At 41.6% G+C, this 144,179-nt stretch overlaps 2 protein-coding genes and 1 long non-coding RNA gene across 10 annotated transcripts; all 3 read left to right on the forward strand.

Annotated features, from left to right (window-relative positions):
- The first annotated feature begins 8,708 nt into the window (after positions 1-8,708).
- Positions 8,709-80,709, forward strand: egfl6 (EGF-like-domain, multiple 6). The gene is made up of 15 exons (XM_072259711.1): positions 8,709-8,728; positions 12,208-12,223; positions 12,922-12,956; positions 16,113-16,219; positions 27,226-27,318; positions 27,980-28,099; positions 30,884-31,003; positions 33,982-34,116; positions 34,538-34,660; positions 38,801-38,863; positions 45,627-45,896; positions 69,318-69,398; positions 71,410-71,505; positions 74,365-74,633; positions 79,684-80,709. Exons 1-15 carry the CDS (start codon positions 8,709-8,711, stop codon positions 79,792-79,794), a joined length of 1,659 nt encoding a protein of 552 aa, XP_072115812.1. The 3' UTR covers positions 79,795-80,709.
- A 28,495-nt stretch (positions 80,710-109,204) lies between these two features.
- LOC140199114 (transcription elongation factor A N-terminal and central domain-containing protein) lies at positions 109,205-127,703 on the forward strand. Of its 8 annotated transcripts, none has more exons than XM_072260656.1 (5): positions 109,205-109,747; positions 112,395-112,531; positions 114,740-114,946; positions 116,620-116,791; positions 123,480-127,703. In XM_072260656.1, exons 4-5 carry the CDS (start codon positions 116,754-116,756, stop codon positions 124,564-124,566), a joined length of 1,125 nt encoding a protein of 374 aa, XP_072116757.1. In that variant the 5' UTR covers positions 109,205-109,747; positions 112,395-112,531; positions 114,740-114,946; positions 116,620-116,753; the 3' UTR covers positions 124,567-127,703. The 8 variants fall into 8 exon arrangements, with proteins under 8 accessions (XP_072116757.1, XP_072116760.1, XP_072116762.1 ...); XM_072260659.1 differs by having other exon boundaries at positions 109,205-109,320; XM_072260661.1 differs by lacking the exons at positions 114,740-114,946; positions 116,620-116,791 and adding an exon at positions 116,355-116,492.
- A 3,462-nt stretch (positions 127,704-131,165) lies between these two features.
- On the forward strand, positions 131,166-138,691 carry LOC140199118 (uncharacterized). The gene is made up of 3 exons (XR_011886348.1): positions 131,166-131,284; positions 137,255-137,399; positions 138,503-138,691. It is a non-coding gene; the product is annotated as an uncharacterized lncRNA (long non-coding RNA).
- Positions 138,692-144,179: the final 5,488 nt, after the last annotated feature.

A 144,179-nucleotide genomic window follows, 5' to 3' on the forward strand; every position in this document is an offset into this window, starting at 1 on the left:
ATGTTGCACAATATGTCTTCCAAATTGTCAGACATTACATCCATCGACCTTTGAACAGACTTGTCATTGACCAGAATCACTTTAATTATTTGGTCTGGTGACTTATGCAAAACATACTCATAACGTCCTTTACTGCTGACTGAATCAGTTTTTCTCCAATTATATAGGGCTTTCCAGATTTAGCAATGAGTTTCTGCTTCTGACTGACTGAAAGTAAGCCAGTTCTTATTTGCTTTATCAGAGTGTATTCTCCTCAAATGTTCAAGGAGTCTGGATGGTTTCATTGCCTCATTTGAAAAAGAACTTTTCACCCAACAGACACATTGGCTGCTGTTGGTCACTTAGTGCTGGTCTAAATCCATTTTTCTGATACTCCACTTGATACTGTCCACACTTTGTTTTTGTTTGATCTGCTTCTGCCATTTTCATCATGGATTAACAACCCTGGCCAATCACCTGTGTTGAGATCCAACCTCAAGCATTGTGATCAATAAAGGGGAAAGTTATGACATCATAATAACTCAGGGAAAACCTAATTCTCTGCCTGAAGGTGCATAAAGTGGGGCAGCGATATTTCAGTTGGGCCATGGGCTAGAGAGATGTGGTCAAGACCATTCAAAAGGGCAGATTTTGAGCTTTACCACGTTGAATGCCATCCCTAATTCACAGGAATTGCATGATTACACTATGAAAATCTTACTAGATACACTGTATTACAGCAGTGAACAGCAATAATGCATGGTCTAGGCCCGGAAATAACAGGCCAGATTTCTCATGATATGCCAGTTGCAAAAGTGTCTCATTGCTTTTCAACACCTATAACTCACTTTGAGTAAAGTCTGAGAAAAGGGCTGAGATGATTACATGATCATTGTATCCAATTATGAGGCAATGAGGATCAAATGCTTATATTTCATTTCTTAATTTATGCCTGTAAATACACATCTACACCACCTTGCTACTGAGCACAACCTACCACTGCCCCCTTTATCTTTTCACCCCTTTAGAAACTTTCACCATCCCTGGGGAGTGATATCACCACTTTGGGAGCCACTTGGATTCTTCTCAAATGCAATTGATATAATTTGATATAAAGTACATGATATTTGTGAATTCCTTATCCAAATAAAAATAAAATTAAAAAAAAAAAGCAATTGATATAAATTTGCCTCAACCTACATTGAATTATTTACTAGTCTCATTCACTTATTCGGGACAATTTTTTCATAAATTAGATATTTCTTCAATGAATGGGGTTCTGAAATGTTTCTACAGAGAGCACCAGTTGAATTGGGAGAGGCTACTTGAACCACTACAGTGAGTGGAATCTTGCTGTTTTGTCCTAAACGCAATAATAGTTCTTGAACAAGAGTAAAGATAAAAATCACAGTAAAAGTCAACTAAGTGAGTTTAGATATAACTACTGATATTTCGAGTTCCCTGATCTTTTGCACTCAATGCCCAAATGACTTTACTGAAATATGTCATGAGACTGTGTCTCATAATTTCTGGTTGAGAAGGCTGTGCTATCACAAGTGGCTAAAAAGATTGGATTCTTGCCATTTAAAAGGATGTGAGTTTACCTTACTGATGCAGAGATCCTAAGGCAGACATTACACCATAGATGATTCCACACATGGCGAGTGTCAAACGAGGGGACATGGTTGAAAGATAAGGGTACGGTCTTTTAAAAATGAGATGCAATGGAACTTCTCCTCACAAAGATTGATGTACCTGTAGAATGCCCTGTGCCAGAAGGTTTGTTGGGGTTACATCACAGGGGTGTTTAAAGCAAAAAAAAAGGGAGATAAATTTTTGAAGGATTGTGGAATTGACACACAGGAGGAACTGTACCCAGCATAGATCAGCTATGGTCAAATTAAATAGCAGGTCAGGCTTGAACGGCCAGAAAAGCTAATTTTGGTATTATTTGTTGTGTCCTTGTGTGAATTTGAGCACTGAATCATCAGACACTCTTGGAAACTCTGCTTCAAAATATATTATCACTGACTTAAGCCATGTTGGCTTTCTCTACCAGAAGATGAAGTATTAAAAAAGATTCCATGCAGGTCTGAATTCAAATATTTCAGAGCGAACAAAGTATGTAGACTATTTTGTGAAAATCAGGAGTTATCAGATAGTCTCTATCCTGTCTTCATGGCATGGAATGCAGCTGTGCCAACCGCCCTCTTGACAGGTTAGTGTCAATTTTCAGTATTTTCATAGCATACAAACAGAGGTCTATAAAGGAAATGGTACCTTTTGGAAACTGGGTTAAGAGGAAAATTGTGGTGTACCTTCAATCAATGGAATGGAAAAACAAACAGGTTTCAGATAAGAATCACATAGGCTTTCCTGTTTTAAAAGAGCGAAATAACATATTATTACAACTTAATCATGATAAGTCAGGCACAACTTGTTCAGTGAACGTTATCTAGATATTTGAATTAAGCTATATAAATATAACAAAGTTCTTAAACACAATATGATAATCAGGCAAGCAGAGGCATAAGTTGTTTGGATTCAGATGTGAAGAGAAGCCTTGCATTTAGGTGGGCTGTCATGTTCAGAGTGCACGTGGGCTTCATTAGCTATAGGGAGCCAGGATCAGCAAAGGGAAAGTCTTGTGCAAGGGTGTATTCAAAGGTCCTGGCTAATCCAGCTGCTAAGGCCAACTTCTCAGTGTTTCCTCATCTAGCACTTGACCAAATTAACAGGCAGACAGGAGAATCAAAGCCCCTCTGTCAAAGGAGGGGTTAGGACACAAGATTATAGCAGGCAGAGCACACCGGCCCTTGTGACAAAGAGCAGGACTGTGGTTCACAGAAGAGAGGCCAAAGAGTTCTTAAATGGGCCATTGTCACAACAAATGCCAGTGATACAAAACTTGATTCCGCTAGCTCTGGTAGCTTAACAGGTGCTTTCGGTGGGGTAACTGTGGAGGAAAGAGAGGAGGGGGATTTGCATTTTTGATGAAAGGGAATGTTACAGCAGTAGTTCGAGATGAAATTACTGAAGAGTTGTCTAGTGAAGCTTCATGGGTGGAACTGAGAAATAAGAAGATGACATAGTTGGACTTGTATTATAAGCCCTCTAATAGTCAATGAGAATTAGAGGAGCAAATACGCTGGGAGATTGTAGAGAGCTGCAAGAACAATGGGTTGGGAATTTTAACTTTCCTAACACAGACTGGAGCTGCCGTATTGTCAGGAGCCTAGATGGAGTGAAGTCTGTTAAGTTTGTTCAGGGATGTTTCCTTGGGCAATATATAAAAGTTCTGATTAGGGAGAGAACAAAGCTCAACCTACTCTTGGATCATTAGGTAGTACAAGTGACTGAGGTGGCAATGGGAGAGCGCTTTGGGACCAGTAACCAAAGCTCTGTTAGATCTACAATCAATATAGAAAAGGACAGACCAGACCCACAGGTTCAAGTTCTAAATTAGGACAAGGTGAGTTTTAACAGTATGAGACAGGAGCATGCAAGATTGATTGAAATAGGTTGTTTGTGGGCAAAGGGCCCACATGCAAGTCGGAAACTTTTAAAGGAGAGATGGTGAGAGCTCAAAGTCTGCATGTTCCTGTTAGACTGAAGGGCAAAGCTGGTAGGAGCAGGGAACTACAGATGACAAGAGATATTGAGGGCTTGGCCAGAGAAAAGAAGGAAGCATGGATCAGGTACAGGCAGTGGGAATCAAGTGAATCCCTGGAGAAGTATAGAGGATGCAGATTTGCACTCTAGAAGGAAATCAGGAGGGCAAAAATGAGGATGAGATAATTTTGGCAGAGAAGATGTAAAAGAAATCTAAAAAGGTGTGAAAGAAGCATCTCCAACACCTTATGACTGTGGGTAAATTCACCTTTAAACTGCCGTGGCCATGCAGGTAGCCAGCAACAGTTGGAATTCCAGGAGGTTGCACAGATTTGTCACACTGTCTTCAAACCTCTACAACATAATTTGACCTCAGCAGGCATGTATATTTAAAGTTCAAAGTTTAAAGTAAATTTATTTTCTAAGTACATATATGTCACCATATATATCCCTGAGATTCATTTTCTTGCAGGTATACTCAATAAATCCATAATAGAATAATAGAAAGACAGCACCAACAAGGTGGACAACCAATGTGCGAAAGACAACAAATCGTGCAAATGCAAAAAGATTATAATAACAATAAAGCAATTAATAATAAGCAATAAATATCAAGAACGTGAGATAAAGAATACTTGAATGTGAGTCCATAGATTGTGGGAACAGTCCAGTTATGGAGCAAGTGAAATCAAGTGAAGTTATCTACTCTGGTTCAGGATCTTGGTGGTTGAGGGATAATAACTGTTCCTGAACCTGGCGTTGTGTGTCCTGAGGTTCCTGCACCTTCATGACGGCAGCAGTGAGAAGGGAGCATGGCCTGGGTGTTGGGGTTCCTTGATGAACGATACAGCTTTCCTACAACAATGACTGTGTAGATGTGCTCAATGGTAAGGAGGACTTTACCTGTGATGGACTGGACCATATCCACTACTTTTTGTAGGATTTGCTGTTCAAGAGCACTGGTGTTTCCATACCAGGCTGTGATGCAGCCAGTCAATAGGTTCTTTACCATGCATCTATAGAGGTTTGCCAAAGTTTTAGATGTCATGCCAAACCTTTGCAAATTCCTAAGGAAGTAGAGGCACTGCCGTGCTTTCTTCATAATTGCGCTTACGTGCTGGGCCTAGGACAGATCCACTGAAATGATAACATGAATTTATCTATCAGATGCCAACTACCTTTTGGTGCTCTAGTTAAATTACTAGCAGGTGATTCTCAGCTTGAAGGGGCAGAAGCCAATTTTGCAATTTTAATCATTAACTTGCATTGACAACAACTTATTCAAGAAGTCAGATTATAACTGAGGTCCTCAGTTATATCATAAACCTTGAGCTCTCTAACCCAAAGAACAAACTCTAATTCCTTCTTGAATATATTTAACTGTTTCACTAATTTAATGATTTCAGAAAATGAATAAAATAAAATTTAGTAATATTTGTCAGCCGATGCATGAAAATTTGAAACAATTGGAGGTTCATGGAAAGTTGTCTTTATTGGATAATATCATTATTTCTTCTGGAGAAATGACAGGAATTTCAGAGAGTTCTATAAGATCAGATCAGGAAAAGATCCATTTCCAGAGGGGCTAGTAGAGCTGTTTGTTTTGAACCCTCAGTGGAAGTCACAGGGTCTTGAGAATAATGTCTCGAAGATGGATGGGTATAGATGAGGGAGGTAGAATGAAATGCAGGAATGAGTCCCAAATCCTCTGTGGACTTGTGTGCTGACAGTTTCTGTGAGACAAGCTTATGATGTTCATGTGAACTGATACTTAGAGGTGGGGAATATACATTATCTATTAAGGTTATTATAATTTATAGTTTTTTATATTATTATAGATTGCAAGGTTCTGCTGCCATAAAACAACAAATTTTGCAACATATGCCAGTGATATATGTAACTGTCATATGCCAATAATTAAATGTAACATAAATGTAATTAAATTAAATAAGTAGTGCAAAAGAGAGTAAAACAGAAAAAAAAGGCAAGGTAGTGTACATGGGCTCATTGTCCATTCAGATATCTGATTGCGGAGGAAAAGAAGCTTCCCCTCCCTTAGCTATGTTTCTGTAATGACTATAATATCCCAGTCCCACATAGTTATCCCTGCCCTGAGAACGTCTGCCTTACCTGCTAGATCTGCTGTAGTTATCCTTGCTGTTCAGTCACTTCTGGAAGTCCATCATTTTTTTAGTTCATTTAGGAGTTAGAGAAATTGATTTGAAAGCCTGATTTTGTCGCCCGTTTCTAGGTGCCTTTGCGAATGTTGTGTTGAGTCTCCTGTGAACTAATGCAATGCCTTCAGTCAGAATGTTCCAGGTTTCTGACCCACTGCTGATGAAGGAGCAGCATTATATTTCCATGTCATGGTGGCCTCTGTGAGGGGAACTTAGAGGATTCCTTATCATTAGTTGCCAGTGTACTTCTGGTTAGTAGAGTTGGAGGCTTGGAGAACATTTGTTACATGACAAAAATGAGCTGATGCTATTTGCTAACATAATGATGACACAGGCCATTAATTATAAACAAGTGAGTTCTGCAAGTTATAGTCACAGAAGATTACTTCTCAAACTGACCTCCAACTCCATAGCCAACCTGCTCAAATTCCACTGAAGGTTAAAATGTTGAACCTGAGTCCTGAAACACATTTCAAATCCCTGTGACATATTCTTAACTTGGCTACTGACCAAAATACTGATTCCAGATGTGTTGGAATTCCACCCATTTCTAAGCTGGACTTTAATTGAAGGCAACTGGTCTGGTTGTATTGTTCTTATGTCCCCAGTTGATTAAACAGAAAAGGCCTGAGCTACTAGGACTGTGTAGTTATGAAACGAGTAATCCAGAATTATCCAGGGTTGGCTACAGTGTAGGCATCACTGTGGAAGAAAACTGATGGAAATTCTAATCACATGAAGTGGATGAGTTGAAGAGGATAGATGCATTTACAGTGTCTCAGGGAGATAAAGGCAACCCGTGTCCATATGTACTGTATCGAAAGGCTCTTAAGTATTCCCCTTGTCAAGAAAAGTGACATAGGTAATATAGGTAGAGCTATTAGCAGAATTTTCTTTACTAAAAGCAGTAACTCTCAAATCAAGACAGTGGTCTGCATAAAGATGTATCAGAAGTCACAACACCTGGTGTATTCATACTTCCCAGGAACCCTATAAAAAACCATTATGCCCATTAAGTTAGTACCATCTCCCGAAGCAATCCCATCTATCCATTCCCCCCACTTGGCTCCTCTACTCACCTGTCCATTAGCATCCTTCCTCTGCCAGCCACTTACACTTACTTCAGCCAATCCAGTTTGAAGTCACTAAGCCATTTCTTCTGATTGTCCCTCGCTGAATCATCTCAAAGGCTCTCAAGTTCACCATGGTATTTTACAATCTGGCTTGCTGCACTCGGGCTACACTGTATTTGCTTGATACCAGGAAGTCCATGTCTGCTATGACCTTCTGCAATGGATCTTAGGAACTTGTGAGTTGGGACCAATTTGGAGACCAGTCCCTCCTGAAAGTAGTCAACTCATTCTGTGCCTGAATCAGACCATTCCCCTAGTTGGAGACACAAAGACTGCAGATGATGAAACCTGTAGCAACAAACAAGATGCCAGACAAATTCAGTGGGTCAGGCAGCATCTCTGAGGGATGGACAGTTGACATTTCAGTTCAAGACACTTGATCTGGAGCCTGCATCCAGTAATTAAACAACTGAGAACAATTGAAGCCTTATGTTTCTCCATCGGATTGAACCTGGCATCTTGCCATACTGAAGCACCTTGTCTAAGACTTTTCCTTCTTGTCTTGTTTGTGGGCTCCTGTAGTCCTGAAGCTTTAGTGAATTATCTCGCTCATGCTGTTCAAACAGTTTCTCAATCATATCGCTCAGAGGAAGCTTGCCATTCTGCTGATGCACTGGAGCACCACTCCTCCAAGCTTACGGACTGCTTGCCATCAGGATTTCTGGACATTTTCATTGTACAGAGATAGCAACGTCACCATTCAAGTATTGCTTCTAAATCACTCTGTTCCTGATGTCTTCCATGGGCCCCAGCCACACCTCTTCCTCTGGTACCTTCTTCTTCTCACTAATGTTCTGTATCCTCCTCTCAGAACCTCAACGAGACTATTCACTCTAAAAACATTTCAGCTTATTCCATGCTTGAGTTGCTGAACACCGTCAATATGTTCACTGTGTCCAGGAGAAATAGAAACAGGTGTCTGGTCATCTGATTTCTTGTGCTTGACCCACCATTCAGTAATATGTACCTTGATGTTAACTTTCCTGCACCGACCCCTTTTCTCTTCATTCCTTTAAAACCTATCAACGTCCCTCATGATGAGGAGTAGTAACTAAGTCTCCACAGGCCTGATGGTGGTGTATTCTCTGCACGAGGAAACTCCTTCTTACTGAAGTCCTGAATCACCAGCCCCTTATTCAGAGATTGGCAGGTGATCTCAATGAAACATACAAAATTCTAGCCGGATTCAACAGAATGCATTTGGGAATGATACTTCCCCTGGCTGTGGTGTCTGCAACCAAGAGCACAATTCTATTTAATCCCACTAGAATTTTGTATGTTTCAATGAGATTACCAGCCTGTCTCATCAACTATAAACTTTAAACATTTCTGTTGTCCATCCAATATAATTAATTCACACAGAGGCTGGTGCATATAAGGAACGAGCTGCCAGAGGAAATGGTAGAGGCAGGTACAACTGCAAAATTTAAAAGACATTCAGACTGGTCAATGGATAGGAAAGGTTTGGATGGATATGGGCCAAATGCAGGCAAGTGTCTAAGTCAGGTGGACACCTTTGTTACCATAGAGAAGTTGGACCAGAAGGGTCATTTCCTCGCAGAATGACATTATGACTCAAATATCTGTCAGCAGACTCAGCGAGAGAGAAGGCTAGAGGTACTAAAGATTGGTTCAATAATTGTTTGAATTTTAGACAAGGGGTCATGAATGAGGTTATCTATCTTACTGATGTTTGGAGGTTCAACTGCATGATGATTCTGGTTGGGGAAGTATCAAGTGAATCTCTCTGTTGCTTCATTGTCATTATGGATTAGACGTCAATATTTCTTTTTTACTTTAGTTTAGAATGCCTAATCCTTTTTCATTGCTTGAATTCTGGAAAATTCAACAAAACTGAAAATCTTTGCTGGTTTGGATTCCAAATCCATCTCATCTTGTCCACAGGGACATACCTAAACAGGAGCAGGAGTAGGCCACTCAGTCCCTCAAGCTGGCCTCACCCTTCATTATGATCAGGCCTTACCTTTTGTACTGTACCAGTTACCTGACCCTTCAAAAATGAATCAGCTTCCTCTTTAAACACCACAAATAATCCAACCCCAGAACCCTCTAGAACAGAGGTTTTCAGGAATTTATGATCCTGAGATAAGAAATTCCTACACACCTCAGGTTTAAATGACTATCCGCTAACCATGTAACAATCCTTAAGGAAATATTTTAACTTCAATCCCGTTTTGTCCCACAAGTATCAGTCCGCACACCAGCCAAGGGACTAGAGAATCTGATGATCTGCTTGAATGTTTTTCGAAATTATTTTTAGCATCTGTCACCAACCCAGGTGGAAAGACGCTCCTCCTTCCCTTCCAGTCATTGCCTGACTGAGCAGTGCCATTCTCCAGAACAGCCTGCAAAAATATTAATCGTCATGATGATCCTCTGACTGCATACAAATAGAATATGAAGTTAAACATCACTCAGTCCCTGGACAATAAAGCATGAAATATCCTTTCATCCATTCCACTCATAGGATCTTTACAACCTCAGGAACTTAATGAGGATCCAACCACACAAAGGAGAAGCTGGAGTTTGCAGGGCCCATGTGAAAATGGATATGCTCAAGAGCACCCAAGGCCTGCCTCGTACACTGAACAAGAACCGACTCGTGATATCATCATAGGCAACAGACTCAAGAGACTGACTCGCGGCATGGTCATGGGTAGGAGACACAAGAGACTGCAGACACTGGAATCTTAAACAACACACAAGACAATATGTCCGACAGTATCTATGGAAGAAAATGCTTTGGATCAGGAGCTTCACCTAGACTGAAAGACCAATGGGGCATAACCAGTATAAAAATATTGAAGGAAGGCACGGAACAAGAGGAAGTATGCAATAGGTGGTTCCAGATGAGGAGGTGACGCAAGTACAAGGAAGGACACATGGCTGTAGCAGCAAGACTGTTTGAGAGTGTGGTTGAAGATCAGGAGGGTAGTGAGAGGGGGTCGCACAGAACTCCTGTCAAAGAGAGTACGAAAACATTTTCAACGTGAGAATGCTTCAACAGTCTTTGCGATGATTTAGCAAATATAGACATGAGAGGCTGCAGATGCTGGAACCTGGAGCAAGACATAAGGTGCTTGAGGACCTCAGCAGGTCAAGCAGCAATGGTCATCTGGCTGACACCTATGCACACTTTCTCAGCCACTGATGAGCAATGCAGGGGTCATATCAACATCACAGCTGGGTCAGGAGAGAGAAATTGAAGCAGTCATTGTTAGAGTGTCTCCATGACAAGAAATGAAGACAGAAATAGGAAGATCATACAGATTAATACATGGCTAAGGAGTCGGTGCAGGAGGGAGGGCTGCAGATGTTTGGATCATTGCACTCCCTTCCATGGATGGTGATACATGTACAAATGGAATGGTCTGCACCTGCACTAGACAGGAAATAATATCCTAGCAGGCAGGTTTACTAATGTTGCACGGTGTGGTGTAAAGCAGAATTGTAGGGGGGTGGGATGCAGAACACTGGAACAGATAGTGGAGTGGTTGTGGAGAAAGATGTTGTTAAAATACAAAGTCAGGAATCGAAAGGTTGAGTACAATAGGACTAATGTTCTGAGCTGAGTATATTCCAACGCAAGGAGTATTGCAGAAACAGCAGGTGAGCTCAAGGCATGGATCAGCACGGGGAATTCTGACATTGTAGCCATTAGTGAGACTTGGTTGCAGGAAGGGCAGTACTGACAGCTCAGTATTCCAGTATTCCACTGTCTTAGACTTGATAGAGTGGGAGGAATTAAAGGTAGAGCGGTGGCATTACTAGTCGGGGAAAATGTTACAACAGTGTTCAGTCAAGAAGGACCGAAGAGCTCGTCTAGAGAATCTTTATGGATTGAACTGAGGAATAAGAAAGGTATGGCCATGTTAATCAGATTATATTATAGGCCATCCAAAAGTCCACGAGATTTAGAAGACACATTTGTAGCAATGTCACAGATTTTTGCAAGAGACATTAGGTTGTGATAGTAGCTGATTTTCACTTTCCACATTTTGACTGGGATACCCATATTGTAAAAGGGCTGGATGGAAAAGAACTTAGATAGATAGACAGATAGATAGATATACTTTATTGATCCCGAGGGAAATTGGGTTTCGTTACAGCTGCACCAACCAAGAATAGAGCATAAATATAGTAATACAAAATCCACAAACAATCAAACTATGCCAGATGAATTTGTCAGGTGTGTTTTAGCTAAGGTTCCTTAATCAGTACATAGAAGTCCCCAACTAGTGAGTGTGTGATTCTAGATCTCTTATTAGGGAATGGAACAAAGCAGTTGACAGAACTTAGTGTAGGAGAACACTTTGAATCTAGTGATCATAATGCCATTAGTTTCAATATAATTATGAAGGATAATTCTGGTCCTTGGATTGAGATTCTAAATTGGAGAAAAGCAAATTTTTATGGTACCTGAAGGATCTGGCAAGTGTGGATTGGGACAGGTTGTTTTCTGGCAAAGGTGTACTTCGTAAATGCGAGGCCTCCAGAAGTGAAATTTTGAGATACAGAGTTTTGTATGTTCCTGACAGAATAAAAGGCAAGCATAACGGGTCTATGGAACCTTGGTTTCTGAGAAATATTGACTCCCTAGCTAAGAAGAAGAAAGAGGTGTATAGCAGGTATGAGCAGCAAGGAACAAATAATGTACTTGAGGAGTATAAGGAAACACTTAAAAAGGAAATTAAGAGGGCTAAAAGAAGACATGACATTGCCCTGGCAGACAAGGTGAAGGAGAACCCAAAGGGCTTCTAAAAAGGTCAAAGTTCAAAAGTTCAAAGTAAATTGATTATCAAAGCTCTGTACATAAGTATCACTATTTACAACCCTGAGACTAATTTTGTTGTGGGCATACTCAATAAATCCAAAGAATGATAATCATCACAGAATCAATGAAAGACAGCACCAAAATTGGACATTCAACCAGTCTACAAAAGACACCAAACTGTGCAAATGCAAAAAATAATAAAAATACTAAATAAATAAGCAATAAATATTGAGAACATGTGAGGAAAAGCCTTTGAAAGTGAGTCCATTGGTTGTATGAATATTTCAATGATGGATGAAGTTGACCGAAGTTATTCTCTTTGGTTCAACAACCTGAAGTTGGAGGGGTAATAACCGTTCCTGAACCTGGTGATGTGAGTCCTGAGGCTCCTGTACTTTCTCCCTAATAGCAGCTGCGAGACTGGAGCATGTCCTGGGTGGTGAGAGTCCCTGATGGTGGATGCTGCTTTCCTGCAACAGGGTTTTGTGCAGATGTGCTCATTTGTGGAAAGGGCTTTACCCATTATGGTCTGTGTTGTATCCTCTACTTTTTGTGGGATTTTCTGTTCAGGGCATTGATATTTCCATACCAGGCCATGATGCAACCTGTCAATATACTCTCCACGACACATCTATAGAAGTTTGTCAAAGCTTTAGTCGTCATGCTGAGCATGAATCTCTGCAAACTCCTAAAGAAGTAGAGGAGCTGCCGTGTTGGCCCTCTTCATCATGAGGGCTGACTCATTGACTTTTGTTTTCCATCGCCTGAAGTCAGTAATCTTCTCCTTGGTCTCGCTGACATTTGTTATGGCGCCACTCAGCCAGATTTTCAATCTCCCTCCTAAATGCTGATTCGTCAACACCTTTGGTTCGGCCTGTGACAGCGGTGTCATCAGCAAACAAATATGGCATTGGAGCTGTGCTTAGCCACACAGTCATAAATGTAAGGCAAGTAGAGCAGGGAGCTAAGCACACAGCTAGATTAAGAGCAAGAGGATAGCAAGGGACAAAATTAGACCTCTGAAAGATCTAAGTGGTAACCCATGCATGGAGCTGAAAGAGAAGGGAGAGATCTTAAATGGATTCTTTGCATCTGTATTCACTCGGAAGGCAGACGGAGTCGATAGATACAAGACAATGTAGCAGCAAGGTTATGGACCCTATACATACTACAGAGGAGGAGGCGTTTGCTGTATGAGCATAAATTGGAGTGGATAAATCCTCAGGGCCTGAGAATGTGTTCGCTCAGACACCATGGGAGGCAAGTGCAGAAATTGCAGAGGCCCTAGTAAAGATACTTAAAGCATCCTTAGCCACCCTGAGATCCCGAAGGATTGGAGGATAGCTGATGCTACTTTGTTGTTTAAGAAAGGTCCTAAAAGTAAGGCAGGAAATCATAGATTAGTGAGCCTATGTAGAAAGGAGGTTGTTGGAAGGTATTCTAAGGGATGGATATATTAGTATTTGGATAGAGAAGGACCAGTTAGGGATAGTTAACATGACTTTGTACACAGTAAGTCACGTCTAACCAATCTTACAGGGTTTTTCGAGGAGGTTAGCAGACAAGTTAATGAAGGCAAGGCAGAGGACGTTGTCTACATTGACTTCAGCAGGGGTCAGTCGCCTTGCATTCAAGCTGAGGTAGTAAATTGGACTGACATTTGCTTTGCAGAAGAAACTAGAGAGTGGTAGTAGATAGAAATACAGAAACATAGAAAAACTACAGCACAATACAGCTCTCTATTTCTCGAAGCTCCATGCACCTATACAGGAGTTTCTTAAAAGACGTTATTGTATCCGCCTCCACCACCATCGCCAGCAGTCCATTCCATGCACTCACCACTCTTTGTGTAAAAAACTTATCCCTGACATCTCCTCTGTATGTACCTACTTCCAAGCACCTTAAAACTCTCATGCTAACCATCTCAGCCCTGGGTAAAAGCCTCTGACTATCCACACGATCAATGCCTCTCATTATCTTATACACCTCTGCCAGGTCACCTCTTATCCTCCGTTGCTCCAAGGAGAAAAGGCTGAGTTCACTCAACCTATACTCATAAGGCATGCTCCCCAATCCAGGCAACATCCTTGTAAATCTCCTCTGCACCCTTTCTATGGCTTCCATATCCTTCCTGTAGTGAGGTGACCAGAACTGAGCACAGTACTCTAAGTGGGGTCTGACCAGGGTCCTATACAGCTGTAACATTACCTCTTGGCTCTTAAACTCAGTCCCACGGTTGATGACCTTCTTAACCACAGACTCAACCTACGCAGCAGCTTTGAGCGTCCTATGGACTCAGACCCCAAGATCCCTCTGATCCTCCACACTGCCAAGAGTCTTACCATTAATACTATATTCTGCCATCATATTTGACCTACCAAAATGACCACCTCAAACTTATCTGGGTTGAACTCCATCTGCCACTTCTCAGCCCAGTTTTGCATCTTATCGATGTCCTGTTGTAACCTCTGACAGCCCTTCATACTATCCACAACACCCCCAACCTTTGTGTCACCAGCAAATTTACTAACCCATCCCTCCACTTCCTCATTCAGGTTATTTATAAAAATCACGAAGAGAAGAGGTCCCAGAACAGATCAGATGGTTGCCTCTCTGACTGGAGGCCTTTGAGTAGTGGAGTGCCGCAGGGATTGATGCTGGATTCATTGTTATTTCTCATCTATATCAACAGTCTGGATGATAATGTGGTAAACTGGATCAGCAAATTTGTGGATGACACCAAGACGAGGGTGTAGTAGACAATGAGGGAGAACATCAAAGCTTGCAGTGAGTGAAATAGCCTAAATAATGGAAGATGGAATTTAATGCAGACAAGTGTGAGATGTTGCAGACTGGGGAGACCATCCAGGGTAGGCCTTGCTCTGTGATCTGTAAGGCACTGAGGAGTGCAGTAGAACAGAGTGATCTGAGAATACAGAAACACAATTCCTTGAAAGTGGCATCACAAGCAGATAGGGTCAAGAAGAAAGCTTTTGGCACATATGCCTTCATAAATCAATGTATTGAGTACAGGAGTTGGGATGTTATGTTGAAATTGTATAAGATGATGGTAAGGTCTAATCTGGAGTATTGTGTGAAGTTTTGGTCACGTAGCTATAGGAAGGATGTCAATAAGATTGAAAGAGTACAGAGAAAATTTACAGGGAACCTGGGAGTTGAGGACCTGAGTTATAGGGAAAGGTTAACTAGGTTAGGAATTGATTCCGTAGTACGTACAGTAGAAGTTTGATAGAGGTGTGTATAATTATGAGGGATAGAGATAGCATAAATGTAAGCAGGCTTTTTCCACTGCGGTTGAGGGAGAGTACAAGTGGGGTTCATGGGTTAAGGGTAAAAGGTGAAATATTTAGGGGGAACATGAGGGTGAACTTATTCCCTCAGAGAGTGGTGAGAGCGTGGAATGAGCTGCCAGCACAAGTGGTATATGCCAGTTCATTTTCAACAATTAAGAGAAATTTGGTTAGGTACATGGATGGGATGGATATGGAGGACTATGGTCTAAGTGCAGGTCAATGGGTCTAGGCAGATTAATGGTTCAGTATGAATTAGATGGGCTGAAGGGCCTGTTTCTGTGGTGTAGTATTCTATGACTGTACGATTATATAAATCTCTTTGCTAAGTTATCTAAACACCACCTTATAGTTGTACTTTAATTTTGTATGAAAAGAATCTTAGGTCATAGGTGCTAGTCTTTCTCCTGGTCATCCAGCAGGATTTCTGTTGCTTGTTATCTCCCATCCAGCTACATCCAAAATCCATCCCCACAGAAAATAACATGCCCCAGACTCTAACAACTGCTCACAACTTCAGTTCCTGAGTCATCATGGTATAATCAGATAGATGCAGGCCCTCAAGTCACACCGAATATGCAGGAGAGTCAAGTGCAATTCAAGTGTTATAACCAATAATACTCTCATTACTTTGGTTGGTAGACTGGGGAGTTCCTTCTTTAAAGATTTGAGGACTAAAGTCCAGCTAATTCTCAACTGCAGCTTAGCGGGAGTGCTACACTGTTGGAGGTGCCATGTTTCTACCCTGACAAATAGCTATTACAGTATACTGTGAACAGCAATGTTGACCTTATCTGACAGTTAGGTAGGTAAAAATAACCATTTCAAAGTAAAAGTTTAATAGTGCTGCTTTGAAGAATGTCAAGGATGTTATCCCTGGTGTCTTGGCCAACGTTATTCCTACATATCAGAGATAAAGTACATGGCTGTAAAGCACTTAGGGACATTTTGAAAGGGATGCAAAAAGCACTATGTGAATGCAAGCCTTTTTTTCTACTGCTGGTACTACTGACTTGAAAGTCTGTCATCTTTAATGCACAAGTTTTTAGCAAAAGACCAGGAATGGCTGTAACTAAACATTGACACCTCTGTTTTTCTCCCTCAGGTTTCAAGACCGAAGACATTCTGGACTTCAGCCTGGAGTTTGTCGCTATGGATCCCAACTTGAATGTTGCTATGGTTGGAGAAAGAATCACAGGGGCCTCTGTGAAGGTGCAGAAGTAGCAGTATCCTTCTCCTGGCTTTCCAATATAGTAAACTGCATCCTAATCCCTCCCTGAGGTTCCAGTAACTTGGTCTCCAAACCCCTGTCCTCTAGCACTAAAAAGATCAAGGGCAGCAGATACTCAGACCATCTCCATTTACATATTTGCTCCAAGTTACACACCAGTCTAACTTGGAAGTATATCACTTCTCCACTACCACTGTCCTGGATCTCCCTGCCCGAAAGCACAGTGGGAGCACCTTCTCAGGAAGAACTGCAGGGCTTCCAAAAATGGCTCACCACCACCTTCTCAAGGGCAGTAGGGATGAGCAATAAGTGTCAGCAATATTCATACCATGTAAATAAATACTAAAAGAAATCTTGTGACTTCAGAATCAAGACAGGAAAATAATACTTTTAAATACAATCATCCATAATCTAGAAGCTGTTGCAAAGTAATTTCCAACCTATGAAATGTTGTTGAAATGCAATTTCTGGTATTATTTTGACAGAATTTGTGCACAGTAAAGACCCTAAAACATTTAATAGGATTTATACTGCCCCATGTAAATAAAAAAAATGTTTCAAAGGCTTAGAGGTAATGACTACCAAACTAGCAAAGATGCTATTAGGAAGGATGATCAGAGGTGATTACGGGGACAGAGTCTGAAAAGAGTAGAGGAAGGTAGCAGAGTGGAAAGATTTAAGAAGGGACTTCTAGAGAAGTGGATCTAAAAGACATGACTAACAGCATGGAAGAGTATCAGATATCAGTCATGATCACCTCCACACTGTCAGGCTTGCACATGCAAACTCCTCCCAGTCTTCATCATGCTAATAGGAGTTACCTGACATTCACCTCTAACTCATCACCTGCAGCCTATTTAAACCCAGCTCTCATCCACAATCCTTGTTCGCTCATATGAACAAGCCAGACTCAAACGGTTTCTCCTAGCCTTCAGCTAACTTATTGTGTCAAGTACCTGTCCTTTCTTTTTTGTGGCCTCTCGTGGTTTGTTATTTTGCAGTTTATTAATAAAGTTATTGCTCACTGCTGAATTGTCTCCACTGTCCTCGTTTGAGTCAGGCCTCCTCTACAGTCACTGATAGGATGAGTGAGCCAGTGATTGACCCAGCAGAGCCTGTTTACCTAAAGGAGCACACAATCCCGTAGCAGCCAGAAACTATTGACCATCTGCTCACCACTCTCAACCAACTCTCCATCTCAATACTGCCACCCCGCACCAGTCAACTTCTTTTTTCAGAGCCCCGATTCCGGTGCCCAAACGCTCCGATGGATCCCCAACCCAATGCCGCAATTTCCTATCCCGCTGCATCTTACATTTCAAGCTCCAGCCATTTCTCCAGGTTACAGAACAAGCCAAGATTGGCTTCGTCAGCTTTATCTTGATTGCTTGAGCCCTGACCAGAGCTACGGATAACTGGACCAATAAAACCCACGCTTGCAACCAATAGGGAGATTTTACTGCTGCAGTGCACCGGGTTTTCGACCATCTAGGGACCATGAAAGGGAGGCAGTAGATTGGATAACTCGCCTGCATCAAGGCTCCTGCTCTTGAATTCAGGACCCTAGCAGCGGAATGCAGCTGGAATGTGGAAGTGCTGCTTGCCCATTACTATCAGCCTCTCGGAGCTACCTGGGCAATGGCCATCAAGCTCAAACGCCTCATCACTCTGACCCTCCATATTGACAGGCATCTTATGGAATGATCTCCAGATCATTAGTCAGAACCCCAGTTCTGTTTCCAGAACCATTTCAGGCTGCACAAACCTCATCATGCATGGCTCCAGAGCTCATGCAGAATGTGAGCATCGGTGAAGAATCAATACGCATGCTTACGGAGCAACAGCCAATCACTCATGCACCAAATGCCAATTGCATCCAGAAAGGTACCTCCAGGAAGAGACAAGGGGCCTCCTACCCACCAAGCTCACCTTGGCCCCTCGTTCCAACACCATTGCCCAACTCACTCTCTCTGTCCTCCTCCTCACCCTATCAGTTCCATGCACGCATAAGGCTCTGGATTCGGGCATAGCAGGCAACTTTCTGCGTTTGGACTCTGTCTGTATAGTTTGGACTTCCCACCAAGTCTGCCTCTAACCTGCTTTGCATCACAGCCATTGACGGACATCCCTTGGGGTCTGGGATGGTCAGAGCACACACACACACACATCCCGCTGTGCACATGAGCGTTGTAGAGCAGTGTAAGTCCATCCTATTCCTCCTGATCGACTCATCCAATACTTCTCTCATTTTGGGTTACGCCCAGCTCTCCACTCACGACCCTCACTGCGATCGATCATCTGGTTGGGGACCTACCTGCCAGACCAACTGCCTGCAACCTCACCACGTAAATCCACGAGTCGGAGGAAACCCTCAACCTCTCCAAACTACCACTGGAGTACTGCAACTTATCCAAACCCCTATGGGGCCTTTGTGGTAGAGGTGGACGCATCTGATGTGGGCACCCAGGGCCATCCTCTCACAGCAAGGACATAATGGAAAGACACACCCGTGTGCCTTCTTGTGCAAATTCCACTCTACACTGTGCCATTATGAGTAGGAGACAGGAGCTACTCGCCATCAAATGTGACAATGGAGGAATAGAGACATTGGCTGATGGGAAACACCAAGCCATTCCTAATCTGGACTGACCACCTCCTATCCACTCAACAGACCCACCAACTCAACCCACATCAGGCCTACTGGGCACTCTTCTTCAACCAATTCAACTTCAATCTCTTCTACCAGCCTGGATCCAAGAAAGCTACGGCAGACGTCCTTTCACGACAGTTCAACCCAGCTGAAACCGACGTCGAGCATCAGCCAATCATTCCATCCTTGAGAACCAGATCTCCCAGGTCCTACAGCATGAACCTGTTCCTGCTGGCACATCTGGCAACCGTATATACATGCTCTGAGGCACTCCAGTGGGTCCACATCTCACCCCTCCCCAGTCATCCAGACACACACCAGACTTTCTGCAATGCCAGTTCTGGTAGCCCACCATGATCACAGATATACTTCAGTTCTTTGCTGTCTGCCCTCAATGTACCTAGTCCAATTCCTCCAACCAGTGGCTCTCATGGATCTCAGAGTCTCTACCGGTCCCTCAATGCCTGTGGTCTCACATCACTATGGGCTTCATCACAGGTTTGCCACCTTCCGATGGGGCCTTGGTGATCATGACAGCAGTGGACCAGTCCTCCAAGGTGGCCCACTTAATCACTCTCCCCAAACTTCCATTGGTCGCTAAGATGACAGACCTGGTTCTCCAACATATGGCATTCCTCACAAACAAGAGAAAATCTGCAGTTGCTGGAAATCCAAGCAACACACACAAAATGCTGGAGGAACTCAGCAGACCAGGCAGCACCTATTGAAAAGATTAAACAATCGACATTTCAGGACGAAACCCTTCATCAGTCATAAAGAGCCAATCGGTTTCTGCAATGCTTCGCCACTTCTAACCCTTCCAAGTGGAAGAAGCATCTGCTTCAGGCTGAGCTGTCCCACAATCTACACACTTCCTCTGCCATGACTATGTCACCCTTTGAAGTGCTTCATGGCTACTAGCTCCCGTTGTTCCCTGCAGATGAGCCAACGATGGAGGTCCCACCTGCCAGGTTTGCCTTTGCTGCAATTCATGGAAGAGGGAACAGAGGGCCGTCCTTGCTGCCAACCATGCCTACTGCCACCAAGCTAACCACTGTTGGTGTCAAGATCTCTGGGGAACCTAGCCTGGTCCCAACATATCGATGCAGTTATAAAGATGATAGGACAGTGGCTATGCCTCATTAGGAGCTTGGGAGATTTGGTATGTCAACAAGTATACTCAAAGACTTCTATGGATGTGCCGTGGAGAGCATTCTGACAGGCTGCATCACTGTCTGGTATGGGGGAGCTACTGCACTGGACCAAAAAAAAAGCTGCAGAGAGTTGTAAATTTAGTCAGCTCCACGGTTTAGTATGAGCCTGCAGAGTGCTCCAGCCATCTTCGGGGAGCAGCGGCTCAGAAAAGCAGCGTCCGTTATTAAGGACCTCCAGCACTTAGGGCATGCCCTTTTCTCACTGTTACCATCAGGTAGGAGGTATGGAGGACTGGGGATACACACTCAGCGATTCAGGAGCAGCTTCTTCCCCTCTGCCATCAGGTTCCTGAGTGAGCATTGAGCCCTTGGACTCAACCTCACTTTTTTAATGTATATTGTTTCTGTTTTTTGCATGATTTTGGTCTGTTTAATATACGTATACTGTAGTTGATCTACTTATTTATTATTATTATTTCATCTTGTTTTTCTCTTCTGTATTGTGTATTGCATTGAACTGCTGTTGCTAAGTTAACAAATTTCACGCCACATGCCGGTGATAATAAACCTGATTATGATTCTGACTGACTACTGCAGCCTGGGGACCGCACCTGGCTGTCCACCCGAGAACTGCCCCTGTGTGCCGACTCCTGCAAGCTCTCAACCCAGTTCATTGGTCCCTTCAAGATTACCCATTGCATCAATCCAGTTATTTATCCAGCTGTAGCTACCGCTGTCCCTCAGGATTACACCTACCTTGCAGCTGTCCTGCCTCAAACCTGTTGTCCATAGACGACACAACCCACCCTGGGAAGGGTACAGCCTGGAGGAGAGGTCTTGAGTGCAATCCGTTTATATCTTGGATCCATTGCTCATTGATGAATTCAACCAGACTAATCCAGATCATCCTGGGCTGGCAGGTAATGGGCGTGGATGGGGTGAGGGTTTCTGTCAGACTTATACTTGCAGGCACCTCCCAGTCTCCATCCAGAGGAGTTACCTGCCTCTTGTTTCTAACTCGTCACCTGCAGCCTATTTAAACCCAGCTCTCATCCACAGCCCTTGTTCACTTGTAGGAACCAGACAGCCTCAACCAGTTGCTCCTATCCTTCAGTTATCTTGTTGCTTTGTTGTGTTAAATATCCATTCTCTCTTGTTTTGTGACCTTCATGGCTTGTTATTTGCAGTTTACTATTAAAGATATCAATCACCACTAAATCGTCTCCACTGCTCTGTGTTTGAGTCAAACCTCCTCTACATTTCCTGACATATTCTGTTTCACTAACTTGAAAACAAATGTGCGCAAATCCAGCCTTGTTTTTGCACATGTTTAGCAACTCTCCAGACTAATTTCTACTCTAAAGACACAGTACAACATAATATTTCAAGGTGATATTCTTATCCTCAAAAGCACAAATTGTGGGAGCATTTTCAAGTCAAAATATCATTTCCAAAGATGCACCTTTATCTATGGCTGTTGGCCTCCTGTGTGGTACCTCAGGTACTGAAGCCAAATACCAGATAGAAAGATGGACTATTACAGTAATTGGAAATCTTTGTGGAGCTTTTTCCTTTTGAAGTCTGATTAGTATTCATGGATCACCTTTTTAACAAGGTCTTGTGAGAACCAGTCTGTGCAAACAGACTGCAGGAAGTGCGCACACCTGTTTTTGCTGATGGCCTGAAGTAAATGTGAAACGTATCTGATGAAAGCTTTTGCACAAGTCATAATATTGTTTGCAGAACTACTTTCCCACCAACTGCATCTTAGCTGTAACAGAATAAATGTTTGGCTCCGATCTCCGAGAAATAAGTACGTCCTAGAAAAGGAAAACCCTGTCTGGCTCATGCTGTCTGAACGGTTTACTTCATGTCAAGCCATAACTTAGATGACTATTCCAGAGATGCCAGTATCAATTGTGTTGATCTACCTGGTACATTTTGCATGAGTAGTTGTATTATGCAGCATTAATCCTTGGTTAATGTAATATTTTTTCTCTCTGTTGGCAACCTTAAATGACATAATGTGATGATCTGGTGCATTAGAGAATGCATAAAACTGAGAGCAGATTTGCAGCCAAAATTTCTTCTGACATATGGATTTTGTATTTAGAATGTACACCATGTTTTGAGAATGTGCAGAAAATATGGCTGTCTGCAAAAATGCTTAATCTTGAACCCTAGAGAGGGTGAAATGATTGTGAGCCAATAGCTCTTGCCAGTGCCTTAGGAGTTAGTTCACTCCAAATTTTAACCACCCCTTGAGAGTTCCCCTGAAGTCCACATCAGACCAATTGGTGAATGACTAACTTATATGACTATATCTTCATTTTCTCCACAGAAGAAATCATTTCCTTTGATCCCTTTTTATTAATTTGACTGCTGTTTCTATCTGTTCCATTTTCCCAGTAGCTGTAATTTCTGAGTTACAACATTTGTGCCCCTCTGCACTCAAAATTACTCTAAGTGTGGTCTAAACATGTTTCTGGAGATTGAAAATAATTTGCCATAAATGAACCCCAAAATTTATTTACTTATTACACTTGAACTGTCATCATTGCTTTTCCTGATTTGTGTGATGAATCCTATTTCAACTTTTAAAGGTACAGTTTCATTCTTGTCAAACACACTTTTTATGTTGTAATCCCCAATTATGTGCAATTGGAACCACAACTGGTACGTCAATGTGTGTAACTCGTACAACCACAAAATTCTGTGCATAAAATTCCTACGCTGACACATTGGTCGGTGACCATCCACCAAACACGTTGTGTGCCTCATGCTTGCTATATTCATATTTAAAGGGATCATTCATTCTTGGAAGGTCATTGTATCCATGAAGATGTGCCTTGCCAGCACCACAAAAGTTTTCCACACAATGAAATAAAGGTTGCTCTGTTTTGGATAAAGTACAGCTGTTTTGATTGTGATCTACTGGACTATTGGGAGCAGGGAAAGAGGGCCTGAAGACAACACCAGGTAGGCCCAAAGAAGAAGGGGAGAAAGTCCTTTCCCAGGAGGGTCTATCCCCCAAGTGTCTTCTAAGAACAGAACAAAGGTGTGATACTGCTGGAGAGAGGGCAGATAAATCCACCAGGATGTTGCCTGGAAGGGAATGTTTCAGTAATGAGGAGAGAATAGAGTAGCTAGGTCTGTTTAGCTTGGAGGAAAAGGGTTAAGAGGTCAAGATTTTCGCCTCTCCCCACCTTTTTACTCTGATGTCTTCCCCCTTTCTTTCCAGTCCTGATGAACGGTTTCAGCCCAAACCATTCACCACTTATTCCTCTCCATAGATGCTTCCTGGCCTGCTGAGTTCCTTCAGCATTCTGCGTGCATTGCTCTGGATTTTCAGCACCTGCAGACTCTCTTGTGCTTAAGAGAGGACATGATAGAGGTGTACAAGATTATGAGAGGTATAGATAGGATAGATGGCAGGAAATTTTTCTCCATATTGGAGGAAGGTAAATTGAGAGGACACAAGTTAAGGGTAAGGGTTAAGAGATGTAGGGGGTATCCAAGGGCCTGTCTCACCATAGAGGGGTGATTACCAAACTACACTGCCTGAAAGAGTGGTGGAAGCAGGGTCACGGGCAGCATTTAACTAGAGACTGACTGTGTTTGAATTGACTAGGCATGTGTGAAGTGCTGACAGATGGGATTTGTCACAGATGGGTGCCCACTGGTTGGTGTGGATGTAGTGGTTTTCCATGCTGTATGACACTATGACTCTACACATGTACATGCAACATGGTATCCTCAGGCTAAGGTTTTCACAGCCAATAGTCACTGGGACATTCCACTATCTGCAAGCCCGGTTCCAGCCAAGGACCAGTGCCTGAATTTCTCTGCAGCAGGAGTTGAAGGCCATGATGTCCCTGAACTTCTCAACCTCAAGATCATTCCAGACAGCAGCAGATAAACACCAGTACTTTTCAACACACTGCTCACTGTCTGTGGTCGGACAGAGGTTCTCCACACGAGGAGAAGGAGGTTTACTTTCATCTCCTTAGGCAGCAGTCAGCAAGTCCAAATAGGAATGGGAACTTGACTGACCGCAAGAAGGACGGACAACACACTTGAGGTGTGAAAGACCCTACATGGACCAAGTTCAAGAACAAGAAAAGCTATGAATTTGTGAAGAATTTGCAAACAAAAAAAAATCTGCCATAACATCCTCAGAGCCAATCTCTGCATTAGAGAAACTCAGGTGTCGGGTGTAGATTTGGCATGGTCAGGTCAGGTGGGTGATGACAGTCAACAGTTCAACTTCAACTGGCCATGGTTGGGCCAGGGTCCATTTATCGTGGACGCTACTGCAAGGGCATCTTCATTGCACCTGTGCATACATGTACTTGTGCATTTGACAATGAACTCAACTTCGACTTTAGCCAGAGTGGGGTGAGACTGTATAGACAGGTTTGAGTCAGTTTGGCACTAGTCAGGGAGATTGGCTATAGTCGGATTAGCGTCAGTTTGTTACGGTAGGGCCAGTATCAGTTTGGCCATGGGTCTATTTGGCTATGGTCTGGTCAGGATGAGAAAGAACATGAACATCAAAGGGCAGGAGCAGCTGGAAATCTGAACTAAAAAGAGAGGATGTTAGGTGCACTCAGCAAGTCAGGTAGCATGTGTGGAAAGAGAAATGGAGTTAACATTTCAGGTCCCACACTCCTGATGATATCTGGGAATATTTTTGACAAGCTAAATGCTTCTAGTGTTTCTGTTTTTATTTGAGATTGACAGTGTCAGGTAGAGTTTTAATCGGTTGAGGCTCCTTGCCCCTGATGATTCACCATGTGTAAATTCTGCCTCAAGCAATCTACTCCTGTCAGCAGAAACCGGCTTCTGAGCTGACGGTCAGGTTCTGGACATGCAGGAGGCAGGCTGCAATCAGCTTCAAGTATTTCCACCTCTTAAATTTGCTGAGACCTATTTTGTCCTACACATGACCCTGTGTGGACTTAACCAGCCTTTCAGTGAATTTTCATCCCAGCAGAATGCAGATCTAAACTATTGGTAATTGGTCTATTATTGTTACATGTACTGAGGTACAGTGTAAAACTTTGTTGAAAAACTATGCCCTCAATACAGATCATTTCATCACATCAGTACAGTCGGCCCTCTGTATCTGCGGGTTCCGCATCTGCGGATTGAAAATACTGTACAAGTATCCCCCGCTATCCGAAAGTAAAGCATTGCTATGAAACCTTTCGTAAGCCGAACCCAAAAAATAACCTACCAGATCATACCAAATAACCTACCAAATCATCGGAATACTGTAACACATAAAACCTAAAATAACACTACACTAACATATAGTAAAAGCAGGAATGATATGCTACAAGCAGAACCAATAGTAACATCAGCAGCTTTCAAGATTCTTTCTCACTGCATGTAAATAGTACGAATGGTGGACGCAGGCAAGTTCAACGCATAAACAATTATCTTTATTTCATTCACAGCGATCGAAATGCTGAATTACATCCAGTTTTACGCTAAGCGTAACACCCTTACAAGCTCTCTTAAGCTCTTCTGATACCTTAGGGCACATCTTGCTAACGGATGCACAAAATAAATCGAGATAAAGCACTCTCACTGCTCAGGGTGTGTGTTGCCTCTGTAACGGCTCGCTGCAAAACAAACGCCAAATGCTATTTTCACCTTACATAACATCCTTACGAGCTCGCTTAGGTTTTTAAATAAGGGACTTGAGCATCCGCGAATTTTGGTATCCATGGGGTGTCCCGGAACCAATCCCCCGTGGATACGGAGGGCCAACTGTACATTCAGTAGTACAAGGGAAAAACAATAACAGAATGCAAAATATACGGTGAAAGTGCAAAGCAGACATACAATAAGGTGCAGGGCATTGACAAGGTGGATTGGGAGATCAAGAATCCATCCTATTGTCAATAGTCTTACAACAATGGGATAGAAGCTGTCCTTGTGCATGATGGTATATGCTTACAGACTTCCATGACTTCTGCCTGATGGGAAGGGGGAGGAGAGAGTATGTCCGGGGTGTCTGAGATGTTTGATTATTCTGACAGCTTTCCCAAGGCAGTGAAAAGTGTAGACAGAGTGCATAGCTAGTTTTTGTGATATGAACTGGTCCAACCAGACTGTGAACCCACCGTCTGCCCAGGCCCTGAGCTGGACTTTACATTTTGAGCTTACTTTAAATATAAACAATTTGTACATAATACCCTTAACGTGTTTGACAGGGTGAAGTGGGGCATAACACCACTCATTTCCACTAGTCCACTCACACCTGCTTCTTCCTCCTGCCACCTTCCTTCTGACACTTAGCAAGAGCGAGACTCCGGGTAGCAGTCAAACTAAACTGAAACAATAGCTGCTGCTGGCAATCCTACGGATTTGTTATACTTGCATGGCGTGCCCTCTGCTCTGACAAATGATTGCATCCAAAAGTCGAATTCTTCATTCGATTCTTTATTAGAATTAGCAAATATACAATTTTGAAGTAATGAAACTTAAGCATACCCAATGTAAGCTAAGTGTAATTAAGCATCATTGAGCAATCAATAAAAGATACCACCTCCGTCAGCCCCCTGCATCCAAATGCCCAGAACAAAGCATGAATATGTTAATTAGTCCCTTCACTTTTAATATGCCCCACTCATGTGACTAGTTACCATAATAAATGGAACACAGAATACAGTGCAGATAGAGAACAGATACTTGGCTCCTACGCTCCATTTTGCATGATCCAATAATACCTTTCACTTCTGAGAAAACATTGCTTCTGATTACAAATACGCCAAAATGTAAAGGGGTGTAGATAAACAAGTTGCTGATTTTGTCCTGTGATTGGAATCTGATTTGGCAATATGGTATTTAAATATTGGATATCCATATGCAGTCCATTTACCTCCAAAGAGGCAGAAAACATAAATTTGGGCTTGGGTAGTATTTTTGAGTAAATACACTTTCATGGTATTTTACTGATTTACTCTACACAGGTTGAGAGGAAAGTTGCAGCTCCTTCTTCTATTAATTGAGAAATGAATTCTTCTTTAAGACTTTGTTAATTAGATTGGTCTGTATTTATTTCCGTAATACTCATTGAAGTTCTCTGGCCCTAGAAAATACAACAAAAGAAGATTGCTAGTCAATCACATTCTAAATCAGCTTTCATTCCCTTCATTTGATTTTGTTACAGCTGTGTGTGAACATGGATGTAAACATGGTGAATGTATCGGGGCAAATAAATGCCAGTGTTACCCTGGATTTACTGGCAAAACATGTAACCAAGGTGAGTGCCAAAACTTTGCATGGTCTGTAACTTCTGAATCAGGTGAAACCATGGCAGCAGTATAGGCAGAAAGGTATGTCAGAGACCAGGCAGGTTTGGGTACACAAATGTCCTGCTGGACTTCACAAAAACCAGGAGCAAGAGGCTGAAACTGGGACAACTGGAAACAGTCTCTAACAACCAGAACAGAGGAGCTAAGATCCATAAGCACAGCAATATATGTCCAGTGACGGAAATCCAAACTATCACCAGGTCCATGCATTGGGAGGCTGTGATTGGTGGATAGAGAAAAGGGTGGAAGAGAACCATAGACTGGGATTTGGTGAAGGGGACAGAGAACCATCAATTGTTCTCCTCAGGAGTGTGGTTAAGAAGTATTCACCCTCCATACCAGTATGTCTCATTGCTTTGCTTCTTAAGATCCAGCTGGGACTGGTTAAATTCCTTTTACCCCACGGATGCTGCTTGACCTAGTGAGTTCCTCAAGCATACTTCTTCCCACCCCTATGAATACTACATAATGTACTATTGTCATATTAATGTTCTCAAAGACTTTGCACCATGTGTTATCCAAGAATGTTATAAATCAGCTGGTAAAATCAATGAATGCAGTCCTTTCAGCTACTCATGTTTTGATCCAATGTTTTTTTGGCTGCTACAGATTTTAACGAATGTGGACTGAAGCCAAGGCCCTGTGAGCACAGATGCATGAACACACATGGCAGCTACAAGTGCTACTGTCTGAATGGCTACATGCTGATGCCTGATAGCACATGTGCTAGTGAGTAACTGGAATGATACTGAGATATGTCCTGTTATGCACTGGGACACATCATCAGTGATGTAACCTGGGGTCATCGGGCGTTTTGGGTCTTTCAACATCAGGCACTCTTGCCCAGGCGACCTAGCTAGGGTTGATCAGACTCTGGCTTGTGTCCTAGTAGCATTGGTTCACGGGTCATAGCTCTAAATCTATAGCCATCTAGAGGCTCTCTCAGCAGCCTCTGTGATGGTCTTGATGCCTCTTCTTTGCAGCCCTGCAATGCCAAGGAGAGAGTAGGTTCTGCACAGCAAGCAGGCAGAAAAACCTCTACATGCACCTCAATAGGTTCACATCATGCCCTCCAACCCTGGGTCTGGCACTGGTCTACCAGTATTTGGTATTTGGCTTTCTTAAGTTCAAATGCCTCATCAATCCAATCTTCCCAAGGGACCGTCAGTTCTACCATGAGCTCCTGCTTTGAGGTCTCTGCCAGAATGACCACGACTGGCCTCAGGGATGCTGATGTGATGAAGACAGGGAACTTGAATTGCTTGCTCAGATCGACTTTCAGTTGCCAGTCAGAGGCCGTGGCAAGTAGGCCTGCTGGTGATCTGAGCTGAAGCTGTGGTTGGTTTCCAGCTTTGACAAAGGCTATGGGCTTTCTGGGTTGGCAGAGGTGTCTACTGTTGTTAATGGTCTAAGAGATACCTTCTGCAACTGCCTTCCGTGGCTGGTCATGGTGCCAGTGGAAGCGACCTTCTCCAAGGGCATTTGGGCAGCTGCTGAGGATGAGTTGCAGGGTCCAATAGTGTAATAAAATACTTTTGCTGCATGTATTATCTGAAAGGTTTATTGTGGTTTAGTCCCAGCCAGTTTTTAATGTTAGAGTGCTTAGTAAAAATATGGTATTCTTGAGGTCAGGGTTCAGCACCAATGCTTATTTTATATTTTAAAGTAGATTAAAATGATGATTCATAAGTTGCTACCAAAGTTGTTGCGAAGTGAATTGTACTTGTTTGATGAATCCATTAATGATACAGCAAATTCAGGCAAGGGGCAGGCATGTAAATATATGGTCATTACTGGAAGAAAATAAATCTTGGTATCTGCTGAAACTGATGAGGTGCATCAAACCTAATCAAGTCGCTGCATTTGTGTGACAGCTATGAACAAAACACACCACAAAATATATTAGTGCAACCAATTACAAGCAAAAGAAAACATCTTATCAATGTTCTAACTGTTAGATACTGCCCAAGATGAGAATCTCATTCCTGCAACTTTGAATATTTTAGGGAGATTTTAAAATTTGTATGTTACTTCTTGTTTTCTGCCACTTATTATCTCCTTTAATCCATCTCTCTCTCATCTTATCTCATGTTCTGTATTCAATTAGATTAGAACATCATTCTGCTTTCCATCCTTTGTGATTTTACACTCCAGTTGTTAAAACCCTTTGGTTAAGGAAGTGTTCTGCTAATAGGTTCCAGATACCACGTTCCCTTGCTGCAACTCACACTTTCAGCAGCCTTACGGGCATGGGAGGAGCAGGGCTAACTAATTCTAAATGCTCTGTCACCGGAATGGTTTCAATGAAATATTTAATTCTTGACAGAATATCGTGCAGTTAGAAGTGAAGATTTCTCTCATGGGAAACACAAGTATGCTCAGATTTAATTTTTGCCACTGAACCAGAAACTGATGAGGTTGGGTTCATTAATGGCTCGACATCCGATTGAAGTCAATAGAAAATGATATTGGGTGTGGTGTAAGATCGGTATTTGAGCCAACCCCATGGGTATCCTGCTGACTGAGTTAGACCAGCACCACCACCTTCACCTTTATACCTTAGTTAAATAGCCCCCTCCAGAATTTGGAGGCAACAAGGGGGAGATTTTTTCTCCCTTTAAAATTCTCTGCATTCTTATTGGGGATGTATCTGCTTCCATTCAGAATACACCAACAGCAAAAGTGGGCATGTCTCTACCTGTCTCTGGTACAACAGCTGGAAACACAAGAGCACTATGTCAGCAAAGCAATATAATGCCAACAGGACACCCACCTCTGTTGTGGTTAACAAATGCCATGATTTTAGGACAAATGGATGAACAAAATTGATGTTCCTAGGAGGCTTGGTGACACAGCAGTTAGGAAAAGAACTCTGGATTGATCCTGACCCTGCATGCTATCTGTATGAATCTTGCATGTTTTCCTAGTGACTGCATTGGTTTTCTCTGGATATGCTAATTTCAAGGAATTATCGAAGGCAAAAAGGATCAAAGGGGAAGTTGATAGGCATGTATGCAAGACAATAAATTGAGTGTGGGGAGAAAAGATGGAATTTCAGTGGCAAGTTTCCTGATGGTGGGCAATAGGTAAGTGGCCCTCTACATAACTTCAAGAAAGTGACAGAAATCTGATTTATCTTAATCCTTTCAAAGCCTCACTTTCATTCTAGAGCAAACTATTGGGGTTAGTATTTATTCACAGTAGCCTTAGTATTCTAACGTGAATTATGATCAATCTGTTTTAACTGAATCTCTAGAATAGCAGATGAAATAAGGAATGTACGTTCCAGCTGTCACCTTCCTTTGGGAATAATGAACAATAAAATGTTATCTTACCCAGCCTCCTTCCCACAGCACCAAGTTTATTCATCTGCATTGGCAAAGATTTGAATTCTGGTCACCCATGAAAAGGAGAGAACAAAACTGACCGAACCATCTGAACGTGTAGCAGCGTTACACATGTATGCTGTGTGTCTGTGGCTCCCTATGAACTCTCAGATTTGGTGTCTTTTAGATTCCAGGACATGCGCCATGGCAAATTGTCAATACGGCTGTGAGAACATAAAGGGAGAGATTCACTGCCTCTGTCCATCCTCCGGACTGCAGCTTGGATCAGACGGGAGAACCTGTGTAGGTCTGTGCATGATTCATGTCTTAGAGCCCAGTCTGCCAGTTAAAAAAAAGACAGAAGGAAATGCTTTTATCTCATAATGTAATGCTAATATATTATTTTCAATTATGGACCATTGTCTGGTCAAAATACAATGGATTGCACTGCTGTCTGGTGTTCTTGACCACCATTTATCATTATTCTTTTGCTCTTTGACTTTTGCTACGACATCATTACCCTTTGACTTTAGCTCTTCCAACACCATTCTTGTTTGCTGACTGCTTTTCCTCCCTCTGTGCAATTACGTTGTTTGCACAGATAGAAAACACATTGCACCGACAAGAGCTTTGAGTGTTCCCTGACACTTGATTTAACAAGGAGGAAATGAGCTTCTGCAATTGTCAGGCAAAAGCTAGGATGACTTGCCTCTGGCTATCTTCAGCCTAGCAATTCCCATCAATACTTAAATATACATCTACCCAACAGTGGCTAGGAAGTGTTTATTACAGAGGTGTATTTCTATTTATAAGAGAAATATATGGATTACTAATAGGTGATAAAGTGACAATCATTACTAAATTATAAATGTACCTTGTGAGTAGAGAGCCTTCCATTGTACTAATTCATTTGCTGCAGATTGCAAATTAAATAATTGAATGCAGCATTTGCTTGCAACGATGTACAACCCTTTGATCAGCTGAACATACACAGCTGCCAATATTGGTTGGAAGTATTTTGAGATACATGGACTTTAGCAAGGACTTTAATAAGGTCCCACATGGAAGGTTGGTCAATAAGGTTCTGTCACTTGGCTTTCAGGATGAGGTAGTAAATTAGAGTCAACACCGGCTTTGTGGGAGAGGCCAGAGAGTGGTAGTAGATGGTTGCCTCTCTGACTGTGGCTAGCGGTGCATCACATGGATTGGTGCTGGGTCTGATCTTGTGTGTCATCTGTGTCACCAATCTGGATGATAACATGGTAAACTGGGCTGGCAAATCTGCAGATGACACCAAGATTGGGGACACAGTGGACAGTGAGGAAGGCGGTCTAAGCTTGCAGAGGCATCTGGACCAACTGGAAAAAAATGGGCTGAAAAGTGGCAAATGGAATTTATTGCAGAGAAATAGGAGGTGTTGCACTTTGGAAGGATAAACAAGGATAGGGCTGACAGAGCGAATGGTAGGGCCCTGAGGAGTGCAGTATTACAGAGGGACCTGGGAATACAGATAGATAATTCCTTGAAAGTAGTGTTGCAGGTAGATAGGGTCATAAAGAGAGCTTTTGGAAAGTTGGCCTTCATAAATCAAAGTATTGAGTACAAGAATTAGAATGTTACGCTGAAGATGTATGAGACATTGGGGAGGCCTAATTTGGAGTACGATGTGCGGTTCTGTTCACCTACCTATAGGAAAGATATCAATATGATTGAAAAAAGTGCAGAGAAAATTTCCAAGGATTTTGCTGGGACTTGAGGACCTGAATTATAGAGAAAGTTTGAATAGGAGCATAGGAGAATGAGAGAAGATTTGAGAGAGATATACAAAATTATGAGAGATATAGATAGTGTAAATGCAAGCAAGCTTTTTTCATTGAGTTTGGGTGATACTAGAACTACTGGTCATGGGTTAAGTGTGAAATATGAAATATTTAAGGAGAACATGGGGGGAATATTATCAGAGAATAGTGTTAGTGTGGAATTAGTAGGCAGATTAAAAGTTTGGCATGGACTAGATGGGCCAAAGGGCTTGCTTCTGTGTGGTGGTGCTCTATGATTCAATGAGAGGGTTTATCATGCCATTCCCTGTAGCATCATAAAACATAACATGAGCCTCATTGTGGAAGTAGAAGAGGCCATGCACCGACATGTCAGAATGAGAATGGGAAGTTAAATTGAAATGTTCGCCCATCAGGAAATCATGTCTTTTGCAGTGGATGGAGTGAAGGTGCTCGATGAAGTGGACACCCAATCTACATCAACTAGGTGAGGCTGCACTAGATACACTAGATGGCCCTGACAGACTTGCAGGTGAAGCACTGAGGCCATGAATGGTGTGAGGCAGGAGGTGCAGCAGCAAATGTACCACTTAGCCCGCTTGCTGGGATGTGCCAGGAGGGAGTTCAGTGGGGAGGGACGAGTGGACAAGGGGGCCACGTAGAAAGCAATCCCTATGGAAAGTGGAGAGAGGGGCATAGTGAAAAATGTATTTACTGGTAGGATCCCATTGTAGATGGCAAAAGTTACAGAGAATGATGTGCTGTAGAGAAATTGATGTTGATGCCATCAGGTTGGAGGCTACCCAGATGGAATATGTTGCTCTTCCAACCTGAGTGTGGCCTCATCATAGAGGTAGAGGAGACCATGGGCTGACATGTTGGAAAGAAGTGTGAAGTCGAACCGAAAAGGGCCACCACTTAGTGTGCATTGCTCAAATTTGCAGCATCTGCAGAATCTCTTGTGTTTATGAAAACACACAACAATGATATTTTTAAGACCAGCTGAACTACTGTCTCACAGAAAGTAAGAAACTAATATAAAGTAGTTTAGGAAATTAATCATTAACTCATAAAAGCTTTATAACAATCTAGGAGAATAAATAAGCCATCAAAACATCAGTATTCCAAAGGCACATGGTGGATCCCTAATTAAATCATTATTTTAAATGTTTCTTCCGGAAGGTTTTAAGATCTCTTGAGGATAAATTTAATCTTGGTCAATTAAATATAAGAAGAGATAGTCCTTTCGAGCCCATTTTACTCTCTGCTTGACCACACATGATATGTATCAGCCCCAGTTCATTTTCCCACCGAATGCTAGCCTGTGAAGCAAAAGTATTGAATTAATGTAGAGTTATTTGCTATTGGTAAACAATAAAGTGCAAGAGTTTCCTCACTTCCAAATATTCAATTAAATGAATACATGCACTAAGTAGTAAATCTGCAGTTAAATTTACTTCCTAAAGACAACATGCACATCTGTCTCATTTACTTTTTCCTCTTCTAGATATTGATGAATGTGCATCTTCCAGACCTCTGTGCCCTCCTCTGAGGAGATGTGTCAACACATTTGGCAGTTATTTCTGCAAATGCCGAAGTGGCTATGAGCTTAAATACATCGATGGCAAATACAAGTGTTTAGGTACGGATAATGTTGAAGTTTTTTTTAACCAGTTGCACAACAAGCTTACGGTTGTATATTGACAATCATGAGACAAATTGTGATCATTTTGAGTTCCCTGCTCACTTTTCAGGGGTTTATCTTTCGATACAGCCCCTTTATTATTTCACTCAACATTAAATTTGTAGTTGTAAAACTGAACTAGCAAGCTATAAAGTAGTTGAAGTTCCCGACTACTGATACAGGTTGGTTAGTAATCAGAAGGAAGAACGCAAGCTAATTTCTACTTCCTCCCTAAGGCTTTGTTGTTCTTAGTCAGAATTCCAGGATTAGAATAATTCTGGAATGTCAGACTATATGACTCAATGACATCATGCTTTTACCAATAGAGTACCTTACTTCTTTTGAAGTGGTCTGATGACAGATGTGTTTCTTTTGACAGATATCGATGAGTGTGCTGCCAGTACACACACATGTAGTCCACATGCAGACTGCCATAACACTCAAGGCTCCTTTAAGTGTAAATGTAAGCAGGGATTCAGAGGCAGTGGCTTTCAGTGTTCCGGTAAGCATTAGTAATTATTATAATAGTGCATGCACATGAGGAGCTTCGTGTGCTGGGAAGACAGATAATGAAAGCACAAGTTCACCCTTAATGGAAATGTCCTTAATAAATTGCACAGTACAAAGGCACAGCTGATAAAGCTGCTGCCTCACAACACCAAAGACCCAGGTTCAGTCCTTGGAAGCTGTCTGCATGGATTTCCCTGTTTCAGTGTTTCTATTTCCACCCACCCCCAAAGGTATGCAGCTTAGTAGGTTAGTTATCCACTACAAATTGTCCTTAGTGACTAAATCTGTGGAGAGCTGTTGAGAGTATAGGGTGAATAAAATGGGATTAATGTGGAAGTACTCTAATGGTTGGCGGATTGTCAGTATGTACTTAGTGGGACGAATGGCCTGTTGTGGTGCTATATCTCTCTGTGGCTATATGACTATAAATGCAATTAACATAATTATTCAAAGGTATCATATTATAGGTAAAATTGTAGCTGATTCAGATACATGGAAACAGTTACAGAGATATATAACCTTTGTAATTATATAAATTAATATAGGAAGCATCTGTTCAACCAAAAGTTATAGGAATATCCTACATCAAAATACCCTTTATGCATTTTATTCAGCTTTCTTGATTAAGAAATGTTGTCTTCCGGGAGTTCATCTGTTTCACAAATCAAGGAATGCCTGAATATGTAGTTGGATGATAACCTAAACTATATTTCTCTAACAGCTTTAACATAGTAAAATTGCTAAAGGCATTTTAAAGGAGTGTTAGTAAACAAATATTAGCATAGACTATCTGAAAAAAAAGGCATCAAAACAAATGCCCAAAAGCTTAACCTATGCTCTTGAGGAGTGTGTAGAAATTGAAGGGGGAGCAACAGAGACAGACGTTTAGGGAGGGAATTCTAGAGCATAGAGCTCTTGGAAGCAAGAACGCTTTCCTGATGTTCCAGAAATTGAGCACACCGATAGTTTGAAGCCTTACAGTGTTAGTGAAGATTCTGGACATGACAAGGGTTAATTACGTAGAGAGGGTCAGTTTTTTTTTATGAAGAGGTGCCACAGTAGGTCACAGGAGTGAATAGGTCTCAATGTGCTCGGAATCAGAATCACGTTCATGATTACTGGCATATATTATGAGATCTGTTGTACAATGCAATATTAAACAAACACTACTAAAGAAGAATAACAAAGAATAACGAGGTAGTATTCTCCGGTTCATGGACCGTTCAGAAATCTAATGGCAGGGGGAAAGTAGCTGTTCCTAAATTGTTGAGTGTGGGTTATCAGGCTCCTGTACCTCCTCCCCAATGGTAGTAAACTGAAGGGGGCATGTCCCAGATATAGCGAGGGTCTTTAACGATGGATGCTGCCTTCTTGAGGCTCTGCCTCTTGAAGATACTGTCAATGGCGAGGAGGGTTATGTCTGTGATAAGCAACCTTCTGCAGCCTCTTACAATCCCAGAGGCTGCATACTAGACTATGATGCAAACAGTCAGGCTACAGTGCACTGATTGTCTTTGAAAAGAAAAGGAAGGACTTCAGATTAAGCAATTTTTTGAGTGGAACGATCGGAAAAGATTTGAAGACAAAGGAGACAGTACTATTCTTGGGATCAGGAGTGGTCAGCAAGTTAGTAGGCATTCGGTTGTCAGACCAAGTGATAACTTTCATGAACAAGTATGAGAGGAATAAGAAAGAAAATAGCGATGTGTGCGTAGTGCTGGGAGTGACGTTAGTAGTTTGGGCCTGTCACACAGTGAATGAGAGAGTATTTGTTTAAATCCCTTCATTGTACCATTTTTCCCCACATCTATAGCCTCCGCTGGCCCTTCAACACCTGCCCATTGAACCCTCCACACTTGCAACTCTGACCTCATCTCTATCATCTTACATTGTACAGCAATTAGTGCCCAAGCCTTCAACCTCTGCACCTCCTCCCCCTCTTCATTTAAAGCCAATATCAAGAACCACTTTGTTGCCACGCAGTTTGGTTATCCCTTCCAACTTAACTCTTTAGTCTCAGTAACCTATTTTAATGGATGAGTTTTCTCCTTAAACACTTTCTAGAAGGCAGGTACTGTACTATATAAGTGCAGTCTTCTGCTCCATTTTAATAAATGCCCTTACTAAATGCCAGTGGTAAGTTTAATAATCATAGTTTATGTATAAAGTTTTTAAATACCTAGCCTTAGAATTAATCTTGCTTAAACAACTCAAAATTATGCCAATTATCTATTCACATGATTATGCTGTCATGCTTTGTAGTCTTAAAGTTTCTTGATAATTCCCTTTATACTTGAAATGCTTGTGTTAAAATTATTGACATATTTGCCCCAGTTAAGAACCAGTGAAAGTCCTGAGGTTAAAAGAATTTTCTGTATTAGAAAAGGTTAGTGTGTATAATTCATTTTGCACATATCACACAAGTGCTGTAATACTTATTGTATTCTAATGTATTTTCAGAAAAGAATATTAGACACATTGTAGCTCTCTTAATGCCTCTCAACCAAATGGATTAAAATTTTGTCCAGCAATTGTACTGAAAAAAGAATCAGAGGCAGAACAATCAATCCGATGAAAACTGGATTCATCTGCTGGAGGAACTCAGCAGGTCCAGCAGCATCTGTGGAAATTGGTGACGTTTTGGTCAATGTCCTGTTTCAGGGCTGGGAGTGGAGAAGTCAGACAGCCAGCATTGGGGGGCGGCAGGGTGGTGATAAGAAAGGATTCTGAGGTAATTGGTGGACTGAGGAGGGGTGTAAGATGACAGGCAAGCAGTGCCAGGTAGGGGAGGTGAGTGAGTTGGTGTTGAAAGACTGCGGTAGGTGAATAACAAGAAAGGCAGACAAAGAGAGGGGGAAAAAAACAACTGATGGAGCAAGATGCGAAGAAGGGAGCAACATCTTATATTCTACATGGGTAGGCCACAGCCCCATGGTATGTATATTGAGTATTCCAGTTATAAGTAACCCTTCTTTTTTACCCTTTCTGCTCCACCCTTTCTCCACACCCCCTCCCTCTCTTTCTGATCATTAAGTCCTCTCATTTTTGTTCCCCTTCCCACCTTCACCCACTTTTGTCCACTTTCTCCCCTAGGGTCCATCCACCCACTTCACACATCCCTCCTGCCACCCCATACCTGCTTCCAATTATTCTTTCTATTCTACTGGCTTATATGAATCCAGCTCTGGCGGACCTCAGTGTTTCTGTTTATCTCCCTCCAGCAGCTCACTCTCATTTTCACACTCCTCTATCTCCAACTTGCTCCATTACCAATTCTTTTTCCTCTCTCTTTGTCTGCCCCCCGCCAACCTATCATTCACCTAGCGCAATCTTCCAACTGCTCCCACTCACCACCCCTACCTGGCATCTTACATCCCTACTCAGTTCACCAATCACCTCAGAATCCTTTCTCGCCTTTCCACACTCAGTCCCAGTGCAAGGTTCGGACCCGACAAACATCAACAACTCCTTTCCTTCCACAGATGCTGCTCAACCTGCTGAGTTCTTCCAGCAGATTATTTATTCCTCCCAATTATAGCATCCGCAGCCTCTGGTGTCTTCATTGATCTGCTGTGTTTCTACGACATTCAGTCTGGGCTGTATAGTACATACTTCATTCATGTTTGGAGGGTGAGGACGGTGGGACTTCGAGCGACATTCGTTAAGGGCTTCAGTCAGTGACTCATACGAATAAAACTGATCGTAACTACAGTAAAATGCAGATGTGATCAGAGATTGGACATTTATGAAACAGGTAATGCAAAAATCAGGTCCCACGGAAATGAGCCCTTTTGAGTATTCATAAGACAGTCTAGGAGACCTTTACAACAACTTTTAAAATCATTTTTTCAGAATACATGATGTCATGGCCAAGACCAGCATTATTATCTACTCCCAAATGGCCTTGGTAAACCACCTTCTTCAACTGCTGCCGAAGGTTTTGCTCATAATTTTCAGTAAAATGCAGGTTGCCTATGATGCATCTTTAGTGGTTCAGCTTCTTGGAAGATTTGCCGCATTAATCCAACCAACTAGAAATTAACTATTCCCTCAACCTTGCTCTGAATCTGTTTCTGGGGTATATAAACTAAATACTGCAGTAAGTTAACAAGCATGTCTTTTTTTTTAATAGTCAAACCTTTCCTGCAAGGAAACTTGGAAGGAGAACAGGGCAGCACTGATGAAATCCTCAATGGTGAGAAACTAATTCAAATACCGCAGTCTTTTAAATTCCTCCGCATATGCCACAACTATTTATAGTCATTGCCTCAGCCAAATGGCTGTGGTTTTACTACCGCTTTGAACTATTTTTCCAATCTTAATTATATTTCTTGCATAAAGTCGCACAGGTCACATTAATCTACTCCAAGGGAATGCTTGTGGCTCAGACTTCATAGTTGCCCTTTGTACAGATTCTAAAGTGTTTAAAGTGAATTCAGGAGCAATCATCTGTGGAAGAATGGGCAATATATTTTCGTATATGTTTCAGATGCATTTCCCATATTAGAGTCATAGAGCAATACAACACAGAAACAGGTCCTTCAGTCCATCTAGATTATGCCAAACTTTTATTCTGCCTAGTCCCATTGACCTGCACTTGGACCCTAGCTCTCTGTACCATCCAATCTATGTACTTATCCAACCTTCTCTTAAATGTTGCAATTGAACTCATATGGCTATATTCATGGGTATTCTTGTATGGTTGAATGATAATTAAACTTGATATCCACCACTTCCTCTTACAGTTCTTTCCACATTTGTACCACCATCTGAGTAGTTATTGTACAGCACAGAACTCGCTGAGTATAAGGCAAACATCAGTCACCTACTTACATAAAATCTATAGTAATCCCAGATTATTTTATTCACATTTCCATCAACCACAATCTCACAACACCACTTCCCTCCCTCACACAACCTCACCCTTCCCTAGATGCCATCTATTTACTTACACTCCAGGGCTAATTTACTCCAATTAACATACCAATACTTAATGAGTCCTCTCTTTGAAACTGGAGTTAGATTCAGATCCCATCAGGACAAATGGTGCAGGATCCACACATTGAAAGTAGAACTGAGTCAATTTTACACAAAGTGGAAATTTAGGCCTCTGCTGGTGATTCTGTGTAGTAGACCACAGCACAAGAAATGTTCTTAAAACTAAATCATTATTCATTCTGTATCATTATTCTTAATTTTGCAATCAGGATAAAAAACATTTTTGTAGTTCAATCAAAAATGTACTTCGTACAATAGTATAACCAATGTGTGTTCTGTCGTTTGGCCACAGTTTTAAATCCAGAAGTAAACTCTCAATGGACAGCAATAACCCAAACCACTTTAGTGCTGGTAGCAGGATTTTGTTTTAACTTTTAAAAGTTCTTTGGTAACTGAGAAGTATGGTCCTTAATTTGCAGAGATGTTTTACTAATGCACCAGAAAGTATGGATAGGCCATAATTTCTATGAGAGAATTACCTGTCCTCTTTTGGTGAGAATATTACAGTGCACATGTTAATATTTATAAACCAACCAAGATGTATGCACCCTGGGCTTCTACAGTATCTCTTTTTGTATTCAGGACACATGGTCCCACTGTGTGCATGGCTTGCTGCCAGTACCACAGAGGTAGCCACACCAGCTGTGTGCTGAGAACCATTTAGCTGCTGTCCAAATTTGGTATGAGTAGATGTAGAGACATGTTCCCAGTATCTCCCATGGAGTCATAGAGCACTATAGCACAGAAACAGGCCTTTGGGCATCTAGACCATGTTTTCTGACTGGTCTCATCTACCCATAACCCTCCATACCTCTCTCAGTCACGTACATATCCAAACTTCCTTAAATGTTCAAATTGATCCCTTATCCACCACATTCACTGGCAGCATGTTCCATACTCGCACTGCCCTCTTAGTGAAGAAGTTCTCCCTTAGGTTTCCTTTAAATATTTAATTTTTCATCCTAAACCTTGACTGTAGCTCTAGTCTCCCCAACCTGAGAGGGTACAGCCTAGTCCATCACAGATGAAACCCTCCCCACCATTTAGCACATCCACACAGAGCGCTGCTGCAAGAAAGCAGCATCCATCATCAAGGGCCCCAACAGCCAGGCAATGCTCTCTTCTCACTGCTGCCATCAGGAAGAAGCACAGGAGCCTCGGGACTCACACCAGCAAGATCAGGAACAATTATTACCCCTCAGTCATCAAGCTCTTGAACCACAGGGGATAACTTCACTCAACTTCACTTGCCCCATCATTGTTCCCATAATCTATGAACCCACTTTCAAGGACTCTTCATCTCATGTCCTCAATATTTATTGCTTATTATTTTCCTTTCTGTATTTGCACAGTGTTGTCTTTTGCTCATTGGTTGTCTATCTGTCCACTTAGGGTGTGATCTTTTATTGATTCTATTCTGTTTCTTGGAATGCCCACAAGAAAATGAATCTCAGGATTGCATATGATGACATATATGTTCTTTGATAATAAATTTACTTTGAACTTTGAAAAGTCTGTGTGTACCCTATCTATACCCCTCACAATTTTGTATACTTCTATAAGATCTCCCCTTATTCTCCTATGCTCCAGGAATATAGTCCTAACCCATTCAAACTTTCCATTAAACTCTGGTCTGAAAGTCTTGACAAAATCCTTGTAGATTTTCTCTGCACTCTTTCAAGTTTATTGCTATCTTCCCCGAAGGTAGGTGACCAGAACTGTGCACGATACTTTAAATCAGCCTGACCAATGACTTCAAAGAATTTTATCATAGTTTCAAACAGTGCATAAAACCATCTCAGACAGTTGCTTTTTGAGAGCCATCTAACTTCTATGTGCAACAGCAAGCATTCAAACTGTTCATCCTTCTCAATACAAAGCTCTCAAAATATTTGAGAATTGAGAGCATGGGATTTGATTTTATTTACTGCTGTGACAACAGTATTTAATGATTTGTGCAGCTGATCATGTGAGTTTATTGCAACAAGATGTTGTCTGTGAATTACACAGTGAATGGTAAATATGTTAGGTACAGCTTTATTCAAGAAAGCAATAAACCCACAGTGGCATTCTGTCATTGATGCTGCCCCACCTGTTGCACAAACAAGCATATTGGTGAGCAGAATGTCCTTCTCTTTGAAAAATAGCTCAACAACCCAAAATACTGACTGCCCCTTCATATCTATTTCTAGTCTCCTTGTAAACACCAACTCTTGAACTATGCATTCATCTTTTATGAAACAAGCAAAACCAAGAAGCAAAGATTCATTGCCTGGCAAAGTTGATTCATCCAAATGCAGAGCAAATTCTAAATATGTTAAAAAATGTGTCTTCCACATTCTCAGACATTTCATCTACATTCGTATTTGCCTTTGCAAAGAGTTGTCGCTGAATGGAGTTGTTTTAATTATTTTGTCTGGTGACATGCAAAACCATACTCAGAACCTCCCTTACTGCTGGCAAAGTCTCCAATTTTATGGGGTCTGCTGTACCTAATAAAATGGCCACTGCCTGTATGTTCAAGCTCTTGTGCTGCTGCAGCCCATCCACTTCACAGTCCAATGTGCTGTGCATTCAGAGATGCTCTTCTGCACACCACCATTGTAACGTGTGGCCATCCGAGTTACAGTTGCCTTCCTGTCAGTTTGAACCAGTCTGCCCATTCTTCTGTTGTCTCTTTCATTAACAAGGGATTTTTGCCCACAGAAATGCCACACGCTGGATTTTATTTCTGTTTTTCACACCATTCTCTGCAAACTATAGAGACTAGTGTGTGTGAAAATCCCAGATCAGCAGTTTCTGAGATACTTAAACCACCCCGTCTGGTAACAACAGTCGATCCACGGTCAAAGTCACTTAGATCACATTCCTTCCCCATCCTGATGTTTGGTCTGAACAACAACTAAATCGCTTGCCCACATTTGCATGCTTTTATGCATGGAGTTGCTGCCACTTGATTGGCTGATTAGATATTTACATTAACGAGCAAGTGCACTGTGTACCTTATAAAGTGGCCACTGAGTGACTATTTGGAAAGCACATTTTCCAGAACCACAAAGCATATTTCAATTGAGTTCCAAGGTAGATCGTTACAGTTTTGTTTTGTCTATTACCATTTCCATCTGTGAATGTTGCAAATATTATGTCAGAAAACTATCTTTCTGCTTTTGATTTATGAGCAGATGGAGACAAGCAGAGAAAGGTTCAGTAGATGTCACAGAGCGGGATGTGTGTAGTCATGTATGAGACAGATCTGTAGTCAGAAGTTTATGCTAGGTTCAGATATTACTCCAACTCTGCAAATAATTCATCATAGTTTCAGAAATTTGTCAGAAGGAGGAAAAGAGGCAATGGCTAAGGAAGCACTTTTGTTGCTGGGTCCAACAACAACTGCTTTCCCATAATGTAACTGAAGAACATAACTATTCAGCTTTTCCTGGATGCTTGACAAGCATTCTGACTTCTAATGAGAGGTAACAAGGTAAAGATAGGAATTGTCCAAGTATATGTGGGCAACTAAAGCTACATGCTCAACTGATGTTGTTGAATAGCAAGGAAATTAGAATTAGGGAGGAGGCCAAGGTCTCTGAAGATACCAGACTTGATGGTGCAGAAGTGGGAGAAAGAACTATTACTGGTGATTTGCCTTGACTACATTGATATTATGGAACCACATAAATACAGTTGTATTCTGCTGGAATACAATGGATGAAATGGCCAACCATGTTAAATACTGAGAGGCTGAGATTGGACAGATTACCATGATGCAAGGTTTCAATGCTGACTTCATTTGTAGCTCTTTTTGTACTCTGGCACGGAAGAAACTCCTGACTAAAGAGCCTCAGACAAACAATCTTTGGTAGGCTACAGAATACCCAAAGACTCTGAAGAGCAATGGTGATGAGGTAAAATACTACTTAGCAAGAATGAAAGAGTCAGTGGATTTTGGTTTACCCAAGGAAAGAGGAAGGGTGGAACTAGAAGTACAAGACCAATATTACCAGGGTCAGGAAGGCAAGTCAGAAGTTTACTCCACATGGGATCAAGTGAGCAGGAAGTGGACTAGATGAGCTCACAGAGAACTTGAGAGGGGAAAATAACTTATGAAAGTAAGTTAGTTCATGGCCAGACCTAGCATCCAACAAAAGTTACCACCTTATGGAAGGAAAAAACAGAAACAAAAATCAGAGCTTTGTTGATAGTGTTGATGAAAATAAGGGTGTTGTCCTTGATTACAGGGGACTAAAGAGGGAGGAATTAAGAAAAACACACAGAAAATGCTTTCAACATTTAGCAGGTCCAGCAGTATTCAAGAAATAGTCTTTGATTTAAAAGGTTAATATTGTTTCCCTTGCCATGGGTGCTACCGGATCTGCTGGGTGTTCCCAGAATTTTATAGAGTCATAAGAACACTACAGCACAAAAACAAGCCCTTCAGCCCATCTAGTCTGCTTCGAACTATTAATCTGTGTAATCCCATCGACCTGCGCCTGGACCATAGTCCTCCATACCTCTTCCATCCATGTATCTATCCAAATTTCTCTTAAACATTGAAACACTCTCAACACACTCTGAATGAAGAAGTTCCCCCTCATGTTCCTCTGAAATATTTCGCCTTTCAACCTGCATCCATGACATCTAGTTATAGTCTCACCCAACCTCAGTGGAAAAAGCCTGCTTACATTTACTCTATCCCATAATTTTGTATACCTCTATCAAATCTCTCTTCATTCACCTACAGTCCAAGGAATAATTATAAACCTATTCAACCTTACCTTATAACTCAGTTCCTCAAGTCCAGGTAACATCATTGTAAATTTTCTCTACACTCTTAAAATCTTATGATATCCTTCCTGTAGACGGGTGACCAGAAATACACACAATACTCCAAATTAAAAGTCACTAACATTTTATACAACTTCAACATAACATCCTAGCTTCTGTACGCAGTACTTTGATTTATAAAGGCCAATGGGTCAAAACCTTGCTTTACAACCTTATCTATGTACCTGTGACGCTATTTTCAAGGAACTATGGATCTGTATTCCCAGATCCCTGTCCTATCGCATTCCTCAGTACCCTACTACTCTCCATGTAAATCCTATCCTGATTTGTCCTCCCAAAGTGCAACACCTCCCACCTGTCTGCATTAAATTCCATCTGCCATTTTTCAGCTCATTTTTCCAGCTGGTTCAGATCCCACTGAAGGTTTGATAGCATTCCCGCTGTCCACTGCACCCCCAATCTTGGTGTCATCCTCAAATTTGTTAATCCAGTTTACCACATTATCATCTAGATTGTTGATATAGATGACAGACAACAAAGGACCCAGCACCAGCCCTTGCTGCAGTCCACTAGTCACAGGCTGCAATCCGAGACTTACTTACTCACTGCCTGTTACATCATTGGCTTTTAGGGCAACAGTGAAGGTCCTCCATCTCTGTCTGTCCACACTATCACACACAGATAAAGGAGGATTCTTCGTTGCTGTTTCCGTAACAATTTTGTTTTGACCAGTCAGGGTTGTTGGCCCTGAGCTGAACCCCCGAACCTGGAGGATTGGTGGAACGTTCTTAGCCTGACTTCTACCCTTTGACCTGTTTGGCATGGATGTCCCAACCAATAGCCAAAGCAAAAGGCTCTGACTCTAGTCAACATAGTTCTCCAGGTCATTGAGGCATGCAAGCCTCCAAACCCTATGTCAAGGCTATGCTCCTCTTGGAGGACCAGTCCAAGAGGCAACCACTCTCTGGTTTCTTCGGCGGAGCCAATGTCTAATCCAGTTTATTACCTCATCTTGAATGTCAAGCAGCTGAACCTTTTTGACCAACTTCCCTTGCAGGATCTATTTTTATTTCCAACATTCACAGTTTTTTTGTATTTCCATCAACATGCAAGGGTGATTTGCACCAAATGTAGATAATATGGCATATTGCTCTCTCTCTCTTTCTCTATGTCAGCTGTTCCTGAAATCCCTTACAAAGAAACACCTGTGATTCTGGGAGGAAGCAGGATTAATGGAAGGAAGAGTGAAGTGATAAAGAACGCCATCCGTCAGCCTGCATCTACTCCTCCATCTCTGGATCGTCTCCAACCTTTTGACTATGAGGATGGTGTTTACATTGGGAGCTACGATGAGAAAGAGCTTGATGAGGGCTATAATGGCAATGAAGATAAGGTTGAGAATTACATCGACTCAGAGGAGCTAACTCCCAGAGGGGACGTGTTTGGTAAGTGAAGTTTCTTTCACGTGGCATCTAAGGTATGCGAAGTGAAAAGGTAAATGTAAAACAAGTGCTGATGAAGTTTGTTTTGTGGCTACCTGGAGAAGATGAATATCAGAGTTGAATATGATACATGCTTTGATAATAGATGAACCTTTGACTTTTATGTTTTACAACGATGGGAATACCAGGTATAATGGAATATTAAAGCTCTTCTGAGACAGCATTTGAAAAAAGAGTTTTACCCATCTTGGCATTTCACTCTGCAGTAACCAAGCAGGTTTTTACCATAATGATTCTACTACATATTAGCAAATGGAAACTTATGTTAATTAACTTTAACCATAGGGAAAATTTAAGTAGTTAATCTGCAGTGGCACTGCAGATACTGCCGCTCTAGTGACTTAGGTTCTATCCTGATGTCTTGTGCTGTCTGTGTAGGTTTGCATGTTCCCCGTCTAACCTTGTAGATGTCTCTGGTGCACCCAAGTTTCCTCTCACATCCCAGGGATACTGGTTGTTAGGTGAATTGAGTGCAGTACACTACCCCTGGTTTCCATAGCTGGTGGGCGAATCTGGGGTGTGTTGGTCGGCATTCATGAGAAAATAAGTTACAGGGAAATGAGACAGAGGATGAGATGGAAAGGATAGCACTGAGAACCAGAATAGAGTGGTGGGTCTCCTCCTAACTCATAAGGGAATAGCAGAAATATGGAATAATAAATGGGCAAGGTAACACAGTAGAAAGACCTAAACAGTATTATGAGCCCTCCAAGAGGACCATAACCTTGTCATAGGATTCAGAGGTCTGCATGCCTCAATGACCCAGAGAGCTATGTTGGCTGGAATCAGGGCTTTATGCTTTGGATTTTGGTTGGGTCACCCACGTCAAGCAGGTCAAAGGGTAGAGGTCAAACTAAGACTGGTCCATTGGTCCTCCAGATTCGGGGATTCAACTCAGGGCTAACGACCTGACTAGTAAAACAGAACTGTTACAAAAGCAGCAATGAAGACTGCTTCTACATCTGAGTGTGACAGTATTCCTGAGTCTCCACCTGGAACCTACATGACTGACAGCACTGTACAGACACAACAGGAGCATTCCCGTGCAGGAGCTTGAGAAAGCAACAAGTTTTTCCACAAAGCCACTGATTGGAGTACTGTGTAGATGCAACAGGAGCGTTCCTGGGAAGGTCTGACCAAGAGCTTGAAAAGGCAACAAGTTTTTCGACGGGTTTCATTGATTGGAGTACTCGAGGAAAGGAGATCTTAGATTGGGTGTTGTGTAATACTCCAGATCTTATTAGGAAGCTTAACGTAAAGGAACCTTGTGAGGCAGTGATCATAATATGATTGAATTCATACTGCAACTTGAGAGGGAGAAGCATAAGTCACATGTATCAGTATCTCAATGGAGTAAAGGGAAATACAGAGGCATGAGAGAGGAGCTTGCCCAGGTGGATTGGAGGAGCATACTGGTGAGAATGATGGCAGAGCTGAGATTGAAGTTTTTGGGAACAGTTCACAAGGTGTAGGATAGCTATGTCCCACAGAAGAAGTTGTTCTTAAATGGCGGGAGTAAGCAACAGTGGCTGACAAGGACAGTTAAGGATTGCATAAAAGCCAAGGAAAGGTCTATAAGGTAGCAAAAGTGAGTGGAAAGTTGGATGATTGGGAAGCTTTTAAAATCCAAGAAAAAGCAACTGAGAAAGCAATAAGAAGGGAAAAGATGAAATTTGAGGGAAGATTAACCAATAATATAAAGCAGGATACCAAAATTTTTTTCAGTTATATAAAGAGTAAAAGGGAGGTGAGAGTTGATATTGGACCACTGGAAAATGATGCTGGTGAGGTAGTAATGAGGGACAAAGAAACGGCAGATGAACTTAATAGGTGCTTTGCATCTGTCTTCAGTATGGAAGACACTAGCAGTGTGCCAGAGGTCTGTGAGTGTCAGGGAGCAGGAGAGAGTGCCATTGTTTTTACAAAGGGGAAAAAAGTGCTAGGTAAACTCAAAGGTTTTAATTCACCTGGACCAGATGGACTACATCCCAGAGTCCTGAGAGAGTTGCTGAAGAGATAATGGATGCATTGGTCATGATCATTTAATAACCATTTGATTCTGTCATGTTTCTAGAGGACAGGAACGTTGCAAGTGTCACTCCATTCTTTAAGGGAGGAAGGCAAAAGAACAGAAATCACAGGCCAGTTAGCCTAACCTCAGTGGTTGGGAAAGTGTTGGAGTCCATTATTAAGGATGATGTTTCTTGGTACTTGGAGACTGATGATCAAATAATTCAAAGTCAGCATGGTTTCTGTGAAGGGAAATCTTGCCTGACAAATCTGTTAGAGTTCTTCAAGGAGGTAACAAGCAGGTGGACAAAGGAGAGGCAGTGGATGTCATTTATTTGTATTTTCAGAAGGCATTTGATAAGGTGCCACACATGAGGCGGCTTAACAAGATAGAATCCTATGGCCTTACAGGAAAGATACCAGCATGGATAGAGGATTGGCTGATAGCCAGGAAGCAGTGAGTGGGAACAAAAGGGTCCATTTCTGGTTGGCTGCCAGTGACTAGTGGTATTCCTCAGGAGTCAGTATTGGGGCCACTACTTTCACATTGTTTGTCAGATTTGGATACTGGAATTGATGGCTTCGTTGCAAAGTTTGCAGATGATACAAAGATAGGTGGAGGGGTACGTAGTGCTGAGGAAGCAATGTGATTACAGCAGAACTTAGACAAATTGGAAGAATGGGCAAAAAAGTGGCAGATGGAATACAGTGCTGGGAAATGTATGATAATGCCTTTTGATAAAATGAACAATACTGCAGACTGTTATATAAAAGGGGAAAAGTTTCAAACATCAGTGGTGCAGAGAGAATTGGGAGTCCTCGTGCAAGACTCCAAGAAGGTTAATTTACAGGTTGAGTCTATGGTAAAGAAAGCAAATGCAATATTTCAAGGAGAATAGAATATAGAAACATAGAAACATAGAAAATAGGTGCAGGAGTAGGCCATTCGGCCCTCCGAGCCTGCACCGCCATTTATTATGATCATGGCTGATCATCCAACTCAGAACGCCGCCCCAGCCTTCCCTCCATACCCCCTGACCCCCGTAGCCACAAGGGCCATATCTAACTCCCTCTTAAATATAGCCAATGAACTGGCCTCAACTGTTTCCTGTGGCAGAGAATTCCACAGATTCACCACTCTCTGTGTGAAGAAGTTTTTCCTAATCTCGGTCCTAAAAGGCTTCCCCTCTATCCTCAAACTGTGGCCCCTCGTTCTGGACTTCCCCAACATCGGGAACAATCTTCCTGCATCTAGCCTGTCCAATCTCTTTAGGATCTTATACGTTTCAATCAGATCCCCCCTCAATCTTCTAAATTCCAACGAGTACAAGCCCAGTTCATCCAGTCTTTCTTCATATGAAAGTCCTGCCATCCCAGGAATCAATCTGGTGAACCTTCTTTGTACTCCCTCTATGGCAAGGATGTCTTTCCTCAGATTAGGGGACCAAAACTGCACACAATACTCCAGGTGTGGTCTCACCAAGGCCTTGTACAACTGCAGTAGTACCTCCCTGCTCCTGTACTCAAATCCTCTCGCTATAAATGCCAGCATACCATTCGCCTTTTTCACCGCCTGCTGTACCTGCATGCCCACTTTCAATGACTGGTGTATAATGACACCCAGGTCTCGTTGCACCTCCCCTTTTCCTAATCGGCCACCATTCAGATAATAATCTGTTTTCCTATTTTTGCCACCAAAGTGGATAACTTCACATTTATCCACATTAAATTGCATCTGCCATGAATTTGCCTACTCACCCAACCTATCCAAGTCACTCTGCATCCTCTTAGCATCCTCCTCACAGCTAACACTGCCACCCAGCTTCGTGTCATCCGCAAACTTGGAGATGCTGCATTTAATTCCCTCATCCAAGTCATTAATATATATTGTAAACTGGGGTCCCAGCACTGAGCCTTGCGGTACCCCACTAGTCACCGCCTGCCATTCTGAAAAGGTCCCGTTTATTCCCACTCTTTGCTTCCGGTCTGCTAACCAATTCTCCACCCACACCAATACCTTACCCCCAATACCGTGTACTTTAAGTTTGCACACTAATCTCCTGTGTGGGACCTTGTCAAAAGCCTTTTGAAAATCCAAATATACCACATCCACTGGTTCTCCCCTATCCACTCTACTAGTTACATCCTCAAAAAATTCTATGAGATTTGTCAGACATGATTTTCCTTTCACAAATCCATGCTGACTTTGTCCGATCATTTCACCGCTTTCCAAATGTGCTGTTATCACATCCTTGATACCTGACTCCAGCAGTTTCCCTACCACCGACGTTAGGATAACCGGTCTATAATTCCCCGGTTTCTCTCTCCCTCCTTTTTTAAAAAGTGGAGTTACATTAGCCACCCTCCAATCCTCAGGAACTAGTCCAGAATCTAACGAGTTTTGAAAAATTATCACTAATGCATCCACTATTTCTTGGGCTACTTCCTTAAGCACTCTAGGATGCAGACCATCTGGCCCTGGGGATTTATCTGCCTTCAATCCCTTCAATTTACCTAACACCACTTCCCTACTAACATGTATTTCGCTCAGTTCCTCCATTTCACTGGACCCTCTGTCCCCTACTATTTCTGGAAGATTATTTATGTCCTCCTTAGTGAAGCAAGGAGATAATGCTGATCCTTTATAAGACACTAGCCAGGTTGCTCTTGGAGTATTATCAACAGTTTTGGGCCACATATCTCAGAAAGGATGTGTTGTCATTGGAAAGAGTCCAGAGGTGGTTCACATGGATGATTCTAGGAATGAAGGGGTTAACATGTGAGGGGCATTTGTCAGCATTGGGCCTGTACTCACTGGAATTTAGAAGAATGTGGGGGGGGGATCTCATTGAAACCTACTGAATGTTGAAAGGACTAGATAGGGTTGATATGGAGAGGATGTTTCCTATGGTGGGGGTATCCAGAACTAGGAAGCACAGCCTCAAAATTGAGGGTCAACCCTTTAGAACAGAGATAAGAAGGAATTTTTTGACAGAGAGTAGCAAGTCTGTGAAATGCTCTGCCACAGACTGCGGAGGATGCCAAGTCCGTAGGTATATTTAAGGCAGAAGCTGATGGTTTCTGATTGGTCAGGGCACCAAAGGATATGGAGAGAAGGCAAGACTATGGGGTTGAGTGGGATCGGGGATCAGCCATGATGTAATGATGGAGCAGACTTGATGGGCTGAATAGCCTAATTTTGCTCCTATGTCTTATGGTCTTATGGACAGCAGAGAAAACTGAGATACGGACATGATGAAGGAAGCCCTGAACACCAGATGGAGAACCTTCATTGCTGCCCTAAATGCCAGTGCTGTAACAGGCAGTAGAGTAGAGAGTATTATGAACAATAAATAAAATAATGGAAGTATTCATGGACATTGTTGCAAACCCAAAGGATCCATTACATAGATAAGTATACCCAGCCATCCATTGTTGTTCCTGATTCCCTACATAATTAGCTTTTAATAAACTTTTTATTTCATGCAAATACCAACATAATTGTAGTTCCTAGTTCTCAGAGGAAATTTTAAGAAGAGTACTTGATAGCTACAAGTTTTACTGCTACTAAGCTACCAGACTAAGATTGTTTTAAATCAGGGTTGGCCAGCAACAAGGATGAATCTAACCAGGTGACAATGTTCAGATCAAACATATTCCCCCAGTGCTTTGCTTATGGAGGTTGGAAAACAGGAAAACCTTTCTCTCTTTGTTGGGAAATGGCAAACATTGGATCATTAGATAGTGAATACATTGAGCAGTTCTTCCCAAATCCATGCAGATGTACCTCATTCAGAACTCCCTCCTGTGGTTTCTTCTTGGGTTCAAACTTCTATGTGAATCAGTGCTGTAGACTCTCACCAACATCAATAACATAAAAAGTTTACAGCAGAGAGCCTGGGGTCGATTAATAATATGATTTTTGATGTAATGCAACAGCCTGAGAGAAACCCAAGAAAATAGCTTTTGACTTTAAAAGTAACATATGCAGAAACTCGATGTGCTCAATGCCTTTTATGCACACTTTGAAAGGGAGAATAAAACTACATCTATGTGAATCCTGCAACATCCGATGAGCTTGTGATCTTTGTCTTGGAGGCTGACTTCAGAACACCTTTCAAAAGGGTGAATCCTCACAAGCTGTCATGTCTTGATGGGATACCTGGTAGGGCTCTGAAAACCTCATTCAACCAGTTGTCTAGAGTGTTCAAAGATGTCTTCAATCTCTCACTGCTGCACTCGGAGGTTCCCACTTGCTTCAGAAGAATCACAATCATACCATTGCCCAAGAAGAGCAATCTCAGCTGCCTCAATAGCTATCTATCACAATGGGGTGCTGGAAACAGACCCAAATGCAAGACACCGACACTGAAGTACAAGGAATAGGACTTGACTAGAGTAGGGACATGACAGGATACAGGCAAGGAGCAGGGACAAGAACGCAGACTTGGGCTATGGAAAGCTGGACCAGGACTAGGAACCATGGACTAGGAGACGTGGCTTGGACTCCGAGCCCGAGACTGGACAAGGACCCAGAACCTGGGTCTTGCCTCAGGCTCAGACCCCGGAACCAGGCAAGGACATGACATGGCTTCTGGACAGGACGTGGCTGGGGTCTAGAGGCCTGAGCTTGGAGACAGGCTGGGGTCTTTGCTCTTGAGGCTTGAGGCTGGGGTCTTGTGCTTGGCTTGGGATCCTCGAGGCTTGGGGTCTTGGGTCTTGAGCTTGGCTTGGGATCCTCGAGGCTTGGGTTTTTGGGTCTTGAGCTTGGCTTGGGATCCTCGAGGCTTGGAGTCTTGAGCCTTGAGCATGGCTTGGGATCCTCGAGGCTTGGGTTCTTGAGTCTTGAGCTTGGCTTGGGATCCTCAAGGCTTGGGCTCTTGGGTCTTGAGCTGGGCTTGGGATTCTCAAGGCTTGGGCTCTTGGGTCTTGAGCTGGGCTTGGGATTCTCAAGGCTGGGGTTTTTGGATCTTGGCTTGGGATCCTCGAGGCTTGGGTTCTTGGAGCTTGGCTGCAGGATCGTCGAGGCTTGGGTTCTTGGAGCTTGGCTGCAGGATCGTCGAGGCTTGGGTTCTTGGAGCTTGGCTGCGGTATCTTCATCTTGAAATGCGGAGGCTGATAACTCGGAGGCTGGAGCTGAGAGACAGACTGGGAACTGAACATCAACATAGAACCAGGACTTATGTTGATGCTGGGACTTAATGGCAGGATGGCCAGACTTACCCAACAGAGGCAAAGACAAGACATGTTGTCCCCCCACAGGGCAACTTCAAGATGGCCTGACTTACCCCACGGAGGTGAGGACAAGACAAGACAAACACCAAAGAACAACACAGTTCCATCTCTGCTCCGGGGTAGCTCCAAATCTCAGTTCAGCCCGCAACCTAAGCTGGCTACAGAAATAGCCGGATCCCTACCTAGCTCGGAGTGGCTGGCAACCACTCAGCTGGCCCAGGAAACAACCGAATCCATACCATAAAGACTACTCCCACAAGTGGCAACAAGGCTCCATGAAGCAGTGGTCCTCCGACCAAGCCTAGAGATCACAAATGGTTTCATCGGCAGGTTGCTCCAAGGGGGACTGACAAGACAAACCAGCAGCCCACACGCAACCCCAAGGCTACTTATATTGCAAGCCCAAAGATGGGAATCAGGTGCCTAAGATTAATTCAAACAAGGGACAGCTGGAAGACCCAGAGTCCTGAGTCCACGGACCGGACCATGAACCGGAATGCGGACTTCACAGACCGGACCATGACAGTACCCCACCCCACCCCCTTCTACGGGAGCCTCCGGCAACTGAAGAGGCTCTCCAGGACTAAGGACAACTTGGGCGGGCGGGAGGTTTCGACACTAGGGAATCCTAGATGGCGAGAGTTCATCTCCAGTGTCTGTGTCACTGGGTCCATGGTTGGCTGGTTTGTTCTTTCACAATGGGGTGCTGGAAACGGACCCAAATGCAAGACACCGACACTGAAGTACAAGGAACAGGACTTGACTGGAGTAGGAACGGGACAGGATACAGGCAAGGAGCAGGGACAAGATCGCAGACTTGGGCTATGGAAAGTGGGACCAAGACTAGGAACCATGGACTAGGAGACAAGGCTTGGACTCCGAGCCTGAGACTGGACAAGGACCCAGAACCTGGCTCTTGCCTCGGGCTCAGACCCCGGAACCAGACAAGGACATGACATGGCTTCAGGACAGGACATGGCTGGGGTCTAGAGGCCTAAGCTTGGAGACAGGCTGGGGTCTTTGCTCTTCAGGCTTGAGGCTGGGGTCTTGTGTCTTGTGCTTGGCTTGGGATCCTCGAGGCTTGGGGTCTTGAGCTTGGCTTGGGATCCTCGAGGCTTGGGGTCTTGGGTCTTGAGCTTGGCTTGGGATCCTCGAGGCTTGGGGACTTGAGTCTTGAGCTTGGCTTGGGATCCTCGAGGCTTGGGGACTTGAGTCTTGAGCTTGGCTTGGGATCCTTGAAGCTTAGGTTCTTGGAGCTTGGCTGTGGGATCTTCGAGGCTTGGGTTCTTGGAGCTTGGCTGTGGGATCTTTGTCTTGAAATGTGGAGGCTGATAATGCGGAGGCTGGAGCTGAGAGACAGTCTGGGAACTGATCAACATAGAGCTGGGACTTATTCTTCGACAAGCCAGGACTCATCTTTAACACAACCCTTACATGAGACAGGACAGAACATAGACACAGAGCCGGGACTTATCCTAAGACAAGCCGGGACTCAACTTCTCCACGCCAAGGTGGGACAGGTCCATCTGTTGGGTAACGACAGGACAGCCAGACTTACCCAACAGAGGCAAAGACAAGACAAGACATGTCCCCCCACAGGGCAACGACAAGACAGCCTGACTTACCCCACAGAGGCGAGGACAAGACAAGACAAGACATGTCCCCCCACAGGGCAACGACAAGACAGCCTGACTTACCCCATGGAGGTGAGGACAAGACACTATATGACCCCCCCGCGGAGCAACGGCAAGATGGCCTGACTTACCCCACAGAGGCAAAGACAAGAAGAGACAAACACCAAAGAACAACAGACAGTTCCATCTCTGCTCCGGGGTAGCTCCAAATCTCAGTTCAGCCCGCAACCTAAGCTGGCTACAGAAATAGCTGGATCCCTACCTAGCTTGGAGTGGCTGGCAGCCACTCAGCTGGCCCGGGAAACAGCCGAATCCATACCGTAAAGACTACTCCCACAAGTGGCAACAAGGCTCCATGAAGCAGTGGTCCTCCAACCAGGCCTAGAGATCACAAATGGTTTCACTAGCCTTCCATCAGCAGGTTGCTCCAAGGGGGACTGACAAGACAAACCAGCCCCCCACACTCAATCCCAAGGCTACTTATATTGCAAGCCCAAAGATGGGAATCAGGTGCCTATGATTAATTCAAACAAGGGACAGCTGGAAGACCCGGAGTCCTGCATCCATAGACCAGACCATGAACCGGAATGCAGACTTCATGGACCGGACCATGACACTATCTCCCAGTGGCACTCACATCTACTGTGATGAAGTGCTTTGAGTGGTTGGTTATGGCTATAAACAACTTTTGCCTAAGCAAGGACCTGGACCTGCTGCAATTTGCTTATTCACACAATAGATCTACAGCAGATGCAATCTCACAGGCTCTGCATTCAGCCTTGGATCACCCGGACAATTGCAACACTTACTTCAGGCTGTTATTTATTGAATACAGCTCAGCGTTCAACACCATCATAACCTCAGTTCTAATCAAAAAGCTCCAAAACCTGGGCCTCAGTACCTCCCTCTGCAACTGGATCCTTGACTTCCTCGCTGGGAGACCACAGTCTGAGTGGATTGGAAATAACATCTCCTCCTTGCTGACAATCAGCACTGGCACACCTCAACAATGTGTGCTTAGCCCACTGCTTTACTCTCCCTACACCCATGGCTCAAACACTATCTATAAAGTTGCTGACTACACAACTAGTGTTGGCAGAATTTCAAATGGTGACAAGGAGGCGTACAGGAACAAGATAGATCAGCTGGTTGAGCGGTGTCACAGCCACAACCTTGCACTCAACGTCAGTAAGACCAAGGAATTGGTTGTGGACTTCAGGAAGGGGAAATTGAGGGAACACACACCAGTCCTCATTGAGAGATTGGAAGTGGAAAGGGTGAGCAGTTTCATGTTCCTGAGTGTCAACATCTCTGGGGATTATCCTGGGCCCAATATATTGATGCAATTACAAAGAAGGCATGACAGTGGCTATATTTCATTAGGAATTTGAGAAGAATTGGTATTATGTCACCAAAGGCACTCACAATTTTGACATATGTACTGTGCAGAGCATTCTAACTGGTTGCATCACTGCATCACTACATCACTGTCTGATAAGGAGAGGCCATGGCACAGGATGGGAAAAAGCTGCAGGAAGTTGTAAATCCAGCCTGCTCCATCATGGGCACACACCTCCCCAGCCTCCAGGACATCTTCAAAAGGTGATTCTTCGAAAGGGCAGCATCCGTCATTTTGGACCCCCATCACCCAGGACATGCCTTCTTCTCATTGCTACCATCAAGAAGGAGGTTCAAGAACCTGAAAAGACACACTCAACATTTCAGGAACAGCTTCTTCCCCTCTGCCATCAGATTCCTGAATGGACGATGAACCCATGAACACTTCCTCAGCGTTTTCACTATTTACTGTTTTATATGTAGTTATTGCAATTTATAGCTTTTATTACTACTTATTTGCAATAAATTGTAAGATACAACTGAGAATCACAACTGCTTCCAAGGTCTGTACAGTTAATACAGATGTTTTAATGCAATTGAACAATCTATTGCTGTTTAAAACCGACAGAAACAATGCCAATTGTCGCCGTACTTCTTGCCGAACTCCTCAGAGGAAACATGGCTGCCGGTCAGAGGTACAGGCGCGTTTCAGAAAACGGAGATTTTGCCTCCCAATACCAACTGTCTTGCTGGCAAATGCACAGTCTTTAGTAAATAAAATTGACAATCTCAGAGTTAGGGTGCTGTATCAGAGGGACGTTAGGACTGCTTGCGTCCTTTATTTCACAGAATCCTGGTTAACCCCTTCCATACTGGATGCAGTGACTCAGATTGACGGGTTCACTATACACCGTCAGTTTAGGACTTTCAAGTCTCTCAAAAGGAAAGGTGGAAGTGTATGCCTCATGATCAACTCCTCTTGGCACACAAATGTATCAGTGTTGTCCCAATTCTGCTCACCAGACCTGGAAGTATCTCACAATTAAGTTCCGTCCATTTTACCTGCTGCAGAAGATTTCAGTGATCATTTTGGTAGCAATGTACATTCCACCTCAGGCCAATGTCAAACAGGGTTTCACAACTGGGGTTCTGTGGAACCTGGATTTCTGTGAGAGGTCGCTAGGGGTTCTGTGAGAGATCGTGATAAAAAAAATTGTATTTTGAACTTTGTGTTCTGTGTCTATTTTAGTTGAGTCCATTCTCAGGTTTTATTGCAAGATAGGGGAGGCCATTGATAATTGGTGAGCGCTATATTGCACTGAAGGGAGTTTGGTAGGCTGATAGTCCGTGAGCACTGTATTGCACGGAGGGGAGGACGGTAGGCTGTTGAGGAGCATGAAGTGCATTTTCTGAACATTGAATGGACACGTCCAACTTGGGCTGTGATGTCAGCTTCTGTCTCCCAATTTACATCTCCCAACTTCCCTTTACACACCACCGACTGACTTATGGGAGCCAACGAACTACTGGTGTAGTAGAAACTTGGAGGGAAAATTTCATTCTAAAGACAGTCCAGTATGGCAGTGTTTGAAGAGGAGGTGTGAGATGGAAGAGGACTCTAGGCCTACGGACAAATCTGATAAGGTTAATGATGAAGAATTACAACCTTCTGAGTCATTTCGTTGCACTAGTGCAACAATGAGTACAAAAAAAGTCCGTCTTTACAATGAAAGCTACTTATCAATGGGTTTTACATGGACTAGTGATCCAAGTTGTCCTATTCCATTGTGTCTAGTCTGTGGCAAGCAACTTACAAATGTAGCAATGGTTCCAGCAAAATTGAAAAGACACTTAACTACAAATCACAGAAATATGACACATAAAAGTACTAATTATTTTAATTGCCTATTGGAATCTCAAAACAAACCGATTAAAGCTTTTGAAAATAAAGTTACAGTCAGTAAAAAGATTCAGGAAGTTATTTAGTAGCTTTAAGACGAGTTACTCAAGAATGTTCAAAAAACCGTGTGAAAACCTGAACAAAGAGCACACCAATCTCCTGCTACATACAGAAATCCGGTGGCTTAGCAGAGGAAGAGTTCTTAATAGGGTGTTTAAGCTGAACAGTGAATTGCAGGAGTACTTTCAAGACAATAGTAGGCCGGATTTTGCTGAGTGCTTTGAAGAAGAAGAAGGGCTGCAGAAACTAGCCTACTTAAAAAATATTTTTCGTCATATGAACCAGTTGAACAAGTCTTTGCAAGGCCCTGGAGAAACCGTTTTGACTTCAAGTGACAAGATTATTCAATTTAAAAGGAAACTGAATCTTTGGAAAAATCATGTTTCTAAAAGAAACTTTAAAATGTTTCCACTGCTGCTTGGGCTTAAGAGTGAGGAAGGAGATCAGAAAGTCTCGAGTCTTATTGAAGACCACATGGAAGAACTGCAGAACAAAATTGAACAGTATTTTCCTCCCTTTCAAAACAAGTATACGACTGGGTGAGGGAATCTTTCTTTGAACCTTCTGCTCAGCCTGAGAACTTGACTTTGAGAGAAGAGGAAGAACTTTGTGAGCTGCTGTCTGATCATGCACTCAAGATGAGATTTACTGACCTGCCTCTGGACAAGTTCTGGATTTCTGTGAAAGAAGAGTACCTTGCCATTCATAATTAACATTTTGCTGCTGTTTTCAACTTCTTACAAGTGTGAGAAAGCTTTTTCGTGTTTAACAAGCATCAAGAACAAGGTTAGAACTTGTCTCATTTCAGTTGAAGGTGAATTCTGTGTGTGATTACCTCAAGATTGACCCAAAATTCAGCAATTTAATATGTTTGCTTATGAGTTTTTAAAATCTATGAAAGGGAAAGAAAGAGATTAATTTCAAGAAAAGTAAGCTAAAAATTCATTCTCTACTCAATTATTTTTGGGTTATTATATCTACAACTTACTGATCATGCTAACGTACTGTGAGCTGTAGATAATTTTTAGGCAGGGGTTGCCTGGGAACTAAAAATTATTTCAATGGTTCCTCCAGGCAGAAAAGGTTGAGAAAAGCTGCTGTAGATGATCTGAGCAATGGGATCAACATGCACAAAACAGTACACCATGACGCCTTCACAATCATTTTGGAGAATTTTAACCAGGCCAGCTTGAATAAGTCACAAAATAATTGCCGTCAATAAATCACTTGTAGTACCAGAGGAATCAACACACTGGACCACTGTTACACCACCAGCAAGAATGCCTGCCGTGCAATTCCACGCCCTCACTTCAGAAAGCCTGATCACCTGGCTATATATCTACTCCCTGAGTATAGGCAGAGTCTGAAGTCTGCAGCACCAGTAGTGAAAACCAGGAAGGCATGGACAAGGGGGGCACAGGAGCACTTACAGGACTGCTCTGAATCAATGGACTGGACTGTATTCAGGGATTCGTCTTTGAAGCTGGATGAGTATGCCACCATTGTTACCGACTTCATTAAAACCTGTGTGGATGAGTGTGTGCCTAGGAAAACTTGCTGTGCATTTCCAAGCCAAAAACTGTGGATGAACCAGGAGCAACACACATAAAATGATGGAGGAACTCAGCAGGCCAGGCAGCATCTATGGAAAAGAGTGCAATCATTCCTCCCCACTAATCTCCCTCCTGGCACTTACCCTTGAAAGCGGAACAAATGCTACACCTGCCCCTAAACTTCATCCCTCACTACCATCCAGGGACCCCAAACAGGTGGGGCTACACTTCACCTGTGAGTCTGTTGGAATCATATAGAGTCTGGAGCTCTCGGTGTGGCATCGGTGAGACCCGATGTAGGTTGGGAGACCACTTTGCCAAGTACCTATGCTCCGTCTGCCAAGAAAGCAGGATCTCACTGTGGCTACCCATTTTAATTCCACTTTCCATTCCCATTCTGATATGTCTATCCATGGCCTCCTCCACTGTCATGATGAGGTCACACTTAGGTTGGAGGATCCTTGTATTCTGTCTGGGTAGCCTCCAACCTGATGGCATGAACATTGATTTCTCTAACTTGCAGTAATGCTGCCCCCTTTGCTATTCCATATCCCCTTTTCCTTCTTTCACTTTATCTCCTCGCCCACCCGTCGCCTCCCTCTGCTACTCCCCCGACTTTTCTTTCTTCCGTGGCATTCTGTCCTCTTCTATCAGACTCCCCCTTCTCCAGCTCTGTGTCTCTTTCACCAATCAACTTCCCAGCTCTTTACTTCACTCCTCCTCCTTCACTTATCACCTTGTGCTTCTCTCTCCCCTCCCCCACCATTTAAATCTACTCCTCAGCACTTTTTCTCCAGTCCTGCCAAAGTGTCTCGGCCCGAAACATCAACTGTACTCTCTTCCGTAGATTCTGCCTGGCATGCTGAGTTCTCCCAGCATTGTGTGTGTTGCTTGGATTTTCAGCATCTGCCAATTTTCTCTTGTTTGTGGATGAACCATCATCTGCTGAGGGCTAGATCTGTAGCTTTAAGTCTGGTGACCCAGGTCTGTACCAGAAACCAGGTATGACTTGCAGAGGGCTATTTCAAGAGCAAAGAAAGAATTCTGAGTGAGGTTGGAGGTGACATTGGAAGCACGTCAACTCTGGCAGGGTTTGCAGGACATTACTACCTTCAAAGCAAAACCCAGTGGCATGAATGGCAGGATGTTTCACTACCAGATGAGCTCAACACCTTCTATGCTTGCTTTGAAAGGGAGAATATAACTACAGCTGTGAAGATCACCGCTGCACCTGGTGACCCTGTGATCTCTGTCTTGGAGGCTGATGTCAGGCTGTCTTTAAGGAGGGTGAACCCTCACAAGGTGGCAGGCCCCAATGGAGTTCCTGGTAAGGCTCTGAAAACTTGTGCCAACCAACTGGCAGAAGTACTCAAGGACTTTTTTGATCTCTCACTGCTGAGGTCAGATGTTCCCACCTGCTTCAAAAAGGCAACAATTATACCAGTGCCTATGAAGAGCAGTGTGAGCTGCTTTAATGTCTATCATCCATTAGTACTCACATCTACAGTGACAAAATGCTTTGAAAGGTCTGTCATGACTAGAATTAACTCCCACCTAGGCAAGGACCTGGACCCACTGCAATTTGCCTGGAATCTCGTATTCTGTCACTTCACGCCACAGAAACCGGCATAAGCACCGGCCTGATGGGCCTCAAGGCTCGGGACAGGCTTTGACTTTGACAATAGGTCTACAGGAGATGCAGTCTCAATAGTTCTTCACACGGCATTAGATCACCTAGACAATACAAACTGTAGTGTTCTCGTGCAGTGTATTGAAACACCAAGTTAAACCGGAGCCAATGAAGACAGAGTCGTAGTAAGGTTAACCATTTACTGTTCACTCTTCCACATTAACATCGTATAATGAAAACTGTTGATAAAAAAATACAAACATATACAGTGTCTATTTCATTCTGGAGACCACGCGCGCTCTCTTCTTTTAGCGAGTGTCTCCAGCCGCCCCGAGTAGCGGGTGAGGGGGTCCCGTCAAACCGCCGCTGGGCTCGAGCCCACCCCACGTTTGAAATTGAAAAGCCGGCACGCGCGCCGCCCCAACCGTCGCTTCCTTAACAGAAACCGCGTTAATATTTTTACTTCAAATGCTTTCATAGGAACTTACGGCGTTTCTTCTATAATATTCCTTTATGGGTAGACACGGAGCTCTACACGCTCATGCTGCACACATAGCACCCACCTTCTCACCTTCTCCGAACCGGAAGTTACACATAAGACTCGGCAAAACTGTAGGTGACATCATCACATGCCGCGATATACCATAGACAATGAATTTACCTTTGTTACACTGTAACATAATTATCAACCTTTAACTTTAACTAGAAAATAGTTACAAACAAATCATTTAAAGCGTAGATGCAACAAAGTCAAAATAGATGCCTTAAGGGCAACACACAAACACCTATGTCTGGATTCTGTCCATTGACTATAGCTCAGCATTTAACACCATCATTCCCACAGTCCTGATTAATAAGCTACAGATCCAGGGCCTCTGTCCCTCCCTCTGAGAAACCAGAAGATTACAATCTATGCAAATGGTAGATAATATCTCCTTCTCACTGACAATCAACACTGGTGCACCTCTGGGGTGTGTGCTTAGCCCCCTGCTCTACTCCCTCTGTACCCATGACTGTGTGGCTAGGTATAGCTCAAATGCCATCTATAAATTAGCTGATGATACAACCATTGTTTGTAGAACCTCAGATGGAGAAGAGAAGGCGTACAGGCACAAAATATGCCAGCTAGTTGAGTGGTGTCACAGCAACAACCTTGCGCTCATTGTCAGTAAGATGGCCTGATTGTGGATTTCAGGAAGGGTAAGACAATGGAACACAAACCAATCTTCACAGAGGGAACAGCAGTAGAGAAAGTGAGCTATGTGCTATCTTACATGCTATCTTAGATCTAGTCCTGTGCAATGAGACAGGTAAAATTAGTGATCTTGTAGCTAGGGATCCTCTTGGAAAGAGTGATCACAGTATGACTGAATTTCTCATACAAGTGGAGGGTGCAATGGTTCAATCTAAGACCGGTGTATTATGCCTAAAGAATGGAGACTACAATGAGATGAGGGAGGATTTGGCCAGTGTAGACTGGGAACACAGGCTATATGGTGGAACAGTTGAGGAACAGTGGAACACTTTCAAAGAGATTCTTCACAGTGCTCAACAAAAGTATGTTCCAGTTAAAAATGAGGCCAGTAAGGATGGGGAAAGCCAGCCTTGGATAACTAAGGAAATAAAAGAAGGCATCAAGCTAAAAGCTCGTGCATACGACACCAAGAGTAGTGGGAAACTGGAAAATTGGGAAAACTTTAAAAAGCAATGAAGTACCACTAAGTGAGCAATAAAGAAAGGGAAGCTAGATTATGAAAATAAACTAAAATAAAATATAAAAACAGATAGTAAAAGTGTTTATAATTATATAAAGCAGAAAAGGGGGGCTTAAGAGAATGTAGGTCCCTTGGAGGACAAAAAGGGAGAATTGATATTGGGTAATGATGAAATGGCCAAGGCTCTGAATGACTACTTTGTGTCCGTCTTCATGGTGGAGTACATACCTAACATGCCAAAGAGAGATGATTTGGATGCGATGGGAGGTAAGGACCTTGATGCAATAGTATCACTTAATGAGCTAGTGCTGAGCAAACTTGTGGGCCTGAAGATAGTTAATTCCCCTGGTCCTAATGGAATGCATCCCAGGGTACTGAAAGAAATGGCAGAAGTTATAGTAGAGGCTTTGGTGATGATTTACCAAAATTCTTTGGACTCTGGGCAGGTCTCAGCAGATTATAAGATGGCAAATGTTACGTCACTGTTCAGAAAAGGATGTAGGCAAAAGACAGGTAACTATAGGCCAGTGAGGTTAACATCCGTAGATGGGATAATGCTTGAAGGTATTATTAAAGAAGAAATAGCAAGGCATCTGTAAAGAAATGGATCCATCAGGATGGATTCAGCGAAGGCAGGTCCTGTGTGACAAACTTACTGGAGTCCTTTGAGGATATAACAAGCACAGTGGATAGAGGGAAACTGATGTATATTATTTACTTGGATTGCCAGAAAGCGCTCGATAAGTGCGACATAAAAGACTTATCCATAAGATAAGGATGCATAGAGTTGGGGTGACATATTAACATGGATTGAGGATTGGTTAACTAATAGAAAGCAGAGAGTTGGGATACATGGGTGTTACTCTGGTTGGCAATCAGTGGTGAGTGGTGTGCCACAGGGGTCAGTGCTGGACCCTCAACTGTTCACGATATACAGTAACGATCTGGGAGAGGGGACCAAGCGTAGTGTATCTAAGTTTGCTGATGATACTAAATTGAATGAAAAAGCAAATTGTGCAGAGGATACGGAGAGTCTGCAGAGAGATATAGATAGGTTATATGAGTGGGCAAGGGTCTGGCAGATGGAGTACAATGTTGGTAAGTGCAGGGTCGTCCACTTTGGAAGGAAAAATAAAAGAGCAGGTTATTATTTAAATGGTAAAAAATTGCAGCATGCTGGTGTGCAGAAGGACTTGGGAGTGCTTGTGCACGAATCACCACAGGTTTGTATGCAGGTGCAGCGGGCTATCAAGAGGGCAAATGGGATGTTGGCCTTCATTGCTAGAGGGATTGAACTTAAGAGCAGGGAGGTTATTCTGCAACTGTACAGGGCACTGGTGAGGCCGCACCTGATGTACTGTTTGCAGTTCTGGTCTCCTTACTTGAAGAAGGATATACTGGCTTTGGAGGTGGTGTAGAAGAGTTTCACCAAGTTGATTCCAGAGATGAGGGGGTTAGACTATGAGGAGAGAATGAGTTGCCTGGAACTGTACTTGCTGGAATTCAGCAGAATGAAAGGAGATCTTATAGAATCATACACAGTTATGAAAGGGATAGATAAGATAGAGGCAGGAAAGTTGTTTCCACTGGTAGGGAGACTAGAACTAGGGGACATAGCCTCAAGATTCGTGGAGTAGATTTAGGATGGAGATGAGGGGGGACTGCTTTTCCCAGAGAGTGGTGAATCTGTGGAATTCTCTGTACAATGAAGCAGTGGAGGCTACCTCAGTAAGTATATTTAAGACAAGTTTGGATAAATTTTAGCATAGTAGGGGAATTAAGGATTAGGAGGAAAAGGTAGAGAGGTGGAGGTAAGTCCATGGTCAGATCAGCCATGATATTATTGAATGGTGGAGCAGGCTCAACAGGCCAGATGGCCTTCGTCTGCTCCTATTTTTTATGTTCTTATTGTTCTTACCGCCAGGAAGAAGGTACAGAAGCCTGAAGACACACACTCAGCAATTCAGGAACAGCTTCTTCCCCTCTGCTATCTGGTTCCTAAATGGACATTGAACCCATGAACATTACCTCACTTATTTTTATATGTATTTTTAATCTAACTATTATATATATATACACACATATACATACATACACACACACACACACACACACACACACACACACACACACACACACGGTGATTAATAAGTTTGTGGCCTAAGGTAGAAGGAGTCATACATGTACGCACTTAGTCCAGCGGTCGTGGAGCATACGGATCCCTTCTTTGTAGAAGTGGTGCACAGCTGGGGTGATTGATAAGTTCATGGCCTAAGGTAGAAGGAGATGAGTTATACAGCTCTTGTTACATGCATGTGCAGTTCAACTCCTTGAGTGAAAATGCAGAAAGTTTGAAGTTAATAGCTCATCTCCTTCTACCTTAGGCCACGAACTTATCAATCACCCCTGCTGTGGACTACTTCTGGAGGTCCAAGACGCTGACCTGTACAAAGAAGGGATCCATGTGCTCCATGACCGCTGGACTAAGTGTGTAAATATAGGAAAAATAAATGTGCTAGGTTTTCTAAAATTGACTCCTTCTACCTTAGGCCACAAACTTATCAATCACCACTTATCAATCACTTATCAATTGGTCTTTTCCAATTGCAGGGATTGTGTGCTTCCAATATCTCCTGCTTTTACTTTTACATAAGGCTAGTTCAGGTTTACTCTATTTGCATGATACCAGTCAGTTCTCCAACCTCAAACTGAAAAGATGCTCTTGTTTCCTACGTCAAGTACAATTCAGATGCATAGGAGAGTCAGAGGAAGTCACAAGCATGTGATTGTCAGCATTGGCTGAAAATTTAAAAATTCTGCTTTTATTTCTTTAAATCAGACTATTTCACAAGTGATATATTGCTACTGAACATTCGGGAATGAATAAAAAAGTTCAAGTTCTGTTGCTGTAAGCAGATAGTTGTTTCAGGGAGAGGTACAGCAAAACAATTTCAGACTCTACCCAGGCCACTGGGGAAATTAGATCCAGTTAATTAACCAATCTAATGATAACCGTAACAATTACAGATTGTTGAAAAAATCTATCTTGTTCATTGATATCCTTCAGGGTGGTAAATCTGCTGTCCTTATCCAATCTGGACTTATTATGTTTCCAGACACAACAATGTTGTTGACTGCCCTTTGAAGTCGCCTGGCAAGCTAACTGATTCAAGGTCAACAAATTCTGGCTAAGCTACTGATGTCCTCATCCCACGAAAATATAAATCAAAGAAATATATACTGGTAAAGCCATTGATGGTCACTACAATGATGTCAAAGTACAAAATTAATGAAGAGAGAATTAATGTAAATAAATAAAATAAAGTTTTAATTATTGTAGCAAAATATTATTTTTTTAAAATAGGGACACACAAAACTATTGATTTCTCAACACATTGGCTCATTAAGAGATGAATATATTATTGGAAATAATTATTCAATGTAAATATTGCATAGTATAGTTCAACACTACAGAATTCCATTTTGTACTCTTGCAATGGTTAGTCTCCTAGTTCAACCACATACAACATGTAGGAAATGAACACTAATTACAGATTCTGTTATTATAAATCATCTTTTAATTATTTCTCAGCAAGAGAACATTATTCTACAATATTCAAATAGTGAAATATGTCTTACTGTACTTTCTGTTTCTATTCTGTATGAATTTTTATCTTAATAACCAAGCCATTAATTTTAAAAAGGAAGTACGAGTTTTTTTAGATCCAATTCATTGTTTTCAAAGTCATCACAGAAAAGGAGAGCCCCATTATTTCCTTTCAGTTTGCTTTTTACTCAATCAAACACTTACCTGTATGTTAACACTGCCTGGAAAAGTTCTATGATAAATATTCCCTGTGTACAACATTCAGCTGTAAGTTAACTTCACTGTTTACTGGATATGATCATCACCAGTCAAAAACAGCAGTGGTTTCGTGATGGATTTCCAAATGTAAGATCAAAGCGGGATTTTCATTTTGCTGGAAGGAAGAAACCACTCAGGTCAAGGAACTGTGTTTTAACTATTATTAGTGTGTTAAGCTATCGATGCATTCAGAAAGAATACTCCTTTGGTCCCCCTAAAAGTTGTGATGTGGCAGCATCAGCACTGGACTTTGAGGCAGATGGTGCTGAGTTCAAATCCAGCCGGGTCCCAACCTGGGCAGCTGCAGTATCTGTGCAGAAGAAAGGCTTGGCAATCTACTTTGGTATCTTGTCATTGCAACCTATAGACAACTACACTATCCATAGGGTCACCATGAGTCGATGACAACTTGATGGCACTCAACAACAGCCACAGAAGTTGCGAAGCTGGCCAAAGAAAAAATGTTAAGGTAGTGGTTTATGTCGATAAAGTTATATAAAATGGGACTTGTGCAACTCTGCTGAACATAACTTCAATTTACATTCTTTAACCTGTAAGGGGTGTCAGCCCTTAATGTCACACTCCCAGCAGCAATGAGACAGCAATTGCCCATCCTGTTGTGTCATGTGGAAGAGGCTGCAGAGGAGAGTGAGAGAGCCCCTGCATTTACTGAAAAAGACCTGGATGCCTTCATCTGTGAGTTAAGTACCAGGGATGATAGTCTGTCTGATAGTAGACCTTCCTGCGGCAGTGTAAGAAGCTCTTGGCAGGGGTGGCTACTATTGTCTCCAGTAAGAGTAAGAATCCTCAGTCAACAAAGCAATACACAAATATATTTCATATCCTTATGAGATATGTCAGGGATTTGCAGACACGGTTGTACTGATCCATTTCAATAACTATTAACATTTATTTATTTAGAGATACAATGTGGAATAGGCCTTACCAGCCCTTCAAACCACACCACCAGCAACCCCCAGTTTGAACTCTAGTCTAACCCCAATCACAGGACAACTTACAATGACCAATTAGCCTACAAAGCAGTATGTCTTTAGACTGAAGAAAGAAGACTGGAGCACCTGGACAAAACCCACACATTCCACAATTTTGATATCAGTTAGAATGTGTCATGAAGGTTAAATTATTAACCCAGCTTCCTGAAAGTGAATATCATCAGCTCAGTGGCAACTTTGAAACCTGTGCCAATAAAGTATTTGTAAATCTGGTTTATTGCAATAAATTAAACATTGAAAGATGTTGGAACATAAGTAATTTGGAGTCTGGAATTCATCTTTAACATAAGATTAACAGTTCTTGTTGGCAGCTGTTTAGTAGCCACAGGACATTTTCAAACTAAAGGTTAACCAGCGGATTACACAAAGGAAATTTATGTCCAAGGACCACTGGTGATGGTGCTGTTTGAAGTTAAGAAGCAGTAACACAAATGAATGCCCAACAGCAAGATCATTATCTGGAAAATTTACTGCAAAGCCTGAAGAATACATTCTCCCAAAACAGGAGGCTACAGGCCTGGGAATTTCATCATTAAATCACCTGAACTCCTTGTGAAGAGCCAGGGGAGGGGGGAGGGGGTTAGCTCCATTAGAGATTTCTCAGAGGTAACACAAAATGCTGGAGGAACTCAGCAGACCAGGCAGTATCTATGGAAAAGAGTAAACAGCCGACATTTCAGGCCGAGACCCTTCCTCAAGACTCAGAGGTAAAAGCAATTTAAAATAAGTTGAAAGGCCAATGGTCTTTGAAAACAGGAGAAACATAGCAAAATCTCTGTCATTCACACTCAGCAAAGGCAAGATACACATTTAACAACTATATGTGCAATATATTACGTTTTCCTATTTCATCAGAATATCCAATTTTTGTAAAAGAAAATTTATCATATGATCGTCTTTGATTCATATTAGTTTATTGTCATTTATACCAAGTGGAATGAAATTGTAAACAGCATAAAAAGAGTAAACAATAGACATTGTAATAATAAATTCAACAATAGTGATGAGCGCAAAAACAACAGAATGGTGCAAAGTACGGTAATGCAAACTGAGGAAATGCAAAAAGAAAAGCAAAAGTAGCAATAACACAAGAACACTAGAGTTGAAAGTAATTTTGAGGCAAAACTACTCAATGTGACCATGGACCAATATCATTAAGCGGTTGGGAACCGCTGCTCTGGACAATATCTTCAATAAATTACCAAAACAGTCATAAAAATTTAGATAATTTCTAAGAGGCTTTGCCTGTTGACTGAGATGAATGGAAGCTTAGCAGGTAGAGTTGCCAAGGTAACTAACTCCCATCATACAGGATTGTATAATACTCAATATTAATTTAGTAAAAATTTGCAAGATTTTGATAGCTGGAATTAAAAAATGCAGTCATGTCTAACAGTATTGATTGTTTCAGTTCCCAGGAGGAATGAAGCCACAGTATTCAGTCCAGTGCTGGGCAAGAAAGAAACCGCAATGCAAGGATCATTAAATGATGGTATGAAACAAATAAGCTGCTGAAAGTCTGAAAAGTGTGAAAATAGGTGACTTTAAATGTTCCAGCGTTTCATCAGTGCAGTGCTAGTGACGCTCTGAAGTAACCAAAATAGTCCAATTCATCAGGTGTGTAAGATGGGTGAGACCAGTGCATCTACTGGTTAGTGTGTGTGTGTGTTTAGGGGTTGGGAAGCTGGATGGGGAACGGTGGTGGTGGCTATGTTGACAGTTAGGTGACTGCCTGACAGAGGATACTTAATATGAAACCCAGGCTTTATTTAAATGGTATAGACACCAAATGAATATCCTGATACAGCTTTCTGATTTCAGCCTGATCTAAAACTGAGCTATTGGTTTTGATGCTATTTTTATAGAGAAACCGAGAGGTATCAAGTTTTATAATGCAGGATATCACCAATTTTTAATAGAAAACTTTGGGTAAATTAAGAATTAGCAATTAATTGCAGCAGGTGTATACAAAATGGGCAGTGACAGGCTGGATATTCTTCATATCCTCCCCAATTTTCCTTCACACATTGAAATTGAATTCCAAACACTTGGGTTTTAGAGGCTTGAAAATAATGAACTCAGGAAGGAACATTGTGGAGAGGCAGGAAAGTCTAAAGCATGGCCTTAAGGAAAATATAAATGTTCAAAGGAGTCTTGCTCATCAAAAAAATGGCAAAATGGAGATCAAGACAAAATATCTTGGTTGGTAGCATTCTTGCCCCCTAAACCTTGAAGGTTGTGAACTCAGGTCTGACTCAAGCATAAATCTTTAGGCAGATATTCCAGTCTAGGACTGAAGAAGTTCTGTTATATCTGCTGGCACTTGTATGAGACTTTATCAGCTGTCTCAGGTTGATGTAAAAGACTCTGTGGCACTATTTCTTGGAGGAGCAGGTCCAGGGTAACCTGGCCGAACTATATCCATCCCTTAGTGAGAGAGATTGTTTGCTTATTATAACATTGGTGTTTAGGGGGAGTTATGGTACAGACTGGCTACTGAATTTTCTACCGTACAGCAGATCCTCTACATCAGTGAGACCCGATGTAAATTGGGGGACCGCTTTGTCGAGCACCTTTGCTCCATCAACAAACAGGATTTCCCATTGGCCAACCATTTTAATTCCAATCCCCATTCCCATTCCAGTATGTCAGTCCATGGCCTCTTCAACTGCCATGATGAGGCCACCCTCAGGTTGGAGGAGCAACATCTTACATTCCATCTGGGTAGCTTTCAACCTGATGCTGTGAACATTGATTTCTCGTATGTCCAGTAATTTTCCCCCTCCCCCTTCCCTTTTATTCCATCCCCCACTCTGGCTTCCCTCTTACCTCTTCCCTTCACCTGCCTATCACCTCTCCCTACTGCCCCTCCTTTTTCCCTTTCTTACATGGTCCATTCATCTCTCCTATCAGATTCCTTATTTAGCCCTTTACCTTTTCTACCTATTGCCTCCTATCTTCTTACTTCATCCCCTCTTTCTCACCTACCTGGCTTCACCTATCACCTTCTGGCTTGTACTCCTTCCCTCCCCCCACCTGCTTATTCTGACTTCTTCCTCCTCCCTTTCCAGCTCTGATGAACGGTTGTAGTCCGAAACATCGACTGCTTATTCATTTCTAGAGATGCAGCCTGACCTGCTGAGTTTCTCTAGCATTTTGCATGTGTTTCTTTAGTTTAATATGCTTTGATACATCCTGAGGGTCCTAGATACCAGAAGTGTTACATGATCCTTATTCTCCAATGCTAGAGATTTCTGTCCAGTATTTCTAAGGTGAAAATGAGGGAACAATTGTGTGGACTTTTATTCCATTATGTGCCTGTAAGTATGACAACAAAAGGAATCATTTTCACCTACTTTTGAAAAGATTCCTATTAAAAAGCCTTTCTCCTCTCAAAGTAGAATTATCAAAAATACAGTATATACGTTTGTATATAAAACGGTTATAATAATATATAACAGTTGAAATTTGCTAATAAGAAAGCTCTCTGTGGTTCTCTTTAGATTTTTCAGTGGACTGCAATTTTAATCAAGGAGTTTGTGAATGGATACAGGACACAGAGGACGACTTTGACTGGAAAGTCACTAACCCGCCTAACGGTGCTTTTTAAATTAATTTATAATTGAAAGTAATGAATTTAATGAATAAAAACACTCCAATTTGACATGCATTAATTTCAACAGAAACAGGGGATAGTTAAAGCATGGAAGACGACAAAGTCTGTACCTATTCTGCACAACAGCAATCCAGCTAGTCCCATTCCCCTGACATCTCCTCACAACCCCACAAATTCTTTCCTCTCAAAGCTTAATCCAACACCTTGTTCAGCACTAAAAATTAATTTGCCACTCCATTACCCCAGTAGTGCTCTCTAGATCCCAACAAACCACTACACTAGAAATAAACTTTTCCTGATGTTCTTTGTGCTTTTCTCAGTCGCCTTGAAGCAGCTTGCTGTTGACACCTCTGCAAGTGAAAACCGTTTCTTTCTGTCTATACCCTTCTTCACTTTAAATATCACTCTCAGGTATCCTTGCAGCCTAAAAGTTCAAAGTTCAAAGTGCATTTCTTATCAAAGTATGTACGTATACAATATACAATCTTGAGATTTGTCTTCTTGCAGGCAGCCACAAAACAAAGAAACACCAGAGAACCCTTTTTAAAAACACACACACACACACACACACACACACACACACAGCAAAATGTATGAAAAACACCTGTCCATTCATGTCCTCCCTCACCTCCATTCAGGGCCTGAAATAATCCTTCCAGGTCAGGCAAAATTTCACCTATGAATCTGAATCTGTTGGGATTGTCTACTTTCCACAGCAAACAACTGCAACTTCATCATTCTATCTACTGCACATATGCAAAGTCCTTCATTTCTGGAATCATTTCAGTAAATCTCTTCCAAAGCCTCTCCAAAGCCTTCGCATCTATCCTTAAGTATAATGCCCAAAACTGGACAAAATACTCAAATTGTGGCCAAGCATTTGTACTTATTTCTTTTTAACAATTGAGTCACAAACATAAATCTAGAAATTAATGCTTTCATTGTCTGGACATTCCATTAATTTCCATTGATCAATTTATTTGGCCGCAGGAAAAGGCATAACTTAATACATTCAATTGATGCCAGTTAGTAGCTCACAACAATGACGATTGCACACAATGAGTTGGCTTGATCTGGGAAATAACACAAGGATAAAAACAGAGCAGTATTAATTGAGATAGCTTTGAAACATCAAGCTGAACTGTCTCCTCATGCACAACAAATTTTTATGGTTTCTTTCCAACAAGTACTTGGTATTGCTCTGCGATTACCATACCTCTTTTTGCACACTCAGTGTTCCACTTCCATCTTTTGATCACTTTGCCTTCCCTTTCTCCCTAATTCCTGCCACCAACACATCACTACTGACAAACTGTTATGCTACTAAGGAGGACATATCAGAAATGTCCTCCTTCTTCAAACATCTGAGACGTCCTCTTTCTTCAAAGAATGGGATTTCCCTTCTTCCATCATTGGTGCTGCTCTCACCTGCATATCCTCCATTTCCCAGACGTATGCCCTCACCCCACCTTCTCGCTGCCTTAGCATTGGCCTCACCCATCACCTCATGAGCTTCCACACTCAGCACGTTATTCTCCACAACTTCACCCATCTTCAGAGGATCCTACCACCTAAACACAAGGAAACCTGCAGATGCTGGAATTTCAAGCCACACATGAAAATTGCTGGTGAAGGCAGCAGGCCAGGCAGCATCTATAGGCATCTTCCTATAGATGCTGCATGGCCTGCTGCGCTCACCAGCAATTTTTATGTGTGTTGCCACCACCTAACACTTCTTTATCTCCACCCCCCCCCCACTCTCTGCTTTCCACTGGGATCGCTCTCTCCATGATTCCCTTGTCCATTTGTTTTTCCCCAATAATCTCCCTCCTGGTACTTACCCCTGCAGGTGGAAGAAGTGCCACACCTGCCCATTTACCATCTCCCTCACCTCCATTCAGGGCCAGAAACTGTCCTTCCAGGTCAAGGAACACTTCAACTGCAGATGTATTATGGTTGTCTACTGTGTCCGGTTCTTCCGATCCAGCCTCCCCTACGATGGTGAGACCCAGTGTAGATTAGGAGACCGCTTTGTTGTGCAACCACTCCATCACAAAAAGCAGGATTTCCTGATGGCCAACCATTTTGGTTCCAACCCCATTCCCAGTTCAGCTTGTCAATCCATGGCCTCTTCTACTGCCGTCATAAGGCCACTGTCAATTGGAGCAACACCTCATATTCCATCTAGCCTCTGACTTGATAGCGTGAACAGAAATTTGTCTAACTTCCAATAAATTTTCCTCCTCCCATTTCCCTCTTCTTTAATTCCCCACTCTGGCTCCCCTTTTCTTCTCACCAGTATATCACCTCCCCCAGTGCCCCTCCTCCTTCCTTTTCTCCCATGGTCAATTCCTGTCCTGTCAGATTCCTCTTCTCAACCCCTTTACCATTTCTACTTATCACCTCCCAACTTCTTACTTCAGCACCCTCTCCCACCCACCTGGCTTCACCTATCACCTTCTGGGTGGTACTCCTTTACCTCCCCCAACTTTCCCATACCGGCTCCTGCCCCCTTCCTTTCCAGTCGTGATGAAGGGTTGCAGCCCATAATGTGACAGTTTATGCATTCCCATAGATGCTACCTGACCTGCTGTATGTGTTACTCTGGATTTCCAGCACCTGCAGAATCTCTTATGCTTCTGCTATTCTTGTGTTTGCTGTTTCAATGCAGAAGAGTTTAACACCAAATTCATCACGGTTTGTATTAACTCACTGTTTCACATCTGCTTTCAATCTTGAAGGCAGGATAAATCATGAGCCTCAGTCTTCAGGTAACTTTCAGAAGGTAAATGGAGTTTTGGAAGACATCCTAGATTAACACTTGTTATTTCCCAATTACAAGCGAACGGGCACTACATGGCAGTCCCTGCATTTGTTGGGCTGAAGAATGAAGTTGGTCATTTGAAGCTTCTTGTTGGTGATCTGGTTCCGAAGAAGGATTTCTGTTTGACCTTTAAATATCGGCTTGTGGGAGAGAGGATTGGAAGTCTCCGGGTACTTTTCAATAATGGGAATCCTTCATTCTGGGAGAGGACCAGAGACAAAAAGGAAGACTGGAAGGTTGGAAGCATTACAATAACTGCTAGAAACAGTTCTGAAACCCAGCAAAATGTAAGTCAACAAGATACTCACTACACTAATAAAGCAAACAGTTCAAGCTTTTGATTGATGGATTTAATAAGGAAGGGAAATAGGATTCCTGTGGTTTAGATAAATACATACACACTGCATAAAATGTCTTGGTCTGATTACAGCCTGTAATCTCAACAATAAAATGATCTTGAAAATTGATGGGAATAAATTAAACACACATGCAACTGAAGTAAATTATTTCAACATTCAACAGAATGATTTAAGCCCTTAACATCTGATTCTCCCTCATCGTGTCTGTGAACTGTGAAGCCCATCCACTGTGCAGGTATCTCACACAGCCATGTTCCCAAATTTTCTCTCCAGTAATTTGCCACATTTTGGAAATAAAATTGAGGAGGATTTTTAAAATTTTTGATTTTGTTCCCACTTTGAAGTTCAATAATTAACACAAGAAAACTTTTAAGCACAATTTCCCTACGCCTAAAAAAGTTGGAGGATATCAATCACTTTCACCAATATCCATGATTTTATTGAAGGAATCAGACAGAAGGGTGAAATTCACATTAATTTTAGACAACACAGACACTTTTATTATCAAGAAGCTGATAAAGCTACAAGATTGCGTGATATTGGAATTTAGATTTCTAAGCTGCTGATTCTTGCAGTGCAACTCACAAAATAGAGAAAACCATCATTTTCATCTTAAGGCTCTTCAACTCCCACTTTGTATGGTTAAAAATAACAACAAAGAATGCTGGAAATACTCAGCAGCTCAGTCAGCATATATGGAGGGAGAAACAGAACTAGTGTTTCATCAGAATAGAAAAGTAAATAGGTATAAAACAAGATCTGAGTTGTAAGTAAAGGGGCAGAACAAAAGGGAAAACATTTCCCTCTCTTTCTTTCTTTACATCTTTAAACTTGCATTATCCTTAAACTTTGACATTTCTATTGAAAGGTCACAGGCCTAAAATATTAACTGTGTTTCTCTGTCCACAGATACAGCCTGGTTAGCTGAGTATTCAAACATTTTCTGGTCTCACTTCAGATTTTCAACATCTACACTTTTTTGTATATGAATTACCAGATTATAATCATGTTTCAAACTCCATTATAAAGATTGTGTTTTAAAAGACTTTTGCATGCTCAGATAACTAATTATTTCTTTATGAAGCAAATTTGATTTTATGTTTTGAGTACTCCAAAGATGATTAAAATGAAAATCTGCAAAATGCAATTTGTTTTACATCAAGATACTTGGCATAAAATAAATGAAACAAATGGATATTAGTCATTCTGTTCAGAGTGCTTAAAGCACATGCTTCAGATTCCGGCAGAATAAATGGATATTCTGTTAAAAGTATTTTCCAAGAACTGTATCTCAGTATGGGGAGGTGGAGAGAAGAAGGGGAAGTTTTCTCTATGTTGCCCAATGCAGAAATCTGTTAAGCAACATTGTTTCATTTGGATGGACAGACAAGGGCAGGGTCAACTCTTGTGACATTAGATAGACTTTTGCCTTTGAGAAATAAAATGTTGCAGATGCTGTAAACCTGAAATAAGAATGGAGCATGCTAGAAATATTGATGACTGAGGCAGCATCTGTAGAGAGACAAGAGTTAATGTCTCAGATTGATGATGCTTTAAGGCATGTTTTAGGTTGCTGAAGAGCAACAGTGGAGATGTTTGTGATATGAAGACCAAGAGAAAATGAATGGGCACTCACTGAGTGAAGCTGAGGATTTTTGTTTTTGTTATCTGACCTGTAATCTGGTGGTACTGGATCATTGAACCACAATAGAAGCTGCTGGGTTTTAGAGCAATGAGATCAATGGAGTCACAGTAGTATATGAATGACGATTTCAGTTACAATGGGAAAAATTATCGTTGGCTCTCGGTGGAAATACAGGGTTTATGGAGGTGAATGATGTGGAGCAAAGTATTCTAGATGTGACTGAGGAATAGGTGTGGAGCCTGGGACAAGTAAATCCCACCCAAAGGCTCCGATTGAGAGGCCTGCAAAAACCTATGTTATTACCTAGAAGGGGTCTGGCACCTCCAAGAGGACCACAACCTTATCATGGTTTGGAAGTTTGCATCACTCAATGACCCAGAGAGCTATGTTGGCTGGAGTCAGGGCTTTATGCTTTAGATCTTGGTAGAGTCACCCATGCCAAACAGGTCAAAGGGCAGAAGCCAGATTAAGAGTGGTTCTATGGTTCTCCAGGTTCGGGGGTTCAGCTGAGGGGTAACAACCCTGACTGGTAAAACAAAATTGTTATGGAAACAGCTATGAAGAACCCTTCTGCATCTGAGTGGCCAAGGACAAACAGCGATGGAGGACTTTCATTGCTACACTAAACGCCAGCAGGCGTAACTGGCAGTAGGTAAGGAGTCCAGCAGAGTTGACCTGATTGGGAATTTGTCACAGTGTAGGCCCTGCTGGTTTAGGTCTTCAGATCAACAGAACCCAATCTGCATTTAAAGAAGGACTAGAAACCTTCTTGCACCTTTGTAGAGAGGAGATTAAGGTCAGGAATTGAGTGACACACAGAGCAATGTAAATAAAGACCTTATTCTACTGCCTCTGCTCAGTTTCTCTTGGTACTGTAAGTTAAGTAGCCGCTATTAAATCTTTTGCATGGTCTTTTATGTCTTCATTGTCTCTTCAGAATGCTTTCCAATTAGTCTCACCCTCTAATTGCATCCTTACACAGAGTCGCGGAGTCATACAACATGAAAGTGGCCCTTCAGCTGAAGTGATCCACACCAACCAAGATTCCCATTTGTCTGCATTTGGCCCATATCCCTCTTATCCTGTCAAGGTTTTACATGCTGTTAATGTACCTGTCTCAACCATTTCCTCTGGCAGTTCATTCCATATGCAGACCACCCTCTGGGTAAAAATGTGGTTGAAGGTTTCAGTAGGGTATTGGTAGGTTTTCTGTGCTAGTGATGGATAAAACTTCAACAGTTCCTGTTGGTCTGAATACTATTCAAAACCTCCTGTATATGCGCAGTGATTGAGATATTGAATTAAGTTTACATGTGGTCCATAAGATTATGTGGAATGCACCTAAATAGTCACAAAGACTGAAAATCTTACATTAAATTTGCAAAACAACCCTAGGGATACTCACGAAGAATAAAACTACTATATTTACATGATTGCCTGGACTCCACTTCCTAAAGCAAGCAGTACTTTGACTGCAAATCAAATAAAATGTATCGCCAGCTGTATCCGATATTTTCTGCAGGAACAAGGGATTTATTTTATTTTTGTTAAGAGGTATCATGACACACAGAGCATATTTTCCAATGACCCATTATGGTAGGTTTGTACTGGTTAAGAAACAGGAACAAATTTATACTTCCTGCTGAAATGCTCTCCCAACACTCCATCCTGCATATGAAATATGTTTCTTAAATATGCTGCCAAATGTAGTAAGCATATTTGTCTCCGATATTTGTAGCAGCCTACTTTAGTAGAAGCTTCAGCAGTGGACTGATTTAACTTTGAGTACTGAAGTGATGTAATTGTGATTGGGTTGAAATAGAATTGCCTAACTCAGAAGATCTCCCAGGAGAGTGAAAATCGAGGCGGTGGGGTGAATTAAGATCACAGTCTTTGATACTGGAGACCACATTGTCTAAAAATTTGGATCACAGATTGGTCAATGATGTGCAAATCCTGAGAGTTTTCATATAGCTACTCTGGACCTTAGCAATACTAATTATAAAGGAATTTTTATATGATGAATGGGTTAGTGCTGAGGAAAAGCTTAGAACTTTCCTCATGGATTTAGAAAGCAGATCATATTGCTGGTCAGCCTGAATCATTTGCTCAATATCTCAAAGCAACTTCAGCCAAAAGCTGAGGCAGGTTATTTTAAACAATTTTTTGGCGTTGCTTTTGCTGACTAGACCAAAATTCATTGCCCCATTGGATGAGGTTGAGCGTGGATGTCTACGTGATACTCCACACAGGGCAATGCGATATGGAGAGCAAGCTGTTGCCCATGCAGCAGACTCCCCTAATCCATGCAGCTGATGAGTCCAGAGAACGGCAAAGACCAATACAGTTTGGTACCAGTGCATCGCAGGAGTGCCAGTCAGCAATGAACTCAGTTTAGGACTGCCACAGGGACTCCAGCTCCATATGTTTCCTTGGGGTTTATTCCCGAAGCCTTCGGCATGAGTGGATATAACCGCGAGGCAGCGGAGTTTTAAGATGAAGCTTTCCTTCTCCTACATGAGCTGCCAGCCACAGTTGACGAGCCCCATCTGCCTGAAGCAACTGGTGCCAACAACCAGCCTTTGCTCCTTCTCCTGTCAGTAGAAACAACTCTGCTAGACTTAGTAGGTAAGCTACATGTGAAGGCCAGGAGCTGGGCTTGGTTGTCAGAGGCTATATCCCCACTACCACCCCCACCCCCCCCCCCCCCACCATTGGCTATAAGAAACCTATTCTAATTCCCCCAGAAACATGGTCTTGGTTTGATATTTGAACTGCTACAGCCTGTATTGGTTATAATTTGTTACATCTGTTCAAAGACATTAGTAAGCCAGTTTTTTTTTAAATATCAGTCAGTTTTATTGTCACTCATTTAGGTACAAGCTTTTGCTTTATTTTCAATATTTTTAAAAGTCTATATATAAGTTCTGAAAGGGCTTAATGGGATTTGAACTCATGCTCCCTGGATCAGAAATCCTGACTAGAACGCAAATGTTTTGCATTATAAATTTAATCAGGTGGCTTGGGCAAGTTTTGAGAATGGAAACTGCTGGAATAATTTTTATGGTACTACACAAAGAGAGATGGAGAGAGAGGAAGAGAAAGAGAAAGAGAAAGAGAAAGAGAGAGAGAGAGAGAGAGAGAGAGAGAGAGAGAGAGAAAGAACGAACACCTCCTAACCAGCTCAAGACCAAGAGTAACAACAATGAAGTGAAATCATTCACTATCTCTGCTGACCAGACTGATGGGAATTTAACAGCAGCATTAATTAGAGGGACTCTTTTAATTATCAGTTATGTTATGATTTTCTTTTTTGTTTCAATTACTTTGCAGATTGTCTTTGAAGCAAAACGAGGAAAAGGCAGTACTGGTGAAATAGGATTGGACAGTGTTATTCTAATCTCTGGGCCTTGCAGAGAAGAAATTTCAGAGAATGACGACTGAGAGACATAAATTTCAATTTCAGCTTCCTAAATTCTTCAGTCTGCAAACACACGATAGCACCTCAAATGACTTGATTGTTCACCAGCATATAAAACTAAGTCATTTTTCAATGCGGTACTCTCATTCTGATGCCAGCTCTTATATGGCAGTATAGGATTCCTACACACAACATTGTGGTATTAACTATAATCAGCATCATGTTTCCTAACTGTATAATTGTAATGCTGTACTGGTGCTATTTATGTCAGGTCTGCACTCCTTCAGTAATCTTTAATCTACTTCTCACCTGCCAGGGCTCTCATTCAGCCCATAGAGTATTCAGTTCTTTGACAGAGTTTTGTTGTCATGAGTCAACTGTATTTTTTCCAATGCAGTATCAATACTACCAAAGCAATTTGATGAAGCACAAGGTTCTTGTAAATGTATTCAATGTAAAAGCAATAACAATCTGATATTTAAACTTGACACAGCCATTATCTTCAGGGATCTTCAGTGATTTCTGTTGGCTTGCAAAGAATGAATGGCCCCTACTCCTCTTTTACTTCCATGCAACTGCTAAGTTTCTGGATGCACAGAGCAGGAAAGGGAACATGATCCTCTTGCCCCAAATTCAGTGTGGTCCTGAGATTTATTAGGTTTTGAGAAGACCTTAGCCAATGCCTGCAGTAAGTGCAGACCTGAGTATCCCAAGTATGTCTTAAGTTAATGATGCTTTGGTAGCTGAGATCCTAAATCATACAATTCCAGATAGTCTGGCAGTTAACTGTAAAGTGTCCACAGACCTTCCTTTTACTGTTCTTCAGTGGCAATCTTCAGAGTACCAACTGGCAAATGGGAAGGGGAACTGGATACACAGAGAAGATTCAAGGCTAATGTGTACAATGTTGAGAAGATTCAAGTTATTAATATCAATGTGAATCCACCACGTTAATATCATGGCTTAACCTCAATCAATATAACTGATGTGTTCTGCAAAGGTGTTACATTTTGAATTCAGTATTTTGTATTATTTCCTGTGTATTCGTACAACATTTTTGCAATAAATTTTGCTCTTTATAGATAACTCTCTCTCTCAATTTTCTTTTTCAATAGCATTTTCACTGACTGAAGCCTCAAATTGCTATGGTAATGAAAGGTGAGAGACATTCCCAGCTCTTGAGTTGGGAGGGCATCCACAGACTAGCTGTTCAGCCCAGTGATCTATCTTCAGAAGGAAGCAGTATTGAGCTGTTGCTGTCGTTCAGTTCTGCTGAATGGAACAATTAGGACAATTGATAGATGATGGGAAGTGCTAATTGGCCTATGACCGTTTTCCTGTGCTCATTTGACTTGTCAAAAGATGTTGCCATAGCTTGAGAGATTATATTATAAACTGATATTCATCATTTAAAGTAATGAGAAAAACTGTAACTACTTAACTTCAGTAAAGCCAGATATGAAGCCATCCACTTTGGATCCAAAATGATAAATCTGTATACTTTCTAAATGATGTAAAGCAGGAAGTGATGGGGAAGGGGGGGTGGGGGTTCAAAGAGATATTTCTAATCCAGAAAGTCATTCCTACACCGCATGCACAAGGTCAAGTCCACCCCAAGTACTGCTTATTGTTGTCTTTCAGTTGTATTTACTGGTTCTACTCACTCTGTGTTCAATTTTTAATGGTATTGAGTTTGCTGACCATTTCTCAACTCTAACAAAGACCTTAAGCTCTATTATACAGGGCTTAAAGTCTTTGTCTGAGTTTAGAACTTTGTGGTATAACGTCCTGCTTTTCACCATTTAGAAAGTATTCAAATAGCCACACTAAAGGAATGTTATACTGTAACTACCCAATCTTCAAAGACTAGCTCACTTCACTGTTTATTCTCCAAGGTAAGTTTGCTGCCAATACCTACCATTTGAGTGGTGGGTCACCACTCCCTACAAGGAGAAGATACTTCCAACTAACAAAGTAGTTCAGAAACCGAAGCTGGTGGAATGGCTTCTGGTTCTTCATTTTTCTTGATGTTCCTTAGCCCACTCCTAATAAGCCTGAACTACTCTCCACAATTATATCCTTTCCAGCCACTTGGGTGACTTCACAAGCATGTGATAGTTCCTCAGATATCCTTTTAACACAAAGCATATAAAAACAATATTTGGGGACATAGATCCTACTATTAATGTTGTAATGCTAACTTCTGAGTATCTGAACCTCTCAGCTATAAACACATTAATTATTGAAATACTAAATGATATTCTCTATCTGTTCTGCAAGCTATCTTGAACTAAGCACCTTGTCTATTTGAAAGAACCCAAATTAAACAGCCCATTGTCTTATACCTCTACTCTTGAGCAATAATAAAGCAGGTGCAGTGACTATTTACAGACATAGCATATTTAAAATACAGAGCCTATTTCCAATGCAAACAACAGGAATTCTGCAGATGCTGGAAATAGGAGCAACACACATAAAAGTTGCTGGTGAACACAGCAGGCCAGGCAGCATCTCTAGGAAGAGGTGCAGTCGACGTTTCAGGCCAAGTCCCTTCGTCAGGACTAACTGAAGGAAGAGTGAGCAAGGGATTTGAAAGTTGGAGGGGGAGGGGGAGATCCAAAATGATAGGAGAAGACAGGAGGGGGAGGGAGCCTCACTCTTCCTTCAGTTAGTCCTGACGAAGGGACTCGGCCTGAAACGTCGACTGCACCTCTTCCTAGAGATGCTGCCTGGCCTGCTGCGTTCACCAGCAACTTTTATGTGTGTTGCTCCTATTTCCAATGCTGTGCTTTTTAACCTCAAGGTGCATTTTAAGATCTGAAGACTGACTTCCATTTACGACGGTAAGTTCAACAAAGCAATATATTTGGAAATTTAATTATAACTGGCTGTGACCTTTCAAATGGCAGCTGCTATTTCAAAAGCAAGCTCGGCAAACATGAGATAGAAATGAATATCCGTCACAAATCAAAGACTGAAACTTACATTTATTTATTGATTGATTGATTGATTGAGCGAGCTACAGTTTGGAGTTGGCCCTTCCAGCCCTTTGAGCTGTGCTGCCTAATTTAATCATAGCCTAATCACGGGACAATTTACAATGACCAATAAATCTACCAACTGGTTCATCTTGAGCTGTGGGAGGAAACTGGAGCACCTGGAGGAAACCCATATGGTTATGGGAAGAATGTACAAACTCCTTACAGGCAGCAGCAGGAATTGAACCCTGGTCTCTGGAACTGTAAAGCATTGTGCTAACTACTACGCTACTATACCACACCTTCTGTTGGTTCTCCTTAGTCAAGCACAAGCTGGCTAGCCACGATGGGTAACTCAGTCTAAGAACAAATTGCTGCGGACCAAGATATTCACTCGACATGGGACCATCAAACTTTACGGCCCAGTTACTATCCTTTTAATATTGAGAATTTCTTGTATGAGAAGTGTGACCAAATAAGAGATTAATTCCACCTCATGAGGGTTGTTTGAAAAGATTTGCAATAAGGAGTCAATTGAAGGACATTCAAATTACCTGTAATACCAGATATTTGGACATGTTCTGCAACTGCTATGGAAATTGCTCTTTAAAATGGCATGGATATATTTGTACTGGGAGCAAGATAATGTGACACCAAGCTACACTGGTTTACATAAAATTCCAGGGAGTTGTTACATTCATGAATGGTGGGTGTAGACTATTAATCCTGTTAATTGGAGTTTGTATTCTTCATGGTCAAAGTGGTGGAGACAATAAAACAGTTTGTATTGAACATTCCTCCAACAGCAGGTTGCAGAATGATACACTGAAATTTGCAGCTGCAGATCAAACATCACACATCCTTTGGAAGATGAAGATGGTGGAGCTGGATGCTGATTCAGATGGACCAAGCAGCTTTCCACAGATGTAGACACATATATGCCTCTCTCCCATCCCTCTGCAATCAGCCCAGAAAACAATGAGCTAGGTCAGGAGGCCTGTGAGATCAGTTCCTAACGTGCTGCCAGAACTAACTGGTATAACATATTGAGAAAGGTTACCTCTTTAACTTCTCAAGCGTAAACCTTTTGACATTCCTAAGTAGCACTGTAGCATTGAACAGGAGCATCATGTGTCAATATCAAAGTTCAAAGTGATTTTTATTATCAAAGTACATATGTGTCACCATATTCTACACTGATTCATATTCTTGTGGGCATACTCAACAAATCTATAGTATAGTAACTGTAACAGAATCAATGAAAGACCACCCAACTATGCCATTCAACCAGCGGGCAGAAGATAACAAACTGTGAAAATGCAAATGTAAATAAATAGCAATAAATACAAGGGGTGATTGATAAGTTTGTGGCCTAAGGTAGAAGGAGTCAATTTTAGAAAACCTAGCACATTTATTTTTCAACATAGTCCCCTCCCACATGTACACACTTAGTCCAGCGGTTGTGGAGCATACGGATCCCTTTTTTGTAGAAGTGGTGCTCAGCAGGGGTGATTGACAAGTTCATGGCCTAAGGTAGAAGGAGATGAGTTATACAGCTTTCGTTACATGCACGTGCAGTTCAACTCTTTGAGTGAAATACAGAAAGTTTGAAGTTTCTCCTCATCTCCTTCAATCACCCCATGCTGTGGACCACTTCTGGAGTCCAAGATGTAGACTTCTATAACGAAGGGATATGTATGCTCCACGTCCACTGGACTAAGTGTATAAATGTAGGAAAAATAAATGTGCTAAGTTTTCTAAAATTGACTTCATCTACCTTAGGCCACAAACTTATCAATCACCCCTCTTATCAAGAACATGACATGAGGAATCTTTGAAAGTGAGTCCATTGGTTGTGGGAACATTTCAGTGATGGGGCAAGAGAATTTGAGTGAAGTTACCCTTTTGGTTCCAGAGCCTGATGGCTGAGGAATAGCAACTGCTCCTGAACCTGGTGGTGTGAGTCCTGAGGCTCTTGTATCTTCTTCCTGATGGCAGCAACAAGAAGAAAGCATGTCTAGGGTGGTGGGGATCTCTGATGATGGATGCTGCTTTCCTGCAACAGTGTTTCATATTGATGTGTTGAAATGGTTGGGAGGGCTTTACCCATGATGGACATTCTCTTCTACGTTCTCAGTGCAATAGCATGAAGATTGTTTAGCAATAGCAAAAACAATCTCCATTAATCCATCATGCTTCAAACTTTGCTGGTGCTGCACTGGCAGATTAGATATACTGTTAATATCCCACTCTTTGAATTCATATTTTTAATTTTTTTTCAAATTTCCACAAGTTACAAGGGACTGTGGGAAGTGACACTCTGATGGGTTTTAAACAGGTGTGGGAATTAGAGGCTGGTGAATTTAAAGGGAATGCAAGACTGTATGCACAGTAAATTCAAAAACAGCATGAGAACTGGTGGATACACTGCTGAATTTTAAATGAATGCAAGAACTGGCACCATGTTTGGAGGAGACCAAGTACAGGTACACTAGTGTGTTAGAAAGGACAAAGGAACCCTGATCTGTTAAAGGGAGCCTGGGAACCAGCACCCACTGAGCCAGATGATAAAACTTTAGCATTCCTGAACAACATGGGAAAGTCAGCAGTGTCACCTATCTCCCCTTTATGGGGAATGAGTGGAGGTGCTCCTGAAAGAGAAGCATATCATTGAAGTACCAGGAGGAAAAGCAGAACAGAGATACATGGGCCACAAGCAAAAAGTGGAAAGTATGGCTCAGGACATATAAGAAGGTGACAAATTTATTAAGGTCATGAGCTGCAGGCATGATCACTTTAGAGGATAGCAGAATACAGTACAGTCACCACATGGACCTTTGGCCCACAATGCTGTGCTGAACTAATTAAACTAACAATTAAGTAATTTCACTAGCAGCTTCTGCACATTTTGGGAGTTACAGCTTTGGCACCTGTTCCCAAAGGGCAAAGGAAATGAGGAGTCAAACCAAAGGTACTGGCAAAAAGGTACTATATTTCATTGAGAGTTTGAGGGGATTTGGTATGTCACCAAAAACACTCTCAAGTTTCTATAGATGAACCGTAGGGAGCATTCTAACTAGCTGCATCACCATCTGGTTTGGGGGTGGGTTCCTGTACAAGATCAAAATAAGCTGCAGAGAGTTGTAAACTTATTCAGCTCCATCATGGGCATTAGCCTCCGTAGTATCCAGGACATCTTCAAGGAGCAATGCCTCAAAAAGGTGGCATCCATCATTAAGGACCCCCATCACACAGACCATGATATATTCTCATTGCCACCATCAGGAAGGAGGTACAGAAGCCTGAAGGCACACACTCAATGATTCAGTAACCACTTCTTCCTCTCTGTCATTCCATTTCTGAATGGACATTGAACCCATGAACACTACCTCACAACTTTTTTATTTCTATTTTTGCACTACTTATTTCACTATTATTTTGTGATTCACAGTTTTTTCCTACTGTTATTTATTGCAGTGTACTGCCCCACAAAGACAAACAAATTTCATGACAAATGCCGGTGATATTAAACTTGATTATGATGATGATTCTAATACAAACTTCCTCAGGTTGAGCGCTGCCGGTGCATTTGGTCCTGCAAACAGAATTCAGAACCAGAATCAGAATCAGGTTTAATATCACTGACATAGGTCATGAAATTTGTTGCTTTGTGGCAGCAGTACAATGCAAGACACAAAATTACTGTAAGTTACAGAACTGAATAAACTCTGCAAAAGACAAAAAATGAAGTCCTGTTCATGGAACATTCAGAAGTCTGGCAGCAGAGGGTAAGAAGCTGTTCTTAAAAGTTAGGTGCTGGACCTAACGTGCAGAGAATCTCCTGGAACACTCATCAGTATGGAGGTGGTACTAAAATATTATAAAATTTAAGGCATCCGTTAGTCCTGCAAGACCATGGATCTGCACCTGGAAAGTCTTCACTCTCCAGGGCGCAGGCCTGGGCAAGGTTGTATGGAAGACCAGCAGTTGCCCATGCTGCAAGTCACCCCTCTCCATGACACCAATGTTGTCCAAGGGAAGGGCATTAGGACCCATACAGCTTGGCACCAGTGTCGTCACAGAGCAACGTGTGATTAAGTGCCTTGCTCAAGGACACAACACATTGCCTCGGCTGGGGCTCGAACTCACGACCTTCAGGTCGATAGTCCAATGCCTTAACCACTTGGCCACATGCTCACATATTATAAAATAGTTTCACTGATTCAACACAATTCCTTAGTAAACAGGGAGCAGCTCACAACCTGTCACAGAAATAGTAATGCTGGCATTACTATATACAATTTATTATCATTCATTTACATTTTCTATTATTACTGCCAGTAACATGTATGTTGTTTAAATTTCACTTAACAGTGAACAACTATGACTTTTTTTTCTGTCAGAAACCATTTCCATGCAGGGAACATTGCTGAATGTTGTTTATCTTAATAAAACATCTCTATGCATTCTATACAATAACTGAAGGGCTCCCAAACTTTATCAGTTGGATTAGAGTTACTAATCCATTAAACCTCAAACTTCTTCAGCAGCAATTGTTTCAGGAGAATAGCAGAAATACAAGGTGGTAACACATTTCTTACCTTCACTGTAAAATATTAATGCCTATGTCCCTTGGCTCCTCTACCTGGATTTGCAATTGCCTACCAGCCCCCAGGGTGCTAACTTAGTTATTTTGCAATATCTCCATCATTTCATCAAAAGATGCCTTTCTTCTCACCTGATGCCACGAGGTCTGCAAACAAGGCTGAGTCTCTGTCTGTCGTAAAAATGTTTTCCTTGTTCTAGCACAGCTCCATTTTGAGCAGGCATCTCCACCCAATAAAGCAAACGCAGGTCATCCTCAATCCTCAGGGACTAACCAGGAAGAAAATGTAGAATATGAAAAGTAACATGAGAGAAGAGGTATCTATTTGGAATGTACACATGAATGCACACCTGATCGAACCTGTCATAAAAGTGACACACATATTCACATGTACAACAGGTGTGAGGATCTAAAAAGTCTCATTTGATAGCAGCCCTTCACTGATATTGTTTCTTTGCTAGTTATACTGCTGGAAAAGTATTGAATGCAAATACTTCAGCAATTAAGGATGTCCAGCTCAATTATTTAGTAATTTACCTTCGAAGAAGTAATTTAACACATTGGCTGGAGCCACCATAGCAATGATGGCTTTGTACAAAGAAAACCAAAGTTAGGCATTATCACTGTGTGGAGGAAAATACTGTGAGTTTGAGATTTTGATGGACAAAGGGTTAATATTGGGTTTTTGATTCTGGAAACCAGTTTGCAGCTTAGTTTGTTATTGATATGGCCTTGGCTTTCAGCAGAGACGACTCTTAGAATAAATACTTACAGTTGCTTATCTTGTAAGAATTTGACTCAAGGATATGAGACAAACTGTTTGTTAATACAAAGTTGTACACAGGATTGAATTTTTAATTTTTGACTGTTGTTATGGGTATAGTTTATCACAAGAGAACTGCCATGTGAACCTAGCTTATTGATTCTAATTCACAAGGTTAATCAAACAGCCTTTGCTTTGCAATCGATTTGCACATGCATAAAATGAGCTGTGCTCTCTGTGTTATTGGGAGTTCAAACCCACTGTTAGACGTTCCACACCCCATGATATCGTGAATAAAGCTCTCTTTACTTCAAAGCCCGTGGCTAATTTAATTGTGATTAACTTTAATCAAATTTCCTTAGCAAATTATTTTCCCTAACACCCTGGAACATGATTTATTATCAGTAATTGAGCTATTTCCTCTAAAAAGTAACTTGGCAGTGTATATTGTGAATCACTCCAGAGAGACAGACACTACAGGAAACACAAGAGAGTGGACATTTTTTTTTGCCAAGTTTCCACACTACCATTCATATCATTATGTTAAAACAGGTAAATGCCCATTGTTTTCAAGCTCACATATTCTTCTTGAAGCTCTTGTAATTCAGTTCTTTGTCAATTATTTATGGCATGTGCTCTGCTGAAATTTAATTTATAAATCTTTCTGGTCATATTCATATCTAATGTCCAGAGGCACATGTTTTCCAGTAGACATCACTCTCCATTGGAAAAGTCGGAGTACCATAACATTTGCAATTTCTTGTTGTTGAAATCAAATAACTGAGCACGGATCTTGTGTGACAAGGTTTTCATTTACTTTTGCAGTCTGTGTGATTCCAGTATGTATGACTTTTTTATTGGATCAATGGCGTATTCTTCCTCTCTCCAAGTAAGAAGCATGGCAACAATTTTGGATGAGTTAAGCCATTTACTTCATTTATCCCAACCATATTACCACATTCACCTCAACTTGTTCAGTAATGTGCACCTCTTTGCTTTGACGTTTTGTGGTGAACTCTGCAATGGTTAGTAACCAATGACCGATTAACAAACACTTGCGCTCACCCAACAGTTTATCACCGAAAATGTTCCAAGCACTTTGTGAAAAGCTAATAACAAAAAGGTATGCCAAACCAACAAAAGGGGTATTAGGAGAGAAAAACGTTAGAAGTCAAAAAATTGGCAGATGCTGGAAATCTGAACTAAAAACAGAAAAACCAGATGGTGCCAGCGAACAATGCGACCAAGGGGAAACATCTCTCAAATGGTTCACGAAACTACTTCTTTCACTTCGTTTACTTCATCTTTTTCTTTCAGGTGTGGTTCTGCTACTGTTGGAGCCTGTGATCTAAATTTTAGTGGTGTGTTTTCGGGTCGATTGAGTAATTTGGCACTTTGCTGTCTCCAAGGGAGATCGGCGAGGTTTTGGGCGAAACATGCGCCTGGAGATCTGATTGACTCCATTTCTTGCTGGTCCTGCCGATTAAGGCATTGACAATTGAAATCAACGAGGACAAGAGCGGAAGTTAGGCAAATGTTCAGTTCCGTCTACCTGTGTATTAATGGTCTCTCTCTCTCTCACTCACTGCTCCTGAAGGAAGCTGCCTACATACAAACGGTCTTTTGCTCGCCCTTGCTTGATGCTGCAGGAGAATGAGGCCAGAGTCCATGAATCTTGGGCAAGCTTTAATTGATGGAGTTAGTGGTTTGGACTCTGCTGTTCATGTTACCATGTGTTTCTGGTTTCTGTTCGCTCCTTTTTTTGTTGCTGTTTTGTGCGATTGTGATTGGAGTGGACTTGCACTCTGACCTGCAGATAGTGAGGAACGTGGCGCTGGATTGAACTGAACTGAGCTGAACTGAATATGTCTGGATTCTTTCGATGTCTTTGTGATTTGGTGTTTTGTATTCTGTGTTGCTTACTCAGTTGTTTTTGCTGTTTGTGCAATTAGTTCTTTTTTTGCATGTTAAGGGTTTGATGTTTTTCTTGAAATGGGTTCTATAGTTTTCTTTGTTTTGCGGCTGTCTGTGGGAAGACAAATCCCAGGGTTGTATACTGTATACATTCTTTGATAAAGCATTTATTTTGAATCTTTGATCTGTGAAAAGAAAAACATAGTTAATATTTCAACTCAAAGAACTTTTATAAAGGATGCATAGGGAACACTGTTCAAGAGTCTATAACCTGAAACATTATCTCAGTTTCTCCATCAGCATGTGTTCTGTGACCTGCTATGTGTTTCCAGCAATTCTGTTGTTTTTATAGAACAGAAAATAGATTAGCTTTAATGTCTTCATAATCATTCAGCTGATGAGGCCTGCCATACGTTTGCTTTTTTTTTCTGAACCATGTCTTCCCCTCTACCATTATAAACAAAAGCTCTTGACCACATCTTATCCATTTCCCCCACCCCTGCTCCCATCTCATTAGCGTTTGTATTCAGCAGATCATTCCCCATAATTTCCAACACTTTCAGAGATTCAATTATAAGACACATTCTCCCTACTCTATCCATTAACATTCATTTCATGAGTCCCTGGCTCCTCTTCAGTTCTCACCAACCAACTCCTCTTCTTGCAGCACCTTTTCTGATAACCGCGAGCAAGGCAACACTTGTCCCTTGACCCACTCCTTTCCAGATGAGCCTGTGATTCACTAGCACCTCTTCCAATCTAATGCACTACATTCAGTTGTTCACAATGTGGTCTCCTCTACACAGGAGAAACCAAATGCAGGTTGGATGACAACTTTGTGGAGTACCTGATTTCAGTTTGCAGGGTTGTCGGTCACTTTAATTGTTCATCCCACGTCCCGTCTGACCTATCTGTTGATGAAAAGATCTAGACTTTATAGAAAACTCGTACAAGTTCACTTTTAGTCTTTGAAGTCAGTATTTCAGCATCACTGCCAAACTCCAGATTTTCATTTTCAGAAAATACAAGGCGAAGGCACATACACACCATATGAGACCAGCTAAACACGGGTTTGTCAGTCAAGCTTTGGTTGACAATGTTATATTTGCCTTTCTGAAGAAAACTCTTTTTATTGCTTCATTTTTACAAATCATAATTACAACCCTCTGGAAATTTATCAGAATCCTTGAGATTATTTTAGTTGCTACAGCTGTTTCACCACTCAAGACAATTGCAGTACAGGTCACAGGATCATAGTGGAAGTAAATTTGATCCATGTCCTCTGAGCACTTAAGCAATTACAGCTGTTAGAATTACAGTAAATCACAAATGGTTTTGTGGGGCCCCAACTGGATGTTTCATATGTTTAGAAATGAGAATCATAAAGCGCGGAGAAAGGACCTTAATACCATCGAGTTTGTGCTGACAACTAGCTCCTCTTAGCCTGGAGTCTACGCTAACCCCTCTTCTCTCCTCTTTCCCCTCAACTCCCCACAGATTCTACTACTCTTCCATACACTGGGAGCAATATGTTGTTGTTCAGTCGTTTAGTTGTGACCTTGCGGACCATAGTGTCCATAGGGTATTCTTGGCAATGATTCGGAAGTAGATTGCCTGGCCTTTCTTCCATGTAGGCAATGCTGCTGCCCAGGTTGGGACTCGGCTGGGTTTGAACTCAGGACCTTCTGCCTTGAAGTCCAGTGCTGATGCCACTACACCACTAGCCGGTCCTGGGAGCAATATACAGCTGCCAATTAATCACAAATCAACGCATCTTTAGGAAACTGAAGCATCGAGTAGAAGCCCACCAAGGAGAGCACCCCTTTGGCCATCCCCCTCAACAATGAGTACTCCACTTTGACTATTGTTAGTGGGGACGACCTAATGTCAGATGCAACAGTGGGTACTGAATCTGGCCTTGTGGCTCAGAAGGGCAGGGAGCTGAAGAGGATGGCAGCAGTAATAAGGACTCAGGTGCCAGGGTCCGCAATGTTTCTGAACACGTCCATAGTATCCTGAAAAGGGAAGGATACAGTCAGAAGTCATGATACATATTGGTACCACCCACACAGGCAGAAAAAAAGAGGAGGTCCTGAAAACAGAATACAGGGAGTTAGGAAGGAAACCGAGAAGCAGGGCCTCACAGGTAGCAATCTTGGGAATGCTGCCTGTGCCACGCAATGGTGAGGATAGGAGTAGAATGAGATGACAGATAAATGCGTGGCTGAAGAATTGGAGCAAGGACAGGGATTCAGATTTCTGGATCATTGGGACATCTTCTGGGAAAGGTAGGACCTGTACAAAAAGAATGGGTTGACCTTGAATCCGAGGGGGACCAATAATCTTGCGGGCAGGTTTAATAGAGCTGTTGGGAGTGGTTTAAACTAATATGGCAGGGGGATGGGAACAAGTATGATAGAGCTGAGGATGAGCCACCAGCAGGTTTACAAGAAGATGATGTGTGTAATATGAATATAATATAAGGAAGGACAAACCAATGATTGGGTAGAAATGCAGACAGTAAGAGCTAAGTTGCACCAGAGAGGCAAGATTCAAGAGGGCGAAGAATACAGGACCGAAGGTGCTGTATTTAAATGCACATAGCATTCAGAATAAGGTAGAGGAACTCGTGACACAGGTTAGTTGGTATGACATTGTGGGCATCACAGAGTCATGGCTGAAGGGAAGTCATAGTTGGGAACTTTACATCAAAGGATATAGTTTGTATCGAAAGGACAGACAGGAAGGCATAGGCGATGGTGTGGCTCTGTTGGTAAGAGATGGAATTACATCTTTAGAAAGAGGTGACACAGGTCTGAGAATGTTGAAACTTTGTGGATGGAGTTAAGAAACTGCAAGGGTTTTGAAAAAAAAGCATTTTGGGAATCATAGGCAGGCCTCCAAATGTAACCAAGATGTGCGGGTTGAGATTGCAAAGGGAGCTGGAAAAGGCATGTAATAAGGGTAATGTCACAATTGTAATGGGGGAGTTCAATGAGCAAGCGGATTGGGAAAATCAGCTTGGTGTCAGATCACAAGAGACGGAACTTGTTGAATGCCTACAAAATGGCTTTTTAAAGCAGCTTGTGCTTGAGCCTACTCAGGGAAAGGCTATCTTAAATTGGGTGTTGTGCAATACTCCAAATCATATTAGGGAGGTTAACATAAAGAAACCTTTGGGAGGCGGTGATCGTAATACGATTGAACTTATACTGCAAGTTGAGAGGAAGACGCAAAAGTTATATGTATCAGTATCACAATGGAATAAAGAGAATAAAGGCTTGAGAGAGTAGCTTGTCCATGGGGTTTAGAGAAAGATACCGCACAGCAGAGATAGCTGAAGTTTCTGGGCGTAGTTCACAAAGTGCAGGACAGATATGGTCCCACAGAAGAAGTTGTTCTCAAATGGCAGGTGTAGGCAAACATGGTTGACAAGGGAACTTAAGGACTGTATAAAAGCCAAGGAAAGGGAGGATAAGGTAACAGAAGTGAGTGGGAAGTTGGAGATAGGGAAGTTTTTTCAGTTATATAAAGAGTAAAAGGGAGGGGAGAGTTGATATTGGAACAATGAAAAATGATGCTGGTGAGGCAGTAATGGGGGACAAAGAAATGACAAGTGAACTAAATGGGTACTTTGCATCAGTCTTCACTGTGGAAGACACTGGCAGTGTGCCAGAGGTCTGTGAGTGCCATTGCTATTACAAAGGAAAAAATGCTAGGCAAACTCGAAAGTCTTAAGGTTGATAAGTCACCTGGACCAGATGGACTACATCCCAGAGTCCTGAGAGGTTGCTGAAGAGATAATGGATGCGTCAGTCATGATCTTTCTAGAACCACTTGATTCTGGAATGGTCCCATGGGACTGGAAGATTGCCAATCTCATTTCTCTCTTTAAGAAGTGAGGAAGGCAAAAGAAAGGAAATTACAGGCCAGTTAGCTTAACTTCAGTGGTTGGGAAAGTGTTGGAGTCCACTATTAAGGATGAGGTTTCGGGGTACTTGGAGGCTAATGATAAAATAAGTCAAAGTCAGCATGGTTTCTGTGAAGGAAAATCTTGTCTGACAAATCTGTTAGAGTTCTTTGAGGAAGTAACAAGCAGGGTGGACGAAGGAGAGGTAGTGGATGTCATTTACCTGGATTTTCAGAAGGCATTTGATAAGGTGCCACCATGAGGCTGCTTAACAAGATACAGTCCTATGGCATTACAGGATAGATACTGGCATGGATAGAAGAATGGCTGACAGCCAGCAGGAGGCAGTGACTGGGAATAAAGGGGGCCTTTTCTGGTCGACTTTTTAGAATGCAGGTAAGGAGGATTTTTTTTATCCAGAGGGTGGTGAATCTGTGAAATGCTCTGCCACAGACTACAGTGGAGGCTAAGTCTGCGGATATATTTAAGGCAGAAGGTGACAATTTCCTGATCAGTCAGGGCATCAAAGGATATGGCGAAAAGGCAGGTGTATGAGGTTGAGCAGGATGCAGGATTAGCCATGATGGAATAGTGGAGCTGACTCGATGGGCTAAATGGCCTAATTCTGCTCCTATGTCTTATGGTTTAAAGGAATGACTTGCAAACTCCACATGGAAAGCACTAGAGATTATTGCTGACTCAGGTTGTTAGAGCTGTAAAGCAGCAGCCATACTAACAGTACCATTATTCACTCATAGGCTCTCTTTCAATATGGAGTACCAATATAAAACAGGAGTTGTGATCATCAAGATTTTTAGTTATGACTGCTTGCTCATTAAGATAATAAAAGTGACTTCAGACTGTCACAGCCTTCCTTTCATGGTACATATATGAACATTTGCCTTTTGGATAATCAGTCAACATTGATCAACTCAAAGGGTCATGACATGCATTATTGATACATCACAACGAAGCCAAATCACCTCAAGTAGCAGGTCAGCAATAAAAAAGCTTAGAATAGTCTTAAATTATGACAAAGATTTTTTTAGAAGATCAACAAACATTACATTGGGCCTGTAGAAAGATCAAAATAATTTTCATTATACTTTGAAGTCTTACTGATGGTACCTTGTCTTATTAACATTATACACAAGGATAATATGAAAATAATTCAGGAGTATTCAATTCATGTGGGATTGCTTAAGTACTGACATAATACTGATCAGTGAGTAACTCTCTTAAATACACAGTTCATACAAATACTCCCCAACAAGGTGTTCTTGACAAGCTAGGGTCTTTACAGTTTGGCTCAGTATCACGGGACTAATGAAGACAAAATTCATTGTAGTTGTTTTTGCCTTTCACTGGCCAGAGATTCCTCCTAGAAAATGGGCCTCGAGGAAGGATTGATGTAATAAGAACAATGAAACATGTATTGGTCCATTGATAAATGGGAAATTTTTGATATTGGACGATTTTGTATAATGCACTATATTAAATATAAAGCACTTCTCATTTTTTCATTTCCATAGCATTTCCTCAAAGACAGATGAACAAACCAATATCACACAAGCATGCAAACTGGCAATATAGATGATTTCTAATTAGCAGTTATGTATAGAAGGCTGAATTTTTCCCGTCACTGTCAGGTCAGGTCAGGTCAGAGCAATATTTGGAAAATATTTCTGAATACTGACATACCCATTTTGCTAAATCTCTGAACCAGGCCACTTGCATTGTAACAGGAAACAGCACCTTCTGGAGGTGAGAGAAGAAACTGTTGAAACAGAAAGAGACTTGGCAAAGTAACTTGAACTATCATAAAATGAAAGAGGGGGAGAAAGAGATGACAGTAATATTAAGCTGGTATGGTGCATTCCTCCTGAATGAAAAGGAAGTGAAATTGTACTTTAATAATTAAATTAAAATAGAAAATTCTAGAAGCACTCAACGATCCAAGTAATACTGCGAAATAAAAGGAGTTAATGTTTCAGGTCATTCTTGAATTGCACTTCAGTTGCAAAGGAAACTGAAGCACAGCCTTCAACTTTTCCTGCTTTTTGTAGCACACATATATTATCTTATTATCTCTTTTTTATCTCTGCATGTTAAGATGAACATAGTTTATCTTCCTGTTTGCTCTGTGAACACTCTAAGGCATTCAGTGCCAACCTGTCATATTTTGACGTATCTTCAGACAACAGGGCCAATTGTCTAAAATCTTCTTTGGATCTTTGATAACATTTTTTTTCTCCCCGCCAGAAATGTAAGGCACCTTTGGAATTGTTACACTGCAAGCCAAGTACTTGTGATCATATCAGCTAGGGCATAGGGGTTGGGTAAAGATTAAAGGTCACTTTTGATCCGATAAGCACTTCCATCTCAGTTTTGTGCAACACCTGCATTGAACGGTAAATCAATGGTTGTGATTTCAACAGGGTAATAATTTAAATGAATAATGGCTTAGATTGTGGCATAAAGAGTGCAAATGAACACAATTAATTTCTAAAAGTCTTTTGAAGTTGAAAAGTAGATTAGAGATGGCATTAGCAAAAAGCACATTCCAAATGATAACATCCAGTAATGAAAAGAGCGGAGCTTAACTACACAGGATGTGGGTGTAGGATTTCTGGCAACACCTTGCCACAGGATAACATGGCAGACAGCTCTGCCAGACAAGCTAAAACAAAACTGTTTGTTTGACTTTGCCACACAAGCTGAAACAATCAGTTATGTCACCAGGTATGCACCTGTGTTTCATGCATTCAGCATTGCTAAAGCAACAATTATACTAAATATAGCATATAATATAAAATTATGAGGGGTATAGATTGGGTAAATGCAAACAGGCTTTTCCACTGTGGTTAGGTGGGACTACAACTTGAGGTCATGAGTTAAGGGTGAAAGGTGAAAATGTTTAAGGGGAACATGAGGGGAAACTTCATCATTCCGAGGGCCGTGAAAGAGTGGAATGAGCTGCCAGTGCAAGTGGTGCATGCGAGCTCAATTTCAATGTTTAAGAGGTAGGTACATGCAGGACAATGGTCCAAGTGTAGGTCAATGGGACTAGACAGTTTAAATGGGTTGACACGAACTAGGTGGGTCAAAGGGCCTGTTTCTGTGTTGTACTTTCTGTGATTCCAGATCAATCATACTCATTTTCCATGTGCCTGCCCATTTTATGGTTCCTGACTGGGAATGATTTCTGGACAGGAATGCTAATAAATATTTCCTACATCTTGTCCTTATATTGAATAGACTAGATTACTGCAATGCACTTTCTACTGGTCTTCCAAAGTAATCTACTGACAAACTTCAACTCATTCAGAACACCACTGCTAGACTTCTAAATAAAACAAGGATGAGGGAGCATATCACTACTACCTTAACTACTCTACATTAGCCTCCTATCTTTTAGAATTGATTTTAAAGTCCTCTTATTTGTTTTTAAAGGTCTCAATGGTCTGGGACTTGAGTGCATCGCAAAATTGTTTTTGTTCTATAATCCTGCTCAGGTCCTCAAGTCTTCTTCCACTGGTCTCTTAGATTGAAAGAATCTCCCTCAAAAGATAATTGGCAGGTCAGCTTTTTTTAACTGTGCAACTCAATACTTAAAACTATAAGGAATGCAAACTCAGTTGACACATCTAAACCTATTTATTTAATCTTGCTTTTAACAAACATATTTTTGTCTTTTATTTTCACATTTGCACTTTATCTCATTGTAAAGCACCTTGAACTACATTGTTTGTGAGAAGTGTTCTATAAATAAGTTATATTATATTTTTATTTTTTCTCAGCTCAAGCTGGTAAATCCTGAGGAACGAGCATAGCCAAGCACATTCATTTCTCAATTGCTGGGAGCTTTCAGACTATCAGTGGTGTCTAGCATTGTGACTTTCTGGAGATTTACATAAATGTTGCTGTGTAGACCTAATTGTTTAATGCCAGTGTAATGTACTGACTTTGGGATGATACCTGTCGTACATATTGCTGTTGGGACAACGTATACCTTGTTCATGTTCCATAGACTTTCAATTTCCTCTTTTAATTCAGCATATTTCTGGTATTACCTAATATAGAAATGAAGAGAATTTCTCAGCAAAGAATGAGACCATTCAGCCCAATGTGTTTATCCTATTGTAATGTTCTGAAAGAGTATCCACACAGCTTTCTCCCTCAGGACCCTATATCATGGTAGTTACAGCTGCTGACCTCAACTCCAGGGACCAAGATTCAATTTAACCTCAGCTGCTGTCAGTGCAAATTGAATTGAATTAAATTGAATTGACTGTATTAGTTACATCCTTCATATACATGAGTAAAAATCTTTATGTTATGTCTCCGTCTAAATATGAAATGTGCAATTATAGTAATTTATAATAATTATGTACAACAAGATAGTCAATATAACATAGAAATACAGTTGCATCAGCATGAATTAGGCAGTCTGATGGCCTGGTGGAAGAAGCTGTCCCGGAGCCTATTGGTCCTGGTGTTAATGCTGCGATACTGTTTCCTAGATGGCTGCAGCTGGAACAGTTTGTGTTTAGGATGACTCAGGTCTCCAATGATCCTTTGGGCCCTCTTTATAAATGTCCTGAATAGTGGGAAGTTCATATCTATAGATGTGCTGGGCTGTCCGCACCACTCTCTGCAGAGTCCTGGGACTGAGGGAAGTAGAGTTCCCATACCAGTCAGGATGCTGTCAGTCGTGCCCCTATAGAAACTTCTTAGAATTTGGGGGGGCCATACCAAACTTCTTCAACCATCTGAGGTGAAAGAGGTGCTGTTGTGCCTTTTTCACTACACAGCCGGTATGTACAGACCACGTGAGATCCTCAGTGATGTGTATGCTAGGAACTTAAAGCTGATCACCCTATCAACCCCAAATCCATTGATGTCTATAGGGGTTCGCCTGTCTCCATTCCTCTTGTAGTCCACAAGAAGCTCCTCTGATTTGCGACATTGAGGGGGAGGGCGTTTTCTTGACACCACTGTGCAGGGTGATGACTTCCTCTCTGCAGGATGCTTCACTATTGTTTGAGATTAGGCCAATCAGTGTAGTGTTGTCAGCAAATTTAATCAGCAGATTGGAGATGCGGGTGGCAACACAGTCATGGTTATACAAAGAGTAAAGGAGGGGGCTTAGTACACAGTGCTGAGGAGCTCCTGTGTTGAGAATCAGAGAGGCAGAGGTGAGGGAGCCTACTCTTACCACCTGCCGGCGATCTGATAGGAAGTCCAGGATCCAGCTACACAAGACAGGGTCAAGGCCGAGGTCTCTGAGCTTCTTGTCCAGCCTGGATGGTATTATGGTGTTGAATGCTGAACTGTAGCCTAAGAACAGCAGTCTTGCATTAAGTATCCCTCTTCTCCAAATGTGTAAGGATAGTGTGTAGAGCTTTGGCTATTGCGTCATCTGTTGATCACTTGTGTCGGTAGATGAATTGTAGGGGATCCAATGTGGGTGGCAGCATGCTGCAGATGTAGTCCTTGACCAGCCTCTCAAAGCATTTGCTTATTATTGAGGTGAATGCAACAGGACGCCAGTCATTCAGACATGTTACCTTGATCTTTTTAGGTACAGGAACAATGGTGGATGTCTTGAAGCAGGAGGGCACTCTACACGCTCTCTCCATGACCTCTCCATGATTTTATTTTCCATTTGCTCCAGTTTGCAGCTCAAAGAGATACTAGCAGATTAATTGGCTCATATAAATTATCCCTTAATATATGCAAATAGAAAAAAAGGAATCAAGAGGAGTTGATAGGTGAGAGAAAACAAGGTGCAGGGGTACAAGAAAATGAGAAAAGGTGCAATGCAACCAATAGGATTTCTCCCCTGAATACCAATATGGACCTGATGGGCTGAAGGCTTCGCTTTGTGTTTTGTATGTGTATCTTGCCTTCCTTAAATACATTTGTACTATTTACTTCAAGCCCTTCCTGAGGCTGTGACTTCCACATTCTCATTGAGTCATACAGAACAAAAAAGGGGCCTTCAGCCCAACATATCAGCTGTCTGTGGCAATGAATTCCACAGTTTCACCAGCATTGGGCTAGAGAAATTCCTCCTCATCTCTGTCCATAGGGACGTCCTTCTATTCTGAGGCTATGCCCTCCGGCACGGTAGTGTAGTGATTAGCACAATGCTTTACAGTACAAGTGACCCAGGTTCAATTCCCACAGCTGCCTGTAAGGAGTTTGTACATTCCTCCTCGTGACCGTCTGAGTTTCCTCCAGGTGCTCCAGTTTCCTCCCACAGTCCAAAGATGTACCAATTGGTAAGTTAATTAGTCATTGTAAATTGTCCTGTGATTAGGCTAGGGTTGCTGGACAGTGCGGGACGAAAGGCCTATTCTGCTTGGTATCTAAATAAATAATATCAATGTCATTCTTTTTACCCATTTATACTATTTGCCCATATTAGGAGTGCCTCTTAAGTGCCACTTCCTCTGGTAGCAAGTTTTAGATATCAACCACTCTGTGTAAAAAAACTTATTCCTCAATCACCTTTTGAACTCCATCCTCTCATCCTCAAAGTCAAATTTGAGTTTTCTTTTCATATGCACAAGTACACGTATGGACAGTTGCAATGAAAAACTTAATGCAACAGCAGCTGTAACACAACATTCAGGGAAAAAACATAAATCAGGCAAAGTTACACAAGCAAGAACACAATTAGTCCACTGCAGTGGAAAGTGGTCAAAGTCATAGTGTTGCTACACCAAAATAGCGATTAGCATTCTGCAGGTTGGTTCAAGAACTGAATGATCAAAGGGAAACCTATTTTTTGATATTCCTACCATGGGAAAAACATTTTGACTATCTACCTTATTTATGTTTCTCATAACAATATATACTTCTATCAGATCGCGTTTCAGCTTCCTCGGTTTCTTTTGAACTTCTCGCTGGATTTGTTAGAGTGACTACCTGACAGTTTCAGATACTAACATATTTTTAGTCAGTAATTTCCTGCCTGTATTACAAGGGATGCAGTCAACCAAGGAAAAAGCCTGTTCAAAGCCAACAACGGGGACTGGCCTCTGTTGGATTTCTTCCAACTCCCACCACTTCCCCTACACCACCATTCAGACACATGTAATGCACTCAGACTGGTATGGGCATCTGCTGAAAGCATGTTGGTGGTAGCAATACTCTACAACCAGGTTCTACAGTGGGATCAGGAATTGGGGTAAGCATCATTTAGCTGCAGTGAGGCTGACAATTTTCTGGGATAGTGTCAACATATGTGCACCTGGTTAGAGTGGAAGTTGGTTGATGTCAAAGGGATAAACTATTCATAAATTGTCAAGAAATTTAAAGTATTTCATTTGCATTTGCTGATGCAGAGCTTGGTTTGAATTTCCTTCTGGCAAAACCATCAATGTGTTAAAGTTGTCAACCATTTACACACAAAAAAACTTAATGTGAACTGCACTGTGCTAAGTGGAGATGTGCAATGGCATTGCTTTACATCCTTGGTCAATTAGTATTCCCTCTTCGACAGAAGACAGCAAATCTGTTTTTCCCATATTAGCCAGTCAGGATAGTAATAAAATCCAGCCTTCCTAGTCCGCTCAATGTAAAGTACAACCACAGATGTTTCATCAGAAGTACATTAATGAAAGTTTTAAAAGAAATAGTTCCATTAATTTATAGTAACTTCATCATCTAAGATGGTTTAAGAAGAAACATACAGAATTTAAAGGAAAAGTACTATACTGAAGTACATTTATCTCGAGCAAATGGAATATATCAGTTTGCTTTAATGCAACAGTTCTTTTTTATTGTAACATAGCTTCAATATTCCACTGTGTAGTACAAAGTTTATGTCCTTGACAAACATCACCAGGTTCTATCTGGGTCATGGTGCGTGTGTAACACCTCTCGCATAGAGGTGTCTTGACTGCCATCTTCCATTAAATTTAGATGCACAAGTAGATGGTGTAAGTTACTCATTGGGGAACAGGCCATAAGAATAAATATGAAGCTTGATTTAGCAAAATTGAGTATACATGGCAATGGAATCTAGATCTTGTACTGGGTACCTTAGTCATCAATGTGTATCTTCCCTGGGCCCCCATCACCATTCCAAAACCCAACATCTCCCATTAATCACCCTGCTATATCCATTATCCACCCAACTTCCCACTCTCTACAACACCAAGCTAATGCACTGATATTCCACCTCCAATTCCCCATTTGTTCTTTCTAATGTCAATGCCTTCCATTAATGTCTTCTCCAAGCCTTCCCTTCCTCCAGCCTAACAGAGCCTGCAAAGAAGTAGTATATGTTTACATTTATGTACATTGATTGTTTACATTCATGCATAAAGATGAAAGGATCAGTCTTCTGCATGGGTGCAGCTTGTGATTCTAGAACAACCACATTCAAGATTATCCCTGTCATCAAGGTACACACTCTCCCATTGACTAATGTAATTAGATGGCTGTTTGAAAATGTAATTCTCTTTTTAAAAAAAAATGTTCCAAACGTATAATCAAAAGTGGTAAGAATGGGCAGTCTTGCTTTTCAGGATTAGTTGTGGGAAACAATATTCAAGAAAGAGAACGTAATAGCGCAAAACAGTTGGAGAATGGACATTGCCCATTGCCTACACTTACCTTTTATCTATGCATCTCCTTGATATCAACTTCAAGCAGCATTAGCAGAACGATGGAATAAATCTCCTCAGCATGCCCAGTCCCATTGTGATATAATTTTAGATGTGGGGCAGTGTTAAAAAACCGTAAATCTACGTAAAGCTGACTAAGGAAGTATGGACAAACAAGAGAAAATCTGCAGATCCAAGGAACACACACAAAACACTGGAGGAACTCAGCAAGCCAGGCAGTATCTATGGAAAAGAGTAGACGACACTTTGGGCCAAAACCCTTCAGCAGGACTCAAGGAATATGGAGATATAAACATATAATCAATTTACTTTAACTTCCACTGCATAAAAATGCTAATCTTGGCATTAAGGTCTGAAAGAGAATTTGTGTTAATTTCTCAAGGACAAAGCTTACCACCTTCTGATTAGTGGATAAAGAAATCTTTTTGAGACATACTGTCAAGAAGTTCTGAAGATCAGTGCACAATCATCAGAGGTGAGATAGGCTAGGCACTTGTATTCATTTTTAATTAAGTTAAACAATCAATTATTTTCATAAATAAATTCAAGAGAAATTGAATGGCAGCGGTAGGAATGTGCCATAGAACAATGATATCTTAATTAAATCACTATATTGTCACATGGGTACATCCCTGGCATCTATTATCATACCAGGGATGTCACTTCTTGATAGTATTGTGTGAATTACTGCTTCATGAATATGAGGAGACATATCAGGAAATTATTGACCAAGACAGATAAAATGGGAGCCATTCCAGTCTCTTCCTAAAACCTGAATTGTTACGTACCCCGTAACTGGGTTGCCAAACCAGCAGAAATCGACCACTAGTTGGAGTCTGGTTTACTAGAAACTAATAAAGTTTTATTAAAGAGATAAGTACCACAGTACTCTAATCGTAAGGATATAAATGCAACAGGTTAGCAATGATAAAACACACATGTACACAGAACTAGGGTAATAGGAATCAACCAAGCTCTATCGCAGTCTAGGGGTAAAATGATCAGTCTTAAGTGACGCAGAGTTCAGTTCAGCTTAGTGCAGTTCGCAGTAATCGCTGTTGTGCTGTTGGAGGTGGGGGAAATGCAAATTTGATTCAAGCAGACCCTTGATGTTCTTCGCAGTTGGCTTTCGGGCAGACCCTTTTATGTCTTCTATGCCGCTATGGTCACTGACTGTGACCCCTCCGTTCCAGATACAACCGTTCTTCCGCGGTGAACCCGGCACCCAGGCAAGGGCAGACACACACACCAGGTTCCCACTGATCGTACCTTTACACCCTGTGAGTCTATGGTCGGTTCCCGCGAACCGGACCTCCAAACTCCCACCAACTTGTGGGGGAACACCACTCTTCCAGGGTCTCGTTATCTCGTGATCTCGTGGTGTGTGTCGTGCCTTAGCGAACCTGTTCTTTTTATCCCCCTGCTGGGGTATCGCCTGTCCATCAAACTTCAAACAGTTCATGTTCAAAGCAACCGGTCTGTCAATATTCTGAATTGTGTTTCTTTTCCGTTATCTCTCTCTTCTCTCTCATTAACATTTTGAACATTCCTCCATTGTCTCCCTTATCTCTCTCATTAGCATCAATCATCTGATAACTTGGTTTGTCGTCACAGAATATACTACTGAGGCTAGTATATTCTCCCCATGACACAGCACAATTTGTCCAGACTGCTCTTCCTGGCAACAGTCTATACTCTCCATGATCTGTGAGACGGACATAGTAGCAGATGACAAAGTGAGGTTAGTCTGTTTTGCATGGGGCCTGTGAGATGCGCACACTCTCCTAGGAGTTTGGGATATAGACACAAAGACTTATCTACTATCCACACTGGTACAACAAGCTTTGTCTTCCCTCACTAGAATATCTGATGTGGACAAAGGGGGCTGAGGCAGGAATATTCACGGCTCTTGTCAGATTTGAAATTTCTCTGGTAATAGCTAGAAGTTCCAGTTAAAACAGGTGTTGTGGCTGGGCAGGCTTCCAAAGATTTATTTCTGTATTTTTAGGTCCCTGTGTGATCTGACTGTATTACAGACATCCCTGCTGCTGAGTGGTGCCTTGCACCAAAGGTTGAGCTAACTCCTATTTGTGGGCGAATCTCCATAAGGTAGGTTTAGGCTAGGATCTGCTTTGAGCTTGGGTATTTTGTTGCTGACAATGTCTTTTACCGAGGGAGTCCCCATCTACCACAGGAAGTCTGTACATGAAGCCTCAATAAGGCAATACCCATCTAAGTTCAAAGAAAATGTATTGTCAAAGTATATATATGTCACCATGTACAACCCTGAGATTCATTTTCTTGCAGGCATACTCAATAAATCTAATAACGAAGTACTGCACCAACAGGGTAGACAATCAGTGTGCAAAATACAATAAACTGTGCAAATACAGAAAATAAAATAATAATGATGATAATAAATAAATAAACAAAAAATATCAAAAACATGAGATGAAGAGTGCTTGAAAGTGAGTCCATAGGTTGTGGGAACTGCCCAGTGATAAGGCAAGTGATGTTGAGTGAAGTTATTCCTTCTGGTTCAAGAGCCTGATGGTAGAGGGGTATTCTGTTCCTGAACCTGGTGGTGTGAGTCCTGAGGCTCCTGAACCACCTTCCTGATGGCAGCAGCCAGTAAAGATCATAACCTAGCTGGTGGAGGTCCCTGCTGCTTTCCTGCAACAATGCTCCAAGTAGATGCGCTTGATAGTCAGGAAGACTACCCGTGATGGACTACACCTTAGCCGCTTTTTGAACGATTTTCCGTTCAAGGGCGTTGATGTCATGCCAGATCTTTGCATCCATCTTTGATTCTTTTTGTCTAGAATAGCCACACCACCCATGAGATGGTTTTCTGGAGATCATATCTGGCCCTCCTGTAGCTTTCTTAATTGTCAGACTTGAGTGCTTGATCTGGCCCTAAGCAGACTGCAGATCTCATGGTTCATATCCAGCCTTCTGTTTGGGGAAGACTCTAAATGATTTTGTAGGGACACACTCATCTATAACAGTTTTTATAAAGATTCTCACCATCTGGGCCATGCCATTTTCTCACAGCTACCATTGGACAGGAGGTACAGAAGCGTGAAGTCCCATACCACCAGGTGTAAGAACAGCTACTTCCCTTTAGCCATTTGGTTCTTAAACCAACTTGCACATTCTTAATGACTATCTAATTATAGAAACACTATGGCCACTTTGCACTACAATGGACTTTGCTTTTTTTTTTCTATTCTAATTGTGTTCTTTCTTGGAAATAATGTGCATAATTTATGTTCGTTTTTTTCTGTAAATGCTACAACTATGTGATGCTGCATTCAGTATTGCATCTGCAGATACCCGTTCTCAGATTTGGAATCAGGTTTTCTATCACTAATATATATTGTGGGATTTCTTGTTTTGTGGAGGTAGTGCACTGCAAGATCTAAAGATTGCTATAAGTTACAAAAATAAATTGAGTAAAAGACGAACAATAAGGTAGTATTCATGGGCCATTCCAAAACCTGATGGAAGAGGAGAAAATGTTGCTTTTAAAACATTGAGTGTGGATCTTCCGGTTCCTGTGCATCCTCTCTGATGGTAATAATGAGAAGAGGCATGTCCCAGATGGTGAGGGTCCTCAAAAATGAATTCCGCCTTCTTGAAGCACTACGCCTTGAGGATGTTCTCAGTGGTGCCTGTGATGGAACTGAGTCTACAACCCTCTGCTCCTCTTGCAATCCTGTGCATTGGAGCCTCCATACCAGTCAGTGATGCAACCAGTCAGAATGCTTTCTACTCTACATATGTAGCAATTTGCAAGAGTTCTTCAGTGAAATACCAAATCTCCTCAAACTCCTAATGAAGTGGACCCACTGCTGTGCATTCTTCATGACTGCATCGATGTGTTAGGCCTTGGACAGATCCTCTGAAATGTTGATGCCCAGGAACTAGAAGCTGCTCATCCTTTCCACTGCTGATTCCTCAATCCCTCAGTGTGCGTTCTCCCAGGTTCCCGTTCCTTAAGTCTACATTCAATTTCTTAGTCTTGCAGACATTGAATGTGATGTTCTTGTGACACCACTCAACTAGCTGATCTATCTCACTCCTGTACACCCCATCATCACCATTTTAAATTCCACAAAACAACAATGGTATTATCTGTGAATTTATAGATGGCATTTGAACTGTCATGAGTGCAGAGGGAGTAGAGCAGTGGGCTGAGCATGCACCCTTAACACGTGTCTGTGTTGATTGTCAGAAACGAGATGTCATTACTAATCCACACTGACTGTGGTCTCCCGATTTAAAAAAAAATGAGGATCCAGTTGCAGAGGCTCAGGTTCTGAAGCACATTGATTAGTAGTGTTGAACAGGATGCTGAATTAGAGCTACACACACAAAATGCTGAAGAAACTCAGCAGGCCAGGCAGCATCTATGGAAAAAAGCACAGTTGATGTTCAGGACTGAATTAGAGATGATGATGTTGAATGCCAAGATGTAATCCATATTGCCTTGTCTTGTGCAGATGACAACAAACATTGACATTGACCTTACCATAGAACCATAGAAACTACAGCACAGAAACAGGCCCTTCTTGGCTGTGCCGAACCATTTTCTGCCCATGCCAAACAATTTTCTGGCTAAAGTGGCCCACTAAGCTACCCATCCAAGTTTTTGCAACGTGGGAGAAACCAGAGTACTTGGAGAAAGCCTATGCAGTCACAGGGGAAATGTGAAAACTCCACACAGACAGCACCAAGGATTATGATCAAATCCAGGCCGATGGAACTATCAGATCCCAGCTCCAATAGCTGTGCCACTAAGCCACCTTAGTTGCACTAAGATGAAATAGCTTAGCATCATTTAAGAAACAATTAAATATTGCAGAGAGAAAATTTTAGAGAGAAGCTGAATAAATCAACTGAAATGACCCTAATGGCTTTCCTCACTTTGTGTGAAGAAATGATAATGCTATTTTGTCATTCCAGTGATATTCACATATCTCAATCTGAATAAGGCACAGAACCAGCTCTGAACTTTGACTGTTATCACTGTTATGCAGCATTCTTTTCATTACCTAACACACGTTAAACAATTAATTTTCATTTCAGACTTCAAAGTTATTTGTGACTAACCTGTTTTGAGAGGCTACTTAGAAGACAGAAAAATGTCTTCAATATTCTCATCAGAAAAAGTGATGTGATATTCTCATCCAGTTACCATTCTCTAGATCTCTTCAATACCTTTATAAGTTGGCAAAGTACGTACACTTGAACTTAATAAACTAGGATTTTAATTAAGATACTGTCCTCTCACTAGAGGTATTTTTTCATCATTCGTGTGCATGTATTTGTTTCTCTCCACAGATTTACAAACATCAAATGGGGCAGGACAATATTTATAAATACTAGCTGTTTGCTGTTTCTAAAAACTTCCTTTCTCATGAAAGCCACTGAATAACTCTATTAAAATCATTTCCTGTTACACATCACAGAAAACAACAAACTGCACCAGTTTGCATTTAGCATTCAACTGATCCCAGTCCAGCCTTTCAGGAGTTGCTCATCAGCATGGGAGTTCATACTGATTTATGAAAGTGTGTTATCAGGCTCAGATCATAGTGTATTCCACATGAGCACCAACCCCCACCATCATTTAGTTTATTCCACAATGTGCCAAGGTATTTCTGGTACAATGGAAAATTATATTCCTGATAAAAGCAAATGATTTGTCTGAGAGTATTATAACTGATAGTTACAGCACCTAGGCTGGGAGTTTGGAACACTAGCTTCTTTGTTTCAATACAGTAACTGCAGAAATAAAACCTTTCTCAAAACTTACCAGGCTTTTCCTTCTTAAATAACAAGTACAGTAATTTCATCTGATTGCCTTGATGTAAAAAACTCTGTTCAATGTAGAGCAAATAAAACAGATCGGAGTTAGGTAGCAACTATTTTGGCAGATACAAAATGTGCAACTTTGCAAGTTGCACTGAAGGGCAACAGTCCAGCAGAGGGAGGCTGACTATTACATAAAGGCAGAGCCGGTGACTGGGACTAGCACAAACTGTGATATGCTTCACTGAAAAGTCCATCGCAACAGTAAAACTGTATTAATCCAATTTCTAACCCCAAATGCATCCCTTGGGGTAGGATCTATTTCCCTGATTCAAATTCGTATTGAAGGCTACAGGATCTAGTCTGCACTTCCCTGGGACGCAAACAACAGGAATTCTGCAGATGCTGGAAATTCAAGCAACACACATTGCTGGTGAATGTAGTAGGCCAGGCAGCATCTCTGGGAAGAGGTCCTGACGACGGGTCTTGGCCTGAAACGTCGACTGTACCTCTTCCTAGAGATGCTGCCTGGCCTGCTGCGTTCACCAGCAACTTTGATATGTGTCTCCTAGGTTTAGGGTCCGGTTTTTGACCCTAATTTGCACACCTTAAATTCAATACGTGGATTCTGACTCTAGTTCTCACTTTCCAGCTTGGACGAACACCTGTTTGCACTCCCTGGCCGCAGCGTCTGGTCTCTGACTCAGCCGCCGAGCTGCTTCACCTTCAGCGAAGGGAAAGCCGCCCGCCCTCCGTCGCCCGTGGCCCCGCCCCCTGACGCCCTCAGCGCATGCGCACGACAGGAAAGGCGCTCGACGCTCCGGTGATGGCGGTGTGCGCAGACGCTACTGTATTGTGGTGAACCAGCAAATTACCCGAGGTTTCTTTTTCACCGTATTACCGAAGGCGACCAGTGATGGTAGGGGAAGGTTGCCGCCATTAATCTTCCTTCACAATTCCCGTTGCCTAGTCGCTTCCTCCTGTCACTGCCTACGACAGACAGCTTGTTCCCGTGAACGTGAACAGTTCGTGTGTCGCTCAGGACAGTGGCGCCTTCAGGATGGGAGAAGCAATGGCAGCTGAATTACTGGTTGAGCTCAATGTTCTTGCCTATGAATAGGATATAATTCTCAACCGGTTGGGTGTATAGGAAGCTTATTTTATACACTTGATGGGACAAAGAAGAGAGACCTTTGACGTGATGAATGGTCATTGGTCTTTTTCTTGTAAAGTTTGATGGCGCTTGGCAAACCAACATTAGTTGCATTTCTGCCACCTACTGAGGCGGAGCAAAGAGAGAATGGTCATTGACCTGAAGCATGAACATTTGTAGCATCTTTAACAATGTAAGTTACTGCCAGTGAAGTAGTTTAAAAATAAAATGTCATTTGTGAATGTGAAACCTGTGCCCAACAGCCTGTGTGCTGCAATGTCCCATAAAATGTCATGGATATCGTTTTTGTGATGTTAATTGAGGGAGATGCTGCCTTTCTCTTTCACAAGAAACTGGGACGGACTCAGATGGACAATTTGCTTGGTCAGAATATAGATGAGTTGGGCTGAAGGGCCTGTTTCTTGCTGTATAACTCTGACTCACCTATGTTGAAATACTGATCAGGAAGTTAGGGCCTTGTCTTAATGTCCCAAAGGTAGTACTCCCTCTGTCAAGCTCTGAATTATCAAATATGATGGTTTGTTCAAATCTCTGCAGCGGGGTGGTTATGATTTTTCTGTTTTGTTTGGATTTATTTACAGCCTCTCAGAATTAAAAAAAATGTAATGGCATTTTAAGATACCATCATTTAACCCTCCAAAGTGTGAGGATGAGTTCTGCTGGAGTTTAAGAAAAGCAAGAGCAGCAACTTATATTTATGTAGCTTCTTTAACATGAGAAAACAGTCTAAATCAGTTTACATGAGCATTATCAGAAACCTCAAACCATGTCATGTACCCATACGCACCGTTAATAAGCTTTCTACTGCTTGAATGTATTCATTATTTATTTGCAGCCAAAATGAATCAGTATCAGGTTTATTATCACCGGCATGTGTCGTGAAATTTATTAACTTAGCAGCAGCAATTCAATGCAATACATAATATAGAAGAAAAAAAAGTGTAAGTAAAATACAGTATATGTATGTGGAATAGATTAAAAATCCTGCAAAAAATAAATAATATATTAAAGTAGTGAGGAAGTGTTCATGGGTTCAATGTCCATTTAGAAATCATATGGCAGAGGGGAAGAAGCTGTTCCTGAATCACTGAGTATGTGCCTTCAGGCTCCTGTACCTCCTTCCTGATGGTAACAACGAGAAAAGAGTGTGCCCTCGGCATAAAGTGAAGTGTAAAGACTCTCCACAACTGGTCTGTTGTTGCAAGTTACATTAATGATATAGGACATAGAATAGTACAGCACAGTACAGGTCCTTCAGCCCACATTGTAGTGCCGACCCTCAAACGCTGCCTCCCATATTACCTCCCACCTTAAATTCCTCCATATACCTGTCTAGTTGTCTGTTAAATTTCGCTAGTGTATCTGCCTCCACCACTGACTCAGGCAGTGTATTCCACGCACCAACCTCTCTCTGAGTAAAAAACCTTCCTCTAATACCCCCCTTGAACTTCCCACCGCTTACCTTAAAGCCATGTCCTCTTGTATTGAGCAGCAGTGCCCTGGGAAGATCAGCTGATTTTTTTTAAAACAGCATTGACCTGAAATTACTTGCTTCTATTTTACTCTACTCTGGGACAGGGAATCAAATTTTATTTACTTTTGCAGTTTAATTGAATGGAAGAGAATGAAGTCATGTGAGTGAGTACTGGCCCAGAGCTATCAGATGTTAAGCCTTTCATTTCTTGGATCATTCTCGTAACCTCTTCTGGACCCGCTTCAATACTTGCATATCCTTTATAGATACGGGGTCCAAAACTACTCTCAATACTCTATAAGTCATTGCTCAGATCACATTTGAAATCTCAGCATTACATCCTTGCTTTAATATTCTGGTCCTCTTAAAATGAATGCTAACATTGCATTTGCCTTCCTTAATACTGACTTAACCTGCAAGTTAACCTTTAGGGAATCCTGCACTAGGGCTCCCAAGACCCTTTGCACATCTGGTTTTTGAATTTGTGCCCCAATTGGAAAATAATCTACACTTTCATTCCTTCTACCAAAGTGTATGACCATGCACTTCCCTACACTTTATTTCATCTGCCATTTCTTACCCCTTCTCCTAATCTAAGCAGACTCCCTGCTTGCTCAACGCTACCTGGCCCTCCACTTATCTTTGTATCATCCATAAACTTGGCAACAAAGCCATGAATTCCATCAACCATATCATTAAAGTGTAATGTGAAAAGGAAACCATGCTGACTTCGGCCTATTTTATCATGTTCTTCCAACTACCCTGAAATTTCATACTTAATAATGGACTTGCCAATCAATGAAATCATGTTAACTCCCTATAATTTCTTGACTTTTGCCTCCCTCCCTTAAAGATTGGAGTGACAATTATGATTTTCCAGTCCTCAGGAACCATTCCAAAATCTAATAATTCTTGAAAGATCACTACTGATTCCTCTCCAGTTAATGTAGCTACCTCTTTCAAGACACTGGGGTGTAATCCATCTGATCCAGTGACCCAGCTACCTTACGAATTTGAGGCTTCCCAAGCATATTTTCTCAGTGATAGCATCTACACTCAATTCTGCCCCCAAATGCTCTTTAATTAACATATTCATATTGGATTTCTTCAAATAAATCTTTTAGGTCTCCATTTTTATTATCTCAGATCCAAAATTTCAAAGTCTGTGTGATTAAAATTATCCTTTCATGCATTAAGGTAATATTTTGAGGCCTAGTGAATAAAACAGAATCTTATGTTGGACCTTTAGAGATAGAAATCTTTAAAAATAAATAATTTAATTACCTCATTTTGTAGATCTTCAAACCATGACTTAATAATTTTCTGGTCATTGTGTTCACCGCAGGCTTAAATGGTACCAATAAAGGGTTGCAACACACATCAAAGTTGCTGGTGAACGCAGCAGGCCAAGCAGCATCTGTAGGAAGAGGTGCAGTTGACGTTTCAGGCCGAGACCCTTCGTCAGGACTAACTGAAGGAAGAGTAAGTAAGGGATTTGAAAGTTGGAGGGGGAGGGGGAGATCCAAAATGATAGGAGAAGACAGGAGGGGGAGGGATAGAGCCAAGAGCTGGACAGGTGATAGGCAAAAGGAGATACGAGAGGATCATGGGACAGGAGATGGGACAGGAGGTCCGGGAAGAAAGACGGGGGGGGGGGGGACCCAGAGGATGGGCAAGAGGTATATTCAGAGGGACAGAGGGAGAAAAAGGAGAGTGAGAGAAAGAATGTGTGCATAAAAATAAGTAACAGATGGGGTACGAGGGGGAGGTGGGGCCTTAGCGGAAGTTAGAGAAGTCGATGTTCATGCCATCAGGTTGGAGGCTACCCAGACGGAATATAAGGTGTTGTTCCTCCAACCTGAGTGTGGCTTCATCTTTACAGTAGAGGAGGCCGTGGATAGACATGTCAGAATGGGAATGGGATGTGGAATTAAAATGTGTGGCCACTGGGAGATCCTGCTTTCTCTGGCGGACAGAGCGTAGATGTTCAGCAAAGCGGTCTCCCAGTCTGCGTTGGGTCTCGCCAATATATAAAAGGCCACATTGGGAGCACCGGACGCAGTATGTCACCCCAGTCGTCTCACAGGTGAAGTGTTGCCTCACCTGGAAGGACTGTTTGGGGCCCTGAATGTTGGTAAGGGAGGAAGTGTAAGGGCATGTGTAGCACTTGTTCCGCTTACACGGATAAGTGCCAGGAGGGAGATCAGTGGGGAGGGATGGGGGGGACAAATGGACAAGGGAGTTGTGTAGGGAGCGATCCCTGCGGAATGCAGAGAGAGGAGGGGAGGGAAAGATGTGCTTAGTGGTGGGATCCCGTTGGAGGTGGCGGAAGTTACGGAGAATAATATGTTGGACCCGGAGGCTGGTGGGGTGGTAGGTGAGGACCGGGGAACCCTATTCCTAGTGGGGTGGCGGGAGGATGGAGTGAGAGCAGATGTACGTGAAATGGGGGAGATGCGTTTAAGAGCAGAGTTGATAGTGGAGGAAGGGAAGCCCCTTTCTTTAAAAAAGGAAGACATCTCCCTCGTCCTGGAATGAAAAGCCTCATCCTGAGAGCAGATGCGGCGGAGACGGAGGAATTGCGAGAAGGGGATGGCGTTTTTGCAAGAGACAGGGTGAGAAGAGGAATAGTCCAGATAGCTGTGAGAGTCAGTAGGCTTATAGTAGACATCAGTGGATAAGCTGTCTCCAGAGACAGAGACAGAAAGATCTAGAAAGGGGAGGGAGGTGTCGGAAATGGACCAGGTAAACTTGAGGGCAGGGTGAAAGTTGGAGGCAAAGTTAATAAAGTCAACGAGTTCTGCATGCGTGCAGGAAGCAGCGCCAATGCAGTCGTCGATGTAGCGAAGGAAAAGTGGGGGACAGATACCAGAATAGGCACGGAACATAGATTGTTCCACAAACCCAACAAAAAGGCAGGCATAGCTAGGACCCATATGGGTGCCCATAGCTACACCTTTAGTTTGGAGGAAGTGGGAGGAGCCAAAGGAGAAATTATTAAGAGTAAGGACTAATTCCGCTAGACGGAGCAGAGTGGTGGTAGAGGGGAACTGATTAGGTCTGGAATCCAAAAAGAAGCGTAGAGCTTTGAGACCTTCCTGATGGGGGATGGAAGTATATAAGGACTGGACATCCATGGTGAAAATAAAGCGGTGGGGGCCAGGGAACTTAAAATCATCGAAAAGTTTAAGAGCGTGAGAAGTGTCATGAACATAGGTCGGAAGGGATTGAACAAGGGGTGATAAAACAGTGTCGAGGTATGCAGAAATGAGTTCAGTGGGGCAGGAGCAAGCTGAGACAATAGGTCGGCCAGGACAGGCAGGTTTGTGGATCTTGGGTAGGAGGTAGAAACGGGAAGTGCGGGGTGTGGGAACTATAAGGTTGGTGGCAGTGGATGGGAGATCCCCTGAGCGGATAAAGTCGGTGATGGTGTGGGAGACAATGGCCTGGTGCTCCTTAGTGGGGTCACGATCGAGGGGTAAATAAGAGGAGGTATCCGCGAGTTGTCGCTGTGCCTCGGCAAGGTAGAGGTCAGTACGCCAGACTACAACAGCACCCCCCTTATCGGCGGGTTTAATAATAAGGTTAGGATTAGTGCGGAGGGAGTGGAGAGCAGAGCGATCCGAAGGAGTGAGGTTGGAATGGGGACAAGGTGCGGTAAAGTCGAGACAGTTGATGTCCCGTCGGCAGTTAGCGATAAAGAGATCCAGAGCAGGCAGAAGACCAGAGCGGGGTGTCCATGAAGAAGAAGAAGGTTGAAGACGGGAGAAGGGGTCATCGGTGGGAGTGGAAGAGTCCTTGCCGAAGAAGTAGGCTCGGAGACGGAGACGGCGGAAGAAAAGTTCTGCATCATGGCGAACACGGAACTCGCTAAGGTGTGGGCGAAGGGAGACAAAGGTGAGACCCTTACTGAGAACAGAGCGTTCTGCCTCCGACAGTTGAAGGTCGGAGGGGATGGTAAAGACCCGGCACGGATGAGAGCTGGGATCAGAGGGGGGAGGGGGGAGGCTGGGGGTGTCAATGGAGAGGGGAGGGTTGGGGTGAGAGGAAGATGGAGCCTCTGAGTACCCAGGAGCTGACGATGGGATCTGAGGGAGACGGGATTGCAGGGTATTGGTGGGGGAAGGGGAGACGGGAGTCACAACAGCAGCACATAAAGACCCGGCCTGGAGTTCAAGGCTGACGTCGCAGGTGGTGGTTGCGCAATCGCTGTGAAGGTGTCCATAGTCGTTGCTGGAGTCCGGGTTTTGAATTTGCCCTGAGATGTTGGAGCCGCCGAGATCAATAAAGGGTTATCAGCTTAATAGCAATGTGATGTAATTTCAGATGTTTCAAGTAGATTTTTATTCTAAAGGAGATAATGGTTTAGTGAGATAAAAACAGATCAAATTAGTGAAATAAAATCAGTCAATCACGGGAAAAGCCCTCCCCACCATTGAGCACATCTACAAGGAATGTGCTGTCACAGGAAGGCAGCACCCATCATCAAATACATCAGGCCATGCTCGCTTCTTATTGCTACCATTAGAAAGGAGGTACAGGAGCCTTGGGTCCCACACCACCAGATTCAGGAACAATTATTACTCTTCAACTATCAGAATCTGAATCAGGTTTATTATCACTGGCATGTGTTGTGAAATTTGTTAACTTAGCAGCAGCAGTACAATGCAATACATGATAATATAAAAATACATAAATAAGTCAATTACAGTGAGTGTGTGTATGTGTATATATATTTTTTTACACATGCTCACTGTAATTGATATGTGTATATTGAATAGATTATAGAAGTGCAAAAACGGAAATAATAGAGTGATTAACTTCACTGGCCTCAATATTGATTCCACAACCCATAGACTCACTTTCAAGGATCTATAATTCATGTTTTCAATATTAATACTTAAGTATTTTTTATTATTATTATTTGTATATCTCTTTGTATTTAAACAGTTTGTCATCTTTTGCACATTGGTTGTTTGTCTGAATTTGTTTCTATCTTGCTCTTCATTGATTATGTTTTGTTCCTTTATATCTACTGTGAATACCTGGAAGAAAATGAATCTCAGAAAGATAAATACTTTGTAAATTTACTTTGAACTTTGATATTCTGGAAAGACCTGACTGGTCAGGCAGAAATGGTGGAAAGAGAATCGGGGGAATGTTTCAGTTTGCAGTGTCGGAACTGGGAATACGTGAAGGCATTAACATGTTAGGCTGCAGGGAGGATGGGAAAGTGATGACTTTCCGGAATTTTCTGATTTTATGTCAGATTTTCAGCATTTGCTTTTTTTGTTTGGATTTTCAGGTAGTTAAAGAGCCAGCACAAAGCTAAACTGACCACTGTGGGCCAGTTGAATTGTAAATTGCTTGCATTTTGGCTTTGAAATCATAGAAGATTTCTACACATTACTTATGAGCTTTGGACCATTGAATAAGGAAGAAAGTAGGTATTAAATTGTAACTTTTGCATAACTGGATAGAGTAACATTACTTTGGGTGGTAGGTAGAGTTCACTGTTTCATTTTCATTATGATAGCGCTGCAAAATAATTATTGTGTTACTTTTCCAAGCAATAGAATGGGATTTGTTGGATTGTTTTTCATCAACTATTGGCAAACCACTACTGTAACTTGCCTTGTACGCGGTTCCCCACTACATCAGAGAGGCACAGAGGGAAATCGTTCTCTAACCGGAGAAACTCCGGATGCGTCGTACCTTTCCTTTCCATTGCCGTATATTTAAGTAAGCATTAAAAATTTAATAACTCATTTCCCTCCAAATTTGAAGCCTATTTAAATGCCCCTATCTGTTGTCGATTCGTCTCCTTGTACATTTTGTCTAATGTTGTTCAAGTTCACATGGTAATTATAATGCTTGGGTTGGTTCCAAGTTTAAAGCTGTTTAAATTTAGACAAAAGCTTAGTCATATTTGAAAAAATATCTGTTCTACGTATGATTTGTTTTAGAAGGATTTTCCATCTTTTTGCAAGTTATAACCTCAAAGCTGGGTACCATGCAGCTGGTTCCAGTGTTCAATTTTTTTCCCCCTGATCTTTTGTTTTAATATTTTGATGCTGTTATCTGATATAAAACTAATTTAGAGAATTTTATTGAATGTGGTTCAAAGTTGTATCCATCCAATTATAACATACCTCACAGGATTCATCCTTGATTTATCCAGTTTATTTCTGGATTTCTCTGTCCCCTCAAATGGAGTTTCTGGTGATATCTATTCCAAGCCTATTAATTCCTACAATTATCTAGTAAATGATTCATTTCCTTAATTTGTTCAGATGATGCCACATTTTATACATTATGTACTCTTCCTCAGCTGGGGATTCTCCTGTGCATGATTCAACCTATTTCCCGAGTTCCGAGCTCCTGCCCCTCTCTTGCTTGTTCTCATATTTCACTTTCAACAGATCGCACTCCACCATTTTTAACACAACCCCAACACCAAAACCTCCGCCTCCTAAAGAGACAGTTTTTCCTGATTGACTCTTCTATTTCACCAATGCATCTTCCAGGAGGGACAACAATGCGTTATATTTTATAACTTTATATATTGTGTCCTTCTCTGACTTGATGAGACAAAATGACGATAACTTGGCCTAACCTGTGTCTCTTAATGTGACCTTGGTTCACTACCTCAATTTCACCAAGTGCTCAGTGACTTCTTCGTATTAAGCCCTTGACTGTTCCAATGAAGTTTTCGTGTACTTAATATATCAGTTTTTGTGGGCAACATATCTGAGAAAGCTTCTGATATGTTAATTTAGGCAGTTATTTGCAAAATGTGGCTTGGTTTTAAGGTGGAAAAGAGTTCAAGGAGCTTCAGGAAAGTTGCAAGCATTTGACCTTAATGATTGTATATAAAAAAACAAAATCTACTCTGTGCACATTACGATTATTTTATGAACTTCAAGTGGGAGACAAAAAGCAGATGCAAAGACCAAAGCCCAACTAGATGAATGGAAAACCAAAAAGAAGAGTGCCAATGGAGATACAAAAATAGAGGATTTGTCAGATGATGAGAATACAGAAACCAAGAGGAGAAATCAGATCATGAAGGGAGCAATAGAAGGATTAATAAGAGAATACTGCAGTGAACTAAATGCACCTTCCCGAGATCAAGATACACAATCTAGAAAGAAGAAAAAGGAAAAGAAAGAGGAGGATGACATAAGTGCGATGAAAATACAAGAGGATAAATGAGACCTAATTTCTTGAGAAATTAGGAAATTCAGAGATACTCATGAGAAACTAGAAAAAGGAAGGCAAGCAAGAGAAAGGCGTGAAAGAGAATGTGAGTGGGATCAAGACAGTGATAGTGGGTTATGAGAGAATCAAGGATAAGGAAAGAGAGTGAAACCAAGATAGGGATTGAGATCTGGATAATGAGAGAGAAAGAAGCTAGGACCAGGAGTGAAGCGAAGATTGAAGTAGATCCAGAGAGAAAAGGAGAAGAAAGTTGTCCAGAGCTGGCAGAACCACTTCCTGCAGTCTCAGAGTTATGTCTTAGAACCACAGTGCAGGCCCCAGAACCTGAGATTGTTTTCACAGCCACAACTCTCACCTGCCAAAGGTAAATACCTTTAAACAACTCACAAAGTTTCTAAGCTGGAAAACTACCCAACCTTGGATCAGAACTGAAGAAGCCTCTCAGATGAGTGATGAACATCTTCTAGACAACACAGCCAGTCCAATTACCTTGCTTTAGTACTGCTTGATATGCAATGACCTGGATGACTGAGAACCTTCATAGACATACCACAGATTAATAAGATACAGTATATCAACTCTGGCCCAAATGTTAGCATTTGTTCTTTTCATACAGAAGGTTTTTGAATCAAATCCCATTCTAGACACTTGAGCACAACAGCCTAAGTTGGCACTTCAGTGTGTCACTGTGCATCTGCTGCACATTTAGGACAAAGAGCTACAACTAGGTCTTATCCTCCAGTGGATATAAAAGGTCCTGAGGCATTATTTTAAAGAACATTGATTTAATCCAAGTTCCCCAGACATTTCTATCCATAAACATTGCAAACTCAAATAGAAATCATGAGTATTTTGCTGAATATGGGAGCCTGGACTGTACACATTAGCAGCTGTGTTCCTGAGATTTTTTAAAAAATGCATACACAACAAAATATCTTCATTTAGTTGTGATTGAGGTAATGAGAAAGCACTGTATAAATAAATACAAGTGGGTCTTTTCTCTAGGATTCTAGAGCTTTTACTCTAGTTCATTAGAGGGAGCTCTAACATGCCTAATGTAAGTAAGATTTGTAAAGCATACTGTAATGAGAGGCAGCCCCCATGCTCTCAGATATGTTAGTAACAATTTTTAAATATTATTGTAAATACAAGGTTGGTGAAGTTACTGATTGTTAACAGTTAAGTTATCTTTTCAATATAGGAAATTGTTTGAAAGCACTTTAACCTGTGAAGACGTTTTACAGAGGCAGGAGTGAACACCAAGGCAAAGAACATAGTGATGCAGCTAGTAGAGTTACTGCTTCTCAGCTCGTTATCCAGGTTCAATCCTGACCTCCGGTGCTATCTCTGCTTTCTCCCTGTAATCACATGGAATTACTTCGGTGCTAGAGTTGCCACAAACATCCTAAAGATATGCAGGGTGTTAATTGGCCACTGAAGTGTATGGGTGAACAGTAAAATCTGGGAGGAGTAGATTGAAATGTAGAGAGAATAGTAGAAGTGTTGTTTGTGACCCGTCAGTGTGGACTCAGTGGACTGAAGTTCCTGTTTCTGCCTTGTGTAATTCTGCAATAAACTGTTAGAAAGGGTGATGATAGTTCTCTGCCTGGAATTGTTGAAGAGTTTTAAAATGGGAAGTAAAGAGACAGAGAGGTACAGATCTTGTGAATTCAATGGAAAGGAGTAGAAAACAGGAGGACCACCGAAGATCAGAGGAATGAATGGGACGAGGACTATAGAAAGCTACAAAGTAAGAGAGGGACAGGCCTTGAAGGGAATTACATAAGAAGGTAATCATTTTAAATTACAAACTGAGTAAATAAGCAGGAACAGCATCACATGGTGAACGTAGTTTCTGATACGAAGAAGATTTAGGGTTAGAATTCAGGAATAATGGGCTGTGATGAGCCTATTTCAACCTGTCAGTGGGTAGACAAGGGATTGCATTAGTGGTGAGGATTTGTATTCTGGCCTCTTACTTCAAAATGTTATTGCTTACCTTGGTGATCATACCTTCTGTAATCTAGCCTCTAGTGGGGTGACATTCCCTCCCTAAGCCACTCAGCTTCGTATATTCTTTCCCTCCCCTTCTTTATTATCTATCTCTCTGACAAAAATTTAGGTCACCTCCCTAATAAGTTTTTATATAGTTTAATGCCAATTTTTTTTTGATAATGACACATGCAAAATTGTAAGTGACATTCCACCATGTCAAATAAGCTATATAAGCATACTCTACACTCAGAGACCACTTTATTAGGTACACCTATTTGTTAATACAAATATCTAATCAGCCAATCATGTGACAGCAATTCAGTACATAAAAGTATGCAGGCGTTGTCAAGAGGTTCATTTGTTGTTCAGACCAAACATCAGAATGGGTACGAAATGTGATATAAGTAACTTTGTCTATGGAATGATTGCTAGTGCTGATCAGGGTGGCTTGATTATCTCAAAAACTGCTGATCTCCTGGGCTTTTCATGCACAACAGTCTCTTAGAGTTTTTAGAGAATTGTGTGGAAAAACAAAAAAAATCTTTCCAGTGAGTGGCAGTTCCATGAGCAAAAACACTTTGTTAATAAGAGATATTAGAGAAGAAGGCCAGACTGGTTCAAGGTGACAGGAGTGCGACAATAACTCAAATAACCACATGTTACATAGCGGTATACAGAAGAGCACCTCTTAATGTGAAACACGTGAAACCTTGAGTGGATGGGCTATAACAGCAGAAGACCATGCTGGGTTCCAATCCTGTACCTAATAAAGTGGCCACAGTGTATAGTTATTGCTTGTAGCTTAGATAGAAGACAATAGGTTCTCTTTTAGTAGTTGGAATTCATCCAAAACTGGATTTCAAACAGGCTTTGAGCACAGGAGCAGGAAAGAGGCAGGGAAAGCTGGCGGAGAAATGATGCTGAATGTTGCCAGAATTTATATGGGTATTGATTTCTTCCTTATCCATGTTATTTTCATACGGTTATACATAGATGTAGACCCGACTGGTGGTGTAGTGGCATCAGTTCCAGACTTCGGGGCTTTCCATCCGTGCTGGGTTATGAGCTGGTGATCTCTTTAGAAACTCACTCGGCAGAAGGCAATGGCAAACCACTGCTGTAACTTGCCTCGTATGCCGTTCCCCACTACATCAGAGAGGCGTGGAGGGAAATTGTCTGCTAACTGCTGAAACTCTGGATGCAACTTTTCCTTTCCTTATACATAGATAAAAAAGGAGAGACTGTGTATGAATCCTGGAGAAACTTGATAAAACATTATAAAATATGAGAACACATTCATTGATTTTTAATTATTCATTTTCTCTTATGTAGAATAGCTGCCATGTTCATGATGATTCAGGAATGCAATGAGTCCTTGTACACAGAAGTAGCTAAAAATTTTCCATTCATTAATAATGCATTGAACTAAAATTACAAGTATAATTTTTTGAACTGAAGAGTAGGATGTTTTATCCTTGTTTCCGCTCTCTTAACATTGTTGTATTGTGGACAGTTTTTCCATTGTCATATGACATTTGTCATATTGTCAAAGGGCCAAAGTTGCCTCTACTTCCTGAGGACACTGAAGTCCTTTGGAGTATGCAGGCCTCTTCTTCACATGTTCTGCCAGTCTGTTGTCGCCAGTACAGACTTCTATGCGGTGGGGCAATGGCATCAACACGGGTGATGCCAATGAGCTCATAAACTGATTAAAAAGTCTGGCTCTGTTATTGGAGTCTTACTGAACACACTGGAGGCTGTGGTAGAACAAAAGACCCTATGGAAAATCCTGGCAATTCTGGACAATGTTTCTCACCCTGTGCTTGCCATCTTGGCTGAACAGAGGAGCACTTTTAGTAATATACTAAGACAACTTCGCTGCTCCAAAGAGTGCTATATGAGGTCATTCTTACCTTCAGTCATTAGGCTCTATAATGAATCAACCTATGGCTGGGAAGTGATGACCCCCTCCTGTTAGACTGTTTGAGGTAACTTTTATTCTTTCTTACTTCTCTCCTAATATTTGTATATCTGTGCACTTGTAATGCTACTGTGACACTGAAATTTCCTTTGGGTTTAATAAAGCATCTATCTATTTCTACACACTCACCACCCTCTTATATTGTATTTCTCAATGAGTGGTGGCATTTATACCTCACCTAGCAATATTTCAAGATTGTCCAGGTAACATCACAAACTTAACAGCTGCATTTAATGACACAATGAAGAAACCACTTTTCACATTAAAAAAAGTGATGATTAATGAAACTCTTCAAATTGTCTTATTAGAATTGACTCAGCACTTCAGGAACCACCTCCTGCCAACCTTTGTTCACCATGAGTATATTTGCAAACTGCTCAGGGGTCCTACAATTGTTTTAATAATTTGTGTTCCTTTCTGTTTCCTTTTGATGCACTGTCCTCATTTTCCTTAAACCGCTCTTAAAGTTGGCCTAAAAATACTGGCCATTTTACAGTGAGTTCCAGTGTATGCTGTATTTGGTGTATGTAAGAAAAGCAGTTTGTGGTAAAGGAGGGTGGTGTAGTGATTAGTCATTCACCACAAACTGTTGAATAGTTTTCTCTATTCCACTCTTAACTTTTTAAAAATCAGAGCTTGCCAGAAATGCACCCCCCCCCACCCACCCACCCTGTGGTTTGAGATGTCATACTCGCAGTTAGTGCTGCTATTCCATGGAGATGAATTGCAGCCTTGACACAGACATTATGCAAAAAGGGAACAGTTGTTACAATGCAGTTTCACTTTCATTGCTCAAAGTTTCACATTTTCCCCTTCCTATGTTCTCAACTCTTTACCTAATATTTCTTTTATCACCATTCACTCTAAGGTAATATACTTGGTACATCATCTTGCTCTCACATATTTCTATTTTCAACAATCTGTACCATGAAAATGAGGATGGGGAGAAATTTCTACCTGTGCCTGTTTTTGGGCCAAATCATTTTCTTTTAGTTCTCTTTGGCCCTTTCATTTGTCAATGTTTCTTACATCTGATGGAAAAGAAGTCAGGAGATTAGGAGTGCTGCATTTATTTTGTGCGTTCACGTAATAAATTCCCCAACCCAATGTTTCTTATTGTATGCAATAAATGTAAGAAGTAAAAATATAAGAAACATAACCAAATGTCATACAATCATATATTGAATTTATACCTGTATAAATAATAATGTCTACCTATTTGATATTTGACAGCAAAATGAATAACCTGAAGGAAGTGACCAATAAAACTCATCAGATTGAGAAACTTATTTCAGGAAACAATATCCAAGACATCAAGTACCTTTTGAATGAGTTTGAGGGTATTCCAGTCACCCCTAAAATTCTACAGGAGACTGATCTTGTGAAAGCTGTATACCGAGTTCTAAAGACTTGCCCAGATGCTGGTGTCAGGGGGAAGGCACGGAGCCTGCTCTCTGCATGGAAGAAGTTATACAAGAGCTCTACTTTCCAGGAAAAATGTCAGGAAGACAAAGCTGGTATGGAGAAGATGGAGCTGTCAAATGAAATTTGTCAAGAAAATGTAAAATTTGAACGTGAGACTAATCAAACTGATTTTGTGGAGGGTACTGCTACGCAACTAACAGAAGATGCTCAAATAACCACAGGAGCTGATGTCATCTACAATCTCCTCACAGATGAAAAAGCACACAATGTAAAGGAATTTTCAGTAGGAAGTTTCAAAGGGTTGGACGTGGATTCAGCTACTAAAAAAACATCTGAATTAGATACTGAAACTGTCCGGTCCAAGTGTGTAGAACTACTTTTCCAAGCTTTAACTGGCTCTGAGACAGTTGATGAGATGAGGATTGAAATGTGGCAGAGAATTGCGAAAGAAATTGAGCAATCTATATATCCTGTTCATTTTAAAAATATTAAGAAGTACAAAGCTTGCGTTCGAAGTAAGATTTCAAATTTAAAGAACCCTAAGAATCCCCATTTAAGACAGAAAATACTGTTGGGACAAATAACTCCACAGATGTTTGCTGAGATGTCAGTAATGGACATGGCAAGTGAGGAGTTGAAACATCTAAGAACATTGTACACTACCTCTGGGCTTAAGGACCATCAGCTACCTCATTATCCAGAAGGTGTCAAGACAAACAAAATCAGATGTAAACGTTGTGAAAAATTTAACTGCACAGTGACAGCAATTACCAGAGGCACACTTTTTATTCCAGGTTGGGTGCGAAGTGGAAATCCTGATGAACAGATGATGACTTTTGTCATTTGCAATGAATGTGGAGAAAAATGGTATAACAGTGGCTGGATTTCTGTTTAGATTTAATAAAGGAACACACAGGTTTAATTCATTTGTTTTCTACATCACAAGGGGTGGCTCAGTCGGGTAGTGGTTAGCGTACTGCTATTACAGCACCAGCAATCCAGGTTCAATTCTGCCACTGCCTGTATGGAGTTTGTATATTCTCCCTATGACCACACGAGTTTCCTCTGGGCACTCCGGTTTCCTCCTACATTCCAAAGACGTGCAAGTTAGGGTTAGTAAGTTGCATGCTATGTTGGCACATGGCAACACTTGCAGGTTGCCAGGAGCATATCTTCGGACTGTGTTGGTTGTTCGTGCTGAAGTCCCACAGGTTCAAAAACAGCTACCTCCCTTAAACCATTCTTAAACCAACTAACACAAAAGAGGATGAATATCTTTAGCCAGGGAGTATTGTATCTGTGCAACTCATTGCCACAGACAGCTGTGGAGGCCAAGTCATTAGAGTATATTTAAAGCGGAGGTTCATAAGTTCATAATTAGTAAGTGTGTCAAAGGTTACAGAGAAGGCAGGAGAATGTGATTGAGAAGGATGATAAATCAGTCATGATGAACTGATAGAGCAGACTGAATGGGCCAAGTGGCCTAAGTCTGCTCCTGTGTCTTTTGGTCTTATGGATAAAACACAGTTCTATGGAAAGACCTGCCATTTACATTTCGATGATTGGTTCACTACTGAAAAATAGTTGAACCATGGTTGAGAACATTTGTTGTCTAGATGTCACTGTCAAGTGAGCACTGTTTTGCTCTTAATTTTGACAGCCTTGTTAAGTGTGACGTGACATCCATCAGTTTCAATAACCATAATTACATGATTGCCATCCCTTCTTGACTTCCAAACTAGCTTGCTAAAGACTGTTGCAGAGAAGGGTGACACAGGATGAGGAATACTGTGTAATTAATATTAATCTACCTGGGAGTCTTTGCTGCATGGCACTGCTGTCTTTCAGGGTAACAGCTTATGGCAGGCCTCCTGGCATCCCCTCACTCCTGCACTCCATTGGATATTGGAGATACCACTAACTTGCCAAAAACCAGCAAACTGGCATGAAACATAGGTCATTTAAATCCCATGAGCATTTTATGTAGAGATAAGAGTACCAAATCCATTATCCTGCCCTTCAGCTGGCTCTTAGGCAGTCTTATGAGCCCACAAATGAGGCAGATTTGACATCCAGGGCAAGCAAAGTGCAAAGAAAGAGTAGATTCATTGTATATGGTTGGCATGCACTGCAATAAGTAACTGGGGCACAGATGTGGTACTTCTTTATTCTACATTTTCAGGTTATCCAGGACTTCTCATTTGTGCAATCATATAATGACTGGCATGCATTCTGAAGTTAAAAAGAGTTGCCTCATTGACACATTATTAGAATATCTGTAAATTTCCTGGATGACCCCCTTATTACCATAAGAACATAAGAAATAGAAGCACTGAATGATCATTAATACACCAAAAACTGCTCTGGCAATCATTAAGATCCTGGCTGATCTTTTACCTCAAGCAACACTTTGTAGCACGAACCTCATTCCTTTATCCCATTAATATCTAAACATTCAGTGGCTTCTGCCTTTAATATATTAGGAAATAATCCTCCACTACTCTTTCGGATAAAGAATTACTAAGAATTGTTACTTCTGAATAAAGAAATTTATCTTGATCTCTGTTCTAAATGGCCAACACTTTCTTTTGAGTTTGTGATCCCTGGTTCTAGACACCCCAGCTCAAGAAACATCCTTGTCAATTTATTTATTTATTGAGACAAAGGCCCTTGCAGTCTTTTGAGCTGGGCGGCCCACCAATCCCCCGATTTAATCCTGGCCTAATGGCTGGACGATTTACAATGACCAATTAATCTACAACCAGTATGTCTTTGGACTGTGGGAGGAAACCAGAGCACCTGTAGGAAAACCGCGTGGTCATGGGGAGAATGTACAAGCTCCTTACAGGCAGCGGTGGGAATGGAACCAGGGTCTGCTGTATCGTAAATGTGCACTAACCATTACACTACTGTGCAGTGACAATTATTAATAAGGGATTGGGGAGGTGTGAAGAAGAAAGATAAGCTCTCCCTTTTGGATAAACTCTCCCTTTTTAGTGATGAGAGGTATATGATGCCTTCTGCAATAAGTGTTGGCTCAGTTTCCTGAGCTTCATTATGGGGCTATCCTGACCATTCATGGCGGCAGTGCACATAATGCCCTAAGTAATGCCATATTTGTGATTAGTAGGGAATAATCTGTCAGTATTTTTACCTTTTGTGATACAATCAAAAGTGAATACATAATGTTCATTGGCAATCAGGAAGAAAAACCTTTGGACATGTTTTCTATCATCAGAAGTTAATTGCTATAAAAAATCTGCAGAAGAAAGGGACAAGATTCATCTGGCTGACACTGTCAACATAATAGCTACTATTTATGTAGGCCTTCTGAAAAGGTTCTTGAATATATTTTGCAGAACTGGGGGTTAAAATGTTGGAAAATAGTCAAACTCCCTCATATTGGAAAATGTAGAAGTTTATAGTACGTTAAACAAAAAGCTTATTGCTAAAAAGAATAGCAAGCCTAAGGTTGGGTGGGTTTCAGAATTTGCAGAGAATGAAACTTCCTTTGTAGCTATACTAAACTGTAGAAGTTGTAGCAAGGCAAGGGTTAAAATAACGTCCAGGCAAGGATAGTTTACAGATATTGTGCAGCCAGATGGGGCAAGAAAGATCTTTTAAAAAGAGACTTTGAAGGTCAGAGTTTCCCTTTCCACAGCATAGCTCTGGAACCATTTGGCATAAGGATGCAAATGAAGGCTTCTAGGGTGACACTTACTTTACTAATTTTGAAGTTATTTTGGACTTTAACATGTAGATTCTATTGGCTGTTAGTACTGGTATTTTCATATTGTGATTGATGATTGATTATGCCAATATGGAGTTTGAACAACACAAGTCTAGTAATCAGTCAGCAATTGTGGAGCAGGCTCACTGGGCCAAATGGCCTAATTCTGCTCCTTTATCTTTTGGTCTTATGGTCAGTATCTCTATCCAACTAGTCAATTCTGTATAAAAATGGCATTTCTCTGTTCAAACTTCAGAACTGTGTGGATGCTGTTGTCCTTGTGCACAAATAAAGGAAGTGTTATTGATGAACAACTGTGAGGTTTCAGAGTCTAGTTCATTCATGACAACAATACAGATACTTTCATTAGGACTACAGCTGTTCACAATTACATTCTCAAGGGAAGATTTTGCCAGTGGCACCCTTATAATGTAAGTGACATTACATGAGAAAGAAAAAAATTGACAATAAAAGATAAAAACAGAATATTAGAATAGATGTTAAGATGGATTGTATAGGGTGAGAAAGATGAATAATAAGCTGAAAAGAGTGTGGGTTTTGATTTATAATGATTTGTAATTTTGATTTATAATTTACACTGCCACAATATATGGGGAAAGAGTACTATTCCATTATAATAGATTTTGCACAAACCAGGCTGGGAGCAGTTTTGCGGTAAGTTAAGAAGCTCAGGTAGTGTAGTGGGCTTTAAACCAATAAAGGAGTGGGAGGATATATGGAAAAAGTGAATTTAAAAGCAGAGATGTTAATGCTTTAGAGAAAGGCAGAAAAAAACGGCAGCAAGAAAGCTGAGAAAACAAAGTTAATAAGACATTCAGGTCTAGACTTAATAGAGAAAAATAGAAATGCATGACACATTCACGTTCAAAATAGCTGCATCTACTTCCATTTTTAAACTATTAGCCAGTATGGAAATGTGGTTGCAGACTGATCAGTGTTAGGGAATTAGATGCTTCATAATATTCAAATTTAAGAAACAGGCAGCATGGAAATTGTAAAGTACAACACATTTTAAATGCAGTGGTTTTGTTCTTTTAGGATCTGTTAGAATTTATAATGAATTCCTGTAGATTGGAAGATTATAATATTAATCCCACTAAAGATTGAGGGAGGAAAAAGAATCCGGAACTATGGTCTGGGTCATCCTTAAAGAACCAAAGAATGCTATTTTTAAAACAGTTGGTTACATTGGAGAACCACTGTACTGAAAAACAGTTTAAAAAGCAGCACACAAAAGCATCCCAAATATCAAGTCTCAGAGATTGGGACTAATATATTAACTGTAATGATTATTAAATAGACAAAACTGTATTTTAGGACCTGCAGTTTGGAATGAGAAAAGCAAGTTCTTAAAATTGCACTTCCAACTATTTGAGGTAGGTACTCTAAATGTGTGGATGTTAGTTTAGTGTGTTAATGTTTATTGATATTATAAATTGCAGTGTAAACATAAGCTCTGAAAAATCATCAAACAAGCTGCAAAAACCTATAAGTAACTTAAGTGAGAAGGAAAAACAAATGATAGATGAAATAATGTATAAAGAAATGTGTGGATACCCACCTTAGGAAAAATTACAAAACAGGAATTTTTTTAAACTATATGACTGAATTTATTTCCTTCTAAATATTTGCATGAAACCAATAGTCACAATGAGGGCTGAGTATTAAAACATTTCAGATGATGCACTAAACCTTAACATTGCTATTTGATTTCCCAAAGATTTAACTCCCTCACATTTCCTGTTTCATAATTTGTTATTTAATATATTACTGTCTCCTGTTTTTAAATGGCATTCAAAAATACACTGATATGAACGTTGGACCTGGAGCCTATTATGTTCAGATGATTGCAAATAGTTCTTTGGAATTACAGTACTCAGGTAAACAAGTAGTTACCATGACAAGTATGGTCAGCTTTGTTTTGTACATAGTTTATCACAGAGTCATAGAGCTCTACAGCACAGAAGCAAATCCTTCAGCCTATCTAGACCATGCCAGCCTTGTCTTCTGTCTAGAGCTGTCTAACTGTACCTGAACTGTAGTATTTCATAATTCTCTCATACATATATCTATCCAAACTCTCAAATGTTACAATTGAACTCATAGTTAACTTGTGTGCTGGCAACTCATTCCACACTCACACCACCCTCTGAGTAAATAAGTTACTCCTTAGATTCCCCTTAAATATTTCACTTTTCACACTAAACCTATGATCTCTAGTTCCAGTTCACCTATCCTGAACAGAAAAAGCTTGCATGCCTTTATCCTATCTGTATCCCCTTAATTCTGTATTCTTCGATATCATCTTCCCCCATTCTTCCACGTTCCAGTGAATATAGTCCTAACCTGTTCAACATTTTTCTATAACTCAGGTCCTCAAATCCCAGCAGCATCCTTGTAAATATTTTCTATACTCTTTCAGTCTTATTGATATCTCTCTTTCAGTTAGGTGACCAGAACTGCACACGATACTCCAAATTCGGACTCTCCATAGTTTTATACACTTCAACATAACATCCTAATTGCTATACTCAGTGCCCTGATTTATGAAGGCCAATGTGCCAAAATCTTTACAACCCTGTCTTCCTTTGATGCTACTTTCAAGGAAATATGGATCTGTATTCCAAGGTCCTTTCGTTCTACCACACACCTTAGTGCCCTTGGTGAATGTCTTGTAAAAGAAATTGAGGGCAATTTAAACCGGAATGTTGCATCATGCCTTCCAATAATCAGTTCAAAACTGAAATTCATGCCTCAAATCATTTATATTTCTAAAATAAACAAACTGTATATGTGTGGAAAATATCCTGTAACTTCTGGATGACAAAGATAGTCAAGATTTAGGTACCCGTGAAACAACTTACACTATGACTGTGTTAGAATGAAAAGCATCAAGACTATTTGGGTTAAATGTCTATGCCACACTAGGATGTCTTGCTCTGAAATCAGGATTAGAGTGAGAATGATATTCATCAATCTACTTGAATGGAGCATAAGGTGGAACCAGTTGAAAATAGGTTCAGCTAAAATAATGGGATGGGCATTTAACTACAGATATCGGGGCTTTAGCTAATATTGGAGTAATGTGATAGCCTCTGTTGGTCAGAGTTGACTATGGATATTGTGTTCTAGTTCTCTAGATATACAAGCCTGGGCAGTATGATATAGAGAGCAAGCTATTGCTGATGTAGCAAGTTCCCCCACTCCATGAACCTGTTGAACCCAAAGGAACAGCATAGACCGATACAGTTTAGGTACTAGCTGCATCGCAGGAGTTACCAGTCAGCATTGAACATAACGTAGGTCTGCCTTAGGGACTCCAGCTCCAGATTTTTCCCTCGGGGTGTACCCCCAAAGCCTTCCACATTAGTAGGTATAGCCACAAGGTAGTGGAGGTTTGAGATCAGAGTTTTCCTTCTAGATGAACTGCTAACCATGGCTGATGAGCCCCATCTGCCTGAAGTGACTGGTTTTAAGGCACCAGTAAACCACTTTTGCCCCTTCTCCTCTCAGTAGAAATGGTTCTGCTAAGCCACATGTGAAGGTCAGGAGCTGGACTTGGTTGTCAGAGGCTATTTGAGGCACACTCCATTGGGAGCATTTAATAGTGGTAGTTTGTCCCCATTACCATACCCAGTTATAACAACTTTAAGGAACCATCACTGGAGTATCAGACAATTAGAATGGTAAACAGTAGTACACCCTTTTATTTTTGACTTAATCTCAACTTCCATCAGCAGGTTTTCCCAGAGACCCTCACAAATCCGCCCTGCCTAATCCTGAATGAACCAGTACAGAAGCAGCAAGAAGCTGAAGGACAAGGCTCGTCATCTGGCTTCACGGTAGAAGCCAGAGAATGGTAGTAAGTGTGCCAAACTATTATTCTGCCTATTACTCTGACTGGAGGTTTGACTCGTGGTGTGTCACAAGGGATTAGTGCTGGGTCTTTTGTTGCTTGTCACCTATATCAATCTAGATGATAATATGGTAAACTGGATTAGCAAATCTGTAGACAACAAGACCTTCAAAGCTTGCAGTGGTATCTGGACCAGCTGGGAAAATCAGTTGAAAAATGGTAGATGGAATTTAATGCAGACAAGTGTGAGGTGTTGAGCTTTGGGAGGACAAACTTGCACCGTGAACAGTAGGGCATTGAAGAATGTGGTAGAACAGAGAGATCTGAGAATAGATCCATAATTCCTTGAAAGTGACATCAGAAGTAGATATGGTTGTAAAGAGAGTGTTTGGCACATAACTCTTCATAAATCAAAGTATTGAGTACAGGAGTTGGTATGGTGAAGTCGTACAAGATGTTGGTGAGGCCTAATTTGGAGTGTTGTGTGCAGTTCTGGTTATTACCTACATGCAAGATTGAAAGAGTGCAGAGATAATTTACAAGGATGTTGCCAAGACTTGAGGACCTGAGTTATAGGGAAAGATTGAATAGGTTAGGACTTAATTTCCTGGAGTCTAGGAGAATAAGGGGAGATTTGTTAGAGGTGTACAAAATTATGGGGGATAGGCAGGCAGGCATTTTCCACTGAGGTTGGGTGAGACTAGAACTAAAGGTCATTGGTTAAGGGGGAATGATGAAATATTTAAAGGAAATCTACCTGGGAATTTCTTCACTACAGGTGGTGAGAATGTGGAGCAAGCTGCCAGTGGAACTGGTGGATGCAGGTTCAATTTCAACATTTAAGAAAAGTTTGGGAAGTACATGGATGGGAGGGATATAGTGGACTATGGTCCAAGTGCAGGTCAATGGGACTAGGCAGAATAGTTTAGCATAGACTAGATGGTTTCAATGGCCTGTTTCTGTGCTGTCTCTCTATGACTCTACAAAGAAAACAAGAACAGTTGGCAGAGCAAGCTACATGGATGGTTTTATTTATCAGATGGAAACTTCTATAAGTAAATCTTTTTTCCTGTAGGTTCATAACAGTTCCCTTCATGTGATGCCAAATAAATATTGATCTTGCATGGACTATCGGCATTCATGAATGCATCCTCATTTGAATCCAACAACCTAACACAGCCCTTTATCAAGACAAATATCATTGCATTCTCTATTACTAGTTAACCCTTGATCCAGAAAAAGCCACTATGATCAACTGTTGCCTTGCTACATACCCTTAGTTAAAACACGCATTGTATCTGCTCCTCCTTCACATTGTGATCAATGGGATAAAACCTGAAGTTAGCAACACTGTATTTGAAACCTTATGATTTTAATGTCTAAATCCAATTCATCTGCAACAGATCAAGTTCAAGGTTTCCATTAGTCAATCGAGGAATATGCAGATACACAGGTTTTTTTTGAGCAGGATAAGGGTTTTGGTGATTGATGTGCTTGTTTCTTGTTCGTTTTTTTTGTGCAGGGAGGGGGCATTTGGGTTTGATGACTGCTGCATTTCATTTCCTACCTGGTTTCATGGCTATCCAGAATAGAAGAACTTCAGATTTGTATACCTTGATAATAAATGAACCTTTGAATTTAAATGAAAGGTTGATGTGTGCTGACATTGAATGTTTGCATGTAGTTTCTGCTCCCTCTGAATTCCTGGGCATGCCACTAAAGGAGGACAAGGAGCTTTAAAAAGCAGGAAGTATTTTCCGATGGGAGTTGTTGATTGGAGTACTGCACAGATGCAGCAGAAGCATTCCTGCACAGGTCCAGTGACGAGCTTTAAAAACATAGTCTTTATAAAAAAGGGGTACCGCCTAGTGGAGCGGTCATTGTCTGAGTAGTGTGAGTCAGAGTAGTAAGGCTTTGGCTCATCAGGGCTTCGGCAAGTACAGGCGGAGCAAGGTAAGTAGATAAGTTCATTCCTTATTTCTTATTACTTTTTCTTATTTTACTCTTGTGAGAATAGGGATATGTCTACAGAGCCAGTATTCTGTTCTGGATGTCAGATGTGGGATTTCCAGGAGACTTCCAGCCTTCCTGATGGCCACACCTACACCAGGTGCATTGAGATACAGCTCCTTCGAGACGGTGTTAGAGAACTGGAGCTGCAGCTCGATGACCTTCAGCTTGTTAGGGAAAGTGAAGCAGTGATAGACTGGAGCTACAGGGAGGTAGTCACCCCAAAGCAACAGCAGACAGATAAATGGGTGACTGTGAGGAGAGAGGAAGGAAGAACGTCAGATCGTGGAGAACACCCTTGTGGCCATCCCAATCAATGAGTACTCCATTTGGAATACTGGTGGCGGGGGGGAGGACCTACCTTGGGGAAGCAACAGCAGCTGTGCCTCTAGCACTGAGTCTGGCCCTGTGTCTCAGAAGGGTAAGGAACTGAAGAGGATGGCAGCAGTAATAGGGGACTCTATAGTCAGGGGGACAGATAGGCAATTCTCTGGATGCAAAAAGGAAGCACAGAGGGTAGATTGCCTCCCAGGTGCTAGGGTCAGCAATGTTTCTGAACGCGTCCACAATATCCTGAACAGCCAGAAGTCATGGTACATATTGGTACCGACGACATAGGTAGAAAAGGGGTTGAGGTCCTGGGGAAAAAAAAATACAGGGAGTTAGAAAGGAAGCTGAGAAGCAGGACCTCATGGGTAGTAATCAGTGAGGATAGGGATAGAACGAGGTGGCAGATAAATGCGTAGCTGAAGAATTGGAGCAGGGAGCAGGGATTCAGATTTCTTAGAAATTGGGATATCTTCTGGGTCAAGTGTGACCTGTACAAAAGGGACAGGTTGCACTTGAATCCGAGGAGGGCAATATTTTTGCATGCAGGTTTGCAAGAGCTGTTGGGAGTGGTTTAACCTAATATGGAGGGGGCTGGGAACCAGTATGATAGAGCTGAGGATGAGCCAGCAGGTTGACAAGTAGATAATGGATGTAACGTGAATGTAAGGAAGAACAAGCTGATGACTGGGTACCGATGCAGACAGAGCAAAGAGCTAAATTGTTCCACAGAGTCAAAATTCAAAAGGGCGAAGAACGCAGGACTGAAGGTGCTGTATTTAAATGCGTGTAGCCTTCAGAATAAGGTGGATGAACTTGTGGCACAACTACAGATTGGTCGGCATGATATTGTGGGTGTCACTGAGTTGTGGCTGAAAGAAGGCCATAGTTAGGTGCCTAACATCAAAGGATATACTTTGGGTCAAAAGGACAGGCAGGAAGGCATAGGCAGTGGTGTGGCTCTGTTGGTAAGAGATGGAATTACATCTTTAGAAAGAGGTGTCATAGGGTCAGAAAATGTTGAATCTTTGTGGCTAGAGTTAAGAAACTACAAGGGTAAAAGAGCCATTATGGGAATCACACACAGACCTCCAAATAGTAGCCAGGATGTGGGGTTGAGATTGCAAGGAGAGCTGGAAAAGGCATGTAATAAAGGTAATGATACAATTGTAATGGGGGACTTCAATATGTGAGGGGATTGGGAAAATCAGGCAAGAGAGGAAGTTTGTTGTGTGCCTACGAGATGGCTTTTTAGAGCAGCTTGTGCTTCAGCCTACTTGAGGAAAGGCTATGTTAGATTGGGTGTTGTGTAATAACCCAGATTTTATTACGGAGCTTAATGTAAAAGAACTCTTAGGAGGCAGTGATCATCATATGATTGAATTCATACTGCAATTTGAGAGGGAGAAGCATAAGTCACATTTATTCAGTATCACAGTGAAATAAAGGGAATTACAGAGGCATGAGAGAGGGGTTTGCCTAGATAGATTGGAGGAGGATATTAGTGGGATGACGGCAGAGCAGATATGGCTGAAGTTTCTGGGAATAGTTCACAAGGCGCAGGATGGATATGTCCCACAAAAGAAGATGTTCTCAAATGACAGGGGTAGCTAACCGGGGCTGACAAGGGAAGTTAAGGACTGTGTAAACGCCAAGAAAAGGGCATACCAGGTGGCAAAAGTGACTGGGAAGTTGGACGATTAGGAAGCTTTTAAGAGCCAACAAAAGGCAACTAAAAAGCTATCAGAAAGGAAAAGGTGAAATGTAAGGACAAACTAGCCAACAATATAAAGCAGGATACCAATTTTTTTTCCAGTTATATAAAGAGTAAAAGGGAGGTGAGAGTTGATATTGGACCACTGGAAAATGATGCTGTTGAGGTAGTAATGGGGATGAAGAATTGGCAGGAGAACTTAATGGGTACTTTGCATCAGTCTTCACTGTGGAAGACACTAGCAGTGTGCCAGAGGTCTGTGAGTGCCATTGCTATTACAAAGGAAAAAATGCTAGGCAAAGTCAAAGGGCTTAAGGTGGATAAGTCACCTGGAAATAAATGGACTACATCCCAGAGTCTTGAGAGAGGTTGCTGAAGAGATAATGGATGCATTGGTCATGATCTTTCAAGAATCACTTGATTCTGGCATGGTCCCAGGGGACTGGAAGATTGCAAATGTCACTCCACTCTTTAAGAAAGGAAAAAACAAAGAAAATTATAGGCCAGTTAGCCTAACCTCAGTGGTTGGGAAAGTGTTAGAGTCTATTATTAAGGAGGAGATTTCGGGGTACTTGGAGACTAATGATAAAATAAGTCAAAGTCAGCGTAGTTTCTGACAAGGGAAATTGTGCCTGACAAATCTGTTAAGAGTTCTTGGAGGAAGTAAAGCAGGTTGGACAAAGGAGAGGCAGTGGATGTCGTTTACTTGGGTTTTTGGAAGGCATTTGATAAGGTGCCGCACATGGGGCTGCTTAACAAGATAGAATCCTATGGCCTTGCAGGAAAGATACTGACATGGATAGAGGAATGGCTGACAGCCAGGAGGCAGTAAGTGGGAATAAAGGAGACCTTTTCTGGTTGGCTGCTGGTGAGTAGTGTTGTTCTTCAGGGGTTAGTATTGGGACTACTACTTTTCACATTGTTTGTCAATGATTTGGATAATGGAATTTATGGCTTTATGGCAAGGTTTGTGGATGATATGAAGATAGGTGGAGGGGTAGGTAGTGCTGAGGAAGCAATGCGATTGCAGCGGGACTTGGACAAATTGAAAGAATGGGCAAAGAAGTGGCAAATGGAAGAAGATGTTGGGTAATATACAATAATGCATCTTGGTAAAAGGAACAATAGTATAGACCATTATTTAAATAGAGAGAAGCTTCAAACATCAGAGGTGCAGAGGGACTTAGACGTCCTCGTGCAAGATTCCGAGAAAGTTAATTTACAGGTTGAGTCTGTGGTGAAGACAAATTTCAAAGGGAATATAAAAGCAAGGAGACAATGCTGAGGCTTTGTAAGACACTAGCCAGGTCGCACTCGGAGTATTGTCAACAGTTTTGGGCTCCATATCTCAGAAAGGATGTGTTGTCAATGGAGAGAATCCAGAGGAGGTTTACGAGGATGGTTCAGGGAATGAAGGGTTAACATATGAGAAGCGTTTAGCAGCTTTGGGCCTGTACTCACTGGAATTTAGAAGATTGTGGGGGGATGTCATTGAAACCTACTGAATGTTGAAAGGACTAGATAGGGTGGATGTGGAAAGGATGTTTCCTATGGTGGGGATATCCAGAACTAGAGCCACAGCCTCAGAATTGAGCAGCGATCTTTTAGAACAGAGATAAGGAGGAATTTTTTTAAGCCAGAGCGTAGTAAATCTGTGGAATGCTTTGCCACAGACAGCTGTGAAGGCCAAGTCCGTGTGTATATTTAAGGTGGAAGTTGATCGTTTCCTGATCCGTCAGGGCCTCAAAGGGTATAGCGAGAAGGCAGGTTTATGGGTTTGAGTGGGATCTGGGATCAGCCATGATGGAATGGAAGAGCAGACTTGATGGGCTGAATGGCCTAATTCTGCTCGTATGTCTTATGGTCTAAAAGTTGTCCATTTGATTATGTTCATCAAGTGCAGTTTTTTTCTCCTTTATTCTCAGTGCTTTTCTACACGTTCAACACTACAACTAATAGTTGTCCAAACAGGGGAAATCCAGATCTTGTAGATATAAGTGGTGCAGATAGAGTGAACTGCTAGGTTGAGGCACCGGGTTCAGCTGCACTGAATCAAACGTCAATTCTAAGGTGAGCTTCTGTTACACTCTTTGCTTACGGTAACATACCTTGATTCTGCCACCATAATAAGGATTCAGGATTTGGCCTTTAAGAGCTGGCTCTCAGATACCTGTCGACTACAATCAAAAACTAAATATTAACAGCAGGAGTGAATATTATGCTATCTCTTAGACTTCACTTATTTTTTGACCTTTATATACAGTAAGTTAACTCAAAGCATTGAGGGAAAAAATGACACAAAAACAGCCTAATGTTTTTACACAACTTATTGTAAAATACCTTCTTGATTTGCGCAGCACAGTCTTAATCAGCACAACTTATCAGTTATAATAAACATAATTACAGTTAATGTGGCATCCAATGCTGCTGTAGGATATCCTTTGAGGTCACTTTATCAGAAATGTTTCCCTATGGCCTTGATGTTTGGATGTGGGCAAATTATAATAATGGTAATCTCTATTTCTGTAGTAATTTCAAAATTGCAAAGTCCAAGGCACACCACGAATGATATCAAACAAAGCTTGACACTAACAGACTCTAAGGAAGCATTGGGACAGATATTCCAAAAAATTTAAAAGTTGTAGGGATAAAGTATTGGGAGAGATTTAGAAATGGAATTCAAGGGTATCAATTGCTGTAACTGGTGGAAGTGCATGAAAGGAGAACAGATGTCCTGACAGTCAGAGGGCTAAAAGAGATTACAGGCACAGACAATATTGAGTCTGCATGACTTGGAAATGGTAGGAACATTGTTGCTTTTCTGGACGCTGATTTGGACTGCAAACACAAGTGCGCATGGGTAAATCTAGTGCAAGTTAGGAAGGGCAGCAAAGGTTTATGCTTTCTCCAAGGTCTGACAGAAACACAAATCACAACAGGTGCCTGCTCTTACAGCTACTACACCCTCAACTGAGGAGCTGCCATCCACACCTCTTTCAATACATACAAATAACAGAGGAGAACAGAAGGGAAAAATATTTGCTTATTAAGCTTCAGATGATTCTTACAAAAAAAAGAGCAAGATATTGTCAGAGTTGAATTTTTTTTTGACTGTCTCCCTTTTCTCTTTCTTTCCTGGTACATGATGATAAATGATGACTTCACAAGCACAGCCACCGTGGAAGAGAAAGGGAATTGTAAGTGAGCTGTGGCTTTTCTCCATTAACTCTGATACATTCACAGTTGAACAGGGATCTGAAGAAGAAACCTTGATTTGTTTTCCTTTGAGCTGAAGAGGCTGAGGGGGAACTGTTAGAGATGCACAAAATTATGAAGAGGATCGATAGTAAGAAACTTTTCCCCCTGGAGGAGGTGTCTAGGTCCAGAGCCTATACATTTAAAGTGAATAAAAGGTCTGAAGGGGTCCTTAGATGGACAGCTGCAGCTATGTGTTAATTATTTTCTGTTTTTCATGCAAATGGACACTCATTGAGCAGTATTCAGAATTCTTCCTCTAGTTTACTAACACCCTATCTTGTTTATTCCTCTTACCACAGTGGATCATCTCACAGTTCTCCACTCTCTATACCAGATTTTGCAAACTCACTTATGCTTATCTTTGCAGACACTATGACCTTTCAGCTTGCTTTTCTACCTGTTCTTGTTGGAAAGATTGACAGCAACACATGTGGTTCTTTCAACAAATTCGAATAAATGAGATTAGTGCAGAAGCAGAGCATAGTGGGCCAAAGAGCTTGTTCCACTGCTGTATGACTTTTGATTCCAAATCATTAATGAATATTGTAAATAATTGAGGCTCCAGCCCTGATTATTGTGTCGTGATAACCATTTGTAGCTTGCAAGCTTGTAACTGATCCGTTTATCCCAACGCTTTATTAGTTAGCAAATCCTCTGTCCTGGCCACTATATTATCCATTGCCCCATAAGTGCTTCTAATGAGAGGTACCTCTTAATTTAAAGTTAAAGTCTGTCCCGAGCCTTGTGGTCCATCAGGCCGGTGCTTATGCCAGTTTCTGTGGAGTGAAGCGACTGAGAGTACGAGACTCCCCCCCCCACCCCCGGATAGGATGCCAGTCTATCACGAGGTTAACCCCCAGCATTTTGCCAGTACCTATTTTCAGCTGGGTGGACTGGAACAGTATGTGGTTAAGTGCCTTGCTCAAAGACACAACATGTTGCCTTGGCCGAGACTCAAACCCACAATCTTCAGATCGTGAGCCCAACACCCTAACCACTTGGCCACGCATCACACCTCTTAATTAGCATCCTGTTAAAAGTCTTCTGGAAATTCAAATGCACTATATCAGGGGTTCTCAACCTTTTTTATGCTATGGACCAATACCAGTAAGCAAGGGGTCTGTGGACCCCAGATTGCAAACTCCTGCACTACATCGTCATACAGCATGAAAACAGGCCCTTCAGCCCAGCATGCTGAAGCCAAATATCCAAGTATCTATCCTTATTATTCCCATTTATTAGCACTTGGTTTTACATAGTTTACTATACCTTAGTGATTCAAGTGACCACAGTTCCACTCCATCCACTCTACTAGTTACATCTTCAAAGAATTCTAGTGACCTTGGAGTGGATGATTTCATGTTGTGTACCTGGTTGAATTACAATTTCATTATCCATCTCCAACTTGTAAAGTATGACAATTTTGGTTACATATTAAGCTTTTATTATTATCAACTAATGCACATAAATAGAAATATTAAACAGGAAAACCTTAATCTAGAATTAAGTTGAAGCATCTTTTCAGAACAAAATGAATACGTTGTTTAGAAGGCTCTCAGCAAGTGTACACATGTGTGCTTCCTTGTGTTAATTTGTATAAAGTTACCTTGAGGATCACAACCACCATAGATGATTACTAAAATTAGCACTTTACAAAACAGCAAATCATTGCAGCATATCAGCAGATGAGAATTTCTTACCAATTAAGTTAGAGTTCCACTAATTGGTAGCTGCAACTATTTAACCAGTATGTTGGAACAAAAAATTAAGATTTCAACTTGATTTCACCAATAAATTCTTTTACCAAATTACCTTGTGGCCTAGCGCTGAGCACATGCAATATTCCAAAGTGCACTTTTGTACTTGACTGAGAAAAGCAACACTCATTTGAATGTTCTGTAGCAAGACGGTCATTCCATTTCTTAATTTATACAGCTCTTCCCACTTTCTCTGAGCGAAGGTATTTGAGCTTTTCTTCATTGGAATTGTAGCACCATCAATCCGTCCCTGACACTGCAACCAGAGCAAGCTTCCAATCCATTTCGTCTCATTTTCCTCTGCCTCCCCTCTTCCCATTCCATCACCTTCTGCTTTCATTGTGGGTGTTCTTAATACAACTTCTTGCAAGTATCTTGTTGTTGGTTAAGGAATGGCAATGGCTGCATCCTCATACCTGCAATAAGACAAGAAAGGAATCAGTTCAGCACTGACAAGTATTGATGTCCGAAATGCCTACTTGCCTGCACCCATGTGCTAAGCTAGGTAGTATGAATGGTTTTCAAAATATTCATTTGTGTTATATACACAACATTGGAATTAAAATGGCACCAAAAAAGTCTGAAGAACTGCTGTTATGTGGCTCTATTTCACAACCAGCAATCATGTTAACTCTAACCAATTCCTGCTAAAGATACATGTATGGAGATAGAATTGGCTATGTTCTGATTAAATAGCACAGAAGACCTCCCCTTTTGGGAATAGTACTCCTGAGTAACCATTGGTTATGAAATCAATAACTGGTTATAGAAACAGAGTAAATACCACATGGAAGTGAGCTCTATGTCCCAACTCATTCATGCCAGTCTAAGATGTTCCCATTTGCTCATGTTTGGCTTGTATTCCTCTAAACCTTTCCTATCCATGTGAATGTCTAAGTGTCTTAGACGTTATTACTGTTCCTGCATCAGTAACAGGACCTCCAGGTTAAGCAATCTCTGGATTGCTGCCTGTGCCATGTGCCAGTGATGGTAAGAATACAATGATTTGGCAGGTGATCGCATAGCTGAGGAACTAGTGCAGGGGGCAGGCGTTTAGATTTATGGATCATTGGATGTCTCTGGGGAAGGTATGACCTGTACAAAAGGGATGGATTACACCTGAACCTAAGGGGATACAATATCCTTGTGGGCAGATTTGCTAGAGTTTTTCAGAAGTATTTAAAATAATTTGGCATGGGGATGGGAACTGGTGTGATAGTGCTGAGGATGAGGTAGTTGGTTTACAAATCAAGGCAATATGTAATGAGACTCCAAGCAAGGAGAGGCTGATGATAGGGCAAAATTGCAGTCAACAGGATGAGTTGCAACATAGAAGGTGGACAAAATCGAAAAGAGTGAATACAGGACAGAAGATGCTATATTTAAATGTGCGAGGTATACCGAGTAAGGTAGATGAACTTGTAGCACAGTTACAGATTGGTATGTATGATGCTGTAGGTATCACTGATTCAAAGAAGATTATAGCTGGGAGCTTAATATCCAAGGATGCACATTGTATCGAAAGGACCCGAGAGGGTGGCATTGCTTTTGAAACCCCTTTTTACGGGCGTCTCCGGAAATGTGGTTTGTTAACCCCTCACTAACAGCCACTGGACTCCCCAGTGAGAAATTCACCTTTCTCAGGCTTTGTACATCTAGGGTGTAAACAACTTTGGTCCTGCCAAATATGTAAGTTCGGCTTGTCTCGCAAACCCAAACCCTGGTTTGTGTGAATGCTGTGTGATTTACTGCCCCCAGCAATCGCCTATGGCAAGAAATAATAGATTGTAACTGCCTACAGTTTATAAAGAAGTATATTTAAGGAAGTTAACTTAAGCAAACAGATATTAAAGTAAAGAAAGAAGAAAAAGGACCCATTATACTTAAAACAGTCACATGCGCACAGGTGGAGCTCAGATCTTCCAGAAGCCATTGTTTTCAATGCATAAGACCATAAGATATAGGAGCAGAAGTAGGCCATTTGGCTCATCGAGTCTGTTCCGCCATTCAATCATGGGCTGATCCAATTCTTTCAGTCATCCCCAATCCCCTGCCTTCTCCCCATACCCTTTGATGCCTTGGCTAATCAAGAACCTATCTATCTCTGCCTTAAATACACCCAGTGACTTGGCCTTCACAGCCACTCGTGGCAACAAATTCCACAGAATCAGTATTTCCTTTCTAAAATAAAGAGCCCAAAACTGCAAACAATACTTCAAGTGTGGTCTCACGAGTGCCTTATAGAGCCCCAACATCACATCCCTACTCTTACATTCTATACTTCTAGAAATGAGTGCCAACATTGCATTCGCCTTCTTCACCACCGACTTAACCTGGAGGTTAACCTTTAGGGTATCCTGCACAAGGACTCCCAAGTCCCTTTGCATCTCTGCATTTTGAATTCTCTCCCCATCTAAATAATAATCTGCCTGTTTATTTCTTCCACCAAAGTACATGACCATGTACTTTCCAACATTGTATTTCATTTGCCACTTCTTTGCCCATTCCCCTAAACTATCTAAGTCGCTCTGCAGGCTCCCTGTTTCCTCAACACTACCCACTCCTCCACCTATCTTTGTTATCATCGGCAAATTTAGCCACAAACCCATTAATCTCATAGTCCAAATCATCGACACACATTGTAAAAAGCAGCGGTCCCAACACCAACCTGTGGAACTCCACTGGTAACCAGCAGCCAGCCAGAAATGGATCCCCTGCCAGAAATGGCTCACTGTTTTCTGCCGATCAGCTAATGTTCCACCCATGCTAGCAACTTCCCTATGGGCTCTTATCATGCTAAGCAGCCTCATGTGGAGCACCTTGTCAAAAGACTTCTGAAAATCCAAGTACACCACATCTGCTGCATCTCCTTTGTCTACCCTGCTTGTAATTTCCTCAAAAAATTGCAGCAGGTTAGTCGGGCAGGATTTTCTTTTCATGAAACCATGCTGGTTTTGGCCTATCTTGTCATGTGCCTCCAGGTACTCCATAATCTCATCCCTAACAATCGACTCCAACAACCTCCTAACCACTGTTGTCATGCTAACAGGCCTATAGTTTCCTTTCTGCTGCCTCCCACCCTTAAATAGCGGAGTAATATTTACAATTTTCTAGTCATCCAGTACTATGACAGAATCTATCGATTCCTGAAAGATCATTGTTAATACCTCCGCAATTTCTCCAACTACTTCCTTCAGAGCCCAAGGGTGCTTTCTATCCAGTCCAGGAGAGTTATCCACCCTCAGACCATTAAGCTTCCTGAGCACCTTCTCCGTCATAATTTTCACTGCACCCGTTTTACTTCCCTAACACTCTTGAATGTCTGGTATACTGCAAGTGTCCTCCACTGTGAAGACTGATGCAAAATACGCATTCAGTTCCTCTGCCATCTCTATGTCTCTCATTACAAAATCTTCAGCATCATTTTCCATTCGTCCTATATCTACCCTCAACTCTCTTTTACCCTTTATATTCTTAAAAAAGCTTTTATTATCTTCTTTGATATTAATTGCCAACTTCCTTTTGTGATTCATCTTTTCCTTTCTAATGTCCTTCTTAGTTTCCTTCTGCAATTTTTAAAAAGCTTCCCAATCCTCTATCTTCCCACTAGCTTTGGCTTCCTTGTATGCCTTCTCAGTTGCTTATTAATTGCTAATTGCATCCTATATACAGTTAAATTGAAATTTCTACCTCTGATCCATAAAGCTCCATCATCTGCAAAGAGTGATTTACCCATCCCAGTACCTATCTCAGAGAAAATATCATTAATCATAATATTAAATAATAAAGGGCTACAAATACTGCCTTGTGGGCTCCCATTCTCTACCTCATTGAA

Source organism: Mobula birostris, chromosome 6, assembly GCF_030028105.1.
Source record: "Mobula birostris isolate sMobBir1 chromosome 6, sMobBir1.hap1, whole genome shotgun sequence".
NCBI lineage: Eukaryota > Metazoa > Chordata > Chondrichthyes > Myliobatiformes > Myliobatidae > Mobula > Mobula birostris.

What these genes read in the sequence shown, in the direction of transcription:
- LOC140199114 (XM_072260656.1), top strand. Translation starts at nt 116,754, where the DNA reads ATGCGTCGTACCTTTCCTTTCCATTGCCGTATATTTAA. An exon ending in TTCCATTGCCGTATATTTAA is followed by an intron (nt 116,792 to 123,479) that starts GTAAGCATTAAA and finishes GATATTTGACAG; the next exon opens with CAAAATGAATAACCTGAAGG.
- egfl6 (XM_072259711.1), top strand. Translation starts at nt 8,709, where the DNA reads ATGCCTAATCCTTTTTCATT. An exon ending in CAGTGGCTTTCAGTGTTCCG is followed by an intron (nt 34,661 to 38,800) that starts GTAAGCATTAGT and finishes TTTTTTTAATAG; the next exon opens with TCAAACCTTTCCTGCAAGGA. An exon ending in GCAAGGATCATTAAATGATG is followed by an intron (nt 69,399 to 71,409) that starts GTATGAAACAAA and finishes GGTTCTCTTTAG; the next exon opens with ATTTTTCAGTGGACTGCAAT.